At 27.8% G+C, this 144179-nt stretch overlaps 27 protein-coding genes across 27 annotated transcripts in view; 8 read left to right on the top strand and 19 right to left on the bottom strand.

Annotated features, from left to right (window-relative positions):
• The window catches only part of OCT59_006325 (uncharacterized protein), a gene marked incomplete at both ends in the record, with an annotated part of 1196 nt that extends 632 nt beyond the window's left edge, over positions 1–564 (top strand). The window contains 2 exons of the mRNA XM_066141199.1: positions 1–157; positions 229–564. The exon at positions 1–157 is cut by the window's left edge and continues 334 nt beyond it. Coding sequence (XP_065998013.1) covers positions 1–157; positions 229–564 — 493 coding nt within the window. The remainder of the gene's footprint in view (positions 158–228) is intronic.
• A 501-nt stretch (positions 565–1065) lies between these two features.
• OCT59_006324 (uncharacterized protein) lies at positions 1066–1842 on the top strand. Its single transcript, XM_066141197.1, has one exon. The coding sequence runs from the start codon at positions 1114–1116 to the stop codon at positions 1480–1482; it is 369 nt and encodes a 122-aa protein (XP_065998012.1). The 5' UTR covers positions 1066–1113; the 3' UTR covers positions 1483–1842.
• Positions 1843–7128: 5286 nt separating this feature from the next.
• Positions 7129–8028, bottom strand: OCT59_006323 (uncharacterized protein; the record flags this gene model as incomplete). The annotated part of the gene is made up of 5 exons (XM_066141196.1): positions 7129–7326; positions 7403–7561; positions 7641–7794; positions 7868–7946; positions 8019–8028. The coding sequence occupies 5 exons, from the start codon at positions 8026–8028 to the stop codon at positions 7129–7131; spliced, it is 600 nt and encodes a 199-aa protein (XP_065998011.1).
• Positions 8029–12897: 4869 nt separating this feature from the next.
• On the bottom strand, positions 12898–16958 carry OCT59_006322 (uncharacterized protein; the record flags this gene model as incomplete). The annotated part of the gene is made up of 6 exons (XM_025313865.2): positions 12898–13089; positions 13171–13341; positions 13424–13580; positions 13654–13732; positions 13805–16859; positions 16938–16958. 6 exons carry the CDS (start codon positions 16956–16958, stop codon positions 12898–12900), a joined length of 3675 nt encoding a protein of 1224 aa, XP_025186345.2.
• Positions 16959–18764: 1806 nt separating this feature from the next.
• Positions 18765–23557, bottom strand: OCT59_006321 (uncharacterized protein; the record flags this gene model as incomplete). The annotated part of the gene is made up of 8 exons (XM_025313862.2): positions 18765–18899; positions 18974–19089; positions 19611–19671; positions 19754–19921; positions 20003–20159; positions 20237–20315; positions 20389–23458; positions 23537–23557. The coding sequence occupies 8 exons, from the start codon at positions 23555–23557 to the stop codon at positions 18765–18767; spliced, it is 3807 nt and encodes a 1268-aa protein (XP_025186342.2).
• A 5443-nt stretch (positions 23558–29000) lies between these two features.
• Positions 29001–31327, bottom strand: OCT59_006320 (uncharacterized protein; the record flags this gene model as incomplete). Its single annotated transcript, XM_066141195.1, has 5 exons — positions 29001–29192; positions 29428–29795; positions 29845–30072; positions 30373–30844; positions 31079–31327. The coding sequence occupies 5 exons, from the start codon at positions 31325–31327 to the stop codon at positions 29001–29003; spliced, it is 1509 nt and encodes a 502-aa protein (XP_065998010.1).
• A 3482-nt stretch (positions 31328–34809) lies between these two features.
• OCT59_006319 (uncharacterized protein) lies at positions 34810–35481 on the bottom strand (the record flags this gene model as incomplete). The annotated part of the gene is made up of 1 exon (XM_066141194.1): positions 34810–35481. The coding sequence occupies one exon, from the start codon at positions 35479–35481 to the stop codon at positions 35149–35151; it is 333 nt and encodes a 110-aa protein (XP_065998009.1). The 3' UTR covers positions 34810–35148.
• Positions 35482–72264: 36783 nt separating this feature from the next.
• On the bottom strand, positions 72265–76888 carry OCT59_006318 (uncharacterized protein; the record flags this gene model as incomplete). The annotated part of the gene is made up of 17 exons (XM_025333548.2): positions 72265–72852; positions 72937–73492; positions 73582–73645; positions 73720–74253; positions 74328–74587; positions 74666–74803; positions 74877–74953; positions 75028–75162; positions 75234–75310; positions 75381–75443; positions 75533–75560; positions 75641–75804; positions 75878–76117; positions 76249–76291; positions 76374–76508; positions 76578–76741; positions 76831–76888. 17 exons carry the CDS (start codon positions 76886–76888, stop codon positions 72265–72267), a joined length of 3324 nt encoding a protein of 1107 aa, XP_025186338.2.
• Positions 76889–77455: 567 nt separating this feature from the next.
• On the bottom strand, positions 77456–82189 carry OCT59_006317 (uncharacterized protein). The gene is made up of 16 exons (XM_066141193.1): positions 82074–82189; positions 81835–81998; positions 81615–81749; positions 81502–81544; positions 81190–81429; positions 80927–81102; positions 80821–80848; positions 80666–80748; positions 80480–80602; positions 80293–80369; positions 80086–80226; positions 79746–79999; positions 79019–79681; positions 78848–78923; positions 78205–78778; positions 77456–78122 (listed from the first exon to the last, which is right to left on the bottom strand). Exons 1-16 carry the CDS (start codon positions 82114–82116, stop codon positions 77568–77570), a joined length of 3375 nt encoding a protein of 1124 aa, XP_065998008.1. The 5' UTR covers positions 82117–82189; the 3' UTR covers positions 77456–77567.
• A 2484-nt stretch (positions 82190–84673) lies between these two features.
• Positions 84674–86803, bottom strand: OCT59_006316 (uncharacterized protein). Its single transcript, XM_025313860.2, has 3 exons — positions 86250–86803; positions 85403–86173; positions 84674–85309 (listed from the first exon to the last, which is right to left on the bottom strand). The coding sequence occupies exons 1-3, from the start codon at positions 86519–86521 to the stop codon at positions 85045–85047; spliced, it is 1308 nt and encodes a 435-aa protein (XP_025186335.1). The 5' UTR covers positions 86522–86803; the 3' UTR covers positions 84674–85044.
• Positions 86804–87072: 269 nt separating this feature from the next.
• On the bottom strand, positions 87073–88217 carry OCT59_006315 (uncharacterized protein). The gene has a single exon (XM_025313859.2). It carries the CDS (start codon positions 88098–88100, stop codon positions 87180–87182), a length of 921 nt encoding a protein of 306 aa, XP_025186334.2. The 5' UTR covers positions 88101–88217; the 3' UTR covers positions 87073–87179.
• Positions 88218–90802: 2585 nt separating this feature from the next.
• On the bottom strand, positions 90803–92000 carry OCT59_006314 (uncharacterized protein). Its single transcript, XM_025313858.2, has one exon. The coding sequence runs from the start codon at positions 91991–91993 to the stop codon at positions 91082–91084; it is 912 nt and encodes a 303-aa protein (XP_025186333.2). The 5' UTR covers positions 91994–92000; the 3' UTR covers positions 90803–91081.
• A 1893-nt stretch (positions 92001–93893) lies between these two features.
• Positions 93894–94280, bottom strand: OCT59_006313 (uncharacterized protein; the record flags this gene model as incomplete). The annotated part of the gene is made up of 2 exons (XM_066141192.1): positions 93894–93951; positions 94063–94280. 2 exons carry the CDS (start codon positions 94278–94280, stop codon positions 93894–93896), a joined length of 276 nt encoding a protein of 91 aa, XP_065998007.1.
• A 2155-nt stretch (positions 94281–96435) lies between these two features.
• OCT59_006312 (uncharacterized protein) lies at positions 96436–96921 on the bottom strand (the record flags this gene model as incomplete). Its single annotated transcript, XM_025310072.1, has 1 exon — positions 96436–96921. One exon carries the CDS (start codon positions 96919–96921, stop codon positions 96436–96438), a length of 486 nt encoding a protein of 161 aa, XP_025186331.1.
• A 107-nt stretch (positions 96922–97028) lies between these two features.
• OCT59_006311 (uncharacterized protein) lies at positions 97029–97526 on the top strand (the record flags this gene model as incomplete). Its single annotated transcript, XM_066141191.1, has 2 exons — positions 97029–97155; positions 97318–97526. The coding sequence occupies 2 exons, from the start codon at positions 97029–97031 to the stop codon at positions 97524–97526; spliced, it is 336 nt and encodes a 111-aa protein (XP_065998006.1).
• Positions 97527–97694: 168 nt separating this feature from the next.
• OCT59_006310 (uncharacterized protein) lies at positions 97695–98030 on the top strand (the record flags this gene model as incomplete). Its single annotated transcript, XM_066141190.1, has 1 exon — positions 97695–98030. One exon carries the CDS (start codon positions 97695–97697, stop codon positions 98028–98030), a length of 336 nt encoding a protein of 111 aa, XP_065998005.1.
• Positions 98031–98978: 948 nt separating this feature from the next.
• OCT59_006309 (uncharacterized protein) lies at positions 98979–99682 on the top strand (the record flags this gene model as incomplete). The annotated part of the gene is made up of 4 exons (XM_066141189.1): positions 98979–99123; positions 99176–99312; positions 99376–99494; positions 99562–99682. The coding sequence occupies 4 exons, from the start codon at positions 98979–98981 to the stop codon at positions 99680–99682; spliced, it is 522 nt and encodes a 173-aa protein (XP_065998004.1).
• Positions 99683–102970: 3288 nt separating this feature from the next.
• OCT59_006308 (uncharacterized protein) lies at positions 102971–104496 on the bottom strand. Its single transcript, XM_025313857.2, has one exon. The coding sequence runs from the start codon at positions 104266–104268 to the stop codon at positions 103051–103053; it is 1218 nt and encodes a 405-aa protein (XP_025186327.2). The 5' UTR covers positions 104269–104496; the 3' UTR covers positions 102971–103050.
• Positions 104497–105230: 734 nt separating this feature from the next.
• Positions 105231–106521, bottom strand: OCT59_006307 (uncharacterized protein). The gene has a single exon (XM_025313856.2). It carries the CDS (start codon positions 106506–106508, stop codon positions 105279–105281), a length of 1230 nt encoding a protein of 409 aa, XP_025186326.1. The 5' UTR covers positions 106509–106521; the 3' UTR covers positions 105231–105278.
• Positions 106522–107215: 694 nt separating this feature from the next.
• OCT59_006306 (uncharacterized protein) lies at positions 107216–107574 on the top strand (the record flags this gene model as incomplete). The annotated part of the gene is made up of 2 exons (XM_066141188.1): positions 107216–107226; positions 107313–107574. 2 exons carry the CDS (start codon positions 107216–107218, stop codon positions 107572–107574), a joined length of 273 nt encoding a protein of 90 aa, XP_065998003.1.
• Positions 107575–108000: 426 nt separating this feature from the next.
• OCT59_006305 (uncharacterized protein) lies at positions 108001–109188 on the bottom strand. Its single transcript, XM_025313855.2, has one exon. It carries the CDS (start codon positions 109101–109103, stop codon positions 108129–108131), a length of 975 nt encoding a protein of 324 aa, XP_025186325.1. The 5' UTR covers positions 109104–109188; the 3' UTR covers positions 108001–108128.
• A 1402-nt stretch (positions 109189–110590) lies between these two features.
• OCT59_006304 (uncharacterized protein) lies at positions 110591–112164 on the bottom strand. The gene has a single exon (XM_025313854.2). It carries the CDS (start codon positions 111889–111891, stop codon positions 110965–110967), a length of 927 nt encoding a protein of 308 aa, XP_025186324.1. The 5' UTR covers positions 111892–112164; the 3' UTR covers positions 110591–110964.
• A 595-nt stretch (positions 112165–112759) lies between these two features.
• On the top strand, positions 112760–112981 carry OCT59_006303 (uncharacterized protein; the record flags this gene model as incomplete). The annotated part of the gene is made up of 1 exon (XM_066141187.1): positions 112760–112981. The coding sequence occupies one exon, from the start codon at positions 112760–112762 to the stop codon at positions 112979–112981; it is 222 nt and encodes a 73-aa protein (XP_065998002.1).
• Positions 112982–118064: 5083 nt separating this feature from the next.
• On the bottom strand, positions 118065–118418 carry OCT59_006302 (uncharacterized protein; the record flags this gene model as incomplete). Its single annotated transcript, XM_066141186.1, has 1 exon — positions 118065–118418. One exon carries the CDS (start codon positions 118416–118418, stop codon positions 118065–118067), a length of 354 nt encoding a protein of 117 aa, XP_065998001.1.
• Positions 118419–138127: 19709 nt separating this feature from the next.
• On the bottom strand, positions 138128–140311 carry OCT59_006301 (uncharacterized protein; the record flags this gene model as incomplete). Its single annotated transcript, XM_066141185.1, has 7 exons — positions 138128–138595; positions 138703–138933; positions 139003–139272; positions 139350–139552; positions 139641–139712; positions 139781–139861; positions 140179–140311. 7 exons carry the CDS (start codon positions 140309–140311, stop codon positions 138128–138130), a joined length of 1458 nt encoding a protein of 485 aa, XP_065998000.1.
• Positions 140312–141621: 1310 nt separating this feature from the next.
• On the bottom strand, positions 141622–142014 carry OCT59_006300 (uncharacterized protein; the record flags this gene model as incomplete). The annotated part of the gene is made up of 1 exon (XM_066141184.1): positions 141622–142014. One exon carries the CDS (start codon positions 142012–142014, stop codon positions 141622–141624), a length of 393 nt encoding a protein of 130 aa, XP_065997999.1.
• Positions 142015–142453: 439 nt separating this feature from the next.
• On the top strand, positions 142454–143146 carry OCT59_006299 (uncharacterized protein; the record flags this gene model as incomplete). Its single annotated transcript, XM_066141183.1, has 1 exon — positions 142454–143146. The coding sequence occupies one exon, from the start codon at positions 142454–142456 to the stop codon at positions 143144–143146; it is 693 nt and encodes a 230-aa protein (XP_065997998.1).
• Positions 143147–144179: the final 1033 nt, after the last annotated feature.

Here is a 144179-nt window from a genome sequence, read left to right as displayed (position 1 = left end):
CAATATTGATGGGATAAAAAAAGTTCATCGCATTATGCTAAAGGATACTCCAATGGAAAATTTTTGTCCATGGTATAATAGAAAAAATATGCAACAAGCAGGAAAATTTCGAACATTTGTAGTACAATCATACGGTGATCCTTTTACAGTTTATCCGGTAAAACCTAATTTATTTTTTCTTGTTTGATAAAATCAAGTTATTAACTTGTTATTTTGCATCCTTTATAGTATGATGTAGAAGTACCTGCACTAATGGAAGAGTTTATGAAGTTTCACGATGAAAGCAAAAATATTGCCATTCATCCTATCATGATTTCTTGTCGTCTTAATGCATCCCTAGCTCATATTCATCCGTTTTATGATGGTAATGGACGCGTGAGCCGTTCAATTATGGCACAGTACCTTATTTGTAATGGTTATCTACCTGCTATTTTTCACCAAGTTAAACGAGAAGATTATATAAACTCATTACGTGAAATACAGAGGGGGAAAGATGCTTCTCTGCTGTATGACATAGTGATTTCTGACATTTTATCGTCTTATCATGCTCATAACAAATTGTGATATTTATATTCAATAAAAATTATGGTAACAACCGTTTAATACTTTATTAATATTAGTGTATTTCATCAAAATGAACAAATGGCAAAATTATTTTCGAGACTTAATTTTTAATTTACTAATTGTATTGAGTTGGAAATTGCAATTTAATAGTATAACAATTCAACTTTTTAAACTATATCATGAATTATTTTTGAAATTAACCACATTAGGTAAAGATAATCATTGGCTGATTGCAAACTAGTAAATAGAAAGTTACCGATTATAAAACAAGCACATGAAAACTATAAAAACTTTGTGACATTGATTCTCCAAAGATCAACAATAATTAGTCTAAAGCAGTTATTTTTCTTTTTCACATGAAAATTACCAGCTTATCACTTTATGTAATCTGTTTTCTAATTGTACTACTTCGATATTCAACATAATTAAAACGTGATATATTACGCCCAAATGAATTTCATTTCGCTTGTATATTATTACAAAAATTTCCAATCATATATAAATACTTTAACTTCTTTTTGTAAATCATCTTCAAGCCAAAATTTAAAAATGGCATTTTGGAAAGTTGCAGCACTTGCAACATTTGTAATAATAACGGCGTTAGTTGCTCTTAACAATAACAATAATAATGGCAATTATTACCACAATGGTGCCTTTTATAATAATGATGATGATGATGATGACAATGACAATGATGATTCTTATGATGATGATGATTCTTATAATGATGATGATGATGATGATTTTTATGATGATTTTTATGATGATTTTTATGATAATGATGACTCTTATGATGATGATTCTTCTGATGATAATGACTCTTATGATGATGATTCTTTTGATTATAATGATTCTTATGATGATGATAATTATGATATTGGTTATGTTGATGATTATGATGATTTTTTTTATAAATGATCATTTTGATGGCGAATATAACTAGTTGAATTCAGTAAAAATAGAGAATGTAATAATACATCTTTTATCAAAATAAAGATAAGATTTGTCCCATTTTATTATTCATAATAGTCAAAAGCCTTTATTTTCATTAGGATAATTAGAAACAAAAGGATTTTTATTTATGATAAACGTATAACCTCTGGGTCTCTTCTCTAATACATATTTTTCTATTTATTAGCATCACTACTTGCTTGTTATAAATTTATCTCCCATTTTCACATTTGATTTTAAATAATTCGTACCATGTAACATTTGACTTCAATCCTTAAAGAATTATTTTAAATATTCTAATAAATCATAACTTATGAAAATTTTAAATTATCATAGGAAATATTATCAATTTCAAAGATTTCAAGTTAAATAGAAATTTTTACAAATTACATCTAACCATTTGATCATGCTTCCTTCTACAGCACAAATTATATAAATGACAAATTTTTGCACCTGAATTCAAAACAAAATATTACAATATAATTTTCGAGATATCATATTAAATTTTTTACACCCATGAAATGCTTGATTAATGATTGATCAAAAATTTATCTTTTCATGTTTTCATATGTAATCGTTATTTCACGTGTTCACAGATTACTTGTTAAAATGTTATAATGTATAAAACTTACAAATTACAATAAGATGAACTAAGGATTATAAATTTTTCAGTAAAATGTTGTGACAGATAGATACTCTAAAAAGACGCTTAAAAAAAATAAGAAATATACTTTATTATAAAATATTGTGAACTATGAGAATATAATATATTAAACGAAAAAAAATGTTAATACAATTGTTATAGATTAGTTATAAGTTATCGATAATATTTTTAAGTTCTACCAAATCCTCCATTTCTCTATTTGAAAAATACTTATCCCTAAAAGCATCTGGTATATTTGGAAGTAATTTATTGATTGATATAAAATGATTCATTTTAGGAAGATAGGACTGTTCTTCATTAGGAATTAATTGAACATAATCTATTTTCTTATAAATGTAATACAGTAAAGATCAATACCGAATTTATAAATTTTTTCTTTTCTACTAAGCCTGATTTTGTGTATACACATTACACAGCTATAAAAAAAAGTAAATGAAAAGAAAATCGCTAAGCTAAAGTGCTCACACATAATTATAAATTATGTATAACAATTCACTTTTAATTTTTTTAAAAACTTTTTACATTACAAACTTGTACATTACATACATTCATAATTATATAGTAAATACATGTTAAATGAAGAAGAGAATGTTATATGATAAGAGGTGTAATAGGTACAATATTTATTATATTGGTCTTTACATGTCCTGATTTAAGCAAGAAAAAGAAAAATATTCTTAAAAAAATTCATTAATTAAAAAAATTCTTTAAAATGAAATAATTGAAATTATATGTGAATACATAAATGAATATTTTATATATATATTTTTTTATTCTTTTAAATCCTCTCTTATATAGCTAGTATTCATACACTTATAACTATGTTTTCATGTAAGTTTTTTAATGAGTTAACCGGGCGTTTTTATTGAAAAGTTTAAAAATAATAATTCTTCTTTATTTAATAATTTTAGTAGGATTAATATCTACAGCTATTAAAAGTATATGATGTAACATGGATGGATTAATGAGTCATATAAAAGAACAACTATGATAAAAAAAATTATTATTATTATAACCTTCTTATATCAACGGATTTTCGCTTATAAAAATTATTTTTCCTTTAATCCTAATAATATCAGTTAATAACTTTTATCGTACATGAATGAATGATTTACATCTACATATAACATGAAAAACGTGCTGTAATATGAAACCCATGACATGCTGCGCCCGATCTATTCTGGTAAAATCCGGTTAATGAAATTTGGTCAAAATTTTTTTTTTGGATTATTAACTGAAAATTTTTCTAATATTTAATATTTTTAACCTTTCCTTTTACAGTTTTTTTCAAGCCAATCTTTTTTTTTCAAAATTTTTTTCAGCTTTTTTTTCAAACTGAATTTTTTCTTTCAAATGTTTAATATCTTTAATTTTCCCCTTTTCGGTTTGGTTTTTTTTTCAAACCAAAAAAATTCATTCATTGGCGCTGAAGGGCCATGGGTAAGCGCCGTTTCTTTATTTTTTTCTCTTTAATAATTTTTTTCTGTCCCTTCGTCTCTCAGGTTTTTTTTGATCGGGAAGAAGCATTGCTGAAAATTAATTGAAATAAATATATATATTTTTTGTTCAAGTAAAATTATCATTATAATTATGATAAGTTTAAGTATTATTTGTAAAAAAATAAATAGTATTAAATTTCAAAAAAAAATATCGTTATGTGGTTAATTATACCTTCAACTCAAGCAAGTTTGCCATTTCTTTTCTTGAAAAGTATTTTTCTTTAAAAGTTTTTGGAACATTTAGTAGTAAATCGCCTATGACAGGAATGTATACCCAAATCAGATATTATCTGTTTGCTATATATGAATAATTGATGAGTTATCCAAGGCAAAAGCTTCTTAGTAGAATAAAAATATACCAATAATACCATGCTAATAGAACCATTTACTTCAATTGAAAGTTGAAGGATTAGGTTGGGTTGAGTTTTAGCTTTCAATAATTGCACATGCACGTAATCTTCAAGTTTTACCACATATTTATATCAGAATCCTATAATTATTAAAATCATATATTATAATTTAAAAATTAAAAGTAACATTTTTTAATAGTAATAAAACTTACATTATTTTTAACTACAAAATTTAGTGTAATATTTTTTTAATATTTATTTTACAAATAACATAATTAGTGTTGTAAAGTTCAAGTCGTGCCAAACTGAATTGAACACCGCTAATGGAGTCGATTCGGCTTGACCTGATGTTCTAAAGTTATTCAGTTCAGTTCGGCTTGAAGAAACCCAAGTTGCGGTTAGTCCAACTTGAAAAAGACAAGCTGATAAGGGTCAAATTTTCATAAAAAAATTAAAGAAACATAAGTAACATTTCAAAATTAATCCCTCTCCAGCTCCCTTTCTTCAAAGAGCTCAATATTTAAATCCTGTGCAATTGTCTGTGCTCACCTGAAATAAAAAGGAAAGATAATACTGTAATATCTTTTCTTTCAATAATAAATTAACTTTCCATTCTCTAAGAAACGTTAGTAATGTTCTACTAACGTCTCCTAAATTTCCACCTTTTCCAACTCAACCCACCTTCCATGTCTGGAATATGGAACTTCAGACGTCCAAAATTGGTGTTCCAATAAATACGCGTCCTAAAAAAATAAAAGAAAGAATGGTTAGTATTTATAAAAAAAAACACAAAAAAAATTAATTACATTCTTCCACTTCTAAATTCTAACCAAGATACTTTCTATGTCTTAAATCCGAGGTCCAAAAACTGGTGTTCACGTCCTAAATAGTAAAGAAAAAGGTAGTTAATGATTTCTGTAAAAAATTGCTATACTCTCTTCTGACCATTATACCTTTAATAGTTCCATGTTCGAAAGCTGGAAGTTCAGGTACTTAAGAACTGATGTTCTATTCCTACAAAATAAAAGAAAATGTAGTTAGTAATCTAGTATAATGACTATTTCTTAAAGGAAAATATATATATATGAAATAGTTTCTGAGAGCATAGTTCCAATAATTATTTATTTTAAAAGCTCCACTTTACAATTTCTAAACTACTTACTGAATAAGAAATCAATTTATACGGAATGTTTATAAAAATGAAACTAAGTATATAGAATGTATAGAGAATGTAAAAAACTTAGTCTAAAAAAAATCATTACAAAAAAAAATCTTTTTTTTTTTTAATAATAAAAATATCGTACAATTGCAAAGCTTTATCTGGCAGACTGCTACAAATTAGGAAAGGGAATAAAAAAAGATGAAAAAAGGGAAATGATTTATTTAATCTGATCATTGAGGTACACAAAAAAATTCAGATGTCATTTTTTTAATAATAAATTACCCATTGACTCCAACAGTCCCACCAGCCTGCCGGTTCAGCTTGGCTTGAGCTTTCAAGTCGATGGGTCCAGCTCGGTTCAGCTTGATTTTTTAACGGTCAAGCTTGACTTTGGCTTCAAGCCAGGCCATTAGCATCACTAAACATAATCATACTTATTACCATTTAGTATGGAAAGTCTAAATAAATTTCTTCATTTTTAGAATATATCATCCTTCCTGCTGATTTATTATATTAAATTTTTCAAAATATTAATTTACCTATTTGTATTGTCATCTTGAAATTGATAAAGTTTATCATTTAAATTTACTACAGTAAATTTGATATAAGGTAAACTTGTGGTTCTAAATAATTCATTATTGATTAATATATATTAATTATTATTCACTTTAAATTAAATATTCTCCTACTTTCATACATGTGTTTACTAAATTCATAAACAATTCCAGGTTTAGAAAAATCATTACTATCATTAACATTAAAGGTCCACGTATTCTGTTAATAGATAAATATATGAGATATATGAAATATGAATTAAATCCTATTATGATATATATATGTGTATAACAATTACTTTGCTTCATAGTACATTTTTAATTCTATATATATTTTACATTCTAATTAAAAAGTATTAATTTGCTATCTTTAATATTAGAATATGTTTAATTTCAAAAGATAATTTTTATTCAGTAGAATAGTTGAGTTTTTACTAATATATCATCATCAGATAATCATCAATATCTTTCAATGCATAATTATAACTGATAATATGTTAGACACTTGATGTTTCCAATTGTATAACTTTATTAAGATCAAACAAAACATTATCATATTCTTGAAAAATATAATAATACACAATAGTTCTTTTGTTTAAATTATAAAATATTCTTTCTTTTTTGGTTTGTTCTCCAAAATTTTTTTTTCAGTTTTTTTAACCATCCTTTCTCCTTTTTTTTTTATTTTTTCAGTTTATTTTTAAAACTAAATTTTTTTTATTTTGGCCTTTTTTTAACTGACTTTTTTTTAATTTTTTTTTTGGTTTTGTTTTTTCTAAAACCGAAAATTTTTTCTTTTAATTTTTCTTTTCGATTTGGTTTTTTTAAACCAATTTTTTTTATTTTTTTTTCCTTCATAATCTATACTATTTTTTATATAAATTTTTTCATTTAATTTTATTTAATTTTATATACTATATTTTTCTATTATTGCTAGATAATTACATTATTAATTATTCTTTTTTTTTTTGACTTGAATCTAAATCAATGATCTGATTGATGCTTGCGGTGTTACAGTAAGTACCTTCTTTTTAATCCTCATTTTCAACAATAATTTTTTTTCTATATCTATTTTTTTTGCTAATATTTAATGATATTTTTCTTTATACTTGGATCAGTGATTGGATAGATGCTGTAGTGCTATGGTAAGTACCTTTTTTCTGAATAATATTTTTTTTCCTAATTATTTTTTTTACTGATTTTTTTTTCTTCCTATTTCTTTCGTTCTTTTACCTTTTAGGAGGTCAGTGTTGTCTAAAGTTTTAAAATATTAATTTAATTATTTTTAAATTGAAATTTTTTTATAATAAATAAAATGAATTTATTAATTTTCAAATATTACAAATTGAAAGCAAATGAAAAAAATGAAACAGTGTTAAAAAAGTTATAGGTGGTTAATTATATCTTTCAGCTCAAGTAAGTTTTCCATTTCTTTTCTTGGAAAATATTTATCTTTAAAAGTTTCTGGAACATTTGGACAAAATTTATGAAAATTTGGTAATAAGTTACTCATGTCAGAAATGTTAGGAATATAAGTTATCTCTTCTTTATTACTATACCCAAGTCGAAAATACTCTATTTGCTATATGAATAAATAATAATGATGAGTTACAACATAAAATAATTTCCTTTTAAAATCAAGTAAAATAGAAATATACCATATTAATAGAACCATTTATTTCAATTGAAGATTGTACATAAATTTCAATTATTTCTTTTGGAAGTTGATATTCAATCCAACCTAATCCTTCAAATTTTAACACATCTTCATATTTCAACACATGTTCATAAACTACATCTTTATACTGTTCAGAATACTACAATAAATCCATAGATTAATTAAAAATAACATTTTTAATAGTAAAAAAAGAGATTTTAGCAATTAATAAAACTTACAGTGCATTCAATTGTAAATTTTATAAAACAATCTTTATTTAGTATTTTTTTAACATTTATTTTCCAAATAATTCTATTGTACCTCTTAAAATATAGCATGGGCAAATTCAAATGAAGCTCTTTATTTTTTGAACTTATTATCTTTTCTGATAAACTAAGAAATTCAAAGTTAAAAAATTTACCCAATTTTTGAAAAATTAAAGTGCATAATAAATATATTCATTTACCTATTTATGTCATTTTCTTGGAATTGATGAAGTTCACTATTTAAATTTACCAGATTTGATATAAAATAAACTTGTGATTCTAAATAATTATTAATCAATAGATTAATTATTAAACATTATAAGAAATTAATAAATTAAAACATTCTCTTACTTTCATACATGTGTTTACTAAATCCATTCACAATTCCAAGTTCAGAAAAATCATTATTGTTATTAACATAAATATAACCAAAAATCTGTGTATTCTCGTAATAAATAAATATATGAAATATATTGATAATGATTACAATTTTTATCATATAACAAGTTCAAGTCTAACATTGCTTCATGATACATTTTTAATTCTACATATACTTTACATCTAACAAAAAGTAGTAATTCACTATCTTTAATACTAGAAATTTGATTAATTTTTATTAATATACTATTTAATTCTGTAGAATTATTTTTATTCAGTAAATATTCCAGATGAAATAGTCGAGTTTTTGCTAATATATCATTAAAATCGAATAATTCTTTACATATCCGCCGATCTGCGGAATTAACAAAATTCGTCTAAATTAAGGAATTTGACAATAATTTAATAAAAATTAGGTAAATTAAGTTTCGCAAAAATGATCACACTTGTGCTACATGATCATATGACAGATATCAAGAAATTACTTCAACAAAAAGTAGTGTTAAAAAAATTTTTTTCTTTCGTAAACTCCCTATTAAACTCCCCATCAACTCCCCCATCAACTTTTCAACCAGTTTTTACATCAAGTAAGTTGAGAATTTTTGCAAGTATATTAGTAATTATTTTATATTAGATACAACTTGGAGCTGTTTTTTTTTTTTTTATAGTTTATAGAAAAAATTTATTTAGAAAGCAAAATTATTCAAAAAAAATCTTTCAATAAATAAATAACTCTAAATATTAATAACAATGTTTTAGCGAATTTAGATTATGTATTGATTAATTGTTTAATTAAAATCTATTTGATATTTATTATTAATTATTTTTCAGTTAATTTTTTTTCGTTAAATCATTAAATATTCTGGATTTTGTAAAGTTTTTCTTTTGTTTTTTTTAATAAACTAACTTTATAATATTTTTTTCCTTTTTTTTCTAGAAACTCCTTCTACTGGTTTCGGGTTGAAGTGGTAAATATTTTGGGAGAGGTCTTTAAAGTTTTTTTTATATATTTATTGACATTTTTTCTTACGTAGGAACGGGTTTTGATCGATTTTAATCGGTACTGCGCCACATAATTGATGATCGGCAAATTCCGCAAATCGGCGGATATGACACTTTTCAAATACCATTATAGTATTATCAATATCTTTTTTTGTATAATAAGTTAGACACTTGAGATAATATGCTAAATTATTTAATGGATCTAATTGTATAACTTTATCAAGATCTAATAAAACTTTATTATAATCTTGAAGAGTATAATATGCAATAGCTCTCTTATTTAAATTATGAGTATTTTCTGGATCAATAATATTTGCTTTTGTAAAATATGATATAGATTTACTATATTGTTTCATAGTATTACATAAAATTTCGCCATAATAGCATAAAATTAAAGAATCATCCTTGTTGATATTTAGCAGTTTATCTAACATTTCTAAAGCTTCTGAATATACATGCCCCTTTTCATAGCTATATGCAATATTCTTAAGACATAAAGAATTATCTGGACTATTTTTTAATGCAAAATTATAACTACTATATGTATTATAATAATAATTACAAAATAAGTAACTATTTCCATGTCAGAATATGTAAATATTATTATAATAACGATATATGAAAGATAACATTGTCAATTACGAGTAAAATTAATATGTTGAATAAATTTATGAAAACATAATTATCTTTGATTAAAAAAAAAATTGTCTAAATTTCTTCCTTCGTATTATGAAAGGTTGATAAATTAATAAATATATGAATCGTTTGACGATAAGAGCACTAAAAAGATTTCAAAAATGTGGTAAACTTGAAACCGATTTTTTACGTAATTCGAAATTTTTTTATAATACTGGAAATAAAAAATTAAATGAATCCGTTGTTAGGATATTTATACTTACTAGGACCCAGAAATATATATATAGGGGTCAGGTGGCGAAAAATTTTTTTACTATGAGCTGTACGCAGAGACTTTTTATATTAGTAGTACGCATAATTGACACCTGATATTGAAAATCCTGCAAAAATACGCAAATAAAATTTCAGACATTAAGTTATTAATTATATTATCATGGCTTCTATATTATTTATAAAACCAAATACTAATTGAAAAAATAGAATTTACCATTTTTTTAATAATATTTTTCTAAAATTTCACTTTTTAACCCTCAGAAATTTCTTTCAATTTATACTAAATATTACAATGCGGTTAGTGCGTACAGTAAATATATTATATATATATAAGATTAGCCAAATTTAGGCCAAAAATACGCAAACTAATTTTTTACATATAAAAATTTTGATAAAAAATACGCAATCTTGATGACCTAACTATAGATGAAAAATTCTAAAATTGTATGCAAATCAAAACTTTACTCCGTCTAATTCCACTATGATGGCGACGCATCTGTGTACCCTACCCCTGTATATATATTTCTGGGTCCTTACTTACTCATTTTTAAATATTATATGTAAGAAATTTTTATAATGAAAATTTTTTTTTATTAATAAAACAAAATTTGTTTCACTAAATTTTATTTTTCTAAAAAAGGAATCAAACTATTGAACTATTTTCGCCACATCTTATATAGAATTTAAAATGACTAATAAATAATTAATAATAAAAAGTATGAACAATAAATAAGGATTACTTGTACAAATAATGATTAACTTACCATATTGGATTTGATATAAATATATAATATATTTTGTATTTCAGTTATGAGTAATCATGAAAAGACTACCAATTAAAGACACTTCTATCGTCTAGAGATTCCACGTAGATAGCTCTTTGTAAATAAGCATCCCACAACATATATATATATAGAAATGAAGTAAAAGAAAAAATATAAATAAAGTAATACCTACTTTACCTACTTTGCCTTGATTTTTATATTGATCTTAGCGAATCATAGGTTTTTCATAATGAATTTCCCGGTATCTTTGCGATGAATTAATTTTAATAATTGTTTTCTAAAGTAGTTTCTTACTTTTACTGGATTATTTTAAACATTTATTTATAATTTCTGAACGAACTTCACACAGTTAGCCCGAGCACAAATATATAGGTGTAATTAAATATCATTGTCTTGAAACATTTAACTTTTAATACATATAAAATTAACAATTACTTTATAGTAATTTAATTAAAAAGATTAAAAATCGATATTATAATAGTTAATTAAATTTTTTTCGAATGAAAGTTCTTACCAATAAAATAACCATTAGTTACATGAAAATATTCATTATGTATAATATTCCGAAATTCCAATAACCCTAATACTTTTATTTTATAGAGAGTTATAAGTTAATAATTTTCTTTCCAACAAATAAGGATGAGTCCAATAGTGTAACTTATAAGTATATTTATGGAGTTTCTTGAACTTATACCTTGACTTGAGCTTTTACGCCAAATTGAAGGCTGGTAAAAAAAACAAATACTTCACCAAATAATAACAACTTTATTTCATATTAAATGTCTTTCAAATTAAGAGGAGTAATTTAAATTTACAGTACTTAATCGATCCATTTGAAAGGGTAACTAATTTGTAATAAAATTTGTCAATTGTCATACACCATTTAAAATAAAGTTAAGTTGACCAAAATGCTACTATCTATATATAGTATTTACTGTATTATTAATTTCTTCTCACATAGCTTGATTTATTCTGCAAACTTTGCCAAAGAATTATAATAAATTCAAGATAAAAATATAAATGTGTAAGTTTGCATTAGAAATTTAACCTTACTAAAAGTGGAATTTAATGTTCCGAAAGGGTCAGGTTAAACCTGGGTTATTGATCTGACTCATATTTAGGGTTGGGTTGAGGTTAGAGGTCTGCATTGACCACTATTTTACAACCTGGCCCGGCCCGCACTTGGAAATTAACATAAAGTGCCCGGCCTGGCCCGGCCCGGATTTAAAATATCAAAAACCCAACCCGGACCGGACTCGGACTTTTATTATATTATTTTGTTGTAAAAACAAAAAAATTGGCCAACTTAATTTTGGTCAGTTTAATTTCGGCCGGAATTAAGACGAATCCGGGTTTGACGAAACTTCATGTGCCAGCCCGGACCCAGCCCGGGTGAATTTTGAAGAAAATTTGCTGGCCCAAACCTGGATCTGGGTCCGGGCCGGGTTAGGGTTTCCGGGTTCCGGGTCTCGTTTGCAGACCTCTAGTTGAGGTCGCATATTTTGATGACCCGTGACCTCGACCCACGTCGAGTCAGTTATACCTTACTTTGACCTAGCGACCTGACTTTTTATTATATATTATATTTTAACTAAAAATTTAAGCTTTTTTATATTAAATACAACTTGACGGGTCGAACTTGAGTTATCAGAATCAGACTATAATCAGATCCAGGCCGTTACTTTTACACTCAGGTAGAGTTCGAATATACCAAAAATCTGACCCGACTCGACCCCTTCAAAACACTTCAATGTATGTAAACATATTATTAACTAAAATTCCTTACGACTATATTTACTAAAACGTGTTGTAATTAAATTTGTAATATATAAATTTTTTTCGTGATGAACTGATTATCACATTAATGCACGTTTTTACATCATAAAATGTTAACATAAATTAATTGTTTAACGAATTAATTCATTAATAAACTTTTTATAGCTTTTTTAGCTAATTTATACATTTGTGCTGTGAAAGAATTTAGAACAGTTATGTAGTACTAGTAATTAATTGTCTAAAGAATTAAATTAATATTGGTTTATTATTTTAAAGTTAAAATTTTTTTATAATAAATAAAATGAATTTATTAATTTTCAAATATTACAAATTGAAAGCAAATGAAAAAAATAAAACAGTATTAATTTAAAAAAAAAAAGTTATAGGTGGTTAATTATATCTTTCAGCTCAAGTAAGTTTTCCATTTCTTTTCTTGAAAAATATTTATCTTTAAAAGTTTCTGGAACATTTGGACAAATTTTATGAAACTTTGGTAATAAATCACCCATGCTAGGAATATAAGTTATCTCTTCAGTATTACAATACCAATATCGTCGAAAATAATCTATTTGCTATATGAATAAATAACAATGCTGAGTTACTTAAATCAATTTTCTTTTAAATAGAATGTCACAAGTAAAATAGAAATATACCATATTAATAGAACCATTTATTTCAATTGAAGGTTGTACATAAACTTCATATACATTTATTGGAAGTCGATATTCAATCCAACCTAATCCCTCAAGTTTTAACACATCTCCATATTTTAACACATGTTCATAATGTATTAGTTCAGAATCCTTATGATACTGTTTAGAATACTATAATAAATCCATACATTAATTAAAAATAACATTTTTAATAATAGTAAAAAAAAAGATTTTAGCAATTAATAAAACTTACAGTGCCTTTAATTATAAATTTTATAAAACAATCTTTATTTAGTATTTCTTTAACATTTATTTTCCAAATAATTCCATAACATTTCATCTGAAAATATAGCATGGGCAAATTCAAATAAAGCTCTTCATTTTTTGAACTTATTATTTTTTCTGATAAACTAAGAAATTCAAAGTTAAAAATTTACCTCAATTCTTGAAAATTTTAAATGAATAATAAATACATTCATTTACCTATTTATGCCATTTTCTTGAAGTTGATGAAGTTTGCTATTTAAATTTACCAGATTTGATATTAAATAAACTTGTGTTTCTAAATAATTTATTAATCAATAGATTAATTATTAAACATTATAAGAAATTAATAAATTAAACATTCTCTTACTTTCATACATGTGTTTACTAAATTCATTAACAATTCCAAGTTCAGAAAGATCATTATTGTTATTAACATTTAAATATAACCAAAAATCTGTGTATTCTCGTAATAAATAAATATACGAAATATATACTATATATTGATAATAAATATTATTTTTATCATATAACAAGTTCAAGTCTAACATTGCTTCATAATACATTTTTAATTCTACATATACTTTGCATCTAACAAAAAGTAGTAATTCATTATATTTAATATTAGAAATTTGATTAATTTTTGTTAATATATTATTTAATTCTGTAGAATTATTTTTATTCAGTAAATATTCCAGATGAAATAGTAGAGTTTTTGCTAATATATCATTAAGATCTAATAATTCTTTACACTTTTCAAATACCATTATAGCATTATCAATATCTTTTTTTGTATAATAAATTAGACACTTGAGATAATATGCTAAATTATTTAATGGATCTAATTGCATAACTTTATCAAGATCTAATAAAACTTTATTATAATCTTGAAGAACATAATATGCAATAGCTCTCTTATTTAAATTATGAGTATTTTCTGGATCAATAATATTTGCTTTTGTAAAATATGATATAGCTTTACTATATTGATTCATATTACATAAAATTTCTCCATAATAACATAAAATTAAAGAATCATCCTTGTTGATATTCAGCAGTTTATCTAACATTTTTAAAGCTTCTGAATACATATGCCTCTTTTCATAGCTACATGCATTATTCTTAAGACATAAATAATTATCTGGATCATTTTTTAATGCATCATTATAATTATGATTTGCATTAACATAGTAATTTTTATAAAATAAGTAACTATTTCCAAGTATTATATATAAGTTATTTATTTTAGCCTTATAATCTCTTGATTTTTCTAAATTATTTATTGCTTCATTATAGTTACTTTGCCAAAAAAATATTTCTCCACAAATTAAATAAGCAATTGGTTCTTTTGGTTTTAAATTAATGGCTTTCTTCAAATAGGAGTGTGCTTGTTCATAATTTTTAAGACATCTATAAATATAACCTAAAATGCATCTTAAAGAATAACTTTTAGGAAAAAAATTTAAAAATTCTTTACACATTGATTCAGCTTTCTCATAATGTTTTTCATTTATTTCTTTTATAATATTTTGATATGTTGGATGTTGTTTTTTTGAATTTCTTGAAAGTATTGATGATAATGATATATTTGAATTTAATTTAATAATTGAATTTACAGATTTCTTCTTTTTAGATATTATAAGATCAGCTTCTGAATTATCTGAATCATCACTATCATATATTTGATCTGAATTTTCTAATTTAATTGGAGGTATAATATGTCCAGATTCAGAAAATTTAGTATATAAATTTTTATAAATAGAACTTTGTGGTAAATATCTGATATCATTTTCTTCAATTTTTTCTCGACATTCAGGACATATTTTTTGTTTTAATAATTTTAAATTATTTAATGATAATGTATGTTGACATTTTAAAATACATAATTGATCCTCTGGTTCACTACTAACTGGACAAGTCATTTCATCTGCTATAATATCTATAATATTAGAATTTGATGTATTTTCTCTCTTTAAATATGAATTTTGATTCAAACTTTTTCCTTTCCCTTTTCCTTTCTTTTCTTTTCCAATATTTTCACTTAAAATTTTTAAGTCTTCAAGATATTTTTCTTTAATAAATAATAATAAATTTTGAAATTTTTCTGAAAAATCTGATGATTTATTATTTTTATTTAATTCTTTTATATATTGATCAAAATCATCATCAATCATTGAAAACATTTTACTATCAATATTATGTAAATGTAATAATATTTCAACTGCTTTAAATTGAATAAAACTACTTGGAGCTTTATTAAGTGATTCAATTGCTAAGTAATAACAAAGACCATATGTGGCAGTTCGATTAGACTTTTGAATAAGGTTTTGTGCAAGATCCAATATTCCAAACCATAAGGTATGTGGTAATGCAATAGGTTCATTTCCAGCAAGATCATTTAAGAAATTTCCAGTGTTTTTTAAAGCTTTAGTAACTTTATTTGATACTTCATCAAATTTTGTTTGAGAATCTAAAATAAATTTATTAGTTATATCAATCCATTCTCTTTCCAAAAAGCTCCAAAAATATTCCATTAATACCAATTCACAGAATTTTTTACTAATTATCATTTCAGTACCTTCAGACCATGTAAAAAGATTATGTTGAAACATCAACATAATTCTCCAATCTACATAATAGGATGCTACAGGGTATTTAAAACTTAAGCCTTTACGTATTTGAGTAAGCATTGATAAGATTGAACAATTATCATTTGGAAGAGCAACTCCTGCCACTGATAAAATTCCTGGGGTAATATTCAATGCAGCTTTAAGTAATTCTTTAGTTCTTCGTATAATTTCTTGAAACCAAGTTTCATCATCACGCAAACTATGTAATGTGTCTCGTAAGTGGATTAATAAGAAGTCAATGTTATAATTACGCTTTTTGGTGATAATTTGGTCATCTTGATTGTTGTCTTGTTGGTTAAATTGGTTAAAATTTGATTTAAAATTATTATCAACTCCTATTTCAAAAACTTGGGTCGTTTTACGATGAATTTCTGCAAATTTTGATAAAGAATTATAAACCTTATCTCGAAGTTCTTTACTAAGTACTATTGGCGAAAAGCATATCCGTTCTAAGACCGTTACCCAAGTTCTTAAATGTAACTCCAATCTAGTCACACTTTGTTTTGCATAAAAATCGAATGGGGTCGGATCCGCCAATGCAACCAAAGTATCTCGAAGAATTTGAGGTGAAAATTCATTTTGTAAATTTTCAAAAAGTAATTTTAATGCATACAAATATTTTATGTTGGTCAGTCTATTAATAAGTTCTTCTGCCTTTTCATCGGGAGTAGTAAATCCATCCTCTTCTAATTTTAAAAGAATACTATTATTGAAGAAGTATTCATGTGAAACCGTTTTATATGAAAAAACAGAGTCGTGAATTTTTGGAATAGTATTGCAAGAAGAACTTCCGTTCTACATATTTATAAAATTATTATAAACTCAATTTCTAATTAATTAAAAATTTAATTTTTATTTAAAATTATAATTTACCAGACTTGAACTTCCTTCCATATTTTTTTTTGTTGCAAAACCTCTACTGGCGTAAGATTTTTAGGATTAATATTTTCGTTTAAATGTAAGTTTGTACAACTGCAAGTTGGCGTAAATTTAACATTGTAACAAATGAACTTATTTAGTAAGATTTGTGCCTCCAAATAGTTGCACATCACTATTCAATGATATCATTACTAATATTGTGGCGTAGTGTCAAAGTGTGATGGAATAAAATATGTAGGTCCAGCATAAGTTTCATGTATTTTATTTAAAATTTTATTAATAATTATTCCTTCTAGTCTTTGGTATAGAAAAAATTGGGTACTATTTTTTTTTTTAATTTGTGTAATTAATGTGAAACATTATTAATAAACCTCGCCGATCTACAGGATCGGCCTAAAATTTAACAAAAAAATGTGACGGTTATGTTACGTGATCATCATCATCTTAAAGACTAGAGGTTGACGTTCAGTTACAGTTAATTAACCGGTTAAGGTAAGGCTTCTCAAAAAATTGGTTAACCTAGTTAAAACTAGTATTTGGACTATAATTCCGGTCGGAGTTATATAATGTTAAATAATGCAGTCATAAGTATGCAACTGCGGTCATGTGTTTTCATTTAGTACCAATTTTTTCATTTGTTTAACGAAATTAATGTAATCCTATAATTAAATAAGAATCAAATGGATACAATTTATAGCCAAAAAAATTTAAATTAATTAACCAGTATTTGAACCTATTGGTTAACTGGTTAATTTAGGGAGAAGAACTGGTATTAGGACCAGTTTTAACGGACTTTGGTCCAGGACGGACCGGACCGGATCAGGGCCGATTATATAAAATTTCTCATCAAATAAAAGGATGACAAATTTCATATTATTAATCAAATTTCATTTTGAAATATCAAAAATTTTCGTATATCAATATTATTCGATTTCTTATGATGTTTTTAAAAAAAAGTTAAAGTATGGAAAATAATCTTTTTTCATTATTTTGTGTTACATGATCGACGTCAATTTATTTATATTACAACTTACAATGGTATTATTTTTTTTAATAATTAAATAAACACGAATTTTTAAAATTTTGTCAAAAATGGACCAATATTTTTATCCTTAAGCTTTGAGATTTCATTTGACTCATATTTAGACAGTCATATTTAAATTACAATGAAAAAAGGTAAATCAATGTCAAATTTTTAGTGCGGCCTGTCTTTGCTGATCAACCTAACTATACCGCTGTTGTAATGTAAATAAAATAAATTTGAAAACCTTAAGAGGACCGGCCTAAGACCAGTCCAGTCCTCTGTTTGAACCGGACTAATTCAGCTCTACTGGTTATTAACTGATTAAGGTTTTTTTTGAATGGTTTCTACCTTTACAAAAGACTAGTATGATTCAAGGATCGTAAACTGCGGGATCTTCATAGGAACAAATATGGTTGTTGAACAGAATTATGATTCTTTACTATCAATATAGGATTTTTTGATAGCCATATGATGATTACATGAATTTTAACCTGCGTTATTGTATATGATTATGACATGAATTTTACATACATTAAAACACTATATTGTATATGATTATGATGTTAATTCATTTTGCATTATAATAGGTATATAATTACAATAATCCTAATACAATAATTACATCATAATTAAATAATAAAATTCATTTAATATATTACTCCTTATTATTCTTATCATGTGATTCTTCCAAACAAAGACTTGATAGTTGATACCATAAAGTATCATCGCTTTATTGAAGACAGTAAATTGGAGAACCGTTATAGGATCAACATTTCCATTTCTTTAAAATCAATCAACTAAAAGAAAGGATTAATACATCCATAATAATCTTTGTATAACATAATTACTCTAATTAATACACAAGATCGTTCATCAAGATTATCAGCATCTCGCTTTGTCAACTCATAATGTGATAGTAGTAACATCAGCTTCTAAACATACAGTACAGTAAATTGAATAGAATCATAATAGTTATCATGATGCTGAATAATAATACCACACATACTTCCTGGTAAACTCTTGTAATTTCAGCTAATAGATTTTCTACGGAAAGAGTAGTTGATAATTGCTCTTGAACTTTAAATTTTTTACATAATCCATGAACTTGAATGGATAAAATTCCTAAATTTAAATTTATAATAAATAAAAAAAAAAATTTTAAAAAATAAAAATAGGCATAATATTATCAACTACCAAATAAAATTAAAAATCGTTTTTGCAAAATGTAATTTCATTTAAATAATCTGAAAATAAAATATTAATATAAATTAATCGTATAACAAATTAATTCATTAATAAGCTTTTCTAGCTTTTTTAGCTAATTTATACACTTGTGCTATGAAAGAATTTAGAAGTCATGTACTAGTAATTAATTGTCTAAAGATTTAAAATTTTGGTTTAATTATTTAAAATTGAAATTTTTTTATAATAAATAAAATGAATTTATTAATTTTAAAATATCACAAATGAAAGCAAATGAAAAAAAAATGAAACAGTATTAATTTAAAAAAAAAACAGTCATAGGTGGTTAATTATATCTTTCAGTTCAAGCAAGTTTTCCATTTCTTTTCTTGAAAAACATTTATTTTTAAAAGTTTCTGGAACATTTGGACAAATTTTGTAAAAATTTGGTAATAAATCACCTATGTTAGGAATATAAGTTATCTCTTCTTCATTACACCCATGTCGAGCATAATCTATTTGCTATATGAATAAATAATAATAATGAGTTACTTAAATCAGTTTTCTTTTAAAATAAAAAGTCCCAAGTAAAATAGAAACATACCATATTAATAGAACCATTTATTTCAATTGAAGGTTGTACGTAAAGTTCACCTACATTTGTTGGAAGTTGATATTCAATCCAACCTAATCCCACAAGTTTTAACACATCTTCATATTTTAACATGTGTTCATAATGTTTTAGTTCAGAATTTTTATACTGTTCAAAATTCTACAACAAATTTATACATTAATTAAAAATAACATTTATTTTAATAGTAAAAAAGAGATTTTAGCAATTAATAAAACTTACAGTGCTTTTAATTATAAATTTTATAAAACAATCTTTATTTAGTATTTCATTAACATTTATTTTCCAAATAATTCCAGTATACCCCTGCTGAAGATATAGCATGGGCAAATTTAAATGAAGCTCTTTATTTTTTGAACTTAATATCTTTTCTGATAAACTAAGAATCCAAAGTTAAAAAAATTTACCACAATTTTTAAAATTTTAAAATGCATAATAAATACATCATTCATTTACCTATTTATGCCATTTTCTTGAAGTTGATGAAGTTCACTATTTAAATTTACCAGATTTGATATAAAATAGACTTTTGGTTCTAAATAATTTATTAATCAATAGATTAATTATTAAACAATATAAGAAATTAATAAATTAAATATTCCTCTTACTTTCATACATGTATTTATTAAATCCATTAACAATTCCAAGTTCAGAAAAATTATTGTTATTAACATTTAAATATAACCAAAAATCTGTGTATTCTCGTAATAAATAAATATATGAAATATATGAAATATATTTATAATAATAATAATTATTTTTATCATATAACAAGTTCAAGTCTAACATTGCTTCATGATACATTTTTAATTCTATATATACTTTGCATCTAACAAAAAGTAGTAATTCACTATCTTTAATATTAGAAATTTGATTAATTTTTGTTAATATATTATTTAATTCTGTAGAATTATTTTTATTCAGTAAATATTCCAGATGAAATAGTAGAGTTTTTGCTAATATATTATTAAGACCTAATAATTCTTTACACTTTTCAAATACCATTATAGCATTGTCAATATCTTTTTTTGTATAATAAGTTAGACACTTGAGATAATATGCTAAATTATTTAATGGATCTAATTGTATAACTTTATCAAGATCTAATAAAACTTTATTATAATTTTGAAGAGTATAATATGCAATAGCTCTCTTATTCAAATTATGAGTATTTTCTGGATCAATAATATTTGCTTTTGTAAAATATGATATAGCTTTACTATATTGATTCATATTACATAAAATTTCTCCATAATAACATAAAATTAAAGAATCATCCTTGTTGATATTCAGCAGTTTATCTAACATTACTAAAGTACTATTGTATCTATTATATATAAATAAATCCCACTTTACATAGCCATATGCATTATTCTTAAGACATAAATAATTATCTGGATTATTTTTTAATGCAAAATTACAATTAACATATGCATAAGAATAATTTTTATTAGATAAATAACTATTTCTAAGTATTATATATAAATTATTTATTTTAGCCTTATAATTTTTTGATTTTTCTAAATTATTTATTGCTTCCTTATAGTTACTTTGCCAAAAAAATATTTCTCCACAAATTAAATAAGCAATTGGTTCTTTTGGTTTTAAATTAATGGCTTCTTTCAAATAAATGTGTGCTTGTTCATAATTTTTAAGACATCTATAAATATAACCTAAAATGCATCTTAAAGAATAACTTTTAGGAAAAAAATTTAAAAATTCTTTACACAATGATTCAGCTTTTTCATAATGTTTTTCATTTATTTCTTTTATAATATTTTGATATGTTGGATGTTGTTTTTTTGAATTTCTTGAAAGTATTGATGATAATAATATATTTGAATTTAATTTAATAATTGAATTTATAAATTTCTTCTTTTTAGATATTATAAGATCAGCTTCTGAATTATCTAAATCATCACTATCATATATTTGATCAGAATTTTCTAACTTAATCGGAGGTAGTAAAATATGCCCGGATTCAGAAAATTTAGTATATAAATTTTTATAAATTGAACTTTGTGGTAAATATCTGATGTCATTTTCTTCAATTTTTTCTCTACATTTAGGACATATTTTTTGTTTTAATAATTTTAAATTATTTAATGATAATGTATGTTGACATTTTAAAACACATAATTGATTCTCTGGTTCACTACTAACTTGACAAGTCATTTCATCTGCTATAATATCTATAACATTAGAATTTGATGTTAGTTCTCTCTTTAAGTATGAATTTTGATTTAAACTTTTTCCTTTTCCTTTTCCTTTCTTTTCTTTTCCAATATTTTCACTTAAAATTTTTAAGTCTTCAAGATATTTTTCTTTAATAAATAATAATAAATTTTGAAATTTTTCTGAAAAATCTGATGATTTATGATTTTTATTTAATTCTTTTATATATTGATCAAAATCATCATCAAATATTGAAAACATTTTACTATCAATATTATGTAAATGTAATAATATTTCAACTGCTTTAAATTGAATGAAACTACTTGGAGTTTTATTAAGTGATTCAATTGCTAAATAATAACAAAGACCATATGTAGCAGTTCGAGTAGACTTTTGAATAAGGTTTTGTGCAAGATCCAATATTCCAAACCATAAGGTATGTGGTAATGCAATAGGTTCATTTCCAGCGAGATCATTTAAGAAATTTCCAGTGTTTTTTAAAGCTTTAGTAACTTTATTTGATACTTCATCAAATTTTGTTTGAGAATCTAAAATAGATTTATTAGTTACATCAATCCATTCTCTTCCCAAAAAGCTCCAAAGATATTCCATTAATACCAATTCACAGAATTTTTTACTAATTATCATTTTAGTACCTTCAGACCATGCAAAAAGATTATGTTGAAACATCAACATAATTCTCCAATATACATAATAAGATGTTACAGGATATTTAAAACTTAAGCCTTTACGTATTTGAGTAAGCATTGATAAGATTGAACAATTATCATTTGGAAGAGCAACTCCTGCCACTGATAAAATTTCTGGGGTAATATTCAATGCAACTTTAAGTAATTCTTTAGTTCTTCGTATAATTTCTTGAAACCAAGTTTCATCATCACGCAAACTATGTAATGTGTCTCGTAAGTGGATTAATAAGAAGTCAATATTATAATTACGCTTTTTGGTGATAATCTGGTCATCTTGATTGTTGTTTTGTTGGTTAAATTGGTTAAAATTTGGTCTAAAATTATTATCAATTCCTATTTCAAGAACTTGAGTCGTTTTACGATGAATTTCTGCAAATTTTGATAAAGAATTATAAACTTTATCTCGAAGTTCCTTACTAAGTACTATTGGTGAAAAGCATATCCGTTCTAAGACTGTTACCCAAGTTCTTAAATGTAACTCCAATCTAGTCACACTTTGTTTTGCATAAAAATTGAATGGGGTCGGATCCGCCAATGCAACCAAAGTATCTCGGAGAGTTTGAGGTGAAAATTCATTTTGTAAATTTTCAAAAAGTAATTTTAATGCATACAAATATTTTATGTTGGTCAGTTTCTTAATAAGTTCTTCTGCCTTTTCATCGGGAGTTGTAAATCCATCCTCTTCTAATTTTAAAAGAATACTATTATTGAAGAAGTTTTCATGCGAAACCGTTTTATATGAAAAAGCAGAGTCGTGAATTTCTGGAATAATATTGCAAGAAGAACTTCCGTTCTACATAATTATAAAATTATTATAAACTCAATTTTTAATTAATTTTAATATTTAATATTATTTAAAATTATAATTTACCTGACTTGAACTTCCTTCCATATTTTTTTTTTTGTTGTAAAAGAATTGGCGTAAGATTTTTAGGATTAATATTTTGCGTTTTAAATACAAGTTTGTACAACTGCAAGATGACGTAAATTTAACGAAGCGTCGAAGCGTCCATTCAAAAATGAACATATTTAGTATGATTTGTGCAACCAAACAGTTGCACATCATTATTTATTGATATCATTATCATTACTAGTGTTGGAATAAAATTTGTAAATTGTAACTCCAAATACCTGATACGTTTTATTTAAAATTTCTTGTAAAAATTATTTTTTTCTTGTTTGGTCTAGTGTACTATTTAAATTTTTTTTTACTATTATTGTGAAACATTATTAATAAACCTCGTGATCCTAAAATTTAAACAAAAAAAACGTGACAATCCTAATTTAAATTGCATCACGTGATCATTTTCGATAAGATATGTTTAATAAATACGTATAAACAACTGAAGGTTAATAATAACCTTAATTGAATTTTAAATTTTTAATAGTTTATGTTATAACAGAAAATTTCATGTTTGTTGCATATTAAGTATAATAAGTAGCCATTTTTTTTTTGTTTTCTAAGTTTATTAACGCGTAGTGAAGTTATAAGAAATCGGGAAGGTTTAACTTTGTATGATTTTATTTGTTTGTTCTTTTATACAGTATCATATTTTAAAGGATTTTAAGTAGTACCAATATTTTTATTATTGTTGGTTTTAAAATTGGACTAATTTTATTATTCAATAATCTGAGAGTGTGGAAGACTTTATTTGACCTTCTTAATTTCTCATTAATAATAATTTCTTAGTAAAGTATTATTTTGGTGTAATTACATCTAATCTAAATTATAACCTATAAAAATAATAAAAATAATTTTTTTTTTTTAAGAAAAATAAAATAGTAATTACAAAAACAACTAAATAACTTAGCTAATATTATGAAAATAATGTCATTAGATATTATTCAAATAGAGCTTTTACTTCACTTAACTTAATAAGATATCAAAATACATTTTGCGTACGCTTATTATCGTACTATTATCGTACGTGGTGGTACTGTTCACTAATCATTTCCATAATAGTTTTTGACTTTAATAAAGAGGATGATACGATTTTACAGTAAGGACAATTCTGTTAATTGGCGAACATATACGGTAAATATTATTATAATAACGATATATGAAAAATAATTTTAATAATTAGACGAGTAAAATTAATGTATTGAATAAATTTAATTAAAAAATTCATCTAAGTTTCTTTCTTTCTTCGTGTTATGAAAAATTGATAAATAAAGTGAATCATTTGACGATAAGAGCACTACCAGGATTTCAAAAATGTGATAAACTTGGAGCCTGATTTTTTACGTAAATTGAAAAATTATTCATTAATTCTAGAAAATGATTCCTTCAGTTACTCGCAATAATATCGAATTTGAAATTAAATGTATCAAACTATATTCGTCGTCGGATATATATTTTTTAAATAAAAAAGATAAGTTTAATTAAAACTGTTAAAACTGTTTTCATAATATATGAAATGTTGGTAATAGATAAATAATAAAAATGTATAATGAAACAAACAATAATAGATTATTATATTTTAACTTGCCATGTAACATCGAAAGAATATAATTTGTAAGACAATTATTAAAAAAGACTACCGACAAAAGATCGTCCTTGACTTAATATCACCAAGGTTCGCAAAATCTGTCCATAACATTAATGATAAGAAGACCAGCTGTTTTAACATTCCTTAAATAACAACTAATGCTGCAAAGCAATCTCTCACAAAAGTCAATATTGTGAGAGCAGTACGTAATGTGGACATTCTTCTTTATTATTTATGTTAACAATAGTGATTAGGCGATTCTTTCAAGATGATGATATTGATATGCCTAAAAAATAAATTGCAAAAAAATATGAAAGAAAAGCTAACACACAATATGTTATACGTACAATAATACAATATGATATATTACTATATGTATAATTTATTAAAAAAAAAAAGTTTCATATTTATTATTTATTTACGCAAACCGATAGTTATTTATATAATTATTCAATTTAAAGGTTATCAAATATTTATTTTTAATTTTTTTTAAAGTTTTACGCAATTTATATTTGATACTATAACCATTTTGGTAAGAAGAGAAAAGTCTGCACCAAATAATAACCAATAAAATCAAATTCACAGGTCATAAAATATTTATTCTTTTAAAAAGGCTTTTTTTATCTCCAAGTTCTTTAGTAAGACATTTTGGCGAAAAACACACTTTTTCTAATACTGATATCCATGTACGAAACATTTTGTTTTATTCAATTGCTCAATCACTTGAATTTGGTCTTCTTCAGAATCATTTTTATCAATTACTAATCCTAAACCAATTTTATGATATCGTCATCTAAATAATTTCTTTTCTAATTCACAAAAAGTATTTATTTGATGCATCTGCTAATAAAGCAGCGTGAAAATCAGTTATTACATCTATAATAAAATAAACTCATCAGATCACGATGCATAGCATTTGCTGATTGAAATGTAACGTGTCACCATCAACATATTCCCAAAACGAGTAAGTATATTTTCATTTGATTCATCGTACATTTGAAAAAAATTTGAGCGATAAAAAAAAATAATTTATTTGTCAAAAGTTTTAATATGTTTCTAAATTTACTATCATTTTCTTTATTTGTAATTCCATAAAACCGCAAAATATTTTCACGAATATCAACTTTTCGGTGAATGAAATAATATATATAAGAGGATTAATTTATCTGTCACATTTTTTTAAATGATTACAAAGTTTCATACCTCTTTAATATTACTATAAGGATTCAAAGCGAAATAACGAGTAGTATTTTTCCAGGTACCCAAATAATCTTTTTCCTATTTGTTGTATATTCCTAAAGTCAGAATATTCATAGTATTCAATATGTCCTTCGGAAATTAATGATTCTAAATCTTCAATATTGTTTTGACATTTTATTTCATTATCAAATTTTGATAAACAAAAAAAATCATTCGGTTTGACGTTTTATAGTGTGTAGTTGCGGTTAATCCCAGTCAATAATATAAATAGTTAATGTGGGACTATGGGTAATCAAATTTGGAATTAAACCTAATTATGATATTTTCACGTCATCCAAATGTTACAGTCACGTGATACTAAATTTCATGCAAAATAAGAATAAGGCAATTTTGGCCTCAACATTTAAAAGATTATATAAATTCTGGACAGGATTGACCAGAATTAAGATAATAAAGTGGACAAAATCGTTCACACGGAATTAATAAAAAATGGAGATGAGAAATCATAAAAAAATGGAACAAACACGCAAAAATAAAAGAAAAAAAGTGGACAAAAATTGCCCAGTAGCAAAAAAAAAACAAAAAACATGTAATTTATAAACAGCTTAAAAAAACTTTATTGACTTATGTTTTACTTTAAAAAAAAAATTTTTTAATACAATTAATAAGAAACTAGAAAATGAATTAAGATTAGCAAAACATGAAAGGAGATGAAAAAAACAACTTGCCACTCTCTTTCTCATTTACCCATTTATCTAACTAATATGTTCAAACTGCATCCAAATGAAACGTAAAAACATTTCTTAAATCAATTAATAAAAAAAAAAACTCACTCACTTCTCCTTTTTAATCACCTTTAAAGTTCAACATGTAAAAGAAATCCAACATTCCTGAACATCAACTTACCACAGCGGGCTGAAAAGACTGGAAAGGAAAATTTTTTTTTTAATCGATTTGTAAAGAAACGTTTCTATCGTTTTATTTCTTGGTTTTTTTTCTAGTGATGCTAAGTTCTTTATAATAAACCCGGACGTTTAAAGGTAAATTAGGAAGGGGAAAGGAATATTTATTTTACTTTAAAGAAACGTTTCTGACGTTTCTTTTGTTCTTTCTAACATACATCAAATATTTTATAATTTACTGATTTCTAATAAAGGATAGAGTGACATACATTATACATTATAATGATTATTATGCGAGTAAAATTATATAATCAACTCTGTCCTATAGTATCTAAAGTAGATGCAAGTTACGCCACGCTATCACTTTTATTACTTTTATCGTAAATTCATGTATGCTAATTAAATAAGTACGAACTCAAATAATATGTGTGCAGAAAAACTGAACCTCATACATTTTTCACATGAAAATTTTACCTGCGCTTCGTTATGAGGAGTTAACAACCGATTTCCTTTTTAGTAACATATTTGCGCAGATTATTTTTATATAATCCTCTTTTGCCAATCATTGTTCATTTGTCATATGAAATCAATGGTAAAAATATATTATATTCAAAATTGAATGAAAATCCTTTTTTCACATAAATTTTAAAAAATTTCGTAACAATATACAGTAACCGCTTTTTTTTTAAAAAAAAAAAATATTTCTTATTTTTAAAAGCTTTATTTTTAATCGCAAAATAAAAAAAAATGGTATTTTGGAAGATTGTATTTGTTACAATAGCGTTTGTATGGATTATTTATGAGGTTAACAATCTCAACAATAATTTTGATGACGCCAATTATTTCAACAACAATTGCCATGATGATTTCGATGCTTATGACGATCCTTACGACAATTATGACGATTTTTATGACGATTTTTATGACGATTTTTATTATGATTCTGACGATGATTTCGATTATTATGATGGCTTTGATGACTATGATTATTCGGAATATGACTCTGATTGAACTTGTTGCGATAGGAAATAGAGAGAGGCATTAATTTAATTCGTGCAAAAGTAATTTTGTTATTTTTATTACGAAAGATTTCATTTTTTCTAAGCTGTAATTTTAATTAGCCATAACAATACCTTTGTCTTAAATGGTTTTAATGTTTGTGGAATTATTTGTTGGATATTTTTTTTTGATCAAGAGATAAATTACATCACTCTGAATGGTTTGTCCTTTCCTTTTTCACTTCCATGTATAAAATATTAATACTCGTTGATGTATTAATATTGTAATTAGTTTGTGTGGCAATGAAAAATAAGTAATTAAATGATTTAATATCACTTGTGGGAGACAATCTCGGTATTAAAACTGTGAAACTATCAAAAAAATAGCATACCCTTAGTCTAATCTCATAAAATATATTTGTTAATTTTCAAATTGCATAGAAGTTAATAAAATTAGGCCAAAATTTTTTTATTTAAAAATTAACAATATGTAATTTTTATGTTTTAGATAAAAAAAACAACTCTGATAAATGATCATTTTTCTAGTTTCTCCAAAAAAACTCAGACACGTGATCATTTTACTGAAAATTTTTTATAGGAATTAATTTAGTCAAAAAGATAAGGATGATGAAAAATTGCTAAAAAAAACTGTAATTTTGATAGTGTTAACTGATTATTTCAACCCATGATACATAGATACACCTTTTGTGAGCATAAAAATGATACTTTAAATAAACTAAACTGCTTTAAATTTTATTATATGTATAATTAGATATTACTTCTTCAACAGGTTTCCATAAAATACGACGAAAACCAATCACTAAGATGACAAATCCTTTCAATTTATTAGGATTTGATTTAATTGTTTTAACACGTTCATCAAGTACTCCTGAACTAAAATAATTAACAACTTTTCCCTTTGAGATTGTATTCATACCCTGTAAAAAATCTGATCCGTGTATTATCTTTCCATGTTTTTTCCGTGAATGTATCATTTTCATGGAAATTATAGCCTTAAATCATGGAAATTTTCATCTCGCTAACACGGATATCCGTGAATGTATCATTTTCATGGAATTTTTACGGAAGACACAGAGAAATAATGGAAATATTCGGATAAAAATTTTTTATAGGGATATATGATTCCAATTGACTTGTACCACTTTTTAATACCTCACCTATAGTTGTCTGGATTGTTTTTTTAAATTCTTTGGACCAGTATGTATATGATCTTTTTAATAAAATCTCTTCATCTTCCTTTTCAAGAATTTTATCTAAGTTTTCTAGTTCATTTGCACCAAACTTCTGATTTCTTATTAAGCCAACTAATGAAATATATTTTAATTCTAAGCTACTAATATAATTATCTCCTATTCCTTTTAAAATAAAAATATCTGAATAACCAAATCGACCTGATCCTTTTGGCTTTTTGCCATCCATTACTAATGAAAACTCTGGAATACGATATTTTAGTGGCAGAAGAATTTCAACAATTGCTTTGAAGCATAGATTCATTTGCTGAAGATAAAGACATCTTTGACCTTGTTAATAGAAAGGTCTTTAAAATTTCAATAAAAGGGATAATATTACCTATAACAAGACTTTCATATGCTGAAGTAACAAGAAGTGCATCATTAACAATCTGTCTATACATTAAATTATCCTTATTTTGTTCTAAAACTTGGCTTTGTTTCTTCCAGGATCTATCTGTATCATCAGCATCATTATCTCTTGTTCTTTTCAGTTCTTTTATTTGTTTACCTTTAAGAATAAGTTCTTCATTCCATTTTTTATTAAAAATAGATTCTAATGCTTTACCTGAACTATATATTTCACTTCCAACATCATTATATGTATATAAGGTTGCTTGCCGAAACCTAGGGGTTTAGGCAAGATGGCGTTTCGCCGAAAAGCGAAATTCTGCTGAAACTATATTAAAGTTATATTAAAAAACTGGCGAAACTTTGGAGAAAAGCAAAACTGCCGAAACTTATTATAAATGCCGAAACTGCCAAAACTCTGCCGAAACTATAATAAATCTATAGTAAAATTTTGATGAAACTAATCGTAGGATTTTGAAGAGGTTTAGACAAGCAACCTTATATGTATAGCAATTACAAAATATTAAACGAATATCTTTCTCAAAATCTTCTAAACTAGTATATTGATTATTTTCTAAATTTAAATTTATAGTAAATAGATCCATTGGATGATTTATAATATTATTTTTAACATCATTTTTAATACATTTATAAAATAGATTAGCATAAGATGTGTTTTCAAGTTCATGAAGTATATTATAACAAAAGTTAATAAGTTTAAAGTTCTTTATTTTAGGTAAATCTGACTGTAAAGTTTCAGAAACTTTGGGAAGTAATATTTCTGATTGTACATCTGGTTGTAAAGTTTTAGAAAGATTAGTAGGAGTCTCAACTGTCTTTTTTGTAAGAGATGCAATGTCATTCTCTTTATCACATTCTTTGGTATTCTCTTTATCACATTCTTTGGCATTTTCTTTATCATATTCTTTGACTACTCCTTGCCAGAAAATTTGCATCTTTTTTGCATAACGTGATCGTTCTGCAATAAACTGTTAGAAGATACAAGATTATTAGTAGTGCATTAAATTTTTATTTAGTAATAAAGAAGGTACATAGCCAATTCCTCCTCCAGAATTAGCAGGCTTTATCAACAACAAAGCATGGGCGCCCGAAGTGAGAGCTTGGGCTGGTTACCAAGGGTGTCAAGACGGTAATTCTCACTAAGTGACCACGGGGAGTATTAGGAGTTACCCAATACTTTGCAAAATAAAAACAAAACACACCTTTTTCTTTAATTCAGCAAAAGTATTTGAATCTAATAATTCTTCTGCTTCATCCAAAAAGCGATTGCTCCAGGCAACATCAAAGCTATGCCTGGCTGATGTAAATGTAGAGCTAGTTAGTTGGGCTAGTGAAGCAATGATGGTATCTCGGTTATGACTCAAAAATCCATAGTAAGACCAATTCTTTGATTCAATTATATAGGAAATAAGAGCCTCATATCCAATATAGTTTTCAGTTGCTGTACTCATGATTAATTTTATAAATCACAAAAAACAAGTTTATTAAGTATTTGTAGTAGTAAAAAGCAAAAGTAGTTTTTGAAGTTGAGAGAAATTAGAGACCTTAAATATTATAAAAATAATATGATTCAGACTGACACATTAACACGAAAGAAGCACTACAAAAAAATACACAGACTTCGTCAACCAGATTCATTATTACAAAAGATTATAACTCTATATACAATATATGCAATCCATGTAATAATGAAATGAAATAAATTTTATTAGATATAAGTATGACTCATATTGCATAAATAGAATTGTAATTTTACACTTTTTTTTTCATATTAATCTAGAACAAACTAATATAAACAAAGCAAAAAAGAAAAAATATGTATCATAATGTATCTAATAAATAATCATGATATATTCCAGATGATATATTGTTGATATTTTTTAAATTTTATATTCCTTAAAATTACATGAAATTTTTATTTATTACATTTTAAATTTTCCGAGTTATAATTAGTCATTAAAGTAACATTAAGTAAGTTAAATCCTTTATTAAATTCACTTTTTTTTTTTATTTTTACTATTATAATTTTATTTTAACGCGCTTACGCGTCCAACTTATTTGTTATTACTAGATTACTATTGATCTAGGATCGAAGTTATAGCTTATAAGTGTAAGAAGTATTATGTCCAAAAAAAAAATGGAAGAAAATACAAATGATACAAAGTCTTTAAGCTTCAAATGAAGACAAAGCTTCGTTTAAGATGATGCCAATCTAAACAATCTAAATCAAATTTTTTTGATTGGGTTAGTGGATGTAGATTAGAGCACTAATTAAATTATGATGAATTCTCAAATGATCGAATGTTCGTATATAAATGTGACTAAATAACATATAATTAATAAAAAGGTTTAATTTATTAAAGCAAAAGTCTCTTTATTGAATGTTAATTTTAATAGCATTATCCATATATTATATCTCATACTTCACTTTAGAGGCCATATTTTGAAACTCGGCCGGGCCCAGCCCGAAAATTTTATACGATTTTTTTTTTTATTTTAATATTTTAATTTTGAGTGAATTTATTCCTAGACCGGGTGATATTTGATATTACTCACCCCAAATTTAATTTTGATTGGTTTTTTTAGGAAGTTGAAAGGAGCTAAACAAAAATTAAGGAAAAACAAGTAAAAAATGAAACCAATAAAGTAAAAAAATGAAGTCAAGATCCAAGAACAAAACCATGATTGATATAAGAACAAACCCATCATGATGAAGATAAAGAACAAAGCGCATAGTGCATCGATGAGTTAAAAGAACGTAATAGCAAATCCCACGAAATTAAAGAGCAAAATCAGTAATATTGAAGAGTAAAACTCGTGAAGCTAAAGAGCAGTATAAAGTAGAAAATATAGTTAGCTAATATTAGGAAACAAAACAAAGAAAAGACAAATGGAAACGTACCTCGCGAAACGAGAATAACATAAGGCCTAACAAAGAAGAGAAAATAAAAAACAAAACGAAAAAAAGAAAAAGAAAGAAAAGGTACCAATACCAAAGAAAAAAGAAAAAAATCCAAAATGAAGAAGTTAAGGAACGAAACAAAAACAAAACCTGCAAAGTTAAAGTTTGATATAAAGTAAAGGAAATATAGTTAGTAAGGAACAAATTAAGAAACAAGATAAAAAAGAGTAAAGAAGAACGTACTTTAATTCCAAAACTAGAAGAACTCAAAGACCTAAAAAAGAAAAAGAGAATTAGAAATGGAAAGCACGAAAAAAAAGAAAAGAGGAAAAATGTACCCTCACCGCAGAACTGAAGAACCTAAAGACCTAAGAGAAAGAAAAGAGAATTAGAAATGGAGAAGTAAGAAACAAAACAACAAAAACAAGAAAAAAGAGAGAGGAAAAACGTACCTTTGACCGCAAAAGCTAAAGACCTAAAAAGAAAGAAAAGAAAAGGAAACTATCCGTTCGTCGCTAAAGAAAAAATTTTTAAAACGAAAAAGGCTATATTTAAATATTTTTTGAAAATTTAATATTTGATATATTAAAAAATCACAATGTGCAGTAGATTTTTGGCAAATGTAAAATTGTAATTAAATCAACAAATTTAAACATTCACTATTAAAACATCAACACTTATACATTAAAACATTATAAAAATTTGAAAAAATTAAAAAAATTATAAAAGCTCATTTTAATTTAAAATATTTATGCAATTTATAAATATTGTGTCGCAATAGTGTCGCAACACATGATTTGATCCTCATACGGTATCTCACAAAATGGATATTGTAATAATTATATATTGATTTGTTACTTCCAACAAGTATTTCTTCGAACTCCAATTATTAAAATATTTAAACAATAGACTTTATAAAATAATGCTTGGACTGATATTATTGAAGTCAAAATGTACATTCTATTTTTTTAAAAGAAATTCCGATATATTCATGACTTTATGAGAACATACAGTAGTATAATATAAATTTGAATAAAATAATAAATTTACAATTTTTTTACGCCAATTGTTTCGAATCATGTACAGATATAATCGACTTAATCCTTCCTTATTTAATCAAATTTAATAATAAATTTTATAAATTTTGAACATTTTATTCAAATAATTAGATTCTTTATTATAAAAAATAAAAATTATTAATTGAATTCATTGTTTTTTTTTTTTAATAATCTTCGTTTCATTAGAACGTTGATCAGTATCATTGTATTCACAGTTAAAGAAATCCTTTCACCAATTTTGGTATATTACACACGTACCACCTGATGTCTAAATAACTCAAAATTTTATTTTTATACACGATTCACATTTATTTTATTTATTTTGTAATAAATATAATATTTAAATGTCAATTGTAGTAAAATGTTCGGTCAATTGATTCATCTATGTATCTTAATATACTGTCTCCATATCCATGAAATTAAAGTCATTATCTTTCAGTTTACTTTATTCAGTAATAAACCATGTGGTCGGCAAACATTTTAAGTAATATCTTCGTCGCACGTGACCGGCGACATAAAAGTGACATATAAGAGGCTGGAAAAAAGACAGATTAACAATAGAAAACAAAATGAAAAGGTGACATTTGTCATTGGATGACAAATTATATAAAATCACATGGGATGAAAAAAAAAGCGCGATTGCGTATGTATGACCTCAACATTGTTACTCAAATACTCAGTACACAATCGTCGGAGATGCGTTAATTGCCCTTATTTTCTTTTCCAGTAATACAAGTCAAAAAGTACTAACTTTACATCGGAGATAGATAATTTTCTTAATCAAGTAATTTTACTTTGAATATGCAAATTTAATTTTTAAGTGTTACACCGACAGTAACATTAGATCGATTATTTAATTATCAATCTCCTTTATCTATTTGTGATTCCGAAGATTCCGTAGTGATCTTATTGATATCATTGATACAACTATATAACATTCAAATGTTACCATTTTTAGAATTTTATTGTATAAAAAAAATGAAAATACGGATTTTATTATAGGAATTAAAGAAAATTCGATAATTTTACCAGATAAACGATACCAAAATAAAATCTCTCTCGTACGAATATATTCATAATTGATCTTATAAATCTTATAAAATAAATATTTAACTTAATTCTATATTCTATGTAACATAAATAGCATAAATAACATAAAGGTAGAAAATAACATAAAAACATAAAAAAAACATAACATATTTTCGTGTGAAATAATAATTTATCCATATTAAAACCCTTTTCGCGTGAAAATGGAGAAAATTTTTTTCTCCCAGAAAAATTTTTTGAAAATATTTCGTTCACCAAGTAATGGCTAACTGAGACTACGACTTTTGATTAATAAATTTATCGCATCAGAAAAATTGCGATACGCACGTCTATCTTGGGAACTAGCTTCTTTCAACAACGTTCTCATAACTTTATTAATAATTACGGAATTTGTTATCTTTAATTTTTTTGCTTCTTTACTTATGAAAAAGCGTAATAAACCTTCTATGGTTGTTAGTTTGTTTCCAGGTTTTTTTTTATACGTTATATCCTTATACATTCTTTCCGGAAGAATGAATATGGGTGGAAGTGATAAGTTGCCATTCACAGTAAAAACTTGTAAAAGCATATCAACTTGGTTTTGTGGCGAGTAATTCATAGTGCGAAGATTTATAAACAGAGTATGTAGTGTGCAAGAGAGATAACAAATTAAATATGAAATTTTTTTTCGTATTATTGCTAAGGATAGAATAAGAAAAAAAAAACTAGAAGAAAAACGGAAAGCTTGAAAAAAATGAAATGTTGGTTTGGTTCATTCTTATTTATATAAAATGAACGCGTAATATTACATAGAATATAATAGAATAATTTTGAACAAAGTAAAATGGAAGTTAATGAAAGACAAGTATTCGAAAAATAAAATAAGGTTATCAAATTGGATGATTAGTCTTATCGTCCCGGTCAGCTTTCCTATTATCATTTGTTAAAAAAAAAACTAATAAAAGTTATTCTCGGAATTTGTTCCGATAATTTTTCAATAGTGGAATTCTATTTTCATATAAATAATAAACGCGAATAAATCGGAACTTTACGTGATTAATTCTATATTAGTCTCATGTTGCATATTGAATTAGTAAAATATGATTTGTTTTTTAATCATCTTTCTTTCTTTTTTTTTAAAAAAAAAGAAAGAGAGAAATAAGAAATCACATAATATCATAATATCGATGTCATGAATTACGGTTAATTGCTGTTTTTTTTTTACCGTTTTTTTTTTTAAAAAAAAAATTGTGATTCGGAAATCCAACTTGTTATTGATTCCGATTATGATATCTATAATTAGTTAGTATTTTACAAGTATAAACAATCAAAAAATTTACAAAGAGATAATACCATAAATAGTATCAATCCCTTTCTCTTTGAATTTGATATATAATTAGCAACATTGAAAGAGATCGCCTCGTTTGACCAAGCCAATTTGTCAAACCAACAAATTTGTTTTAATTAGTCAACTGGTAAATATAAATTAATAATCGAGAAAACTAAAAATAAATCTCATTTTTGAAATAAATTATTCCATCATTCAAAATGGCCGTAAAATTTAGCTCTCTTGGACAAAAATTCATATAAGTTAATTTCGGCCGGAATTAACATAAAAATTCAGCCGAACTTAAAATCATCAGCATGAATGACATTATTTATGTTACCAAATCTTAAGATTAATTTTTTTGCATTTATTACTTTTTTTGTTTATTTGTTTTTTTTTTTGATCATAAATATTTATGCATAATTACCAAATATGAAACATAAAAGAAATTAAACACTATATAAGCTATCATAATCTGACCGACGAAACATAGTAACAAAATATAATAATTGCCGATTCAAATATTTTTTTAAATATTTATATATTTTTTCTCGACGTTTTCCGAATGCTTTCCGAACAAAAAAAAAATAAAAAATGAACGAAGAATCCATGTATGGAAATAAAATTTAAAAGCCATTTAGGTAAATAGTGGTAAATAATGATATTTAAAATTTATTTGAAAATCCGTATCAATAAATTTCTTAAAAAATTATGCATTCTGTTCTTATAAACGATGGAACACATGATATAATAAATTCTCGATTTAACGAATATTTCATTGATAGGAAAGGAAGATATTGTAGACTAAGAATATATGAATAATAAAAAGAGGTACTACAGAATAATAAACGAGACGAACTTTTTTCTATTAAAAATATATCTTGGTGTATAATTTCAAAATTATATTTAGGCATATGCCGAATACTAAAGAAACTAAATACAGTCATAACTTGATATAACGAACCGATTTTTGGCCCATACCGAATTTTTTTTCTTAAACAAAACCATTTATAAATTATATATATAACGACTTTATTATAAATTCGCGATATTACATATTGTATAACGAAGTTTAATTATAAACCAGTCATATTTATTTATTCACTACCATCCTAATTCCAGCCGGAATTAACTTAGTCTCGGCCGGCATTATTAAGCGCTGACATTTACGAGTCTTTGAGTAGTCTTTGATATACTAACTTAATAGAAAATATAAATATTGAGTGATTGTCAGAAGCCAGAACCGTTGATATTCTGGCCGAAATTAAGATCATAAAAAGACATTAGCAATATTTCAGTGATATACAGTAAATGAATTCTAAGTGTGATTGCGTTTATGAATTTTTAGTTTCTTAGAATATGATTTCATGTTTCATTTATTGTCTTTATAATAAACTAAACAAATCTAACAAACACTAAAGTTTGTTGCCAAGATAAGCCAAAAGGTAAAGATTATAAAACGTAGACTTTTTTTATTTATAATAATTATATGATTTAACGTTAATAATTCTCAGTAAGAAGAATCAATTGAGTAATTAGAAGAAAAATAAACACATATTTCTTATTCCACTTGGAGTACTCGGTATATTTAATAATTTCTTTCCATATATATTAAACTTTTTATTGGCCAAAAATTTATTCAAATTCTATGTCATTTTTTATTATTCCAAAATAAATAAATATGCAAGCTTTTAACATTTAAGTAACAGTTTATTTAATAATGAATTTTAATAGTAAATATCTGTAATAATATTATCTGTTATATAATACCAACATATTACATTAACTTAATAAAAGATCGAATTTAGATTGTGTACTAATTTTTATGCACTAAACTTTGAAAATACAGAAATTCATATCTTTAACTCATAAACAAAAGGTTATTTGACTACTTATTAATAAATTATTACGATGTACTGTAGTTCTAACGATATGAAAATTTAAAATATCCGCTTGCTCAACAAGAATTTTTTCGATATTGAATCAAAAATTGCGTTAAATTATCGAAATTATTAATATTACAATTTACAATTGTAATTGGATGAGATTATTTTAATAATAAAATATTCTGTAAACACAGAAAATTTTGGTTTAACGAGTTTTGGACTCTAGTATACAGTAGAATAATGATAATGACTTTATTTATCATAAAAATTTAATTTCATAATATATTTTATTATTTAGTAATATTTGTATCATTCTTTCATTAAATGAGCGACTAATTATTGAAATTTAACAAATTAGTTTGCAATATAATAATTTATTAAAATTTCAAGAAATTTTAATAGAACAATTTCGTGAAAAAAAAAATATTAAATTATTTGATTTACTCCATAAAAACCTTTAACCGATCCTAACCAGCTACACTACCTTATAAGACTTCATTTAAATTTTAAAACAAATTTAATAAATAAAAAATAAATAATATGTTATTATTTATAAATAAAGCATTTAATTACTATGTAAATTATTATTCTTAAAGTTTAACTCCATTTTCAACACAATTATACGTTATACGCACACAAATTAGTGTACTCATTACATTTTAAAATTTTAGTGAATAAAAAAAGTGTTATTTATGAGCGTTTTAAAATATCAGCATTTATGAGTTTATTTACCATATCTTTGGAAATTGATTTAAAAGGTTCAACAGTTTGTGGTTTTGAAGGCCCGAATAGAGATTATTTGAAATGGCTTTCGGCGAAATGTCCTGATACTCTTCCGTAAGCATTTGGCTCACATTATTACAATCATGCAGTATTGTGTTTATTTTCGTTTCATCTCGTGCAAATAAGTTATCCTAATCAAGGACATTCTCAAATGAATTCGGAATTTTAATATCTTTAGTAAGAAAATTTCTGATTTTATTTATGTTATACCGATTATCGTGAGATAAGCGATAGATTATAACAATTGTTCACAATTATTCAAATGTTTTCATGCTGATGGTCAAATGATCCGATGGTGCTAAACTCAACAAGCTAAGCGAATTTGGTGGTAAAAATCACTGCGATTGATTATCATTCCGAATTTTGTCAACTTTGAAAGGTAACAAATATAGATGTTTCATTGAGTTTCGAACACCACATGTTTAATGAAAATAAAAAAGTAAAAATAATAAAAATATCTGCGATCATTATTCAAATTTCTCAAGATTTTATGTAACAAAGTTAATCGCTAAATTAATTGATTACCGATTTTTTGTGTTTTTTAGGACTATCTATAGCATAAGTAACGACTTGTCAAAACCTTAATCAATGGGCGTCTTCACAAACAACGTGATTGAGATTAAGATTGAGATTAGATGTTAATAACAATCTCAAGCTAATCCCGATCCCAATCCCAATCTCAATCTCAATCATATTCTTTGTGAAGACGCCCATCATTGATTGCCACATGTCATTATGTCGTTTCAATAATTTGAGTTATGTGATCATAATGTTCTTTCATTTGTAACTGAAATTATCCGGGATCGCAAATGATGCCATTTAATCATTTTAAAATGGTAATTGTCATTTTCTCATTTGTCATTTACTAAATCTGTCAAAGTTCCAAAATTGGAAAGCACCAATTAATGAAGGGGATTTGTGACCGATATGGCAACAAATAAAAGTGTTACCTTTGATCATGCATTAATCGTAACAACAGTCATAAAAAGCTTTATATTTAACTTTCTATTAATTTCATTTTTATGCTATTTTTAATCTTCTTTATATGCACATAATTGATATAATAAGGTGGAGTAATAAAAAATGATATAGTCATGCATTATTGTTATGCTTAATAAAATTTCAGTCTATGAAAATCTGCAATGATCCTATTGAGCTGAAAGATGAATTATAAAATGTTATTGACATATAATCCGAGATGTAAGATATTGCGAATGAGCGTACATTTATTTAAAATACTAATACTATAAATAACTCCGATTTTTAATTGTTTCTAAAATTTGTCAGCTTATTTACATAATCTGTTACACGAACCATTCAAAGTCTTTATTATTAATTATTAGGCGTAGTTAACGTTAATAATTATAAATTTGAGTTATTTTCTTTTATCCTTAAGAAAAAAAAATGTAAACGTTCTAACATTCAAATATTTGATAATGATCTAAACAGTATATTATTACACTCCTTATGAAGAAAAAAAAAATTTTTTTACAAGAAAAATTTTTTGAAAATATTTCAAGGAAATTGACAATTTGAATTTATCGTAATTTATTTTTCCTGGAATTCGATGATTCCTTTTTGAAAGGTGAGCCATTGATTAATTTTTCATTTTTACAGAAAATTTTTAAATAATAGTATTTATATTAATAAGTTTATATTAAATCGAGATTTTATATTTAATAGCCTAAATTATCGGCTTCAATTCGTGATATATTTTATATCATATCCTCCGTAAATATAAACGATTTCTTTTATTCGATCCGCATTTTTTTCACGCAAACACAAATCCGCACGATCGAGATGTATTACTGTATATTATTTTTACGAGTTGTTTTTTATAATGTTATTTAAATAAATCGAAAAAAATTTTACCTGCGTTATAATCTTCAAGTTGAAATTGATAATGTACAATATATACAATATACGCAATAAATAAAACAATATTTTCAGTTTTTAACTAAAAAAAAAGCTTACGATCACAAACTGCAAATCGAGTATAGCTTGAATCGTTACAGTATTTAATCGGATTTGAAATAAGCAGTAACAACAAGTTGTGGGTCAATTGGATCATGGCATGATAGATTGACAGAGATTAATAAAATTAGCTCTGATCCTTAGAACCGATTAGGAAATAACTGCTAGTATATCTTTTTTTTTTTTGCGGATAATAATTTGTCATCATATTGACTCATTTTCGGGACCCGATAATCAAATTACACAAATCATTGAAAAATCATTATTCATTATCTTAATGAGAAATTTAAACTTTAGACTATATGAAAAAGATTGGCAATATCTTATAATGGATTAGTGTGGTTGTCGTATAAGAAAAAATCAGGGGCGGAGTACAAAGGTTTTTGTGAAACAATGAAAAATAGTGTATTTATAATAAAATAAATAATCGCTTGTTAAATTTATTAAATTTGCAACCCGTTGAAAAATTGCCGTGAGTAATTAATAAATCATTTGTACTTTGTTGAAGAAAGTCTAATGTGTTTCCATTATTATGGGTGCGTTACAGTAATTCAAAATGCCTTCCATAATGATGCTTATAATTTTTTTCTTTTAGTTATTTCTGTTTCTTTTAAGAAGGTATTTTTTTTGTATAATATATATTTAAGAAGGTACAAGAATGACATAATTTTGTGATATTTAAAAGTACAACCCGCATATAGTAATAACTAGGTAACGGAAACCGTTGTGAATCCGGAGCGAAAAAAAATCGTACCACCTTATTTATCAAATTTTACTAATCATTTTTTATTTGTGTTATAAAATACATGTTTATATTGTTTTATTTCTATATTTTTTTCAATACACAAAAAATTTTTTTTTATAATAATCTGATTTGTTTGTCAATGTAGCGAAGTTTCAGTGTCGTAATCTTATATGTTACAAACGTTACATACATATGGTCTTTCGTTTGCTAAACTCTTTTTAAAATTTCCCCATTTCTCTAGAGTTAGATCTTTTTTGCAAGGGGCGGGACTTGTATCGGAGCGAGCAACGTCAGTTGAATATCATTAGGATACTAGTTAATCAAAGTTTATAATCTCTCTTCATGTATTTAATCATGTTGACCAATCTTTTTCGATAAAATAAAAATTCTTTTGCTTCGCTCAGGACAATAATAGACAATAAATATTTAATAAAATCTATATTCTTTATTAATCTACAGGATGTAAATAAAAGCAATGAATATATTTAGAAATTCTATTAAATTTTTTTTTATAAATACAGTATTTAATTCCGTATAAAATAAAAAATATAATCTAATAAAGATCGTACTATGCAGATAATGCAGATAGTAATCCATTAACAAAATTTTTGAGTCATAAATTTAATATCTGCCGGGATAGTGAAACTGAAATTTCGAGATTGTGTAATGAATTTTTGGATTATGAATATCAATTGTATGAGGGTCCTCCCAAAAAATCCCGACAATCCATAATCTACTATAATCCAGACACAAAAATCTTGGCAGTCCTAAAATTCTGATAAATCAAAATCTCAGAATCCTGACGGTTAAAAAATCCTGCTAGTAAAATCCCGAAATTTAAATTTCTGAAATTTATAATATTTATTTATGAAAAAAAAAAATTATATTTTTTAAAAATTATTATATAATAATTATTAATTGGATTAAAAATCTTTAATCCCTTTAAATTGAAATAATAAATCGATTTTTTGACTAGAATACTTTTTTTTTTAAAAAAAAATACAATACAAAAATACTATATTAAATGGAATTGAAATTTTACGAATATTTTGTGATAATTTAAATATTTTATGATAGTAATTTTATTAGCGATGCAAATGACCGAATATAAACTTTAAAACGACATCATTTTTTAAATTATAATACGCTTAATTTAAAGAAAAATATTGTTTTTTTTAAAAAAAAATTTCGGGATTTGGCTGTCAAAATTTTATACTGTCAGAATTTTAGTGTCGAAATTATTGACTGTCAGGTTTATGGATTATCTAATACCAGTTTGAGATTCTATTGTTATATTACGTATCACATGAATTGTGCGAAATCCCGAATTTCTATTCTGTACTGTACTAGTTTTCAGTACAGTACATTTTTTTTATAATTTTTATAAATACATATTGTATTAAAATATATGATATATTAATTTTATATCTTTAATAATAATTTATCAGTTAAAAAAATTACAATTTAATTATTTATTATTTACAATATAGTACAATGTACTATTTGTTCTTCGTCATCCTTCGGGTCATGTGTACGTTCTGATGACCAATTTGAGAGATTTTCATCGCTAATACAGTTAATCGGATATTTTTTTTTGCTAATTTTCAGTCTCTTTTAGACCGGATCTTTAATATTTTTCATCCCAGTTTATAATAAGATCATTCCAAAACTGACAATTAGTTTAACGTTCTTTCTGAATGAAAATTTTAAGGGGGGAGGAGGGAATAATTTAAACAAACATGATATTTAAAATTTCGGAAATTTTCGGTAAAATCGGAAATTTTCGGTACCACAAAAGAGAGGAGGCATATGCGAACATGTGTTTAAATTACCTTTAAAGTTTTCAAAAATAGTGGGGGAGGAAGGACGTTAAACTAAAAATGGAACGGCCCAATATATACTAATATTTTTTTTTTTCACATATATAATTTTTTTTTATGTCGATCAGATTTGATGTCGGTAAAGCGCTGGTTTTTTATTTTTTTATTTTAATAATTTTTTTCTTATTATTAATTTTTTTTTCTATTTTTTCTTTTATTTTTCTCTTAGATTTGCATTGGAGAAATAATAATCAAATTAAAATTTTCTTTTTTATTGAATAAATATGCTTTATATAATTTTTTACTTAGAATATATATATTGTATAAATGTCGATCACAAAGAAAGATTATGAGCGAAAATCCAATTACTAATAAATTAATATATAGTCACAAATTTAATGTCGGGATAGCGATTGCCGGAATAGTGAATTTGGGAATATTAATATTTTGGGATTGTGATGAATGTCGAGATTGTATCTCATTGAGATTTTAATTTCGGATTTTGAGTAGCTCAGTTTGTATTTTGTATTTGGGATTAAAACCATATTTTGCGATATATAAGCCCCCCTTTTTTGTCACTTAATGCCGGCCAAGATCTTCATAATTCTGGCCAAAATCGCCAGGGGTCGGGGGTGCTTACTAACCGCAAAATACGGTAATTTTTTTTCTTAATTATCGAAACAGTTTTTAAATAAATTTGGAGCACTCCGGCATCTTAATGAAATTTTATGGATGTTTTATATTTACTAGAACTTATATAAAAAACAATAATATTATTTATGAATTTATCTTATCCACTGGATAGGATTTTAGGTTAAGTGCAGCAGATTTTAATGTTACGTGCTGACATGATGTACTTTTTGTGTTATATATAAATAGTAAAACTCGACAATTAAGTGAAAACGAATCTTGGTAATGCCATCCACCAAAATAAATGGATTCTTTATTTTTTTATATAGTAATTTATTATTTCATAAACTCTTAATACTTTCGATATCATTTTCAAAATAGTATGGAGTAAAATTTTTCACTAAAATTTTTAAAATTATAAAAAATGACTGAAAAATGATATTAATACAATGTATATATTTTATAATTTGACTATTATGTATTTTACGAATAATTTGTACCTACCAGAGATGAAAATTGATGTCAAATTATCGACCCGTGACAACCAATCCTACAACCATCACCTGTACGATTTTATTACTATGCTCGGTTGTAATTATTATTCCTTGTTATAAATAGCAAAAGTAATAATCGGGTCAGTAGGATTATTTTATTTGGACCATATATGATTGATGAGACTTGATTATTTGGCAATTTGACGTTATGATTGTTAATTCCTTTTTATTACATGATTGTAAAAAAGGTAACACAAATTTGATATTAACCGGAATTAATGTTTTGTCATTTTGAATAAATAAATAAATAAAGTTTTTCGTATAGTAAACAAAGGTTTGAATACAGTAATGAGACCCTATAAAAATTTTATCCGTTATTTCTGTAAAAACTCCGTAAAAATGAGCCTTTAACGGATCCATTTACGGAAAATGTAAATAATTCGATAAATTCCGCGATATAAGGTTTATTAATTTCGGAAATGTGAGCTTTTTACGGAAAAAAGATGGAATATAAAAAACGGATTGACTTTTTTTACAGGGAGAACATGTTTTTATGGCTGAGGAACTGTTGAAAGGCTGGTTGTATTTATAACAAAGAATCAAATTCAGGAACACAATAAGACGAAATTAACAGAGATGTTCCTTTTCAAGACTTTTAATAGAAATTTTCCTTATTAGTAATTCATAATAAAATTTTGTCAGAAAGAAAGGGTTATCATGTGTATGGATTGACGACCAGTCCCCAAAATTCCGATAGACGTAAATCCCGATTTACAGTATCCCGATTGTCTGAAATCTCGACAGAATGAGATTCAACCGGATTAATTTGAGATTGGTTAATTTTTAATGTAATTCTTTTTACAATAACTGATGAACATTTCAGTATCATGCTACAACTTTTATTTACTTTTGCATTTTACTTTCAGGACTATGTTTAATTAATATCGAATGCCTCCTAAAGTAAATGATGTAATTCAATGTTTGAAAAAAAAATTATATTTATGGAAGAAAATAAGACGATAATGAGAAATGGCAATATAATTCGTGATTTGCCGCTATTTCCACCAGCATTATTTATGACCCAATTGTAACAATTTCGTTAATATTAATAAAATTTACAAATAATTTGCGTTAATAACTAATTAAATTATTCAAATTTATAATGAATTTACAAATAGTTGATAAATTAAGACCAGTTACTGCGCCACAGCGTTTTTAATATTATTTTGCTTTATTATGTTTAATTAGAAAATTTTTATTTATTTATTTATTTACATAACAAACTTCGGGATTTCGGCTGTCAATATTTTTAGATTGTCAAGATTTTTTAACTGTCGGGATTTTGGCTCAACCGGGATTTAGGATCATTGGGATACTTTTGTCGGATTATAGATGTCAATATTATAATTGTCAGGATTGTGGCAACTTGTTAAGTGCACTATGAACCTTGTCGGCCACGTGAGTAGTACAGGTTATCTGTTAAAACCAATCACATCGTACCTTGATCACGTGTAAAGTAATTTTTTACATTTTTTTAAAAAAATTTTCTTCTTGAAAGTCGAAATTTTTTTTACAAGAGAATACTTTGAAAAAAAAAAAATTTTAAAAAAATTTTTTTACTGTTTATTTCATATCAAAATGAAATGTAACCTCCACATTTTTTGAAATGAAATTCGAAATTAAGAATTTCAAATGTAAATCAGTATCAGGTTTAGGGATTTGTCAGAAATTACGTGAAGTCGGGTTTATAACCTAACGGGATTGTGTATCGACATTCATAAAGGATCGACACCATTCTATCGGAGAAATGATGTTCGCCCAGCATTGATTTGCCAGCAAAAAATATTTTGTACAACTGTAAATAAATTCAATAATGCCGATCATGTCGAATACGTGTTTAATTTTCTTCGCATCGGAATTGAACTTAAACTCCATATATAGTATAACCAATAAAATAACATTTCCATGATATTGTTCCACAAGAAATATCGATAGTCTCAAAGCTATAATTTATTAGAAACGAAAAGTTTATAAGATATTTGTAATATGCAAGATGTATTTTATATTTAGCACAGACCTAGACTATTCAATTCCATCGGAATTGTTTAGGTTTTTCCGTTTGGTTCAGATAAAATTTGACCATCCTTTATGAATGCAGATTTTCTAAGATCTTTACTTAAACCTTATTTGTTCATAACCATGTGATGATATGTGTAGTATTTTTGATTATACTTTAATCATATTGAAATGACAAATACATTACTTAAGCAAAACAGATATTATGAACTGCAAGTCATTCTATTTGTAATTTCATAAGCAAATATATCCATTCTCAGCGTAACTTCACTTCCTGAAAGGGAAAAATTGGCGGCGTCAAAAAACGTAACCCGTTTGCAATCAATTTCTCCTTGATAAGTTCTTAACCTTAGTACAGTTATTTTCATCTCTATTCCATGGTAATAATTAGCCCCTGTTGCGAGAATCTATTCCTGGTGATCTCGGAAATTCCGTAATTACTGTTTGAGAATAAAAATGGGAATTTAATATTGTACAGCATCACGCTGTTTTGAAAAGTCATGCTTATCATCAGTTCTGATAAAATTAAAAGAAAAAGTTTAGAAATATCAGAATAAAAAAAACATTGATTACCATACCATATTAGGAATTTCATTTAAGGATTGGCATTTTAATTAGAAGATCGTCAATTACTACTTTATTGTAAAGAAACTATTCGAAGAAGCACGTGTAAGTGCATAAACCAAAAATGGACTTCATTTTCGTATTTATCGTATATTTTTACGCAGTAAGAATTGTATAAAGTGATAAAGTGGTAATTAGAATTTTTGTATTAAAACTCGAAATATTATTAATTTCAATTCATTAACACACGAGGTATCGAACAAAGGTTTAAAGTTAATACCTCAACTGGCTCAACATTAATGTTATATATTTATTAATTAGGCTATTTTTCTATTTTTTAAAATTAATATGCATCAATTATTCAATCAAAAATTTGAGATAAATCACGTGGTCTTATGCTCAGATGTTAGTAATTTATAAAAAAGAACGTCCTTAAAATAAAATAAACCAATTATTTTATTCAGGTTATTGTTCTAGACTGCAACTTTATTTCTTGTGTTGAAAAAAGTAGTAATCGGATTTGTCGCCAGGTTACGCATGATCTTCATACAGTACATACATAATCCCGATGATTATCATATTTTGATAGTACCAATAAAATTTTAAAAAGTCACTTTGTCTATATTATTTATAAAAATAAATTAAAAAGCCACTTATAATTTTATTATGTATAATAATAAATTATGATAATACAATATTGTTATTTTATTGCTAATAGATTGCATATTTCATGAATAATAAATTTTTATTTTCCTTCCTATTTTTATGGACGAATAAATTGATTGTTTTTGTAATTATTACAATTCTTACAATAATTTAAAATTGATTAATTAATATTTCTAATACATTGTATTATGGTTCAAATCTTTCCAAGTTCTTTAGTGTAGTTTGATAACTTTTTTTTTTTAGTGCTGTAACACCATCGTTTTTAATAATTTGAAATTGGGTCAGAATTTCTTTAACCAAAGATGAACTTTTGGTTTATTACATGTTTCCTCTAATAATTCCTTCTTAAAATGTATTAAATAATAATAATAATAATAAATTGTAACAACATTTAGGCCGCTCCAATTTAATTATTTGTTTAACGTACCCCTATTTTTTCAAAAATCTGGATACGATTTTCCAGAATTTCCCGAATTTTTCCAAAAGTTATATTATGTTTGTTTGTTTATTGTAGACCCCCTTGAACAAACAATCAAATTGGAGCGGCCTCATGTAATTCTCGGAATTTGTAATATTTTGGAATTGTGTGGCGTAAAAGATCAATTAGATCACGTGATAGTTTACCATTCTTTAATGCCAAAACGCCACATTTAATGCCATAATGCCAGCGAAAAATATCACGTGAGCGCAAAATTTTCCCAGCGTAGAGTTTATCCGCGGATATTCGGATATCCGGATCGAACGGATATGGATATCCTTGGATATCCGGATATTACTATCCGTTAAGAGTAACTCGGACCAATTTTATAATTCCGGCCAGAATTATGCTAAAATATTTCCTTTTTTAGAAAAAGAATTTTGATTTTTAGAAAAATAAATTTGACCTGAATTAGTCTGCTAAAATAATTGAATATCCGGATAAACGGATAACATAAAAATAGGATATCCGGATGGACGGATACAAACTTCTACCCCAGCGGCAAATGTATCGTTCTTATACGTGTACGACATACTATCTTATACTATGTGACATATACGTCGTATAAGAACATAGCACCTGATCGTATAAGAACGATACATTTGCACCCCAGCGTAACCAACCAAAAAGCTCGGACACGTGATCTATATATAGTGCGACACCGAAATTGATTGGTTTGATCTTGTGTAACAATTAACTTAAATAATAGAGAAATTTTGAGACTTTATTAGCAATAAGTAAGAGAACTAACTAATTACTTTACAAAAAAAATATACATTGAAATTGGCCAAATCGAGTTTGACCGAATCTCTCCATACCATCTCCTCGCGCGCGCGGGAGTGCAATAACGCGAGGCTCTCGCGCGGCAGTGCAATAAAATAAAGAGAAAGTAAAAACATTGCGAAAAAATTCAAAAGGACTTATATTAAAAAAGACAATAGTTAAAAAAAATTTTTATTTTATACTCATTGTCTTTTTAAATAGTTTTATTATATTTTCGTTGTTAGCTTCTACCTGTTGAGTAAGTTTGGCTTGCTCTTTTTTTATTATATTTTTATTAAAAAATTTTATACTTTATATATTTTATGAAATAAAAAAAATTTATTTTTAAAATTCTCTATATAACTGATAAAGAATAATATTTATGCCTAATAAAAATATACTGTTTATACAAAAAAACGTTATAACTTTATCTAAATACTTTTAATACTTGTTAAAACAAACCTTAATTAAAAAGTAAAGAAAAGACAATATTTATATAATATAGGTTTCCAAAAAAAAAAATATAAAAACAAAGAAATAGGCGGAAGGACGCGAGAATATTGCATCAAACACAGCCACGCTGGGGAAGATATTTTGTTGGTGGGTATAAATAATCATATGTGTGCAATTCGCAAATCCTACCATTTTATTTCATAGTGATTGTTCTGATTGTTCGTTCCTAAACCCCTATAAATAAATCTGATAGGCAAAATCTCGTGATAAATTGTCAGTAATTGGTCATTGAAATCAATTAATTTCTAAATCGGCCAAATTATTTTACCCATACACAATAAACGAAAAAAATTATTTATTTATATTTATTTATTTATTTATTTAGTAATATGACAAATAAGATCTTATATTTCTCATTATATACTCCATATCTTATTACGAATGCATAGAATTTTATAATTTTGTATCAGTATTAAAGTTAATAAAAAATAAATCATAAACTTATTATAAACTTAAAAAGAATCCTTGTAATATGGATCATATATTATTAGCTTTTTGTTTCGAGTATACTTATTCTCGGCGTGATTTCACTTCCCAAAGAGGGTATATTTGTAGCATAAAAAAAGTGATAAATTAATCCTTAATAATATTCTTATCCTTAGTATATCTGTTCTTCTAAATTTAATTTGATAATGAAATTCACAACGTTATTATAAAGTAAGATTATGTGCTACTTCACGAAGAAAATCTATTAGAGAATAGGTTTCTCGATTATTAATTATCATCATAATCCTATTTTCCCTATCGATCAACCTCTTTTTTTGCTTTGGCCGTCTCTCACCATGTGCAATACATTCAACTTGAACTTCAACTTCTTGCTGTCCCTTTTGCAATTCTTCAATGATTTTACAAACATCTCCATTTGCCTCTTCAATCAAGGTTTCCCAACGATGATGCCAGGCCTCCACAGCGTTTTCTGTTTGTAAGATTCCATATTTTATTGCATCATAAACTGACCATAATGCTGGTGGAAATGGTGGTGAATCACGAGTCACATTACCATTCCGCATTTGTCGAATTATTCTTCCAGAAACATAGTTTTCTTCAAACCACTGAACTACTTCATTTGCCTCCTGAGGCATGATTGATTTTAGAATATCGAATGCGGCAGGAATTTCTTGTGGCGGTAAAAATGATAGTGCATATAGATGCCGCAACATAAGACTAAATTGTTCGTCATTTCCATATTTAATGGCAAGTCCACAGTCTCGTATTTTTCGCCAGTAATTTTGTCCTAGACGAAAAAAATATCCCTTACTAGTAATATCTGGAAACTCGTAACGTGTCGAATTAATTACTGCTTGTTCAAAATCGGTAATTATGTACGATGGTGATAAATAGACCCCATTTTCTTCAGCAAATTTTAATAAGTTATCGAATAACCGTCTATAAAGTTTCTCGGTTTTAGATGTCATTAATACATACACTAATGGAAGAATTCTTGAGTTATCATCAGTGCCAACCGGTGCATAAATTGTAAATAATTGGTAAAAGATTGTCGAAACTATTTTAAATGCGCCGTCCGCAATCCAAAATATTGCTTGAGATAAATATTGAATATTATTTTTAGTGGTAAACATAAGAATTCGTTCATGTTCATTAATATGATCTTTAACTAAAAAGTGCTCTCCATTTAATGTAACGCAAAGAGAAGCTGGGATATTAACTTCATCAATACTTTGTGGTTCTGGTGGTATTTCTACTTTTCTAATTCGAATAATTTTTTTACGAAGAGCGTTGTGAGATGGCATGTAAGGATGAACATCTTCTGAAATATTAATCATATGATTTTGAATAATATGCATAGGTTTTTCCCTAGTTTCACCAGCCTTTTTTTTTATTTCTGCAATGGCTTTTGCAACATTTGCACTGCTGGCTTGAGGTGCATGGTTATGTTCTCCAATTTTTTTAAGATAATGCAAACCATTATTTAAAATAGTTGTAGCCCGACCTTTGCATCCTTCTAACTTTCTTTTTTCACAACACCAATAGAATTTGTCATCTCTATTTCTTTCTTTTACCATCAAATATCCACGAACATTTATTTTGTTGTGTCCTTTTTGCGATGGTATAATTTCACAAATCTCGTTCATGTTTTTAACAAATAGGTTTATAAAATCAAGCTCTTTTTGAAAATAATAATATAGAAAAAAAAAAAAGAGGAAGCTAACAATTTAACTCTTATATATATGTTTATTATTAATAAGATCTACTGATGATCGACATAATTTGGTGACCATCGGGAATTCAATGCATATTTGAACATGATCGTCGTTATGCAAAGAGATTCGTAGAAAATTCGCTTTAATTAAAGAGTCGATGTTTACGTCGATCATTTTCGTAACGAAGCAGAAGTTGACAAACCCACGTGTTGATGAGAGTTAGATATTATTCATCTATATAAATTTTGAGTTGTCATTGGTTCAATATTCTCGCATACAATACACTTATGTATCGATTTTATATTGATTTTTGTATTAGTGGGGTGAATTCTGCGTGAGGTAACAAACTCAAAATAATGTCAACAAAAGCTGCAGTATATATTTTCACTTATATTACACCCCTTATCGAATTTTCTATATATGTATATGTATATACGTATATAAATATATATATATATATATATATATTAGATTAAATATAAATTTAGTCATTCCATTGAACAATGAAAATACGATCATGTTGATCCAAATTTGATTATTAGACAACTAAAAAACAAAACTTTTTCTGTGGATTCAATAAAAATAATAGATTATTAAAATTTGGGTTTTAGGTAAAAAAATAAAAATAATAGATTATTCCAATTTGGGTTTTCGGGAAATTTAATTTCATATGCAAAATATATTCTTTAATTAAATAATATCCAAATTAGGTATTAATTCATTTCTTAGAATTCCATCCTTTTCTATTGACAAGACCACATGTTTGTTGATGAATATCATGCGGGAATTCCGTACGGAACCAAAAGACAAAAAATACACAAAATAGTCACCATTTTCCAAATAATATTTACCCTTTTAAATTAGAATATATAACTAGTCAAATAGAATTTGAGGTGATAGCTAATTTAATTCTTCTTCTTTTTGAACCTTGTAGTACAAGATCTCATTTAATAGTCTATCCTCATTACATTTGGTTAGCTGCTGGAGGGTCGCAAGGTTGAGTTCTCCTAACTATCATAGATTTGTTCGCGTAGAATACAAGATCTTTTTTATTGCAACAAGGTATTAATACAATAAAATTTGTTTTATAATTAAACGTTGTAAATCATTAAAGACCAAATAGAGACAACAAAGAAATCAAAAAGAAAAAAAAAATATCTGTTGCATTTAGGATTTCACATTAGTAATCTTAGTAATAATAGTGATAAGCATTTATAGAAATTAAGATCAGCAGGTTATAAATTTTTTGATAAAATGCGTTTCATCGGAGTTTGACTATATCTAGATTTCAAAACCAACTTTTTTTAAGCCCATACAAAAGAAATATAATATGCGAGCGGTTTATTCTATTTATTTGGCAAAATTAATCTGCAATTAAGGTGGGTTTATTTTGCTCGGAAATAATTTTATAAATTCACATGTATCGTAGATCATAATAAAGGATATTTCAAATACCTAGCCTTCTCACATAAGCTGAAAAGATAAGCTATAATTCCTTAGATAATTATTATATTTTTTTCCCGATAGTTAATAGTGAAAAAAGAATGTCAGCTGATCAAAAGAATATTTCGAAAAGTGACATATCTTTCGGAGTGCTCCGCTCATAAAGTTTACACATAGAATTGCCGCTTCGTCCTATCGCAGAACTGTAGCAAAAGCTAGTACCTCCAGGATTACTACCCTTCTTCAACTCGCGCATAGAACTACTATACCGCTCACCCAAACACTACCATCACCACCATCGCTTAATAATGGAAAAAGGATTAATGTAGACAAGACATTTGATTAGATCTAATCTAGAAGAATTTGTATATTAGCGTAAGAGTTAGATAGGGAATATTTATTAATTAAATTTGCATAAACATTTAAAACAGACCGGCGGCACTTATTCTCAACTAGTCTATCAATTGATCGATAAATTCTGATCGGTTAACCTAATGCTGGCAGAAATTATCAAATTACGGGCCAAATTCACATCAATTACATGTGATCAATTAAAAAAATCATACAAAGAACTTGTTTAAGCTGCAATGAGGCGAGAGTTATTGTACCAAGTGATAATTGTTCGATCTTTCTCCAACTCTGTCAAAGTTTAAGTTTTAAAAATTCAGTAGCATTTTATTATATATAGATCGGAGAATCATTAATAATTCAACGAAAGAGAATTGATTGATGTTGCTAATTACAGTCTGGTAGAAATATTTTTAATTAGTATTTTAATTGGTTAAAAAAACTATAATAGAGTTGAAAAGATGAAATATTTTATACGTAATTTACTATGAGAAATATTTTTCTCTTAAGTAGTTTATTAATAAATTTTTGTATTATAATGCGTGTCTAATCGAAATATCAACTTTTTATTATATCTTTTTTTTATTTTTAAATAAAAATTTTATTGAATAATTAAAATGTCATTAATATATTAATAGTATGACTTCTAATTTTTTTTTTAAAAAAAAAAAATTAGTAACGCATGCGTTCATGTTTCTCTAATTACTCCTAGCGAATCTTTATTCCGTTCAATCATATTAAATTTATGATTAAAAAACACTTCTTACTATTTCCCATAATTTAGTTTTATCTGGAAAAATCCGAGATGGCTCCTGACAAATCTCTACAAAATTAACGTTAATTCTTCTAATTATAATCTTTTTATCTTCTTCATTTCTCTTCACATATTCATTTTTCTAATTCAACAATCGTATGATATAAAATTTCTTGTGTTTATTCTTGATTACATTTACATATCTATATATGTTTCCATGTTTTAATATCATTATTGGTTAAAGCTATATTTTGATCGTTATTATCAAATTCTTGATCATCTGCGAGCGTCACATTAATATTCTTCAACCAACATTCTACGAATGATAACTCTTGTTATCCAATCTTTTCCGTTCACTATTGGTATTAATAAAACATGTGATGACCTCAATAACCCTTTTGTCACATATTAAATTTAACATTACATTATTTTCAACTAACAACAATACTATAATAATAGTGTGTAAAATCGCACGTATTAAATCATCGTCATTTATTAGAGCTATTGAACTTATTTTAATATTGTACCTCTGTAACGATCATAAATATTAAACGTTGTCACATAATCACGCCTTATATTCCTTTCTTCTATTATCTTCTACTCGACCCACTAATTTATAACATTATTCCTTACGTCATCAAGTAATATAATACTATTATTCTTTAATAAATCTATTAACCTACTATTTGCATCTATCACCTGGTCAATAGCATCAATACGTTAATTGGGTGAATTATCTAAATCTATATTATTCTTGGGATCCATCTTTATTACTTATTATATCGTATTCACATATTTTAATATTTTCTTCGTTCAAAATTTAACGCGTCTCCTACAGTATATATGTTTAAGACCATATATATCTTCTTAATATCACTCCAGACAGCTGATACTCAATTCTCGATATAATCACAATATTCCACACCGCTATTATCTGTATATCACTCAATCCTTTTCATCTCATCAATTTAACTGCCTTATCATTAATTCTACGAACATAGATTTATCGTATCTGAAATAAAATCCCAAGTATCTATTACCTTCCACATTATTTATTTTATTAATTGTCTTACCATCTATTCTTAATTCCTTGTCAATACTATAATTCATATTTTTTAACGTTCGCATAAATATCGTTGATATTAAAAAATTCATGACATATTTTAATCATCCTTTCCCTTTCTTTATTTCTTGCAATTAATGTTGTGTCATCCATAAAAGCTGCAGCATTCACTATTATCCCTTATGAATTCTGGTTACGCCGAAGCCATTTCGCCGAAGGGATGTTTCGTCGAAGGGACGTTTCGTCGAAAATGATAGAAATGATAGCAATGAAAATAAAAAATTTTTTATTTATTTATTAAATTATATCAGGAACCTTTAATAGATATTCTGATTTACACTCAAATATACAAATAACAAATGTATAAAATAAAACTTACAGTAGACGTTGAATAATATCTTCGATTCTTGATTGAGTACTTTAAAAATATTTTCATTTTTTTAGTTTCTATTTACATTCTTTTGCTACGTCACTTATTTTTTAATAAGAATAAAAATTAAATAAACGTTTTTATTTTTAAGTGTCTTTTCTTCTATGATATTATCACTTTAACATTCAAGTAACTGATATTAATTGTTAAGCAATAAATAAATAACTTTATTTCCTGAAAACATTTATTCAGTAAAAATGATTAATATATTATAAATAACAAGACAAATTTAATAAAAATTAGCTAATTCAAAAATTTTTCTAGAAAAAGATTTCGTCATGCATTTAGTATAAAAACAATAAAATAAACAAATGTAATAATAAATGTTTCGGCCGTTCGGCGAAAAGTTCATTCGGCGAAATAATCATTCGGCGAAATAACATTCGGCGAAATGGCTTCGGCGAAATGGTTTCGGCGAAATGGCTTCGGGGAAATGGCTTCGGCGAAATGGTTTCGGCGAAATGGCTTCGGGGAAATGGTTTCGGAGAAACGGCTTTCGGCAAAATGTCCTATACCAACTTAATTACGTATCTATATATATTTACCGCTTTCAATATTTTAACCCCGTGTTTTTATATTACGATCACGTGATTAAGAAAAAATTTTACTCGTATCTCTTTCCCTAATAAAATTTTCCACGCTTTATTCTTAATATAAATTAACAATTCCAACTATTTTGTTAATAATTCTTATCTGTTGTTCAAGTTTGTTGAATTTTTTAAGTTTAATATCTAAATCCACTTCATCTTCTGATCTATTATCTGAGTTGTTAATTCTTTTCTTACTTATTTCTAAAATTTGGCCACGTTCTTCTTTAAAAATCTTAATTATACTATTCCACGCATTTTTCTTATTGTCCAAATTTAGGTCAGTGTCTTCTATTAATCTATTTTCCAATCTTTATCCGTTTATTGTACATTTATGGTTTTTGTATTTAATGTTTTCTTTGATCATAATCGTCGCTACCAATATTTTATGATCAGTTTGTAAATTGTTTCCTTCTATAGTTTCATACTGTAGCAAATAATTATGATTTCTAAATGGTAAAATAATAACTTAAAATGATCCTTATTATCGGTCAGTATTCTCCGATTGTAATATTGTGTTCGATTTCAAATCGGACTACTGAATCAATGTGTAAAACTAGAAATACAGGAAAAATTATTCAAATTATTCAAATAACAAAGAAAAAAGTTCAAGAGAAGGAAGAAAAATGACGTAAAGAGTAAGAAAAGGAAATTCCCTACGAAAAATAAATGTCCGGAATATGTCAGCGAAATTTCCGAAATATGTCCAGTTATAAAATCTGCACGTCCGAAAAATGTACAATTTTTTTTTTATCTGTCCTGAACTGTCCTGAACCTTGGTATGTCCGGAATTTGTACTAAATTCTTCAAATTGGACAAATTCCGAACAGATCGACAGGACATAAAATCAAATCCAGACAAATTCCGGAAAATGAAAAAAAAAAAATCAGAAAATCTTGGACAGTATTTCTAAAAAAGGATAAAATAAATTTAAATTTAATTAATTTTCACAAAAATGCAAAAATACCAAATCTAGTAGTCAAAACCTTTATTGACATCCAAGAGCAGGCAAAAGTGCTATCATTGCTAATTATGATTGGAATTTCAAAGTCTACGCAAGTGATGATCATCATTTTGGACTAGGGCCTTAAATGAATATCCAGAAAATGTTCCAAAACGTGATCGTTTCCGGAAGTTTTCTGGATACTCAGTCTTGTCCGAAATTTGTGCATTATATCCCGGACAATTTCAAAGCATTTTTCTGGACACATTTTTTTCGTAAGACATTTAAGAAAAAATCCTAAATACTATCATGAAATTTTTTAGGTAGATCGGTCCACGTAATTTTATAAGGATTAGTTCAGAAATATGTGGAATTCCATACATTTCCATATATTCTACGTAGAATTTTTGTGGATCTACACCGAAAATACCCATGTATTTCGTCACAGGGTATTTGGAAAATACTCAGATTTCCACATAATTCCACAATATTTTGATGTGGTGGAAAAAATTTCCTGATGAGGTTATAATATTACTATATCTCATAAAATATTTTAATAAATTTTGTTTCAAACTTCATTTAAGAAAAATAACCCACTATATTTAATCAAAGTGCTGAAATTATGCTGCAGTAAAGTGAAAGAAAAATGCATAGTATAGAACATTTAAAAAGCCTAGTGCGTTATAGCTAATTAAAAATACCCTTATTTAAATTAAAAAATTCGGTATGAATTTTAATTTTAAAATTCGGCTATATTTTCAAATAATAATAATAATAAACAAAAATTAGAATCGTCCTATTTTACGGACCTATCATATTCATCAACTTAGATTTTCACATACTTACATAATATTTGATGTTGTGAATTTTGAGTACTAAATACGCTGTGGACAAAACGATATTTGAAATATGTGGATCCATGCAGGATATGTGGGAATGTATGGAAATTCCACATATTTCTGGACTAATCTATATGGAACGATTTACCTTGATGTTGTATTTCAGAATTTTCGATTTCGATGATCAACCATTCCGATGTGCAGATTAAAAAAAAGTTTTCCGAAAAAAATTTTCTTTGGTTAAAATCGTATTATTATTGCAATAATAGTACAATTCTTAACAGAAAATAAATTTTTTATTGTCATAAGTTGACGACAAATTATACTATCCATTTACTACTCCGTTTCAAGTTGATGAAAAAAAACGCTAAATACAAATATAATAATAATGCATAATGCTCAATACCTTTATTTCTTTGCCTTCGAATATTTTGTGTGAAAAGGAAGAATTGAATTATGCCGCTACCCCATAAATTTTGGCCATGGCGATATTCTCAATTAAATACATATTATTAATTTTTCCAAACAGGAGTAACAGATTATGCTGAGTTTCAGAAGAATCAGATGTTTTACCAAGCGATTTAATTAATACAATTCCAAAAGATGTTCTTGTTTATTAATATTGGTCCAACACATCAAAGGCTACGGTAACACCAATTACATAAGCTTTTAACTGTTCTATAATTGATTCGGATAATTGATTTGGCAACTTTGAAAGAATGCGGTAGCGTAAATTCGGGAGCAATAAATCCAAATAACCATGTATCTCCTTATCTTCCAAAAAGGTAAATAATAATAATTATAATAATAGATTTTTTTGATAGCAAAATTTTCACATTTTTTCAAATGGTTGCGACATAATAACGCTTTATTAATTAATTATTAGACGCATAACAAAAATAGCAAGAGGCGATGTATATTTTCTTGTACATGAAAAACATACTGCCTTTTTATTGGCTTTGGGGTTATCTAGTTAAAAATTCACAAAAAATTGTGGTTTTCTTTACCAATTTTAATTATCACAAAGTAACAACTTGATAAATTGAAAGTATGAAATATAATTTAAAAAAATGAATCAAAAAAAAAAAGATTGATAAATCTTTAGATTTAATAAACAAACAGTAAATTAGTGTCATATCCCCAAATCTCCCGAATGACATTGTTTAACATTATTAACCGTATTTTCGGAAATTAACGATATGCTTTTTAGCGATCAACATATTAATTATGTAATGCACCAATAAAATGTATTATTAATTGTAATGACGATTATTAATGACATTATCACTTAAAAATGACATATATCATTTTATCATTTATCATTTACTTGTGCAGTTTAGATGTCATTTAACATTTTAAATTAGTCATGATTTTACATCATTTGTTAAAGCGAGGTAATGTCCTGCAAAGCAAAGCTGAAATAGCATATGTTATTGCGGAATTCTGTAATCAGTAAAAAATAAAAAATAATGCAGTTATTTTCGACTATTTTTGATTATTATATATTATTATTTATTATTTTTTTTTGATTATTTCCTTTTTTTTTAGTTCGGTCAATTAGATCGGAATAATCAAAACAATATAACAGATTAAACGTATTTTTTCTTTTTTTTCGTCAATTATAGAATTCTGCAAATCGTTATAAAACGTCACACATTTCACCATTTCCAAAATTGGCAATTCATGAATTAGTCTAAGTTTGTCTTACATTCTTTCATTATAATAATTGTTACACAAGGTATGATTAACTCCGGATTCCGAACTTTCATTGTTTTAAAGTTTATCGAATAAAAAATATAAAAATGACACTCGGGTATTATATTAGCGGAATCAAATATCTAATAATTTAACATAAACTTCAAAGTAAAATCGATTCTAATAGACATAATGACAGATCTAACAAATTTATTAAAATCACTAATCCGCAATTTTCCATTAACTTACATATTTTACCGTATCTATACTATATTTTCAAGTATGCGTGGCGTTAAAGCACAACTTGATGCAATACGTAGAGCAAATGAATCTATGGATTGGGAGACTTACAATGACTTGACAAAGCGACATGAATTTAGAAAACAAATGATTCTTAATGATAAAGTTTTGACAGAAGAGAATAAAACCGTTGTAATGAAAACGTTCAATAGACTTTATGACCACGATAAAGTTCTTCATAATGAAGGAATAAAGAGATCTTGTGAAAATTGTCAAGAAGATTGTTTAGCTATATATTATTGTGAGCATTGTATACGAAATTATTTAAAAGCTAATTTTTCTAACTGGACATCCGAAAATGATGAAATCGATAAATTAATACAAAAATATCAAATGGAATCGCTCGCTCCTAATAGAATAGTTGAGTGGATTCCATACAATAATTTACAAAATATAAGATATCTAAATGAAGGAGAATTCTCTGAAATTTATTTGGCAACTTGGATTAACGGATTTTATAATGAATGGGACGTTAAGAAACAACAAATAATTAGAAGTGGAACATGTCCAGTGATACTTAAGAAATTAGATAATATTGAAAATATAAATGGAAATTGGCCTGAAGAGGTATTTACTTATATTTTTATTATAAGTTTTAATTAATTGATATAACTGATAATAATTTTTACTCTTTGTAGATCTTAACACATTTAAATTTAAGTAACAAATGTATGGAAATTACTAGGTGTTATGGTTTAACCCAGGATCAAACTAATAAAATTATTTTTCTTGTAATTTCAAAAATGGACGAGAATTTAAAAAATTATGTATCCAAAAATCATAATATACTTACATGGAATAAAAAAATTTCTATTATGTGCGATATAGTTATTTCAATTTCTAGAATTCATGTTGCCAATATCGTACATAAAAATTTGCATTCAAGGAATATATTATTATCATCGGGTCAATGGTATATTTGTGATTTCGAATTTAGCAGACCGGCTAACAAACCATTATATGGAAATTTACCATACGTAGCTCCTGAAGTTATTAATGGAAAAGAATTTACTTTTGCATCTGATATTTATAGTATTGGTATGCTTATGTGGGAAATTTCATCAGCTCAATTACCATTTAATGATTATGAATATGATTATGATCTTGCAATAAAAATAGTTAATGGAATGAGACCAAATATTATACCAGGAACTCCTTTAGAATACAGCAAATTAATAGAACAATGTTGGGATGCTGATCCATTAAAAAGACCGAATATAAATACTCTTGGAAAAGAACTAATGAAAATCAGGAAATCATATTATCAAGAAGAGCCAAATCAATCAGATAATAATTCTATTAATTCAGACAATTTAGACAATTTAAATTCAAAAAATCATGATGCAAGCACAAGTAAAGTTCATTATTTTGAAGGGACACCAGAACCTAAAAATGTAACAGAAGGTAAAAATATTTAATATTATTTATCCTGTATTTAAATTATTTGCTAAAATTAATATTAAATAATTAATATTAAATCATCAATTTTATTATATTAATTAAATTAGAGAAACAAGAAGGTATGTAATGTATCTTTAGTAAATAAGGTTATAATTATAATATACTTTCATATGATATTAACTTTTTTTTTTTACTTATTCAGATATTAATAATATAAGTTCAAACAGCAGTAGTGAGTAATTAATAGTTAATATAATTTATATTCTTTTTATTATATATTTTTATATTAAATCATAATTTCTTTATTAAAGTTAATCAGGAAATGAATGCATTCCAACAACACATAAAGAAAATTCAAATTGATCTTGATGGTATATATTAAAATTTCTTTCGATCAATCAATCCACTTTGATTATTCTGAGTATTTTGCACTTATTTTTTAGACGAAGAAAAATATAAAAATGCAAATCTTCATTCTGAGGACCAGGATAATTTAGAAATTCCTGATGGTAAGTAATTAAATAAATTATACTGTATCTCTAAAATTAAATTAATTTATTTTTTTCTTTTTAGATATACTGTAATTTCATTGGTTTATAGATAGTTTTTATACTTTTGTTTTTTTTTAGAATTATTTAAACACTAAGATTAGTATATAATAATAAGTTCTTAGTTTGTAATTTAAATAATAATATATAGAGAAATAAAGGTTAGTTGAATTGTTAAATTTGTAAACAATTTTTCATTTTTACGGTAATAATTGATTGATAACTTAATTAATAAATCCGGACAGAGTATAAAATACGTGATATGATACACTTCGATATTTCTTTCTTTAGTATAAAATTAAATTTATTAAAAAAATATATATATATAAATAATAATAATATATAAATTATATATTTTGATAAAATAGCGTGTGATTTAGATCCGTTTATTTTTTTTATATTTATTCAGTCGATTAGAAGTTCATATATTCAATAATATTTAATATTGAAAGGAAATGTTCTAATGATCTTTCTTAAGTCAGTAAATTATTTTTAACGGGATTTATAAGACATACGATAATGAAATCAGCATTATCCTATTGGTCACCACAGTATTCCTAATAACTGAACAATAACTGACTTATTGGATAGAGATAACGGTTGAAACCCGATATTTTTACTAATCATTATTGTAGATTTACTTTATTAAAAGTAATATTTGTTTAGAAGGAAGTTTGATATAACAATATCGTGCAAATCGTTAAAAAAAATGTCAATGCTAAAACTTTATAATAAATTAAGATCAAAAATTAACTTTGTAGCTATTAATTAACCAAAGAATGATAGTTAAATTTACAAATCAATTTCTGTTTTATATATTCACTTTGTTTAATACTTTATAAAAATTGGAAGTTAAAATATAGTCCTTTCTAAATTCTGAATATTGTTTTATTTCATGTGTTACAATATTGGACACAGTATATTAATAATACTAAGGTCTCGCGCACAGTGGCGTAGTGGTATTGCGCAATTCATGACAAATAAGCCATGATAGATAAGCCATAACAGATAAGCCATCATTATCAAGAACACATTTGATTTCATATGATTAACAATAAAAAGCCCCAGGGGGCTTTTAATAGAATTCCATTTAAGATTTCTAAAGACAAGCAAATTATCTATATAAACAGACCTTAAAAAGCCTCAATTTCTAAATTTTTTTTTTTTAAAAAAAAATAAATTGATAACCAAAATTTTATAACCAAATAAATACACATTTAACTGTATACTTATTAAATTCATTAAATTCTTTTATCAACAATAATAATCATGAAATGTGAATTAACCAAAACAATTAAAATCATGTTCAAGATTTAAGCCTATCAATCTAAATGGTACAAGTTATATATGTATGTAAACGACATTAATAAAATTTCACATAAACTCAACATAAGTCAAACTTTCAAAGATCAAAAGGAATTGGTAATAAAATGATAATTCATTCTATAATAAATACTCTAGATTGTGATAATATTAATATAATAACTATAACTTAAACGGATATTTATGAAATATGCTTCTACTTTAACTCTTAAAAAGACACTTTAAGAAAGGGATTTTTTCATTAATTCTTATTCTGATAAATAGCAACTTAAATTGGACATATCTAAAAACTGAAAAAAGAATCAATAAATGAAATCTTTATAAGAATATTAAAACACCAGAAAGATTTATTATATTCGCAAGTATTTATTTATATATTCTAATTGAAATTCAGATAAGCTAAGTCTATTATGAATGAAATCAATCATTTCCTTCAGAGCTTATGTTGCAAGATCTTGTAGTGAATATGTTTTAAGTGATAACTCAGCGATGGTAGATAATTTAGGATGCAGGCAGAAAACATACTTTTTATAGTGAGAAGCAATTTAGTTTTTTGGATAAATTGCATTCATATACTCCACTTTTATGGTACAAAAATGGTCATTTATGTATTAGATCATGATTAAAATCATTTCACAAAATGTGCTTGATAAAATCATTAAATGTGTCATAACACCTGGCCCATCTAATAATACTACTGCCATTCTACTAACTCTCCCCTACCGGGTGGTTGAAAACGTTAACAGAAAACCTATCACAAATGGCTAAAGGTCATTCACGTACATATGTAGTCTTTACCAATCAAATATATACATATAGACAAGTAATATCTTATATTCAGATACATAAATAATAAGGAAAAGTGGAATATGAATTAAGATGTTTTAAGAGAAATTACTGTTGGCAAAAGTATGTTAGAAATATCTCAATACGAAATCATAATAAAAGAAAGTTTTAAGATATTTACCAACTTTAAAAGCTGTAAATAAATATCTAGTCTATAAATACAAGACCATCACCCTAATAGGACAGACAAGAAATTATTATGGTGTTAAAGTAACAACATGAGTTTAATTAGATTATGGAAAAACAATCCGTAAAATATTAAATTTAAATAGATATCTTATTTCAATATCCATAGAATACAAATTTTTTATTGTCCAAATATTTTTTGTCTTACTGTTCTTAGACAATTTAATTTATTCAAATATTATACAAATATTTGTAATAATTATGATGGAAAACTCTTTTATAATATCACTCCTAAACAAAAGTTAATCATGGTTAACTTTATTTTTTCTCATTTTTTTCGGTGAAAAATAATGGAAAAAACTAATAAAAAAAAGAGTACAGAGACAGTAGAACATACCGATAAATGTAGAAAAACTGACGAATCTGCTGCCAGATGTTGAATGTTTCAATGATTCAGAAATACTGATGGACTGACCTTATGAATGTTAAATGGGGAAAGGTGAAATACTGTATATATAACATATTTAGCATTTCAAGAAATGTACCAAATTGGGTGTTGGTTAACAATTTCCAACACTATCATGTAGAATACTTGTATATAACTTTTTATTAATAAGAGTAAAACCTTAAAAAATATGAAGAGAAGGAGGATGGTAGTGAAATATTATTATCACATATTATTATATAATTATGCCTTTTGGATTCTGTAATGCACCAGTGCTTAATGAACAAAATTCTTGAGAGATATTATAGGACTTCATAGTACTGTTGATTTTGGTTGGAAGTTCTTAAATCTCAGATTAATTTATCATTATAAGAAAGTAGAGATTACACAATGTCCTTCTGATCAGAGGGTTCTATTAAAAATGTATTTGACAATACAGTACTTGGATGATTTTTAAACACCTATTTGGCAACTCTTAAAAACAGAACATTTACAAATTGTATTTAGTGAAATGGATTGTTATATTCTGTCATAAATTTACAAAATGTACATTTAAAAAATGTACATTTGTTTTTATTTATACAAAATTTTTTTTAGAAAGAACAAATTCAAAATAGCAAGATATGAAAACTCAAGAGAAATAAGCTATGGATTTCTAGATATATATATAAAAAATTGTATAGAAGATTATTATTATTATATTGGCTATCTTACATGGAAGGACATGAAAGTTTATATTAAAGAAAATGACTTATCAATGCATACATTGTTTTCGAACCTTTAAACTTCCTACGATTCAAAACGACATATTTCTAACAAACATCAATATATTATCAAAGATGAAGATGAAGGCGATTATTATATATGCTCAAAAATTTTTACTCTCATTACTTATTGCCTGTAAAAAATATCTAAAGCTTCAAATTATAGTATAATGGAAATTCTAAAAAATTATTTTTAACAGAAGATTGACATAATTCTTCTTTATAAAAATAAAATAAATAACTCACAGATTTTATTAAGAGAATAATGGAACTGTAAAAAGAAAGACTAAATTATATCACATTATAATAATCTAACTTCACATTAAAGTATTTAATAATATGAGATCATCTATCAAACTCACAAACTGTAGAGAAGATCAGAGAGAAAGAAAGTCTCCTTTTAATCATTACAAAAATTTTCACTATTATGCTCTTATTCTTCAACTCAAGTCTAAGAAACATTTTTAAGAATTGATTGGTATCTTAATGAATTAGCATGTAAAATGGAACAAAAAATAGAAAAATTGGTTTCTTTATCAGCATTATGGCATTCTCTTAAATTTTGTGATATAACATGAAAAAAAGTAACAAACCCACTAATTAAATTGAGAATGGCAGCTTCATACAATACAATATAAAGGAATTTGATTTTTTTTCTTAAAAAAATTAAACTAAAAAGATAACTTTGGATATTTAGTATTCACTCCAAATTATAGATATCTCAAATTAATAATTAATTTAACCTTCTTTCTGATCAATCACTTTGAAATCTTGATTTAAGCATATAAGTATATTGTTTGCAAAACTAAAAAAAGTTACCAAAAGTCTACAATGTATCAATCAGAATTTCCTTAACAAATATCACATATAATACATCAATACTAGGAATATCAGAAATAGGATATATTATAGTTAAAAAAAACTAACAACTATATGCAAAAATATTAAATCGGGAATTTTCCAGAAGAATGTAATTTCTCAAAAATGTATCCATTTCCTAACTCAATAGAATAGAAAATTTTTAAGAAAACAATATACTTAATATTTAAAAATGTGTATTACCAACTATAAATGCTTTAGTATAGCATATATGGATGATGTTTAATTCCTATTAAGGAAGCATATTCAAGCATCAACTTAAAGCTGCTACCTCACTTAATAATCAAAAAAAACAAAGAAGCTTATTACATCAGCACCTAAAGTCAATCCAATTTATTTGGTTACATTTTTAACAAGTAAAAAGCTCTGAATATAATTAAATTCATTATCAAATTTGTATTTTACTTGGTCACTCCAGCAGCTTCTATAATGTTGCAAAAAGATAGTATAAAAGATTTAAATGGATGAACATTAATCAAGACACAAACAATTTAGCAAATAAAATTCATTGATTGGAAAAATTAGAACTATTTGTAATTAATCTGACTCACTTAACTTGTCAATGAAAAGAATACAAATGCCATTCAAACCAGCTTTATGGGTTTTAACTTTATCCAACTATTCCCTAATTTAAAAATTTACCATGATTTTTTGCACAAAAACTTTTTTCTATCACCCTTAAAAAAACAGCTATTTACATTTTCCTTTCCAAGTCTTACCCTCACTACATATATATATATACTGACAATCCTATATGTAATTTATAGGTGTTATCACACTCAATCCTATATTTTTTATCATTTCAGTAAAGAACCAAACTCTGAAAAATCCAAAAAATTTGCATTTCTGTTATTTCTGTTCCAATAGTCCAATACTCAAGTTTATATAATTTTATTATAAACTTAATTGAATATACTTAATCTATTTAAATATTATTATAGTGTTTAAGTTATAAATTAATAATACTATGGTAATTATGGTAATTATAAGGATTGTATCATTGTTATAAATAATAACATCAACTGATATAGTAATTATTTATCAATAACTTACTAAGACTGAATTACAAAAGCAATAGCATCACATCCATAAATATGAAATTTTAATTCATTTAAAGTAATAATAATTTAGATAGACAAATTAGAAAGAATTTCATTAACCTTTAAAAATTTTCAACACAAACAATTCAACTTTAAAGAGTTTTATAAAACTTTACAAATAAACAATCCTGTCCAGCAAAGATCTCAGCCATTAATACCAGAATATGATGAAGTACTATGGAGTACACCAATTACCATGATAGGTCCATCTGCTTCGTGAGCATCAGCTTCGCAAACATCATTTTTGCAAATGGGTGAAATTACATAACAATAATATTCTTGAATTTGTTATAGTCAAGCATAACAACTTTTTGAAAGATCATACTATTATAGGTATTTTGCAAAAAATTCTCTATTCTTTTGCATTTATTATATTGTCATTCAGATGTAATCACATTGAATTTCCAAATTTGGCAATAGTGAGTATTACCTACTAAGCAATTCTTTAATTCCTAATAATAATTTATCAGCTCAAGAATATAACCATAATAATTTATATGGAATGCTTGAAATAAGTAATGAAACTTGCAGATTGAATTTATGGTTCTTCTCTCTACTTATACTTTCAGACAAAAAAACTTCATACCAGTCTTAGTTGAGCAAGCAATAAAACAACAAGAGTTAATATACCTATTTGTTCCACAAGATGAATTATTTTTGTGTAAACAAGAGTTATCTGAGGTAGATAAAAGATATAATGCTCTCTTTATGTCCAAAAGAAATGCTGGATGGAGAATAAAATAGAGGAAATAGAGGAAAAAGTTGCTAATAATGAAAGAGAATGGGTTGAATTTCAGAATAAAAATCAGAACTTCAATTTGTTCAACAATTGGAAGTCTTATATTATCACTTATCAGCATGCTTAGAAGTTGTCATATTACTACCAATTACTTATAGTAAAAAACACATATTTCAAGAATTCACATCACCATAACCATCTACAACTATTGGCCCCAGTCAGTTTGTATAAAGATATGTGAGTACAACGGCCATGGCCTCAACAGCTGCCCAAACCTACATCAAGATTTTTTAGGGAGATGCTGTAGGTGTTGGGCTAGCCCACACGGATCAAGAGAATGCTGCCTAAGAAAAGGCAAAAAAAGACCAATTCCCTTCAAAATAATTTCTTAACCAAAAAATATAGAGGATTATACATAAACTGTTGGACAACAAGCTAGAATTGTACATTAACTAAAAAGGCAGAACCTTTTATCATATAAAAAAACAAAATACCTTTATGTCCTTTACATAATAAAATTATTAAACTTATTAAAGATTAGAGTATCACTAATAAGCTAAACATCAAAAAAAATCCATATCTTTTTTATACAAACCTTTATCTACCAGTATTCTAGTAATAGAATTTATCAATTTAATACAAAATTAAGCTTTACAAATTATCTGACAACTTAATTTTACAACAAAAATAACAAAAATCCAAAGTATTATGTTGTTATTGCTTTATTACCCAGAATCAAGATTTTATTCAAAAAGAAAAAAATATATAGAGTAAATCTTTTAGGGAAAAATGCTCAAAATTATTATTTACAATTTTTAGCACATAAAATTACATTATACATGATGTATTAGTCAAATATAGTCAAGTCAAAGAGCTCAATGAACTATTATGTACTTGTGGTAATTAATTAATTTATTAATTAATTTGGATTATATTTAATTATTTGAATTTTAATATGTACTATAGAAAACAAGATCAAAGAGATCGAAGATGAATGTGTAGCATTGCGTGATCATAACAATGGCTGTTAGTAATAACATTAAATTATATCAACTCTATGATTTAAATTTACATATTATTAGTTACCTGAAGTATTTATATACCTTATATTTTCCAAAATATTTCACTATTATAATAAAAGGATATTATCTAATTAATCATCATTATTAGAAATAATGGCACAAGTAAAATTAGACAATAATGAGTAATAACCCAACAAGGGTAATATATCTTAAAGTAAAAATTTTAATTCCATCCGACCAACATGTAGATCTTAGTGATTTATTAACAAAACAATTTCAACTTAGTAAAGATATAGTGTGCATATTATGAATAGAAGAATATTTGTTAAATGTCATATGGAGGTAGCAAGAAAAATTAAAGCAATTTGGAGCAAAAGGTTTCTATTCAAACTGAATTTGATGTCAGACTCTAAGCATACTGTCAATATATATACCTATGCAGAGGTTTATTGAATTTTTTTCAACTAGCTAAAACGTCTTCAATATGTCAATATTACATATATACAATTAAATATGATACTTACATATACATAAAACACTACACCACATTTACTGTATATTGTATATGGTATAGATAATGAACAAGTACACATTTATTTCTAATTATATTATCATCATGTCTTTTTATTATATAAGGACTGCTTATTTGCCTAATATTACTTTTTGCATCTATAACTTTTCCCAATTTTTTCTCTTATATTTGTATTCTTTTTCCAAGATTTTTATTTTTCCAAAAACTGTTACTACTATGGTCACTCATCATTCTGCTACCTCTAAACAAAAGTCCAAAGCTCATTTTCAAGCACTAAAAGCCTTACAAAAGTCAAAGATGTGCCAACTTGAAGGTGGTATCATACGCAAAGTTTCTGAGATGCTCTTAGATGGGATTGCCTGTAGATGTTAATAAAAAATGTTTGATTGGGTCAAACTATTTTTTTATCCGATTGGGGTCGGATTAATCTTTTAAAAAATGTTTGATTATTAGAGTTTCAGCCTTATGTTCCAATTCTTGAATAGTTGATTCTTTTGGCTTGCAGATAAGATACTTGTACCTCCAGGACATCTAAGTCTTGAATGGACTCTCACTACAGAACTTCAAAAAGACAACTATAACCTTGATCAAGATTGACCAAGTTTGGCATCCTCTAATGTGGGCAGCTCCAAAAACAACAGTAACAAACAACTACAGCAATCACAAAAAGTGGAGGAAGAGCTTCTTAAAAAAAATGCAGAGTATCTGTTATCTATTGGATATTTTAAAACATACATATTTTATCTATCATGTATTTCATTTCATTTAAAAAACAAATGATAAATGGAAACCAATACATTTATAAAGAGAGGAAGATTCTTGAATAATGCATAAATTATAAATATTTTGATAATTGTAGAAACTAGAAAGTTACTATTATTAAAGTTAACAATCAAAGATTTCTTATATTTATCAAAATTTCAGCTAGAGAAGAAATAAAACAGGTGATCAAAAATAAAATTGGTAAAATAATCAGAACAAAAAAGATTGGAAAAATAAAAAGATGTTTATATTAGAATTAGAAATTCATATTATATGTTCAAGTTATAACTTATAAAACATGTCTATTTATTTATTATAACTTTAAATCTTTAATAAGATTTATAGAGATACTTATTATTTATCCTTTAGGCTACTATTATAGGAACTTGTGAGATAAAAATAAGTGAATATCACTACCATCAATTGTGCAGAAAGTTTGAGGCCTGTTAATATAATTTTTTATTTTTTGATACTTTCCACTATGCAGAATAGATTGAGATGAGCAGTAACAAATATGATAGTGAATAGACTGAATAGTGGTTTATAAACCGTGTATCATCAAAAGAACAAATTTATTCAATAATTAAACTGTCTATAAAATATTTAATAATTTTATCATCAACTATCACAAATGCAATATATAACTATCAAATTTAGAATATGTATAATAGAAAGTAAATTCATCTTTTAGAAACAAAAATGCACTATTAAACAAATTTATAAAGACTTAACAATTAACTGAAGTTAATTTACATTACTGTAAGAATAATGTTAGATTTTCCTTCTCACAAAGAAATTGTTTTCATATCATAAAAAACAAAATATTCTTTACCCTCTTTTATCACATTTCTTCCAGTAAGAAAAATAATAATAAATTTTTTTAAAAAAGTAATAATAATAAAGAAATAGTACAATAATAAAAGTTTGTATTTATTTGGATGATATAATTCTAACTAATAATAGAAATGTAGAAACATTTATATTAATGAAGATGGATTATAAGATAAAATTTATAAAGAGCACTTTCGAGAAATTAGTAACAATAGAGATGTTAAAGTTGTTAATAATAAACCAATTAATAGCATTTCGGAATGTATGGACAAGTACAGTTTAAGAACAAAGGGTTTTAGCTAGTAGTAGTCGCTTTATTATATAATGAACTTGCTAGTTCTTTTTGTATTTTGAATACTAAATTAATAACAAAGTTTAGTTTATCACTGTTTTCAAAATAAATGACCTTAGTAGTAAATTACCAGGCCGGACGAATATTGGTAATTAGTTTAATACAACATATTGAAAATGAAATAATAAAAAGTAAAAAAAATTATTTTATTCAAAATAACGAAATTTAAGAGTGGTAAAGAATAATAATGAAGATCATAAAGTTTTATTATACACAATAAATTAAAAGAATGTATAGATTTATATTATCTTCCTAATTTCACTTCTTCCTTTCATAATTATATTAATATTATTAATATTATTAATTAAACATTACGAAATATAAGATATAGTGAATATTAAAATTATTAAGTATTATTAAATTTCAACTTATTAATTCAACTAATATACAGTAAACCAGTAAATACTAAATCTCTTTTCATGTATACAATATATTGACGCGCTATATTGATTAATTAATCGCTTGGGAAGATTGATTCGATAAAGGAGAAATAGATAATGTGGGAGATACAGCTGTCAAAAAACTTGAAGCTGAAGATGCTGAATTTGTTCTCTCCTTATGTAATTTTAGCATAGTTGATTCTACAGTTTTAATATTACAACGCTTTTCTGATTTAAACCTCCACATTCTTTTTATTAAGTTCTCCCAGCTTTTATATTCTTCAGGTATCTCTGGTAATATTTCATAATTATTAGTTTGTAAATGATTATAAAGTTTTTTAATTGGAACTTCTTTAAATGGCAAATTTCCCGCCTTACACCAAACGATTTCCCAAAACAATAATCCTAAACTATATATATCAGATGATGGAAGAATCGATTCAAAATTACTTCCATGTAATAGTCTATCTGGATCATACCATCTTTTCCAAATTTCTTCTTCGGACGAACTTTTGATCTTTGGGCGCACCGAAGTTTTTGTTGCGCATAAATATATACTCCAAATAAAATTAGTTATCTTTGGTACTGGTATTTCACCTGTCCCATCATATTTCAATAAAATATTTGCGCTTCGAAGATCTAAATGTATAATACTTTTCTATAAAAACGAAAACATCTCGTTATTATTTAATACTGTAAGTGTAATCTGTTTTAAACAAAGGAAGAAAAAGTTTTTTCTTACATCATGCAAATATCTTACACCCTGAGATATTCCCCACGCTATTTGAATTCTTTCTTTCCAATCTTTAGAAGTATTTGCTGATGAATTTTGAAAATACTCGGATAAGTCACGTTCTGCATATTCATAAAACAGTGTGGATCTGCAATTGTGAATTGAATATCCTCGAAATTCGATTATATTATCATTATATAACTCATGCTCACTATAGAAGTAAATCTCTTTCATTACACATAAAAAATTTTCGTTGTTTAGATATTTTAATGACTTCGCCATAATAAAACGTCCATCAAAAATTCTTTTTGTTATTTCGAAAAGTACTCCTCCCCCTTGAGTTCCCATTAATGGGGAATCTAAACTTTCAGTGTGCGTTCGATCCTCTACATGATACCATCGAAATAATGATTTATAATTAACTATTGAATCATCATTAATTTTTACGTCAAGATTTGGTTCTTTATCGAAATCATCTAATACTATTCCTACGTGAGTATTATACTGCAAAGCCATCATTAATTTACTTAAGTGTTTATTAAATGACTTTCCAGCTATTATTATGCTAATAAAAAAAGTTGAAAATTTTTTTATTAGAAAACGTGTGTGAGAGAATTCTTTCAAACTATCTTTTATAAGAATAGTAATACTAACCGGTTAATTTCTAATGTATCAGTATATAAAAACGTCATTTGTTTCATTAATTCAATATCTTTTACTAATTAATTAAGAAAAAATAAAGTTAGAAATATTCCCGATTTTATTTTATTCTTAAAATTAAAAATAACTTACCAACACAATAACGTACGATTAACATTAAATAATGAATATAAAGATGTGCTTGCTTTTTTAAGATACTTATAAATTGAATTTTTTGAGTATCATTGTCCCAATACTTACACAAACTTTTAAATTCACTCATTTGTTCATGAATTTCATTTGCAATTTTCTTAACATCATCTTTTCTAAAGTGTTTTCTTTCAGATTCAATTGCGTTCGTTACTACTTCGCAAAGTATTTTATATACATATTCTAATGCTAAATATGGATCTAATGAATCTCTCTTATCAAAATCACTATAATCCCATTTTCTAGTAGTAGTAGTAGATTCAACAAAAATAGTTGGAGGAGATACAGATCCTGGCGGTGAAATATTTAATGATCTTAAACTTGGAGATAATAACTGCGGTGAATATAATGGAGATGAAACCGGTTTATATTCAATGCTATGTTCTTCACATAACCATACAACTTCTTGAGTTTTATCATCAACACATTGTATTAATCCACCAAAATGACTAGCACATTCTTGCGTATCAAGAAATTCTTGAAGAATTTATAATAAAATATTTTAAAATTAGAGGAAGGAACGTTCTATGAAAGAAAAAAAGAAAACTTACTTTCGAGTTGGTGAAGTCCTGAAGCATTTATCATTCGATAATGGCTGTGAATTTCATTGCTCAAAGGAACAAAATCAGGATCTTCGTCAGGCATAGTTTTTACACCAATGTCAACAGTATCAATAATTTCTTGAAAATATTGAATAAGATCAAGATTATAACTATTATTTATGTTAAAAACTGATGTCAAAATATGAGCAACACTCTCTGGAAATACATTTGATGTTAAAGCTCGTAAAACACTGCACAACGTTTGTAAGCTATTATAAATATCCGCGTTAATATAATTAGTATATACAGTACGTATCAAAAAAAAAAAAATTTCTCTGATAATTTACCAAAGATTAATCCAAGGTCCATATTTTTTAATAAATTGGGGAATGTCAAGAACTTTATAACCTTCTTGTTCTGGAACGTGCCATTGATTTTTGTATTCACAAACAAATAGAAGGCGAAAAGGCTTTGAAAACCACGTCCTATAATAAATACAATTTTAAAAGATAATCAGATTTTTTTTAAAAAAAAAATTGCTTTTTGCATATTACATACGCAGGTTTTTTCCAATCTTTTTGATCGGGGATCATGATGAATACCCTAGGAACCTTTTCATTTTTCAATTTTACTAACTTTTTTAAACAAAAGGAAGATTTGATTCAGTATTAATCTTATAAATTATTGATACATTCAATAAATCGCTTACCATTTGTGGAATTTTCTTTGTTAAATCGGATAAATCCTCTAAAACTTTCGCATATTTATCAATTTTATCATTCATCATTCTTAAACTTTGTTTCATTTCATTATGATAATTTTCAAGAAAAGTTTGAAATGATTCCTAATAAAATAAATATTAACTTAGTAACATCAAATTAACAATTTTATTAAAACTAAGTAAATATTTTTTACCTGTGATAATTTTGTACGATATAAAAGCTCCGCTTTCTCATAATCATGCTGATTATTTTTATTGATATTCGCTGGCTCTAAATATAAATCATATAAAATCCAATTAATAATACTAAATAAATTATGCTTTATATAGTTTTAATTTACCTAAATCGTAAATTGGGATATTGTGTGTTGAATTATTATAATTTTCATAAATGCTTTCTTTTTCTATATGATAAAAGAAATGTTGATTATTATCACAAATTTTAGATTACCTTTTAACGTAACATATTACGATATAACAAGTGAATTTTTACCTGATTTACCATTATAATATGTTGTTTGCTAAGAATAAAAATGTAGTTGTTTTAATATCAAGAAGTGATTATTTCAACGATAAAACATGATAGATTAATTATGACAACCATAAATTCTTCCAATGTCATTCTATGTGAAATATTTTTATCAAGTAACCTTTTTATAACATAACAAGCAGTTTGATTGCGTATACCACGAAGTGGCAAGTATTTTGTTTCCGAAACCATCTCCCTCTCTTCTTCTTCATTGTTACCATTCCAATAATGATGACCTAACATTTAAGATAAAAATTCATCACGTCGCTCAAATAAGCTTTAACAAATATTTCTTGGAAAAAGGAATACCTGTCTCAAGAAAGTATAAAATTAGTCCAAAAGAGAACATATCCATCGCAAAATTTGCTTTGATGACTGTTTCTTCCTTGTGTGCTCTTAGTACTTCAGGAGCTGAATAGTTCGTTGTGATTTTTACATTGTCTGTATTAACAAAACATGCCGTATCAAAATCGATCAACTTCCAGTTTTCAGCGTATCCATCTTTTTCTTGAAAGTACATTACATTTTTTGGTGCCAATTCAGTATGTACTATAAAAAAAAGAGGAATTAAGGATCGGCAAATTTTTAATTTAATTAATGTACTTCATAATACAGCCGTCATTATGTAATTCCGGCCCTGAAGAGATAATAGCATATTTAGCTGATCACTAAATTATTACCTATTTTGTGTTTTTGAAGTTCAGAGAGACCTGATACTATATCCTAAGATAAAAGGAGAGAATGTACGTACTTAGAATGTACATATTTTTTTTTTAGAAAAAATAAAATAAAAATAATAATTTACTTTTATTATATTGCCTTTCTCCTCATGCCTCTGGATATAATCTTGATGTCCCAAAAATGTTTCTAACCCGTATAGAGCATATTCGCATACAATAATTGATTGCGATGGGTAAACATTTATCATTTGAGTAATATTCTACACATTTTTAAAATCAAATCAAATTTAATAAAAAAAAAAAAATTAAAATAAAATCCACGCACAGACCTTTGCACCATTTAATTCTTTTAACATCTGTGACTCTCTTTCGAATTCTTCTCTTGTTTTATAACTTTTTATAACATAATTATTTTTTGGATTATTCTTTTCATAGACTTTATACACATTAAAGTCTTTACCAAAGCTATAACTTCTTATAATTGCATATTGTTCTATTTACCATTTAGATATTTTTATTATACAGTATTAACTTTTAATCCTTTAATTCACGTTAAAATGTAATTGTCATTTAATTAGATACCTTTAGCTTCACTCTCAAGTTTAAGGTCTCCAAATAAGCGTGATAAATTACTAGGCATATCGTAATTCTTTCTTTATTGTTTATCGTTTTTTGTGTTTTCAAGAAGAAACATCGTTAGTTTGATAGCAGCGAAATAAAAAAACAAAAAAAATAAGTAGCGTGTAACTTTCGTTTCAGTTGTACGTTCCACATGACGTTTGATTTTTTCCATTCTTTTTTAGAACTACCATTTTTATTATACTATGGTTCGATATAATCGGGAAATTGTCTCCGGATTCCGGTGGCATGACTGACCGTAGTACGCCACATAATTAAAAAAGGAAAATTTATGAAAGTAATGTCTGTAGTGCTCCATTGTGTAAATTAAATTAAAGTAGAAACCGCAGTAGATTAGAAATTAAATTATGTATTGCCTAACCCGTAACAATGTAACAATGGCATTCTTAACAAAGAATTTCCGTTTTAGTAGAATAAAAACACAATGAGGTTTTGCATCGTGGCACTTTCTAAATCCAATTACCGAAACCTAGACCTACGTATAATATGGGAAAATCATCGGTTAATGGCGGTTATTCACGCTTGATATAAGCAGGTAATATATTTTGTTTATTTTATATAATAAATTAAGAATAAAATTAAATTTTATTGCAATAATAATTTGATCTTCAAATTATTCTTAAATAATAATAAAAGATTAATAATACAAAATCTATTAATAAATATACAAAAAAATATTTTTAATTAAATATATTAGATGGTGATGTGGGGCTGATTGGTGATGAAACTGACGATGTTGAATCTGATCTACCCTTGTATAATCTTTGCATAAGCATCTCTACAGTATTAATATCACAACGATCTTCCGCTTTGAATTTCCACATTTTGCTTATTAATAGCCTCCAATGTTGATAATCTACTGGTAATTCTGGTAAATTTTCATGATTATATTGCCGTAAATGATGATAAAGTTTTTCAATCGAAACTTCTTTAAATGGCAAATTTCTTGGTTTACACCAAGCGATTTCCCAAAACAATAATCCTAAACTATATATATCAGCAGATGTTGTAGGAATTTGAAATTGTCTCATATTAGATAACCTTTCTGAATCGTACCACCGTTTCCAAACCTCCTCACCAGAAGATATTATTATTGTTGGATACGCTGAAGTTTTTCCGGAATAAAAATCTCTGCTCCAAAGGAAATTGGATATTTTTGGCATTAACGTTTTTTCATTTTCGTCATATTTCAATAAAATATTTGCACTTCTAAGGTCCAAATGTACAATTTTTTTCTATAAAAAACGATAAGTTATTGATTATTTAAACGCTGTAAACGTTAAGAACTAAAACAACGACAAAAACAATAATTCTTACACTATGCAAATATCTTACGCCTAGAGATATTTCCCATGCTAGTTTAATTTTATTTTTCCAATCGCTCAGATGATGATTTGATGGATAATGATTCACTTGAAAATATTGGTAGAGATCACCAGAATCTGCATATTCATAAAATAGAGTGCACTTACAATGTTCAATTGAATATCCACGAAATTCGATTATATACTTATAGTTCAAATAACGGTCATTGTAAAGATGAATCTCTTTAATTATACAATGATAATTTTCGTCATTTAGGTATCTTAATGATTTTCCTGTGGCAATCGTGTTATTTAAGACTCGTCTTGTTGTGTCAAAAAGCCTCTCCCCTTGAATTCCAGTATCTGTTGGAGTTTCTATACGATCATGATATGCCTGACTCGCTACATAATACCAACGAGATAAAGGTATACTTGACTCATCATCAATATGATCAATACGTAAGTTAATATACGGATCTTCGGAAAAACTTTTTAATTCACTTTGAATTCTAATATTGTCATGCGTTCTCAAAGCCGCAATTAATTTGGACAAACGGTCATTGAATACTTTTCCAGATTTTATTATGCTAATAAATAAATAAATAATCATATAAGTATATATATCTTTAAAAAAAAAAAAAAATTTTTTTACTAACCTTCTAATTTCGATTATGTCCTGATATAAGATTGATATCTTCTTTGCTAACGGACTATTCATAACACGATCTTTTACTAGAAAAAAAAAGGAGAGAGGATTTAAAAAATTGATTAAAAATTTGAAATTATATTTTTATAATAAATGAAAATTAAAAATTAATTTACTGTACCAGCACAATAACGTATAATCAACCATATAATACGATTATATTGATGTAATTGTTTTTTTAGGATTTTTAAAAATTGGATTTTCTGTTCACTATCGTACCAACTTCGATTTAAATTATTCAAGTTCACACGCATTTTTTGCGCAATTTCCATCAAATCATCTCTCCTAAAGTGTTTTTTCCCAGATTCAACTACGTTTTCTATTATTTCGCCAAGTATTACACATACATAATCTAATGCGTAATATGGATCTAACGGATCTGTCGAGCTTTTTATGTAAAATTTATTATAATCCCATTTCAGAGTATTTTCCACAAATGGAAGTCTCCATGGAAGAAATGTTTCGGGATCTTGTGGATCTATTGGTAATAATTTACCTAATTCTCTGTTATCGAAATGGTTTTGTTGTCCATTTGATCCTTGTGTTCCATTTGATCCATTTGACTCGAATGAATCTGGTGGAATAATTAATGGTTCTGGTGGACTTACTGTACTAATAGGATTTACCGTACTAATAGGATTTACCGTACTAATAGGATTTGCTGTACTAATAGGACTATATCCAGATCTATGTTCTTCACATAACCATAAAATCTCATTATTATCATCCACACATTGCACTAGTCCACCAAACTTGTCTGCACAATCTTGTTTATCGAGAAATCCTAATAAAAAAAAATAAATAAATTTTTTGTAAACAAATAAAAAAAAAGTAGTAATTTTACATACTTTCGAGTTCTCGAAGTCCCGAGGCATTTATCATTTGATGAGAAGTAAACATTTCATCGCTCAAAGGAAGAAAGGTAGGATCTTCATCGATCATAGTTTTTACACCTATGTCAACAGTATCCACAATTTCTTGAAAATAATGCATAAGGTCAGAATTATCATTAATATTGAAAACTGATGATAAAATATCAGCAACGCCTTGCGGAAATATATTTGATGACATAATTTTTATTGCGCTTAATAACGTTTGCAAACTTTTCAAAAAAAAAAAAAAAAAATAGTTAACATTAATTGATTGAAAAAAATTTTAATTTGATTTTAAAATTATATAATAATTTACCAAAGATTTATCCAAGGTCCATATTTTTTAATAAATTGAGGAACCTCAAGAAGTTTATGCCCATCTTGTTCTGGAACGTGCCACCGCTCCTTGTGTTCGCAGACAAATAAAAGACGAAAAGGTTTTGATAAAAGCCACGTCCTATGAATAAATATGATGTTAAAATTTAAAATAAATAGAATTTAATGGAACAAATATGTTGCTTACGTTGGTTTTTTCCAGTCCTTTTGATCAGGTATCATAACAAATACTCTAGGAACTTTTTCATTTTGTAATTTAACTAACTTTTTTTATTTTATTTTATTTGTTTTTTTTTATATAAGAAAAAAGAAAGAGAATTAATTAAATGAATTAATTTTAAGTAAATTTTTTGTGAACTCGAAAAATCACTTACCCACTGTGGAATCTTTCTTGTTAGATCAGTTAAATCCTCCACGGCTTTCTTGCAATTATCAACTTTATCATTCAATCTTCTTAAGCTTTCTTTCATTTCGTTATGATATTCTTCAATAACTTTCTGAAAGAAAAAAAATATTTATTAAAAGAACTTAATTTCTTTAAAGCAAATTGAATAATTTACCTGAGTAAATTTTGACTGATATAATTGAAATAATTCTTCATTTATTTCATAATCAGACTCGAAATTTTTAACATTCGTTGATTCTGGATCATGCAACGCATACAAGCTATTAATATGAGTGCTAACTAAATTAAATTTACTTCTTTTTTCCTTACTTGATTCTCCGGTATAATATGGCGTTCGCTAAAAAGAGGAAAATTTTTATTTTTAGTACTGAATTACAAGATAAACAAATAAACGCGAAGTTAAACGTGTAATCACCATAAATCTATCTAATTTCATTCTGTGTGAAATGTCTTTAACAAGCAAACTCTTTATAATCCAGCAAGAATTTTGATCGCGAATATTTTGAAGTAGTGAGGAGTATTTATTTCCCGAAATAATTTCTCTTTTTACTTCTTCATTCTCTATATCCCATCCATCCCAATAATGACGACCTGACATATTTAAGCGAATTTTATTAGGCGATTAAAAGTGATTCAATGAAAAGAATCGAAAAGAATCTCTTGAAAAAAAAAAAATACCCGTCTCAATAAAATATAAAACTAATCCGAAAGAGAACATATCCATCGAAAAGTCGGCCTTGATTTCAATTCCTTCCTCTTGTGCTCTTATAACTTCGGGAGCTGAATAATTCATTTTGATTTTTGCATAATATGAACTAGCAAAACATGCTGTGTCAAAATCAATCAACTTCCAGCTTTCCACGCAACCATTATTCTCTTGAAAAAACATTATATTTCCTGGTGATAATTCAGTATGTACTATAAAAAATAATTCAAAAAATTGGTTAATAAATTCATATAAATTAGATGTCTGATTTTCGAAAATTTTACCTATGTTGTGCTTCTGAAGTTCCAAGAGACCAGATACTATGTCCTAATGAAAAAAAATTCAATATATTTGTAAAAAAAAAAAGAACTAAATAAAATAAAATATAAATATTTACCTTTATTATATTGCCTTTCTCTTCGTGTCGTTGAATATAATCTTGATGACCCAAAAATGTTTCCAAATCATATAAGGCGCATTCGCATACAATTATTGATTGCTCAGGATAATTATCTACCATTTGTGTAATATTCTGCATTTTTGAGTAAAAAATAAAATTTAATAAAATTGAAAAATTGAAACGTAATTCACGTACAGATAAAATATTATTTTACTACCTTTGCACCACTTAATTCTTTTAACATTTGCAACTCTCTTTCGAACCCCTCTTTTGTTTTATAGCTTTTTATCACATAATGGATATTTGTGTTATTCCTTTCATAGGCTTTGTATACATTAAGTTCCTTACCGTAGTTAAAACTCCTTTTGATTTCATATCGTTCTATTAAACGGTAAAATATTTTATTTTATTTAATTAATAAATGTCATGTGACTATCATTTATTAGTTATAAATACCTTTTGCCTTATCTTTAAGTTCAATAGTACACTTATCTGACATATCTAATTATTTTTTAAGAAAAAGAATCGATTCAAGGGGAAAGAAAATTTCTCCACAAACTTATCCTTTACATGGAGGTTGATAAGCAACCTGCATGGTCTGAAAAATCATTGTTTCTGCACATTTGTTTATAAAAAAAACGCCCATGTGGAACATAGTTAAAGTTAATTACCATAATCACTATTTAATATTAAAACTTTTGTGCCAAAAGTGTTAATATTATAACTATATATGGTTTTATTAACTATTGATACATTCGTTTTAAACACTAAAATTGTATACATTCAAATGTTCTAGCTTGAATGACCCATAGGAATAGTAAGGCTTTTTTTTTTATTGCTTAAATTGACTCGAGAAAAGAACTGTATCGAATTAAAAATCATTTGAAATATCCAAATTTAGGAAATTATCGATTTTGGAAAATCAAAGAATATGCATACTTCTTTTTTTTCGAATATACATGCGCGATTGAAATTTTACTATTTCTATAATAATCGTTCGCTTTGGCTTAGTAATGACCAAATTAATCGAACAGCGATTTTTGGCGTAGAGTCAATTCCCTATTTGATTATTTTGTGTGTGAATGATATTAAACTACATAGGAAATGGAAATCATTGTAACGTCCCGAAGTGTTGTTTTCGATGCACTTAAGTAAATATAATAGATCGAATGTCCGGATGTCCGACATGTTCAGTTTGCATAATAATATATACCGTAGTCCTTCAATTAATAAGTAATACCACAAAACGAATTCAATTCTATTAAAGAGAATCTAATCATTCGTCGTTTATTTTTAATCTACAAAAAAAAAGTACTACGAAAAATAGATATAAAAAATATAACTTTATACGAAATGACTAGAATAAAAAATATACTGATAAAGTCAATCTATCAAGATGCGATCAGGAGACTCGGGACACATGGTAAAAATTTCTTCTTGTCATATAACAGCTTTATTTGGAGCCAACGACCTAATAAAAAGTTGATTTGCCGCAAGATGTCAATGGATTTTGAAACTTTAACATGGAGAAGATTATGGAATAGTTTTGACGCTCCATAAGATCTATTATAAAAATATCATCATCATTGATTATTGATTGTGACGCTTGAGGGGATTGAATAATCTAGTTAAAAATATTTTCATATTTGCTATAATATTTAAATGTACAGAAAAACTTTTGCTATAATTTATAATAAGTATTCCAGTTGGTCCAGTACCTAAACTACCTCAAACTAACATTTGAAAGTCGAAGTATAGCATATAAGCCCATGAATATAATTTGTAACCAACAAAATTTAAATCATATATAGATCTTTTATTTTTCGTAACGTCAGGTGGTCAGCCAATCAATAATGTGGTAGCCAGGGATGGTTAGGTCGGTCCTGGTCCGGTCCTGGTCCTGGGACTTATAAGTCCTATTGAACGGACCTGCGGACCAGGTCCTGTTAGGACCAGTCCTGGACCTGGTCCCAGGACCTGATCCTGACTAAGTTATTTATAGATTTTATGAATTTAGTGATAACTAAATATAAAAAAAGTGATTTGCGGTATTGCGATTCACTTTTTTATATTGATTTTATATAAAAAAAGTGAGTTGCGGTATTGCGATTCACTTTTTTATATTGATTTTATATAAAAAAAAGTGAGTTGCCGTATCGCGATTCACCTTTTTATATTATTTTAATATAAAAATGTGAATCGCAATATCGCAACTCATTTTTTAATATGATTTTAATAATATAAAAATTGTATTGCAATATTGCAGTGCATTTTTTATAATTTATTATTACTTAAAATCAAATTTACAATTTATACATATATAATTTAAACATAATATAATTTTATATAGATCTCTCATTTAATGTTTATATATAATGATTAGGACTTTTTAGGACCTGGTCCGCTTCTGGTCCAAAATTTAGACTTAGGACCAGGTCTTTAGGTCCAGGACCTAGGACTTTACCATCCTTTTCAGAAAAATGATCACGTGTCTGAGTTTCTTCGGAATTTCGGAATAAAAAACTAGAAAAATGATCATTTATCGGAGTTTTTCCAGAATTTTTTTATAGAGAGTGATACAAGTTATATTTATATAGAGTAATATATTTTATTAATTTGAAGCAGTATTAATATAAATAATTTATTAAAAATATCCGGATCCGTGGTTAGAGCGGAATTTCCTTCGTTGCATTTCTTTTCGCTCTCATTTTTTTTAATTTATCTGAATAATTTTCTTTAGCAATTTATTTGAAGATAAACAAAAGTTTAGATTGCCTTAATGATATTTCATTCTTTGAATATGTTCTTAGGTCAATTCCTCAATCAATAGACACCTCTTCATCGACAGCGAGTTCTTTTATATTTCTTCAAGACGTATTCTATTAATTGGAACCGGCGTTTATATGAATTATATATTTTGTTAAATTAGATGTATAATTCTAGACAATTTAGTATATTAAGAAATAAATTATATTAAAATCATTAATACAACCATATAAAATATCTGCTGTTATGTTATCAAATGTTCGATAAGTTATATAACCACATGTAGTTTTGATTTAATTAGTTGACTGACCACCTCAACGTAAACGCTTTATTTTATTAAGAATTTTTTTTTTCAAGTATTTTTAAATGTGTTTATACTAATTTTTTTTTTCAATAACACGATTTTTACGTATAAGCACTTTAATGTAAACTAAAACTAAGTTTGATTGTTTGTAAATAAATTTTTGGATATTAAATTTAATAAATTTTAAAATATTTTAAAAGAATTTTATATATTATTACGTGACTTTGATAAAAAAAAAAGATAATTCGATTAACGAAATTATCATAATATCTATACTTTAGTGATTCTAATTACCAGATTGAATCAAATAAAGCATACAAAGTTTTTTCTCATCCCCCCATCTCATAAATTACATTTCTATTCACCAACATCAACGGTTACATTATTCTTGTTCTTCTCAGACGTTTCTCCTTCTCCTTCTTGTACATCAAAAGAATCTCTACCAATTTCAGGATTTGATCCAACAGAAAGTAATGACCTGACATCATCAATATCGAGATTAGCAACATCAAGAGCGTTAATTTCCTTATTTTCAAATGGAAGATTTTCTGGTGTGTAAATCCAATCTTGAATTGTTGGAGGAGGATGGGCTGCGATAGTATCTAATTCACGTTTAATATGACTAAATAAAAAAAAAATCAAATCAAATTAGAGGTTTTAAAAAATGTGACTCATCTCTTTTTTTTTTTTAAAAAAAAAAAGAAAATTTGCTTACGAGCAGAAATCGTCCAAATCCAAGTCATTTGCATCATATCCGAAGGGATTTTCAATTTCTGCTCCAATGCGTTCCAATCCAAATAAAATCAAAGCAACAAAAAATACAACAATAATAGTAGCCCAACGAGTACCAGAAACCAAAAAAAAAGGTAAACTAAGACAATAAATCCAAACAGTTTGAGAAAGATGAATAGAATAAGCTAAAGGAATAGGACTTCTAAGAATTCTTTCAAATTGAGACAAACAATCACATAACCCATTAAGAGAGGCTAATAATTGATTAGTAATTGGAACATCAATTGATGAATTTTTAACTTGAGTATCAATATAAGAAGAAAGATAGAGAGTTATATCCAGAGGAAGATTTTGTTCTGCAAGAGAATGATCCTCCTTCTCTCTCTCATGAGGTTTAAGTTTTCTACGAAATAAGCGAGTATACCATCCAGATTTTTGTGCGTGAGTAATATCACTTTCATAATTATTTGCTGATGAAAATTCTGGTAAGCTTGATCGAATATTTGAAATTAAATTTTCTAAATCTTTATAATGATATCCAGGTTCTTCTCTAAGATAATGTTTAACCGCTACTGTGAATCCCAATAATAAATTTAAGGCGGTTCTTTTCTCTATAACAATTTCTGGTTTTGCTTGTCCATGGGGGTCAGCACCCTTTTTCTTACCATCTTCTCTAACTCCTATCCACATATATCGTGTAAAATTACGAATTTGTACAACCATCGTGGACCAAAGTTTTCTTCCTTCCCAATATCTAAAAAAAAAAAAGATTCACTCGTTAAAAAAACCCGCTCTAGAGAGTGAAAATACTACGCAATAACGAAAAATACCTGTCATAAGCGGTATTTGTTCTATAAGTAAGTAAAAGACCAACCACAATACCAATTATTTGAGTAAAAATATTAGATATGGATGTTGGTGGTGCTTTAGATACACTTAATTTGATGTCAGTTAATTCGAAAAGAATAACCACTACAGTACTGATTAAAGTTACTATTATAGTTTGGACAATAACATGAGGTAAAACTGTACCCTTCAATCTTAGAAATTCTGGTACATATGGATTATATCTCAATTGTTTCTTAACTTTCTCTTGTTCCATTTTTATTATAAAATTTTAAATATCGATAAGAATAACAAAATCATTAAAGAGAAGGGAGAATTTATAAAAAATATTAAGGTTTATTTTAAATAAAAAAATGTATTAATTCGTGTTACAGACTACATTTATGTATGAAGCCTACCATAAAAAAACCAACTTAAATAAACTAATTCCGACATATATAACTCCGATATATTTATTTTAACTAATTGTTACCCGATGATATTTACTGGTACATAAAATATGTTTAGTAAGTGAAACATAACGAATCTTCAAACTGTTAAACTATTTAAAATTTTGCAGTAAATCCCTTGTTTATCATCTTTTGTACACAAAGGCTTCATGCATGAGAACATTCGAATTACAATTATTACCATTACAATATTGAGATCAACAAATATTGTCTATTTTAATTAAAAAAAATGTCACCGTCCCTATTTTTGATGAGAAAACACGTTTAAACACGTGGTATGGCGGCCCATCCCGATAGACCCCAAAATTCCATGGAATTTAGGGTTAATCACGCATGTGATATTATTTGCACATGATCTGAAAATTGAATATGTATTTAAGTTTTGACCTTTATTACCTTTAATTATTAAAAAAATACATAATAAAAATTGAAAGATTATAATATATTATTTATAAAATCTATGTACTAATGATCATTTGTTAAATGAAGTTGCAAACATTGCCGACTACAACAGGCAGCTTGTTGACATTTAGAACAAACTAACAACCCCCAAACTTCCGCCGTATTTTTAGGTTTAAAATTACATTCTGTACATATAGGCAAAACTTTTGGAGTTTGTTTATCTAATTCTTTTTGTAATATTCTATAATTAGTATGGGATTTTTTCACTAATTTATCTGCGCTAAGAGAGATAAATGTTTGACCAATTTTTTCACACTCATGGTAAATTTTCATAGCATCAGAAAATTTTCTATCTAATTCATGAGTTAAAGCAAATATGAATAAAATGTGAACCCTAATGGCGTTTCTTATTTGATTATTTTCGTGAGTTTGAAACTTCACGAATTGGTTTTCGTTAAGAGTTGTATTGAACAACTTTAAAATTTCCAATCCATTATTCCATAATTCACTTTTTCGATCAAATTTATACCGATATAAATCGGTTACGGAAACGATCACTTCTAGTAATAAGCTCATATCCCATAAAGTATAAACAATTAAATTTATTATTTTCAATGATAAAAAATAATATTCTGCTGACATTTTATAATCTGGTTTTATTATATATTTGAAAGATGGTGGCTCGGTAGAAGAATCTTGCAAACCATGCAAGTATATAAAACCCAATTTTGCAGCGGCAAGACCAGACCCAAGATTTGATGCTCGTTGTAAAAGAGATATGCAAGCTTCATAATCACTTGATTTTAACTTTTCCTCCGATTGTTCCAATAGTTTTGGAATTAATGTTAGGGTATCTGATGAAGCGTCTAGATCACCGCTATTATAATTCGGTGCTATCGTGGATATTCTTTGGGAAATTTTTGAATCTGCGGAATCGGTATTAAATAATGCGGGATCAATATATTTTGATAGATCGTGACCCATGTTTTGATCAATTATATAAGAATTATATATGAGTGTATAAATATATTTTTTTTATGATGATGTTTTTTGATTAATTATATAAGAATTATGTGTAATTTTTTTTTTCTATAACGATGCGTAGCCAAAAAGTAGGAACCCTGAGGATATTTATAAATGAGAAAAAAAAAAAAGTTCCAATTTTGATTAACAGAATCGGGATTACTATTACTTCTTTTTAGGTTTAATCTATATATTAGGCGCAAAATATCAATAAGGAAAATTAAAAATTATTTTGTATTACTTACTAATTGTGGAAGTCGTGTGATGTCGTGTGGTGTTAGTTTATTTGTATTTAGATGATTCGGCGTTATACTTCTTTGATGAGATTTTTCGTGCATTAAATAAAATGTAACGGATAAAAGTTTAAAAAAAAAAATATGTGAAATTTATTTTTTGGTAATGGATTGGTGTATTAAATTGCGAGTTTAATATATGTTAATTACGCCATTTTAATTATTGTTGATTACTCGCAGATCAATTAAAAGAAAAGCCGGATCTAATCTCCTTCATTTAAAAGAATGTTTTTTCAATAATATGCGTTTATTATAAATGCAATTGCTAAAAATGTAAATGATGATACCTTTGATCCCTGTTCCATTATTCCTAAACCTTTTTTTTTCACGCCTTGAGTTTTCTTTTTTAGTAATTTAAATGAAGTATACGGTTTCACTTCTTGAAAAAAATACGCGTGAAATAAATATTCATTACTTACCCATTTTCTAATTTTCTTTGTTGCGTCGTACAATGTTTGAAAAGATTTGATTATGAAGTTAATCTAACTTGAAAATTCTCATGAATTTTACTTTTCATATCCTCAATGATCTCAATGATCTCATAGTGAAAAAAAAGATGTTTATTTTGTAACAGATGTGAAACAATTAATAACTTGGGTGCATAATCAAACTTTCTTTATCAATAATTCATCCCCTTCGTACAACTTATTTATTTTTACATTTTATTAATTATTGTTCTACTATATTCCACAAATTTCTTTAAAACCAGTGAATGAACGCTTCTTTTATTCTAGCGAACTCCACTCCTTTCAACCATAAAGTTCAAGCTTTTTGTTTGGTTTAAGTCAAGGAAATTCTAGCCAATAATTTCATGGTGGATATTACGATAAAATGATTTTCACTGAGCTTCTTGTGACAAGCTATTCTTAACTTTGTTTTATCTGGATTAGAAATAAAAAGTATAAGTTTATGGAATAGTGAGTAATTTCATATATTTACGTCTTAGAACTTTTAACGTATAATTTTTAATTTTTGTATGTTGTATAAAATTTTTTTTCAATATTAAAATTTTTTTTTTTATTTTCTCTGACTGTTGAAAAACACATTGTTATATATATATGGAAAATAATTTATCGTTTATCAATTATCATGTTTATTTACTTATTCTATTATCTTTTGACTCATTTTAATTTTAACTTTCAAAAGTATAAATATAAAAATTCGTTCCTCAAAATTTAGTTTCCCTTCTGAAAATAATCGAAACTTTTAACTTTATAAAACAGTTTAATAGTATTACAATTTTAATTATTTTAGTTCTTTTGTAATTTATGTTAAATGTTATCTTTTTTTTTTGTAATAACATAATCGTAGAGTAATTCAAGACTTTTTGACGTACGGAGAAAATCGGTTGAAGAAAAGAAGGGATATTTTAAAGAGTCAGGTCACGTGATCTTATTAATAATTTGATACAAAGAAGCATATGATGAAGAAATCTATTCATAAATGAATAGTCAAGAAACGTCTTAAGATGGATTAGATCATTTACAGATTAATGCTTACTTACTTAAAGGGATGTTATTGCTAATAAGAAATATCAAACCAGCGCTTGACTTATTAAGTCAAACTATCGGACTCAATTGAAAGAAGAAATACAGGATGTTGTAAGTGAATATATTGAAATTGTGTAAGTAGAATTGGATTAAGACATGACTTCAGGAAACAAAGTTTTTATGTGAATGGAAGTTCAGGTAAAAACTGTTCAACTCTTCCAAAAAGATGATGGATGATTAAATGTAATGTTTATTATATTTATTTTATTTTGATATTGATTAACTTTTACTGATTGAAATTACCTTTTTTTTGTAGAATCAATTTGACTCAGGATCAAAATCGCAAAAAAAAACAAGATTTCTTTCCAGAAGCGAACGTGAGTTCCGAGACGTGGCACTGTATGTATTCCTATTAGTTATAATTTTCTTTTCTCCGATCTTGCGCTCGTCGCTAATTATAGATTCTCATGAAAATATTTTAAATTTTTTTTTTTTAAAAAAAAAATAAGTGAAATTACATTATGTATTAGAAATATGTTGTATTTTATAAATAATTTATAATATTCTCATTTTTAATAAAAAAGGTGAATTCTTGAACTTTTAATATTGCAACAAACATAACAAATATGGTTTCATAGATATTGATATTTTCAAATTTATAATAGTATCGATACGGTAATTAAGAAATTGGGTTAATTCTTACTGAAAATTTTATAAATTTGAACAAAAATTACAACCGTTAAAGAATTACTAGAAATTTGACGAAGCTGATTTTATATTATGATCAGCTGGTGGTGCGTCAAAAATAATTGGTTCTTTGGCAAAGAATAATTACTTCATTGTAAAGGTCAGCGAAAAAAGTAATAAACAACTTGACAAATAAGTTATTAAATTACTTTTTATTGTAAATAGGATTCTTGTATAACTAACTATGAAACTTATCAAATGACCATAACAAAAGATACGAAATTAAAGATTTTCAGGGCGAAAAAAATCAAACTATTTCTCAAACACTGGAAGTATTATATTCCCTAAGGATAAAATAAAAAGAGAAATTGAGCTACCGTAAAACGTTCTGTATATATTAGTACCCATTTAAAAATATTCTCTCCATAAATTTTATAAAATGCATAAGTACTACTATTCGGTACTATGCCTATTAAAGATGAACTTTATCATGAAAGTAATTTATTAAATTGTGAATTTCATCATTGATTTGATTACGAATATTATCAATTCCAAAATCTACAATAATATTACCATTTAAAATGTTCCAAATTTCCACTAACATATTTAACATAAGATTTGATGGTTCATGATCGCTAAGATTTAAATTATATCCGATCAAATAATCATCATGAAAAATATATTTTGCTCTGGTTTTGTTATAATCACCAATTAACAAATTATTAACAATATAATTAACCCTTCCTTCATCTGATTTTAATAAATTAATGTCTTTAAAATCAAATCTAAATAATTTAGAGTTAACAAATGGTGAACAAGATATAAATGTTTCAGCAAAACATTTTAACATTGTACTATTAGATAATAAAAGTGGCATAAGTGTAAATATAACAATACTATTATTTTGATAAATATTTTCTTCAATTTGAACCAAACTTTCAAGAATTTGATTTTCAAATTCAGTTAGATCCATTTCTTTTAAATATGATGCAAGGTTTGAACCACCAATTGCTCCGATAAGAATTCCAATAGCTGCTCCAAAACTACTGCTTAAGAAAGTTCCCAAAGTTCCTAAACCAGCAGCTCCAACCGATTGTAAAATTGAAATAAGACTTCCACGTGCGATCGTACCTCCATATAATGACATAAACCAAGAGGCAAATGAATTTGCTGCAATGCCTTCTACACCAAATCCTAATCCATATATTATTGCTGATAAAATAATTGGTGCAACTAATGCGCCAACGAATCCTATTGCTAATGCTCCAGAAGTTCCAATTATCCAAGGATTATCCCAAGTATCTCTAACAGGAATTAAAAATTCGTTGTTTACAAATGCAGAATATAAAACGATTGCTAATAATTTTTTATCAGACAAATACATTGTTAATAATTAATCCTTATTACTTAGGAAATTCTCATTTTATAATGATTATTGCAACAACATGTGAACATATTTAATTAATACACATGTATCACGACAGAAGTCGCAGGTTCCCGAGCAAAACAAAAAAAAGGTAACAATACAGAGTTAGCGTAGAATAACGTGTAGCTCCTTCCTTTCTAGGATAATGCCAGGTGGCATTATGTAATTCTGGCCCTAGATGGTGCCGATCTCTTTGTTACCTATTTATATATTAGGATCCTAATCACGATATCACAAATTTGCTGATCATTAAACAATGTTAACGTTAATATTGTTGTTCTCCAAATCAAGTTTTTAATCAAAACTAGTTTTAGAGTGGCGTACGCCACTGATCAATTGCAAGTATTAACCCGATCTGTATTACCTTTAAATATAAACGCCAACAAAACCAAATACGGAAAATCTAAGTTCGGACGATTCGGATGTAAAGAAAGATAGTATTAGTAAATTTTCTTTAAGTGTAATTAGGTTAACTTCAAAATATATTTTGTAAACGTTATACTTTAATTTTCTTATTACAGATCACGTGTCTTAGTTAGATCTTTTAGCATATTATTAGACTATTTAGTTATAGGGATATTCAATTTTTATAATTGTTTACCTCTATGTATTTCTAAAATTAATGTGTAATCTATGCAAATATGATTTAATTAATAAGAAATGCGTTATTAAAAATAAAAAAAAATAAAATAAAATAAAAAATTCCCGAGAATTAAATTAATATGTATTTACAGATTTTGTACTATTTCGAACTAACTACCAAGCCAAGTGTGCAACAATTATAAATTGGTAATTTTGTACCCAATGAAACATATAAGCCATAGGATTGGAGTAGAAATATTTTGTAATGACGTGTCATATTACGTTTATTCCAGCTTTCCAGGGATGTAGTTATATTCGTTACCTTTAATTGTAAGAATTGTAAGTTAACAGTTATATTTATTAATAAATCATGCGCAAAGATTCAATTTTTTGCTTAAAGTAATTTAGAATTAAGTGTTTCAACTAGTTCTCCATCTGAGTCAAATAGATCAGGTTAATTGATCCGACTCAAATTTTGAATCGGACCAATAATCTAAATCCAACCTGTCATACTGTTCGGTTCGACCCAGATAATCTACTTAGAAGTAATTATCTAACACAGATAAGGATTTTTAAGATTCATGTAATTTTCAAAATCTTCTTAGTATAAATTGAAATCACTAGAAATAAAATTTTCTCCACTACTTGTCTGTAAAGTCAATTATTTGAATTTAATATACCTATAGTATTTATTGAATCAAGCCGCAGATTATATTTCAGGTGATTCTCAGATTTAAATACTCAATGTTTTATAATTTGATTTTTTTACAATAGATAAATAAAATATTCGCTTCTAACCCGGTATCCAAATTAAACAATAATCAAATCGAGTTTTCTCTCTACCGGATATAAGAGGAATACTCGGGTCGAATTGAAACTTGCACATAAAATGCAGGACAAGGATATAAACAAAATTTATTCATAAATTTAATCATACAATTCTCTTGCGCATGTCAGCTGTCACCTGACGACGTATTTCTTAAACAAAAGTTATTCTAAAGAGCTAATATATCTATTTAAAATGAAACTTATTAAAGAACTTTGAGATTTCGTGAACTTTTTCATTAACTTGCTCACTAATTTTACTACTAAATTTATTGATATTAATTTTGTGAACCTGATCATTAATTTGATCACGAATCTTATTGATATCAGGAATATTAATAATGATGTTACCATTTATCATTTCAAAATCAACAAGATTTAATCATCATGATAAATACTTAACTCTGAATTCTTTATATACTGTATTATTCACTCTTTTTTTCTTCTGATTTTAATTTTGATAATTATTTTCTTTAAATCTAAATAATTTAGAATTAGAAAATGATGAACTAGACATAAATGTTTCAAAAAAAAAATTTTAACATTGTATCAATATATAATAAAGCTGGCATAAGTATGAATATATTAATACTATTATTTTGATAAACATTTTCACGAACCTTCCAAAAATTTGATTTCTTTTAAATATGTTGCAAGCTTTAGGACCCCCAATGAGAGTTCCAATAGCTGCTCCAAAACTACTGCTTATTGAAGTGCCGAGAGTTCCTAAACCAGCAGCTCCAATCGATTGTAAAATTGAAACAAGTCTTCCACGCACGTGCAATCGTGCCTCCATATAATGACATAAACCAAGAAGCAAATGAACTTGCTGCAACATCTTCTGCACCAACACATAAATTATTACTGATAAAATAAACGGCACAACTAATGCGCCGACTAATCCTAGTGCTATTGCTCCAGAAGTTCCAATTACCCAAGGATTCTCTCAATTATCTCTATTGGTGGTTAGAAATTTATTTATTACAAATGCGGAATATAAAACATAAAAATAATTTTTTATCAGATTCAATAATCGTCACTTTTTTTTGTAATTAAAAAATTTTGCCGGAAATCCGTTAAATAATATGTGAATCTTACTTCAATTTATTTTATAAATAAAAGATTATATATGGGATTCACTGGAACAATAATATAAAAACACATATATGTATTACGTATCATCGTGCTTACCAATTAATTTGTTTTATTTCAGTTATTTATTGCTTTTTTTTTAATTGATTTAGATTCGATAGACCAAATTTAAATTGAAAATAAATTAAATAACTTTTTGTTATATATATGAGCATCCTTTCGTTTAGCCCTTTAATAAATCAAAGTATTGGAGATCTTTAAATCTTTTGCGTAATCTAGCGGACACAATAAAATATTATTCAGCCCCTGGCGCAATTAATTTATCAGCCTCATAATGTAAAAACTTTTATATAACTTATTACAACAGGATTTTATCAAATGATAACGAATTTAGAGTACAGGACAGTAATTTCGTCATTTCGAGGGCATCTTAAATAATGGCATGGAATCTAATAGTTATAATTTTGTTTCAATACAAGCTTTGGTTGATGAGAAATGAAGTTTAAACTTTTTATTTCAAACCTTCATACCAAATTCAATTTTAATGTAAAAATTATTAGTAGTATTTCTCTGTGATAATGTAATATAACAAAATGCAATTATAATATTTGATAGTTAAAAGTAAGTAGTTTTTTTTTTAAAAAAAAAATTGGAATTTATTATTATGTAGGATTTTGAGCATTTAAAAAAATTCATAGTAAATTATTATGTTCCGATTTCTATTAAATTTATACTTCTTGATTTTTTAGAAGGTAAAATAGGCGTAAAAACATTAATAAATTTTCATTTTTTTTTTATTGCTTTTTTAAAATAGTATTCTAAAATCCATTAGGCATTACAAGTTTTAATTTAAATAGGAAAATTCTGATCTCATATTCAAAATAACAAATGATATTCGCACCGCCATTCTTTTCGCCGAGGAATGTATATGACAGCACCTATTTTTCAGCCAATTACCGCTGTGGACTTTAGCAATGAGCAATGCCCTATCAGATACGATGATCATTTATAACTAGACCCCTGGAATTAAATTTTATTCCATCGCCAACATTAGCAATATATATGAAAAGCCGGTAAAGAAAATCAATGATCCAATCAATATTCAGTGCGATATTTAAAATATATTTCTATATATAAACTACAGATTTCAGAATAATTCTAAAAGTAAAAGTATTCTTAGAATTGCGTGGAATCAAAATATTTTTTCAAGAAAACACATGATTATTACGCTTAATACTCGATATTTCATAATATAATTTTTTTACACTTAGTTATTTAAGTTTTTTTTCAGAGTTCAAGAATGTTCAACTCAAATGTATTAGTAAATTACAGTTCAAACATTTTTAAAATTATGAAATTGTATTTAATAAACCGAAAATTTTTCTTACCAAATTTATTTATTATATAACTTTCTAAACTAATAAATCTATATTTTTGCCTACATTGACCATTAACGACCATTAAATTGATTATAATTTACTACGAAACTTGTTGGTATTAATCTTATTAATTTTAATTTGATCCCGAAATTTATAGAAATCAATACTCATAACGATATTACAATTTATAACATTCCAAACTTCCACCAATGTATTTATTATAAGATTCGATGATTTATAACCATTAAGGTCTAACTTTAATCCAACCAAGTAATTATCGCGAAAAATATATTCTATTCTAGATTTTTCATAATTATTGATTAACAAATTATGAATAATACGATTCAATCTTTCTTCTTCTGATTTTAACTTTAATAAATCATTTTCCATAAAATCAAATCTAAACAATTTAGAATTAACAAATGGTGAGCTAGATATAAATATTTCAAAAAAACATCTTAAAAGTGTATCATTATATAATAAAGCCGGCATGAGTGTGAATATAACCATGTGATGGTTATTTTAATAAGTATTTTGTTTGATTTGAACCAAACTTTTAAGCATTTGTTTTTCTACTCCAATTAAATCCCTTTCTTCAATATATCTTGCAAGATTAGAACCATCAATTGCTCCAATAAGAATTCCAATAGCTGCTCCAAAACTACTGCTTAAGAAAATACCCAAAGATCCTAAACCAGCAGCTCCAATCGATTGTAAAATTGAAACGAGACTTCCATGTGCGATCACACCTCCATACAATGACATAAACCAAGAGCCAAATGAATGTGCTGCAATACCTCCTGTACCAAATCCCAACGCATAAATTATTGCTGATATAATAAATGGTGCAACTATTGCACTAGCTAACCCTATTGCCAATGCTCCAGAAGTTCCAGTTATCCAAGAATTCTTCCAAGCATCTCTAACAGAAGGTAGATATTTATTGTTTACAAATACGGAGTATAAAATGATTGCAAATAATTTTTCATCAGAAACAAGTATCGACATTTTAAAAATTTATTTACTATTTCAGTTAAAAATAAAGATTTTCCAGAAGAATAATTTATTTGTGCGTTTTTATAAAGCTGAATTTAGGGTAAGAAAAGAAGTCCATTATGGAAGCAGAGAGTTTAGCACAAGCACGCAAAATCAAATTACAAGAGGAAGATATAATAGATAAGGAACGTTTACTTAAACTAAAAGTGGAAGAAATTATTAATCTTAAAGAAAAGATAAAAGATAGTAACTACGAAGGAACAAATCGTTTTACAAGAAAATAATAGAAAAGCGAGTAGTATGACTAAATATAGTGAGTAAGACTAAACGCCATAAAGAAATTCCGGTTAAAAAAAAACTCAACATTTTGCCGAAAAGTCACGTGATTTACGATTTTATGATTTTCAGAGACACTGAAAAAATTTGGATATGTGGAAAGATTGGTAGTCAAACGTAATTATAAATACAAGACTGTTCGAACTGATATCCGTCTAACAAAAGAAATGGAAGAAATTTTCATTAAAGGCGGTTCAAATATTACGGTTACAAAAAATGAACGGAGATATTTTTTGAGGATATTTGATGCGACAATCGCGGCGAAGTTGGCAAGCAATTAAAAAATTGAGTGAAAAGTAAAATGACGAGCAAGAATTCAAGATGATAAAAGAATATGTAGGACAATATGGGGGCCATTTTGCGAAAATTATCAAAATTAACAAATTTAAATATATTTGATATATTTTAACAATGAAAGCGATTTGTTAAAGGCCATATACAAATCAACAATGGAAGAAGATATGGGAAAAGGTCTACAGATGAAAGGACAAGACGAAATTATAGGAAAGAACGGGGTCTTGACAAAGCTACGGGGTAGGGACGTAACAAGTGAAGGTGTATATCATATATCGGAAGACAAACAATTTATAGATGCACCAACAAGTCCTAAATTATCGGCAGCTTTGGTCTCGACAGTGCCTAGAAGTAAAGAAGAACGCAAAAATTACAACAAATTGAATGAGGAATTTAGTGAAAGAATCGAGAAAATTAACGATGGCACATTAGCTACGAGTTTGAAAAGTAATAAAGATACAGAATGGAAAAGACAATTTAAACGAAAATAAGAAACGTGTAGCAACGGATCAGGGAAACAGGGATGATTCTGATAACGAATGAACAATAAATTTATCATTTATTATTATTCAATTAAACAAATTTTAAAAATGAGGTTCGTTTCTTTTGCGTTGGAAAAGGGTTGGAAAATGCTCGACTGAGTGGTGGATTTTTAGTCGACTTTCGAAACGTTTCCGTTAAGACGTGTATTAATGGATTTTATTTTTCAATGTATTAATTTCTTTTCTTTTGTTTCTTTTATTTTTGCTGGGCGTAGATTGATGCGGCTTTATTTTCTTAATAAATTTTAATTAGATAAATCTTCTTGGTGTATCTAGTTTAATGAAAAAGTAGAAAAAAATAAGAAAATATCAAAAAAATCAAAAAAAAATTTATTTTAGTAGTTTAGTAAATTGACACAAATATAATTTATAAACTAAAAAAATTAATTATAGTTTAGAATTATTAGTAATTTAGAATAGATTGGTTAGTTATAGAGTTCTAGGTATTTTGTGATTTTGCTAGAATCGATTCCATTCTCTATATTAATTGAGTACAAAACATGCTTAACATTGTGTTGAGAATAAGAGAGATTTTATCAGTAAAATATTAAATTGGTAAATCGAAATCTTTATTTTGTTATTAATATAAAGAGTCACAACAGCTAATCCAATAACCTTTTCTCATCACATTTTTGTATTATTAATAATTTAATAAATTACGTGCTTATAATAATTTTAGTGCTTGCGTAAGCATCCATTAATATCTTCGAACTAATGAGTCATTGCTTTATAGAAAAGTTTGTATAACCGAAAAAAAAATAATAATACCTTTATTTTTGAACTTGTTAATAAACTCTCTCAAATTCTCCTTCACTACATTAACATTTTGTAAATAAATTCTCTATTCTTAAATAAATTCTTAACTGTTTCTTGTTTACTGCTCTTCTACGTAAAGACATGGATCCATATATTGATGATCTTAAAGTCGAACTTGGTGCTGATAACGACAAACTTGAAGTTAATAACGAAGAACATGGAGTTGACAACGACGAAATTAAACTCGCAAAAAAACTTCAATTAGGTGAACATATTATAATACAAAGTAAATGAAAATTAAACTCATTTATATTTAATAATTTTAAATTTTTTATTAGATCTTAATGAAATCCCTGTATGTTTAAAACAAAGAGCAGCTCGCATTCTCGAAGTACTTGACAGAATTCCTGATGATGATCCAATTGTGGTTATAGACTGGAGAAACCCATGGCCACGTGGACGCAGTCAAACAAAGGTATTTTAATATTGTTTGTAATTCATTTTTTGTAGATTAAACTAAGAATAAAAAATTATTTAGAGAATTCTCATCGAAAACATTATTAATGGTGGTGGCGTAAACGAATTTAACTCGGACACGATATTTTCATTTAGAACTTGCCGTCAATTGGGAAATTGGATTAATAATCGTCCACAATGGTTAGTGACAAATTTTATTATATTCATAAATATTTGCAATGTCCCTCTAACTTTCTTGGCAATATAGGTCAAAACATGACAGAAGTGCTATAGATCCTAACCCGGACGTAGGCCATATGTATAGAATTAACAAAGTGACCGATCATATTGCCGAATTCGAGGATGCTGCCTACGTTTTTAATGATTAGTAAAAAATTTGAAACTATGCCGTAATTTTCAGTTGGTTTCTACCTTTCTATTTCTTCCGCAATCTGCATATATGTACACCATATAATTTAGTTTCTTGTTACTATATGATTTGTGTATAACTCTCTTTGAATGTTTCACTCATTAAGCATGCTTTATGAAGAACAAAATTTATGCATTGTTCCACTTTATAATAATAGATAGTATACCAAGAAATGTAGTTTCAAAGATAAAAAGTGTTTATATCAAATGTCGTATCTGACCACATATTTTTTGGTCCTTTTACGTAAATGATGCATAATTATTCTATTAAAAGCAATCTGTGCCTTTGAATATACAGTAAGTGTTTTCACACTACAATACTAATAAGTAGTTAATTAATTTGATTGTTAGCTGACTATTTTCATAGAAGAAAACATGTATTTTGTAATGCTTCACTCTGTGATTTGTCTGTTGTTTGTCAAATAGCGAAAACACGGGTATTTTGTCTTTAACAAATTTCTGATTGATGCTTCGCCTTCCAACCGTAATCACATTCCTTACGTTGAACCTTATTTATGCATCTAATTCTAGCAGTACCCTGTAACGGAATCCATGTAACTAATTTTTTTTGAATAACATTATGTATGTTGTTATACGTTATTTTATTTAACGAAAAAAAATTGTCTAATGAGATATTGTACTTTATACCGATTGATACAAAAGTATTTATCTCCGTCAACATAATCTCTAAGATCCTCTCTAATATTGTTATTCTTATTCAATATTAGTCCGCTCTTCTTTAGACAGTTCGTAATAGAGTTTGTATGAATTCTCAACACTTTTAAGAAGCTCACTCTTATTTTCATACCACTCTCTACTATATCGAGCTATTCGCTTTTTATATGAGTCCTCATTTGGGAATAACATAATGGAAATAGTTCTTATGTATTCATTAGGTTTCCTTTTCTTTCGTAATTTCTTCACATAACCTACTTATTCTTTTATGAACTTACTTGTAACGAGCAACGTAGTGTACCATTATTTTATTTTGTGCCTTCTCAATGTCCTTCCATGTAATAGTACTTGTTGAAACTAAGTTGTTATCTTTCATTTCAATTACGATATACAATAGCTGTGTTGTATACTTGCCATGTATAACCTCCCAATCCTAAATAGAATCTGAAGGATTCGCTTCATGAATATAGGGTGAATAATATAACTATTTTGGCTGTCATTGCCCGTTGTTTTGCATTTCTCGTGATATTCCAGTATTTACGTAATGAAATGTACCAATTCTCCAATGACCATATGTTACTCGCACTTTTATCACTTTATGTCTTGAACCGACACTACCATTTTCCAAGACATAATGATACAATTTCGCACGTATCCCAAAGAACTCAGACATTATACAGTCCCCGGCGAAAAGAATGGCGGTGCAAATATCATTTGTTATTTTGGATATGAGATCAGAATTTTCCTATTTAAATTAAAACTTGTAATGCCCAATGGATTTTTAGAACACTATTTTAAAAAGCAATAAAAAAAAATGAAGATTTATTATTGTTTTTACGCCTATTTTACCTTCTAAAAAACCAAGAAGTTATAAATTTAATAGGAATCGGAGCATAATAATTTGCTATGAATTTTTTTAAAATGCTCAAAATCCTACATAATAATAAATTCCAATTTTTTTTTAAAAAAAAACCACTTACTTTTAACTGCCAAATATTATAATTGCATTTTGTTATATCACATTATCACAGAGAAATACTACTAATAATTTTTTGGATTTGGTATGAAAGTTTGAAATAAAAAGTTTAAACTTCATTTTCTCATCAACCAAAGCTTGTATTGAAAAAAAATTACAACTATTAGATTTCTTGCAATTATGAGATTTAAATAATGGTCTTTTATTATATTATTGAGCCTTTATATTGCTTTTATCTTTATACAACATAAAAATTCATAATACTTACTATTATACTTGAACTATCACATTACACAGATGCTACACAGTAATTTTTAGACCACCATTCGAACCACATAGTCAAGAGGAATCCAATGGTGGTAAATTTGTCTCAATCTGACCTCTGGATGGCGAGAAAGCTAAGAAAATATTAAAATATCATAATAAAATAACGCTAGTTAAGAGTGCGAATAGTACACAATACTAAATTGAAGCATTTATTGACACGGAAGATGATCATATCAAATATTATTTAAATAATGAAATATATGTATTTTCTGTTCCTCTTTCAGAAAATAAAAAAAAATTTCACATTTTACTATAAATTACATTCGTGATATCAAAAAGACTGACCGCCATTCTTTTCGCCGGGGTCTGTATATGACATTCATCCTTGAATTTTCCTATGACATCAGTATTTTTTTAATATTGGTTCCCCGTTTTCGTCGGTTCCATTGGTCCTCTGAAAGTAATTTAATAGTGGATGGACAGAAGAATAATTACTAAAATCGAACAGGCCCACATTTTTTTATCATGTCGTGATAAATATCCTCCGTTTCTACTCCATATATGAACGAATCTGTATCCATATACTGTAGCAAAGAAACGCCTTTCCACCATAAGATGCTCATTCAATTCTAAAGTAATTTCCAATGTCGCTTAAATGCTGTTCATTTTGTTAGGATTAGAAGCTAGTTACCTGGTTCGAAGTCAATGGCTGGAAAAAAAATCGATTGAATCAATTTCAATCACTCGGTTCAAAATAAACAAAATAAAAAGTTAACCAATCGCTAAGTAAATTGCATTTTATAACTTCCATCACGTGTTGTGATAGGACCCCAAAATCCGAATAATCATATAAATGCGAAAATGAAAATTTATCACCGAGATAGATATATATGGATTAGAGAGTTAGGGCAATGTTGCTTCGTTTTACTCCATTTTTACTAAGTGCTTTAATTCGCGATATTATAAATTTTTATTTTTAAATGGTGAATCGCGATTCGAAGTCATAATAAAAGGTCAACTCCGTACATAATATAAAAATCTTATGTCAATCTATTTAAAATGAAACTTATCGTGAAAGAAGTTAGATTTCATCAATTTGATCACGAATTTTTAATAATCACCAAAGATCACGCTTCGCTCCGGACAATAATACTAACCATTTAAAAAGCTCTGTTTATTCTACATGGAAAATTTCCAGAAAAAAATAAATTTTGAAGTTTAGTCCGATCGCTCGAGTAATAATAATTGGGTCGAGTCAAATTCAGGTTATACAGTATATCGACCCAAATATGTGAAATCAAATTACATGAATATTCAAAACTTCAGAGATAAGGTAATAAACCAAAATATTTTTCTTAACAAATTTTATTGATTATAAACAAATGATATTTTAACAACTAATACATCTATTTAAAACCACTTGCGAAAGATTCCATTTACGTGATTACTAATTTGATTACCAACTTCATTGACATTAATATTCTTAACATGATCATTAACCTGATCACGAAATTTATTGATATCGACTTGTTTAATTTGATTAATTTGATTATTAACTTGATCACCAATTTGACTACCAAGTTTATTAATATCAATGTTGTTAATATGATCATTAACTTGATCCCGAATTTTGTTGATATCAACTTTACTAACTTGATCGCTAATTTGATTAATTTGATTATTAACGTGATCACGGAGTCCATTTATATCAGCTTTGTTAATTTGATCATTAACTTGATCACGAAATTTGTTGACATCAACGTTACGAATTTGATCATTAACTTGATCCCGAATTTTATCAATGAATTCTATAACGACATTACCATTCATAACATTCCAAATTTCTACCAATGTATTTATCTTAGGATCAGATGGTTTATAATCACTAAGATTTACATTATATCCAACCAAGTAACCATCGTTATAAATACATTCTATTCTGAATTTTTCATAATTATCAACTAATAAATTATGAACAGTATGAATTCTTTCTTCTTCTGATTTTAACTTTAAATCATTTTCTATGAAATCAATTCTAAATAATTTAGAATTAACAAATGATGAACTAGATTTAAATGTTTCAAAAAAACATTTTAAAGCTTCTTCATTATATAACAAAGCTGGTTTGATTTTGAATATAATAATATTATTATTTTCTTCAATTTGAACGAAACTTTCAAGCAATTGTTCTTCGGTTTTAATTAAATTAATTTCTGTTAAATATTCTGCAAGTTTAAAACCACCAATTGCTCCAATAAGAATTCCAATAGCTGCTCCAAAACCACTGCTTAAGAAAATACTCAAAGCTCCTAAACCAACAGCTCCAATCGATTGTAAAATTGAAACGACACTTCCACGTGCAATTGTACCTCGATACAATGACATAAACCAAGAACCAAATGAATGTGCTGCAATACCTCCCAGACCAAATCCCAATCCACGAATTATTGCTGTTAAAATAAATGGTGCAACTATTGCACCAACTAATCCTATTGCCAGTGCTCCAGAAGTTCCAGTTATCCAAGGACTCTTCCAAACATCTCTAACGGAAGTTAGATGATTATTGCTTACAAACGCGGAGTATAAAACTATTGCAAATAATTTTTCGTCAGAAATGAGTTTCGGCATTTCTTGCTATTAAGAATCTCTTGAAAAAAAAGGTAACGAACTACCTCAGTTAAAGATTCCGATACTGGTAGTACTATTTGTATGCTATGCTTTATGAAGTTAATTCGTGGCGTATTTAGGGTTGATTATCATCGTTCATATGAAATTTAACAATACTAAGTAACAATACTAAGATGAAATATTGTTTCCTTTTCAAAAAAAAATACACACCAAACACGACGCGAACACAAAATAGGTTTGCACAATTTTTGTGCAAATTTAAGTTTCAAAACATTATGATATAAAAAAATTATGTTGGTGACTTCATGATATTTTACTAAGCGAATGCAACGAACTCAACCAAATTTGGGCTGTGTTCGCGTTATGTTCGTTGTTGTTCAATGTGATCTGCAAAGTGCAATTCGATTGGCTTCTGGCGTACAGATTGTTGCATATGGCTTTTACATAATTATCCGGGTCCTGGCATAAAAACAATAAGGCATTCGCAACACCTTAGAAAAGGTCATATGAAAAAAAGCGGGTATGTAGATGTAGTGCTACATCAAATAAATACTAAATAGTACATTTTATATTAGGCATAATACAATGTAGAAAATTTATCAAAGTTTACTTTATATTATCCATTTTATATTTATAGTTGAATTTATCAGAAAAACAATATGTTTTACCATCGATTAATTTAAATTCGTACGTTGGCCAAAATTTGTAATAAATTTGTAATGCTGCTGATTAATGATTGATCTTAATAGGATCTCTAATATAATGTACATTAGATTGTGGGAAATTTCAATCATTTAGCAGATTTTCACATATATACATATATACACATATACTAAACATTTATGTATAAAATAATAATTGGGTCGTTTATGACAAAAATATAGACATCATGAATATTCGGACCTAGTTTCAAACATTTTAATATAAAACTGTAAAAACAAACGTCAGGAAACAAAAAGCTTATTCTTAACAATGAAATTTATTAATTATATAATTCTAACCAATATGATTTATTTAGATTTTTTAAACTTTTTATGAAATAAATCTGAAAAGTAGTTGACTTGATCACTAATCTGATTACTAAATTTATTAACATCAATCTTGTTAATTTGATCATTAATTTGATCACGAAGATTGTTAATTTGATCATTAGCTTGATCACGATATTTATCAAAATCAATCTTGTTAATTTGATCATTAATTTGATTACGAAGATAGTTAATTTGATCATTAACTTGATCACGATGTTCGTCGAAATCAATTTTATTAATTTGATCACGAAGATTGTTAATTTGATCACTAGCTTGATCACGATATTTATCAAAATCAATTTTGCTAATTTGATCATTAATTTGATTACGATATTTATCGATTTGATCACGAAATTTATAGACATCAATACCCACAACGATTTTACCATTTAGTACATTCCAAACTTCCACCAATGTACTTATTATAAGATTCGATGGTTTATGATCATCAAGATTTAACTTATATCCGATTAAAAAATAATCATCCCGAAAAATATATTCTAATCTAGACTTATCATAATCACTAATTAGCGAATTATAAACGGTATAATTCACTCTTTCTTCTTCTGATTTTAATTTTAATAAATTATTTTCTATAAAATCAAATCTAAATAATTTAGAATTGGCAAATGGTGAACTAGTTACAAATGTTTCAAAAAAACATCTCAACATTTTATCATTATATAATAAAGCTGGCATGAGTGTGAATACAATAATTGTACTATTATTTTGATAATTACTTTCTTCAATTTGAATAAATCTTTCAAGTAGTTGTCTTTCAGTTCCATTTAAATCCATTTCTCTAAAATATGATGCAAGGTTTGAACCACCAATTGCTCCAATAAGAATTCCAATAGCTCCTCCAAAACTACTGGTTAAGAAAATACCCAAAGGTCCTAAACCAGCAGCTCCAATCGATTGTAAAATTGAGATGAGACTTCCACGTGCAATCATACCTCCATGCAATGACATATACCAAGAGCCAAAGGATTTTGCTGCAATACCTCCTACACCAAATCCCAACCCATTAATTATTGCTGATATAATAAATGGTGCAGCTAATGCGCCAACTAATCCTATTACCAATGCTCCGGAAGTTCCAGTTACCCAAGAATTCTTCCAAATATCTCTAATAGAAGCTATAAGATCATTGTTTACAAATGCGGAATATAAAACGATCGCAAATAATTTTTCATCAGAAACGAGCATTGTCACTTTTTTTTTGTTAAAAGTGATTCCAGCAAAATACCAGATATATATATATACTCATTGACATGTGCCTATGCATATAATCTTATAAATAGGTAGATCAATACCGTAATTGAAAATGTTGTGACTCATTTGCCGTAAAGTTGTAACTTTATGCTGTAATAGGTGTACGAAACGGAAACCATCATTAAAAGTCCGAAGTGGTTTCATTGTTATACATTGTCACGTGCCGGACGGACATCGTCCGAAATGAGTAAACACTAATCGTACATTAGGTAAGTTATAACTACAGAAGTGACTTAAATCCGGCTGGATTAAGTAACCAATTACAACTTCGGCATAATTTCATATAATTTTAATACGACGTTTTCGTATAAAATTTTAGTGACTTAATTTTTTCTTCTCTTACGATTCTCCGTACTAGGGTGAGATTCATAGCGGAAAAGTTTAAAAATTGAAAATATTCATTGACAAATAAGAAATGTGGATATGTTTCCGATAATATATTTAACAATATTTTTTTTTATAATTATAAAAAATTTATTTATTTTAAAATAATCACAAAAAATAGAATAACTCTAACATTTACCTAACCCTTTTAACCCCGCCGATAATATCACTAATATGTCTATTTAATTTGTAACTTGTCATGAAAGATCATTAATCTGATCATGATATTACCATTGATAATATCAGATATACAAAAAATGATAGGAACGTTTAGAAGACAAAATAAATAAATAAATAAATAAAAATAGTAACAATTGTTAGAGAATCCTTGTTCATCTCTATAAATACTGCAAGGTTTGAACCTCCAATTGCTCCAATAGCTGCTCCAAAACTACTGCTTAAGAAATTACCCAAAGTTCCTAAACCAGCAGCTCCAATCGATTGTAAAATTGAAACAAGATTTCCACGTGCGATCGTTTCTCCATATAATGACATAAACCAAGAGGAAATGAATTTGCTGCAATGTCCTACACCAAATCCTAATCCATATATTATTGCTGATAAAATAATTGGTGCAACTAATGCGCCAACTAATCCTATTGCTATGTTCCAGTAGTTCCAATTATCCAAGGATTATCCAAAGTATCTCTATTAGGAATTAAAAATTCATTATTTACAAATGAAGAATATAAAACGATTGCTAATAGTTAACGAATTTTGAATCGGACTAATAATTTACTGTAAATCCGATCTGGTCGGTTCGACCCAGATAATCTACTTAGAAGTAATAATAAGGATTTTTAAGATTCATGTAATTTTCAAAGTCTTCTTAGTAATTGAAGTCACTAGAAATAAAATTTTTCTCCACTACTTGTCTGTAAAGTCAATCATTTATATAGTATTAATTGAATCAAGCCGCAGATTATATATGTTTTATAATTTGATTTTTTTACGATAGATAAATAAAATATTCGCTTCTAACCAAATTAAACAATAATCGGATCGAGTTTTCTACCGAATATAAGAGGTCGAATTGAAACTTGTAAAATGCAGGACAAGGATATAAACAAAATTTATTCATAAATTTAATCATACAATTCTCTTACGCATGTCAGCTGTCACCTGACGACGTATTTCTTAAACAAAAGTTATTCTAAAGAGCTAATATATCTATTTAAAATGAATCTCATTAAAGAACTTAGAGATTTCGTTAGCTTTTTCACTAACTTGCTCACTAATTTTACTATTAAATTTATTAATATCAATTTTGTGAATCTGATCATTAATTTGATCACGAATCTTATCGATATCAGGAATATTAATAATGATGTTACCGTTTATAATATTCCAAACTTCCACCAATAAATTTATCATAAGGTTTGATGGTTTATAATCAATAAGATTTAAATTATACCCAACTAAGTAATCATCATGAAAAATATATTCTATTCTGGATTTGTTACAATTATCAATTAACAAATTATAAACTGTATTATTCACTCTTTCTTCTTCTGATTTTAATTTATTTTCTTTGAAATTAAATCTAAATAATTTAGAATTAGCAAATGGTGAACAAGATATGAATGTTTCACTGAAACATTTTAAGATTGTGTCATTGTATAATAAGGCTGGCATAAGTGTGAATATCATAATAATATCATTATTTTGATAAACACTTTCTTCAATTTTAATAAAACTTCCAAGCATTTGTTTTTCTGTTTCATTTAAATCCATTTCTCTTAAATATGATGCAAGTTTAGAGCCCCCAATTGCTCCAATAAGAGTTCCAATAGCTGCTCCAAAACCACTGCTTATTGTAGTGCCGAGAGTTCCTAAACCGGCAGCTCCAATCGATTGTAAAATTGAAACAAGACTTCCGCGTACAATCGTACCTTCATATAATGACATAAACCAAGAAGCAAATGATTCTGCTGCAATACCTTCTACACCAAATCCTAACGCTTCAATTATTGCCGATAAAATAAACGGCGCAATTAATGCGCCAACTAATCCTAGTGCTATTGCTCCAGAAATTCCAATTACCCAAGCATTCTCCCAAATATCTCTATTGGGGATTAGAAATTTATTTTTTACAAATGCGGAATATAAAACAATTGCAAATAATTTTTTATCAGATAGAATCATCGTCACTTTTTGTTTTTGAAATTTGTCAGAAGTGCCTTATTATTATTCTTTCATTTGAAAAATTTTCAGTTAAATAATAATTTATAAATTATATTATACAGACGGATTTAATTAATAGTTGGTTTTTAATTCAGCCACCGGAATAATAAATATACACGGATCCGTATTACAAATTCCAGCTAATTCTAAGTTATTATTTTCACATGCTTCGCTGCTAATTTTTAATGTATAATATATATATAATTAATTCCAGGCGTAAATTGAAAATAAAATTTATGAATACTTGTATTATCCTTTTATTTGGGATTTTTAATGACCTATATACTTATTTTTAATGATCAATCCTCGCATAAGCCTTGATATTATTCAGCCATCGAATCGGCGCAATAGCGGCGGATCTCTCACTTTTCATGCTTTTTGTGCTCAATTTTAAAAAATTACCTCAGCTCCCAATATAACAAATTTTGATATAACGAATCGAATTTCGATGAATGTTGCTAATTTGCTCCCCATCCCATAAAAATAATTTTACATATAGTTTTAATTGATTGATGATTTTTATTATAATCTAAAAATGACGATTGGGAAAAATCTATAGACTATAATCCCGTTACATTATATTAGGTCTGGTTCATGTGATTTACTAAACACCGTCGAACAAGATTGGAATGAACCAAAGATAAAAATATACAAGATTAGTCCCAAAGATAAATTAAATAAATGAGATCAAAAGATAAAATATACAAAGATCAGAACAAATAAAAACCAAAGATAAAATTAAATGAGATCAAAATGAAATCAAAATGAAACCAAAAATAAAATATACAAGGTCAAAATGAATAAAATCAAAGATAAAATAAATGTATGAGAAGGTAAAAAAAGAACAAAATCGAAATAAAACCAAAAGTGAAATGAGATTAAAAAGTAATCACAAAATCAAAGTATAAAGAAAATGAGAAGAAAAAGAGTCTAAGAAGAAACCCAAAAAACCCAAAAAAGAAACCCAAAAAAGTCCAAGGAAAACCCGACCAAAATAGAAGAAAAATGAAAAAGAAAAAAAAAACTGGTTAGTTGCTGTAGACTTATGAAATTCTGACTTAAGAAATTCTGAAAAGCCTGAAAATTACCGTTTACTAGGATACTTAAGTTGAAAAATCTACAAAAAAGAAGAAAACGGTTAATTAATGAACAATAGCAAACAAAAAAGAAAATAAATATAGTAAAAAAAAAAGCTTACCTTTAAGAGTCTAAAAATAAGAAAAAAAAGAACGTTAAAGGACATCGAGAACGTTAAAGGATGTTAATGGATGGTAAAAAAAAGATTGATAACAGATAAACAAATCAACATTATTAATTGAAAAGTTAATCAGGTGATATCACCTGAGTTATATAGTTATAGTCACGCAGACCGGCAATCGCCTTTACATAAAATAAATAAATTGATTTTATCTTAAAAATTGTAATTTCAGGAAAATTTGCGTTTATTTATCTTAATATTAACTATCAAGTAACCAACTACGTAATTAATTATTAAAAATAAAAAAACTTAAAGCATTCTGAAACTATAAATTAAACAATCTGTCCAATATTTTCAGCCCAATGGCAAACACATTTTTTATTTCTAACTACTAGTATTGAAAGAGTACCAAGAGTCACATTAAAAAACTCTATTGGTGAAATGAAATTATGTACTAATTATATTGATACAAATGAGGTAACTAATATCTTACCAATATCCCATCATTCAATGAGTGTAAAAAGAAAAAAAATCATAACAATATAACAATTTACTATTATTTTTATAAAGTAACATATCTAATAGCTAATAAATACATATACATATTGCACGAACTCTCAATATTTATAATTTGAATCCGCCATGAAAATAATTTAAAAGACTTTGAATTTGATCGTGAAATTGATCGCGAATTTTATCAATATCAATATCTAAAACAATATTACCATTTATAAGTTTCCAAATATCAGCCAATAATTTTACCTTATCATTTGATGATTGATAATTGTTAAGATTCAAATTATATCCAATTAATAGATCATTATGAAAAATAGACTTCACTTTGAATTCTTTATCATTACCAATTAACAAATTATAAGCAGTATGATTTACTTTTTCTTGTTCTGATTTTAACTTTGATAAATTATTTTCTTTAAAATTAAATCTAAATAATTTAGATTCAACAAATGATGAACTAGCTATAAATGTTTCAAAAAAACATCTTAAAACTGTTTCATTATATAGTAAAGCCGGCATGAGTGTGAATACAATCATGTGATGGTTATTTTGATAAGTATTTTGTTCGATTTGAACCAAACTTCCAAAAATTTTGTTTTCAGAATCATTTAAATCCATTTCCTTAAAATATGTTGCAATATTTGAACCACCAATTGCTCCAATAAGAATTCCAATAGCTGCTCCAAAACTACTGCTTATTGAAGTGCCAAGAGTTCCTAAACCGGCAGCTCCAATCGATTGCAAAATTGAAACAAGACTTCCACGTGCAATCATTCCTCCATACAATGACATAAACCAAGAACCAAATGAACCTGCTGCAACACCTTCTACACCAAATCCTAGTCCACAAATTATCGCTGATAAAATTAACGGTACAACTATTGCACCAACTAATCCTATTACTAATGCTCCGGAAGCTCCAGTTACCCAAGAATTCTTCCAAATATCTCTGACAGAAGGCAGATGTTCGTTATTAACAAACGTTGAGTATAAAACAATTGCAAATAATTTTGCATCGGACACGAGTATCGTCATTTTTGCTATCGAAATTTGTTAGAAAAAAGGTATCAATGTCCGGAAAACCTTCAATTGAATCAAAGTTTTACATTATATGCTGAGTTTATTAACTGCATATACTGTACAATGGATAGTATATAGACCAGATCGACAAACAACATGACACAGGTAAAGAATTTTTTTCATTCGAAATTTGAAAGTTAGTCGCTAGTCAACCAATATTAAACAGATCTAGTTAATCTATAATATCACAGAGCATGAGGATTGGAAAAAGAATAAAATATGTTATTTATCATCCAAATTAACATACTTATTCCTTTAAAAAACTTTTTTTTGTTTTTTTTTGAAGTAACGTTACACATGGCGCTTTCCACGACCGAACTGTTTTGAACCTTAATTCAATGTAGCCTATCGGGAACCACCGGTAATTTTAACAAGCAACCGGATTCCATACAGCCTGTAGACTAAATACGAGTACAGAACACAAAAATTACGTAATTATCAAAATCATGACTTGCTTTGAAATCAGTATCAGGGTGGAAAATGTTAATCGATATCAAATTGCTAAGTGATTTACCACTTGTAAGTCCATTTATATTAGTCACGTGGGTGCAGAAAAGTGTCTGGGTAAGATTCACGGACTCGCCATGGATCAGGTTACATTTTATTAAATCAGGAAAGAAAGCTACGGGTGGAGGCCAGCCTTAATGCGGAATATATAAGGATAAATAGTTAGAGGAAAATCTGGCATCAAACCATACTTTTGAGAAAAACAATGAGATCAAAATGAGATCAAAAATGAAAATATACAAGGTCAAATCAAAGACAAAAATAAATGAAAAGATAAAAAAATAACCAAAATCGAAATAAAACCAAAATCAAAATAATGTTAAAAAAGAAATCACAAAATCAAGGTATAACAGATAAACAAAATGAAATAGAAAAAAAGTCCAAGAAGAACCAAAAAGAAACCCAAAGAAAAAAATCTAAGAAACCCAAGAAGAAATCGAAGAAACTCGAAAGACAACCCCAAAAGCAACCTAATGAGACCCAAGAAGAAATCCAAAGAATTCCAAGGAAAACCCGACCAAAAATAGAAGAAAAATGAAAAAGAAAAAAAAGCGGTTGCTGTAAAGTATAAAGAAAATAGACTTATGAAATTCTGAAAAACCTGAAACTTACCATTTACTAGGATACTGAAGTTGAAAAATCTACAAAAAGAAGAAAACGGTTAATTAAGGAACAATAGAAATAAAAAAGAAAACAATATAATAAAAAAAAAGCTTACCTTTAAGAGTCTAAAAATGAGAAAAGAAAAGACGGTAAAGAACGTTAAAGGACATCAAGAACGTTAAAGGATGTTAATGGACGTTAAAAAAAAGATTGATAAACAAATCATTATTAATTGAAAGTTAATCAGGTATTACCTGAGTATATCAAATTACCCCGGGTTAAAACTAGTTACAGACTTACAGTATAATCTTTCGATATATCAAACATTAATCAAATACAGTTGGCTCGCGTTATAACGAATTTGGTGCCCATGCTGATCTGACCTTCGTTATGGAAAAATTCGGTAACATTATAACGGATTTTTTGACATCCATATAGCAAAATTTGGAATATTGTATAACGAATTATTATTAAAAATTCATTAAATATTTTAAAGTAAAGATTTTCACTTCAAATAACCGGGGGTGATCATCACCATTGGCCAGAATTATCAATTTTTACCAGCACTATATTTTTTTAATGCTGGTCAATCATCATAATTTCAGTCACCGGTGATCATCACCCCCGGTGATAGTTAGAAAAATTCTAAAGTAAATTTATGTAAATAAATGTAAATTAAAGTATATTTATATTATTTATTATTAAATGTAATACAATTATTATATTATATATTCATTTGTCTCGCAGAAATAAAATGTTGTTTAATGCCTTCTTCTTAAGTTTTTTAATGCATCTTAATTCTTCTTTTTTCATATTGAATTTATCCTTTTGTTGCTCTAAACCTTATCATAATGTTCAATGGCCTCGCTATGAGTAATGGATGGTAAAGAATTAGAATTTAGTTCATCTACCTCTTGTTCATGATTATTGGGAAGAATTACTTTCAAAATTTCTTCATTGGATATCATTTCTGTTGTAAGTTCAGATTCATCACATTAAATAAATTCATCAGCAGTTAAAGGATTTCAAGATTAAGTTTATTAATTAAATCTTGAACTTCTTTCAGCTCATTCATATATATTAGAAGAACTTGTGTTTTGGCACAGAAATCCATATCGATTCACTTTCATTATCTTTAGGTAAAATATCTACTTTTAACCAGCAATTTTCAATAGTAGATAGATTGAGTAGCATTATCCCATGCACATGCGACATGTTTGATGCACTTTTTGATATTAATTTCAATAGGATTAATGCCAAATTCATTATAATTATCAAAGGCTTTAACATGATTTCGCAATAATAATTTTTGGTATTGTGCCTAAAATAAAATTAAATTTTTTATAGTTAATATGATAAAAGGATTTGAAATTAAGATGTAAGGTGTAGATTTGAAGTTAAAGTATGAATTCAACTACCTTGAAACTGTTAATGATCCCTTGATCATATGGCTGGAGGTGTGAAGTGATATTTGGAGGAAGAAATTCAATTTTAATATTAGTTAAATTTGTATTTTCATTGAGAGAATGAGTTAGGTACATTATCAACAAAAAGAATGATATCTCAGTTCTGTGCTCTCATTTGAGCATCAAGCTTTTTAAGATATGCATTCCAGATAGATACTTGCATCCAACTTTTTGAATTCCAATAATATTCACTGGAAGAGTAGTTTTGTTAATATTTTTTAGAGCCAGGGATTTTCATGTTTGTGTATGAATAAGGGGCCAATTTTTCAATTCCAGTTGCATTACAAGTAAATAAGACCGTTATATAATTCTTAGATTGTTTCATTCCAGCCACAGAACCATTAGATATGCTTTACTAAAAATTGCCAATTTTTTGAAATATTTTTATAGACCTAGATACAATAGATTTCAAAACAATTGTGCAATTATTTTGTAAAATTTTTAAAATATATCAAATATATTTAAGGTATGTTTGAAATTAAAATATTAAAATAATATCAAAATTAATTATATTATAATGATAAAATAATAATAAAAGCATTAAAAAATTATTAAGGGTTGATCACCCTTGGCTCATTGGTTAGTCCGTGAGTCCTCTCGTAAAGCCTGAGTATGGTGAGGTCGCAGGTTCGATTCCATTGATCATGGAAATTAAAAGAATTTTACTGCAGACACTACTACCAATAGTGTAAATAAAGGTACAGGGATTAGTGTAGGCTGGACTGCATCATGGTGAATTAGTATGTACCGGTCGGTGGCATATTTCAATAAAGGGTCATAGTGTCCTCTTAGCATTTTCTATGAGGCCATTGGGAAGCCTATTGTCCTGTCTAGATGGTCACTGCTTGCATACCATCTGGGTGAGCTCTTGTCTTGGTGGTCACTCTATGATACCACTAAGGGTATGGTAAACTTTACTGTAAGAGATTACTACGCTAGATTAGGGATTGGAATCTATTCAATCGAAAATTGAATCTTGAGAATTGATTAAAGATTCGATTAATCAAATCTAAAATTCGATTTGGTGATTCGATTTTCAGTTTTGATTAATTGAATCTTAATTGAATTTATGTATAATAATTTCACAGCGCCAATCATTTTTTTTGCATTTATTGCGCAGCAATTTTGATGATCTCAACGCATGAAATTTTAAGTGGATTTTACTAATAAATTTAATTAATAAATTTAACTAATAAATTTAACTAATAAATTTAACTAATAAATGAGCTTTATTTATAATAAATTTTATTTATTGAAATATTTTAGAATGTTTAATACAAATTTATCAAAAAAACTAATTCATTTTCAATTTAATGAGTTATTTTTTCACTGCAAATATATCCACATGTTCTCTATTTCTTTTTAAAAACATAATTTTGTTAATGATACTTGAATCTAAGCGAGTTCTTTGGGAAGTAACTAATAAATTATTAGTATCAGAAAAAAGTCTTTCTGATAGTACAGAGGTAGCTGGAATAGAAAGATACTTCATTGCCATTTTATACAATATAGGATATTGAGCTTTATTTGTTGTTCACCATGTAAAGGAATCATACTCCTCAAAAGCTGGTAATTCTGGTAAATTAAGATAATATTGGACTTTATTCTTTATTGGAGTTACATTTCTTTCATTTTTTTTCTTCCAAAAGCTGCCCATTGTTGTTAATGTTAAATTAGATTTCACAGGAATACTAGGAATTGAATCATTTTTAAGAACTTCATATTCTGTTTCTAATTGATTAATAATTTCTTTACGTGTTTCTTGAGATACAAAGTCTAAGCCTTTAAAACAAGGATCAAGAAATGATCCTTTTATACAAAGTTCTTGAGGAAATTCCCATCTTGATCGTAAATCTTCTAAGATTGCTTTCCTACAATTTTCTGCTACATCAGTTTCAAATGATAGAATAAATTCAGTTTCAAGAATTTCTTTTAAATTACATAAACTTGGATATATTAAACCAATGGTTGGATATGTTGCACCACTTAAAAGACATGTTACACTTTCAAAGGGACTCAAAAGTTCTACTATTTCTTTAATTATTTTCCATTCATGTGAAGTTGGATACAATTTTTCCAATTTTTCACCCTCTCTGCGAATATGTGAACTTCTATCATTAATTAAAGAAGTTTTCAACATCGAAATTGCTAGTTTGAGAATGATAAGTCTTTGACACAGGTCGAAAAGTGAAAAATCAGGCATCAATCAGGCACCAATCGGTCACCAATCAGGTACCTGATTGGTGACCGATTGGTGCCTGATTGGCATTTTCGCCAAATACGTGAACTAATCAGGCAGTTTGCTAATTTTTGATCCAGTGACCAGAAAAAGATGAAATATAGCTCATTGGAATCGTCTCAACAAGACGAATCTAATGGTAGTAAAATCGCATTTCTAGGATTAATACTTGATGAGAAATTAAGTAAAATATAAAAATGAAAATGTATCATTTATATTTTATTTAATTTTTTATTAACTATTAATCCTAGAAATGCGATTTTACTACCATTAGATTCGTCTTGTTGAGACGATTCCAATGAGCTATATTTCATCTTTTTCTGATCACTGGATCAAAAGTTAGCAAACTGCCTGATTGGTTGGATTCGTATTTGGCGAAAATGCCAATCAGGCAACCGATTGGTGCCTGATTTTTCACTTTTCGACCTGTGTGAAATGCATATAATGTTGAATTTCAGCGAGTGTTATTGGCTTTTACTACATCAAGGACAACAAGATCTTCAGATTCTTTTTCTAATTCTTTATTATTTTTTTGTAATTTTTGTTGTTGAAACAAATAGATTTGTGATTCTCTTAGTTGTTGTTTCTTTTTATCATTTGCTAAAAAAGCAATAAGAGATTTACATTTGTTAATCAACACTTTTGCTATATCCAATCCTTTTCCAACACTTAGTTGGAGCGTATGTACAGTACAAGGAATTCTTTCACCAATATTCATGTTACTACATGCCTTTTTTACATTTGAACCATTATCAGTTACAATAGCTGTAATTTTTGAACTAATTCCCCAATCATTAAACAAATCAATTAGATATTTCTGAATCTCAATTGCACCATATAGATATGGGAGTTTTTCCATACTAAGAAGTAATTCATATGGTTCAAATTTTGATGTCACTCAATGTACTGTAACATCTAGATAGGGTATATGTGCTGATGAACTCCAAGCATCCAATGTTAAAGAAATATTTTCTAATTGTAAAAGTTGATTCTTAACTTTTTCTGTTCCTGCTTCATATGCTAATGAAATTCGTTCTTTAAGAGTTTTTGTACAAGGAACCTTGTAAATAAATCAAATCCATTTACCATTTTAATAAAATCCTTGTCTTCTACAATACTTAATGGCTGTACTGTACCAATAACAAACCCAATCACATTTTTAGTTAATAATTCTTGTTTGGAATAAGGATGTGATTTAGATTTTTCTTCTTCAATTATATTACTAATAAGATTTTGATCACCTTTTTATAATGCTTCTAGATATTTCACTGCAATACCTTTGGTAATATGATGTGTACCTGACAAATGTGTTTTCATTGAACTTGGAAAGCCACACCATTTAAGCATTTTTTCACAGCCCTCAATTTGACAAATAACTTTAGAACCATCTTCAGTTTCTCTAAAGAAATTCCATACCCAACTTGTTTTAGGTCTTGTAATTTTAGAACATTTTCATTGATGCCAATATCTGCATCATCATCATCATTATCATCAGATATATTAATTACATCATTATCAGAATTATCAGATATGGTTTGGTCACTTGCTTCTTCCTCTGATTTAGATGAATTAGTAGCTTTATAATCAGAATCAGCATCACTTTCTTCCTCTTGTACTAATATCTGTCTCTCAGCTTCTTTAGCTAATTGCTTATGCTTATTTTGCATGGTGGTAGCTATATTTTTCGTAATGGTGGGAAAAAAATGAAATAAAGTTTGTAAATGACATTATTTGTACAAATATTTATGTTGATCATCAATTTTAGAAATTCTGATAATTCTGATGTCATTTTTTTTACTGAATCACAGTTATAGAAGTAACATGATGATTTTGCTGCGCCAAAATTAAAAAAAAAATTGATTTATTAAGATTCAATTTTTAGATTTGATTAATTGATTCTATAGGAACGATTCGATTTTTGATTAATTCGATTTTGATAGAATTGATTCCAATCCCTATACTAGATGGTCCTCATAGATAGTAAAGTCTCAAGTACAATGTCTTAGCAGTAGTTTATCTTCTAATAGGTTTAAACTGATTGGAGACATTCGTAGACTCACAGGTATATAAGGTTCTAAGGTGAGGTTCGATTCCTCAGTGAATTTGACGTACTGGTGGGTGATCCCTGGATAACTGGGTTGGTTACTTATAATAAAGGGGTGATCTCAGTACCCTTAGCAGCTTACTGTCCTAGTAGTCACTGCTATATATACTACTGGGGGATTTACAAATATGGTGGGCTGGTATGGTAATCGCGGCCTGTAGTGGGCTTTAAGTAAGACCATATTAGTAGTCTTAGTATTGCAGTATCTCTAAGCTAACCATCATGGAAGGACTTCTAGATGTCTGCTCTATTATATCTGCCGTACATGTGTGGTTACTCACTTCTGACAGGCGCTAGTAGGTAGCATAACTGTGTCAAAAACTCTGCTACACTACGATCCATTCTTATGTGGGTATAAACTTGGATCGTTTTCCCAGTGTGATATATAGGGGTAGGGGGATGAACATCCAGTTACTTAATTCTAAATAATTAGAGTAAGTTGCTTGGTTATCTGTCGCTCAACGGTAGGAGTGCATTACCGCAACTGGTGTTGTAGTAGTACTCCCTCCATATAAAAAAAAAAAAAAAAAAAATTAAAAAATTATTGTGATATTATTTTGAGATATTTTTATAGACCTAGATATAATACAATTACAAAATAATAACTAAAGTATAATAAAAACATTTTAATATATTAAATGTATTTTAATAGTATTTTAAAATTATTACAAAATCATTTCAAAAAATTGGCCATTTTTAGTAAAGTGGTGCGATTAGGTCGCATTTTCCAAAAAAGACCTGTTTCATCACAGTTAAAAATATTATTGGGATAATAATTTTTTAGAATTTGGCGAAGACTTTCACACATTGTGTTAAGTTCCACAAGTGATGCACTTGCCGCTATAAACAGTCGAATATCAAGCATAAAAAGATGATAAAATTTAATCACCAAATATAATTGCCAAATATTAAGAACGAACAAATCAATTATGAATTGACGTAGATGGATAAATGATTAGCCGAAAAGAATAAACATTTATGATCTACATGATGTAATATTTATTGGATGATTAATGAAGAACCAATAGAATAATTAGAGTTGATCAATTGTGGCTTAGCAATCTTTAACAATAGGAACAATTAGAAGGAATAATTATAAGCCACAAAAGATAAATCTTATAAAATGGAGGGATAGCGGACTAAAGGAACACGCATAATGAATACATAAAAACAATAATATAAAAGATAATATAAAAGATAATATAAAAAATAATATAAAAAGATAATATAAAAGATAATATAAAAGATAATATAAAAGATAATATAAAAGATAATATAAAAAGATAATATAAAAGATAACATAAAAGATAATATGAAAAGATATAAACTACAAAAGATGGAACATAACATATTAAAAATAGAAACATATTGAAAGATACTAGTATATTAAAAAGATGGAACATAAAAGATAACATATTAAAAAAGAACATATATAAAAAGATAGCATATTAAAATAGAAAATACATGCATATTAAGAATAGCATATTAAAAGATAGCATAATTAAAATATAGATAACATATTAGAAAGATAGTACAGAAATAATATGTAAAAAGAACATAAAAGATAGTATATAGATAGCATATATTAGAATAGAAAGTATCATAAAATTTGTTTAAATAGAGAGTGGAATTCAAAATAAATTCCACAGTTAGTTTTTGAAAAGTATAATATTAATTAAAGGTAATAGGTTCGCCCTAAACTTTAATTAATGTTCGCTTAATTAATTTTAATTGAATAAAATGATAATTATAAGATGAATAAAATATACATTTATGTAAAGTGAATTATCGAAGTATTAAAGGTAAAGTAAATAGAATATTTTGCGGTGAGAGTTATCGAAATCTGAAATTAAAGAATGTTATTGTTGTTATATGTTGTTGTATATTGTTTATTGATTATGTTATTTGTTAATTATGTCGTTGATTATTTGCTTGTTTGTTTGTTTAATTGTTCGTTCGTTCATTTATTCGTTCGATCGACCATGAGAATGCCCGTTCGATGAGCATAGCGGACATGCTCATATCACCTTGCCGATCATTTGCTGATCACTAATTCCGGATTTTAAAAACTTATTGCAAAATCACAAATATTTTTCAAATAATGTGGCAAAAAAATAATGGAATCTAAGTAAAAACACTAAATTATTATATGATTTTAATTATATAATTATTAGCACAATTTTTAATAATATTATAAATATATTATTTGTTTATGATAATTCACTAATTATTGCCGATCATCAGACAAAAATTAAAGTGCGAAGATGAATATGCGAGTGCGAAATTTAAGAATTTGCACAAATATTCTTTATATTATGTAGAATCTATAAAAAAAATAATGCAGTGATCTGATTCATAATGCAGGTTTTTTATTAGTAACATAATTAGTGAATAATTTCGTAAAATGAATAAATATATGCCAAATAATAATAAAAGCTAAAAAGTTTCTAATGAAATTTAATACACAATAAATTAAAACTAAATTTAAGTTATTTGTGAAATTTAAGCATATATTATTATGTAAATTTTTTTAGCAACGGTATTTATATTATGTGATAATTGAATAAATGATCGGCAAATGATCGACAACAGTATTGTGATAAAATAGAGATGTCCGCTATGCTCGTTCAATATGGCAACTCTGTAAATTGATGACAGAGGGAATAGGGAGATCTCACCGCTTCTCCATGCATCTTATAGTAATTTGATTCATTAAATGTTTTTTTAAATGTTAGAGATACTAATTTAGCAAATAATACCCAAAGATTTTGCAGCTGATCAATCACCTGATTTTTTTGTGTAAGATTACAAGTTGTGATCAAATTATTGACAAATGTATCTTTCAATAATGATATATTTATTGCACGATTAAGCAAAAAAGGCATTATTATTATAAGACGAAAATAATCTGAAAAATAATAAGAGTTTAAATGAGTAATTGGATTTTGTTGTCGTGACCATACACTTGGAAATTCAAAGTATCTCCAATTAGTTAAAAATAACTCTTTCCCTTTAGATGTTAGTAAAATTGCAAATGTTGTTTGCAACATTTGATTTGCCAAACCTCCCATGCAATGAAATGCATATGAAGACATTGTAAATGACGATCTTAAATCACATTCATTAGGAAATTTGTTTAGGCGTAATTTAGTGTAATATTTCAGAGATAGTGTAAAATTTCAAAATATTACACTAAAAACGTAATATTACAAAAGTTTACGCTCTTAAATTTGAATAATTATAGTAATTTAAGAATATCTCGCTATTTACTGATCCAATCAAGACGATCTATAGCTCATTGGAATCAGCTTATCAAGACAAATTGAATGGTAGTAAATTCACATCTTTAAGTTCGATAGATGACTTTCTATTAATTTAAAACTTTATTGCATAGTACTATAGAGCGTTCTATCAACTGTAAAAATGTGATTTTACTACCATTCGATTTGTTTTAATGAGCTGATTCCAATGAACTATAGATCATCTTGATTGGATCAGTAAATAGCGAGATATTCTTAAATTACTATAATTATTCAAATTTAAGAGCGTAAACTTTTGTAATATTACATTTTAGTGTAATATTTTGAAATTTTACACCAAACAAATTTCCTAATGTTGTCAAAAATTGATGGCTTATACCAAATGCCATATTGTGTTGAATGTGAATCACGTTCTGCTTAAGTTTTAGCATTATTCAATTCATTAATTTGTAAGGTTGTATTGTGATAGTATCATCCATTTGCCAAAATATCAAAAGACATATCATGCAATTCATTACGCATTATGATTTTTAACTCCAGCTTGTTCATTTCCATCAGGTAAATCTGATGTTATATCACCTAATCCACCCATTATTCAAATACATTTATCACCTAAATCCATTTCAAATCCACTTTCAAGTTCTTTAATATCAGAAATTAGCAGCTTTAAGACATCATCACAAGTTGCTGCAAAAGGAATAAAGCCTAAAAGGAAATGGTTCTTAAGTTTTTGTCGTAAAACTTGAGGCATACTTTACTAAAAATGGAAATGATTTTGTAATAATTTTAAAATACTACAAAAATACATCTAATACATCAAAATGTTTTTATTATATTTTTACTATTATTTTGTAATTATATTGTATCTAGGTCTATAAAAATAACTCAAAATAATATCACAATAATTTTTTAATGTTTTTGTTATTATTTTATTATTATAATATAATTAACTTTGATATTATTTTAATATTTTAATCTCAAAAATACGTCAAATATATCTTGATATATTTTAAAAATTTTACAAAATAATTGCACAATTGTTTTGAAAGCCATTGTATTTAGGTCTATAAAATCATTTCAAAAAATTGGCCATTTTTAGTAAAGTTGTGAAAGAAATTGACATTAGAGCATTCATGAATTGGTAATAAATAGCAATAGTTTATTTATAATAATCGTAAAAATGTATCTGTCATTATTTTCTTATAATTGTAAAGGATAGTATAATTAAATCGCATTTGTAAAACAGTAAATCCTTTTAAAATAAATACAATATAAATTTATTAGTGTGGATTTTAATTGTATTTTATTATCAATACAGTATCAAATACAATACAACATGAATTCATTAATATAAAAATCATTACATTTCATATTTATACAGTCAACTCTCTTTATAGTCACACATTTGGGACAGTCCATATTTGGTGATTATTTTACAAGTGTATTGTACGTTTAGTGGCCACTACTTTCTGCACCCTCTATTGAAGGTTATGGAGGTAGGTCGTTCGTATCCTCGCCATCATTGAACCACCAGATGTCATCAAGGCCAATATTTGGTGATTATGAGCAAACAGTCTTATGACTTTATCTTTTATTATTAAATTTAAACGAAAAGTACAATAAACAAATCGAACAATATTACAAATATCAAAATATAGAAAATAAACATAAAAAATAAAAAGAACTAGCTTCACGATTCATACAAGTAAAGAAATCTAAACAAAATAAAATTAAGTAAGGAAAAACTAAACTATTACAGAAACGCATACCCCATCTTTACCCGAAGGCCAGTATGAGTCAACTATCCAGCATGTCCTAAGATCCAATCCGTTACCAAAAAGAAATCCTAAGTAGAGGCTGAACTGTTAAGCGGCGCCAAAAATCCAAATGTGAAATCCAAGATCCCCACGGATTATAGAAGAGGAAACCCAAGAAACCCAGGAATCCAAGGAAGCTGTCGCCAAGGAAGGTGTCGAAGAGTCAAGAGGAATGTTAGAGGAAGGACAAAGAATAGAAGAAGGCCCAAGAGCTGACGATTTCATTTTTTTTGTAATGCCTTGAGCTAATTCCCAATGATGAAAGAAAATGGAACGGCACAACCAGATTTGGATATAAAGGTCAAAATGAAAGTCGTGCAAAGGTGTATCTAAGATAGACCATATGGTAAGTGAAGAAAAATAATTTCCAAGAAATTCTGTAAGGCATACCGGTATAAGTCCTCATGCGAGTCTCAGGCAAGAAAATGAAGGAGGGTCACAATTCCAACAATCAAGAGCCATAAATTTAGCAACAAAAGAGTCCGGTAAAAGTATTAAAGATGACGCAGAAAGGAATTTGTCAAGATAATTAGTCCGGAGAGCCAATAAAAGTGTTTTAAAAGTATTTAAAGGGCTAAATTCTGGTAAGATATAAGGACAAGTCCACAAGTGGTCTAAAGTCTCAGGAGAAGAGTTACATTGAGGACAAAGCCAACTCAGATTATAAAGGTGAGGCTTTCATTTCTGAAGAGTTGTAAGCGTTGGAAGCATATCCAAAAGTAATTTGATACAGAAACCACAAAACTCGGAACGGCCATTCCGATGAGAGGCAAATTGCTTATTGTTATTGAGACAAAATTTGGTGCAAGCCCAATCAATATCAGAAGTTGAAGAATAGGAATTAAATCTTGGTAATACAGCAAGAGTTAAAAGACTTTTGGCGTTAAAAATATCTCTAATAAATTTCCGGATATTCATATCCACAGGTAAGGAGTTAAATTGTAAGATGCAAGGAGCTATCAATTCCGATGGTGGACAAGAAGAAAGATGTGAGTCAGTATGAGCAGCCTTGGCTAATGCATCCACATGATTATTCAAAGGGTCGTCAGCATGAGCAGGAACCTTGATCAAGGTAACATCCAGATTCTTTTGCAACACAATAGTGCGTATGGAGGACCACAAAAGGTGGTTGGATTCTTTAAGCATTTTGGGAATAAAGGGAGCATCTACATACAAAGACCATAAAGAAAGTAAATGGGCACAATTAGTGGCGACAGTAATCTTTGAATTCCGAGGGAGGGAGTCCAATCCGTGCAATAAAGCAAAAACTTCCGAACGTAATGCAGAAGGAAAAATGGAAGAAATAATATTATAATGGGATTCCAAAATAAATCCATCAGGATCGATAGCAGTCCATGCATAAGCCATCGAAAATATCGGATGGCTATAAGGAGGAAGGAAGGAACCATCAATATAAAGTGTAGACACCGAAGAAGGAAGTTGGATATCAGAAATCCTAGACACTTGGTTATTCATAGGAGGTAGTCGAGCCGGGGCAAAAAGGTGAAATAGTAAAAGAGATTTAGCATAGCCTAACGAGGCAGAAAGTGAAACTGAACGAGTATCCGCATGTATATAAGTACGAGGTTTCGTAGGATAACGGATCAAACTTGATAACGGAACATAAGAAAAACATCCTTCAGAGGGACATCATTTAAGTAGAGTCTTAGAGGTAGAGGATCGCGAAATAGCAGAGGCACATCCTTGGCATGCTGTAAATTCAGAAAGCAAATCATCAACTGAAGTCGCAATCCAATGTGAGATGAGAGCTTCATTACGTGGAGCAGGATAGGTAGTAATCACACGGCCAACAAGAAAAGAATTAGTATTACGATTAAAAGAAATAGCCCATTGAGGGTTAAACCAATAATTTCGACTAATATCTATAAAAGAAATAGAAGCTACAGTATGAGAATTAGGAATTCTAAATTGTTGTAAAATAAAAAAAAAAGGTGAATTAGGAATAACAATAAGATTAAACAAATAATTAAACCAAGCAGGCACAGATCCTTTGTTCGATACTCGTTTAAGAAAGCGCAAATCTTTCCATGAGAGAAGTCGAGAGCCACACGGAGAAACCAGTTGAGCAAGGAAACGAGTACCAAAATTGTTTCGGACATTTTTCATGGAAGTAAATAATTCTTTAGGTAAAATAGACCGGAGTGGAATCGCTGGACGTAGATCTTTTCTCGGAGGTCGGAACAATAAAGACCACGTGATATTTAATCGAGAAGAGAATAATAAAGAATTGAACAAAGAATGTGTTCGCAGGGAAAAGGTATGGGACCATGGTTCCAAATCAATAGTAGAAGGACAGGCATCACAATCCAAAAATCCTTGGAGATAGGTAATCATATAATTGGCAAAAAGCTTGTATGAAGGGTGAGAAAAAATTCTTTGCCATGAAGCCACATGAGAGGATAGAAATCGACCAAACGCTTGTTGGATAGAGAACGGCAACAGTGTGAAAAGCGCAGAGAGAGGAGTGACTGAGGCCAAACCAGCCTTCTGACGAATAAGAGAAAGCATAGGAGAAACCATGCGATTAATGGTGGATTCAGCAAATAATGTGGATTGTAGGCGAAATTCTAGCCTCGGAAGTAAAACAATATTATAAAGATAGGCCACGTGTTGTGCCAAAAGCTTTTTAGGATTAAGTAAAGCAGCCATATCTTTGACCATGGAAACAGTTTGGTTGTGAACAAAATGAGAAGAAGCTGAAAGATTAAACCAAACACCTAAAAATCGAAAAGATGTAGATAAGGCTAATGCCTTTAAAGTAAGCGTATGAGATGTAATTAAAGGGGATGGAGAAAGATCAAACACAATAGTTTGAGAAAACTGTTCAGAAGAAAGAAGGATATATTTTGCTGAGTTTGCTTGAGTATTATTTAAGGTATAAAATTCAGCAGTAATGGAAAGGCGATCTTCAATTCCTCGTTTAGATGAAGCAATTAAAGTAGAATCATCCATAAATGTAATATGCGAAACAGGAAGATTGTATTGTTCGTATTCAATTGGAGAATAATCCAATAATGCAGAAGATTTCAAAATAAAAGGATCACAAGCTTCTCGATTAAGTGTGGTAAGCAAAGGATCCAAGTAAATAACCCATAACAATGGAGAAATGATTTCACCCTGGTCAATACCAATTCTAACTCTATATCCAGAAGTATCACCATGATGGGTAATAATTTTGTTATTACGTCTTGTAAAAAGATTGATGATAAATTTAATCAATAAAGACGGTATATGCAGACAGATTAAAGCTAATCTGAGCATGTTTAAATCAATTGAGTCAAAGGCCTTAGAAATGTCCTGAGAAACAATCCATAATTCTTGGTCATCACTTTTATCAAAGCGTCGTTGATGAATAATAGCATCGAGCATCTTAATAGGAATATCAGTGGAACCGCCTGGCAATCCAGCAAAATTACCACCTTGGAGTACATGGTTGTCAGCTAGGATTTTTGAAAGACGAGTTGTAACGACCTTAACCACACATTTTCGTACAGTTTCCAACAAAGTGATAGGTCGCGTATTCTTCAATTGGGCGTCAAATTCATGAGGTTTTGGAATGGGATAAACAAGCGCTTCATGCCAATCGGCAGGAATATCTCCATGAGTAAGACAAGCATTTGCTAATACAAGGGACAAATTGAAAGCTTCTCCAGTTAAATGTTTGAGCATCTCATAAGAGATCTTGGAAGGACCGGAGGCTTTATTATTAGGCATAGAATTGAGAGTGTTTTTCCATTCATTGGCCAGAATAGGAGACATAACCGAGTTGTATAACGACAAATCAATATCAGGAAGAGGAGTATACGCACATTGCCATCGTGGAGGAAATGAATCTGTAGAAGAATACTGGACCAAAGGAGGAGTAACAACCGATTGGAAATGTTTGATAGCCGCTTGTTTGATATCCAAAGGATCAGTAAGAAGAGTGGGTTTAGAGTCAATTACAACCAAAACTCTGTCAAGAACAATAGAGCGATGTTCCACTGATAGGGCTGAAGAAATAAAAGAGCCCAGAGACGTAGAGAAATGTTCATCTCTAAGAGCAGTATAATATTCAATGGAATCTACACGATGTTGATGAAGTTGCGTGGAAAGATAGGCAGAGACTAAAGCTTTTTGCGAACGCAAAAATTTGATAAAAGCAGGAAGGGGTGACGTACTATAAATAGGTATAGTATAATCTTTTAAAAGAGATTTGAGAAGAGTTAATTGTGTAGACAAAGAATTGATCATTTGCGAGATTTGAGCTGGACGACTAGGCCGAGACGTGGTCAATTTGAACAATAATCTATCTAAAAATTTGTTGATAGCAATAAGCATCGTAAGCTCAGGAGGATAATTATGGTAATGGGTATTGGAAACATGTTGAAATGGTAGGGAATCAATGGCACCACCAAGAATAGAGCGTTTAAGAGCGTGCCAAAGTTTGTCCAAAGAAAGAGCTGAAAGTGAAGACATAGAAGGATGGTGTGTGTTCAAATACAACTCAAGACGTGAGTTTACTTCATTAGAAAATTTGTCCCAAGTATCATCTTTCAGGTTTTTGTAGAGAAAAATGGTGCGTTGTTCGCTTTTTTGTTTTAATCTAGCTTTAGCTAAAGTAGCAAAACAAGAGCTAAAATCAAAGGCCGTTATAAGTACACGGTGATCAGTAAATTGATTATCATTCAACTTAGGACAAGTTTCAACATGAGAGAAAAGACCAGGAGCAGGAAATCCAGGGGATGACCAAATATAATCAAGTCTTGAAGAACCATTCTGATGATAAAAAGTGGGACTAGGACCTGAAATTGAAGAAATATGGGATTGATGATCTGTAAAATATCGAGAAGAAAGTGATCGTAAAATTTTTAAATGATGTTGAGGAAGATGTGAATGTGAAATTTCATCTGCATTAAAATCATCAAGGATGACTACATGATAGTTATTAGAGCGGGCTTTATCAAGCCATAAATTAAGTTGAGCAAAAATAGCATCACGTTCTTTATAATGAATAGAGTGATAAGGAGGAATGTAAACAGAAATGATAGAAATTTTAGTTTGATGAAAGAAAAGATCTAATTTCAAAAGATGACCTTTCCAAGGATCAATTTTCTGAACATGTTTATGTAAAGGATGGCGAAGTAAAAGACCAACACCATCATGAAGTCGTGAATTAGAAGGGGAAGGAGCCCAATAGGACTTAAAATTATGTTGGGAATGATCATTTTGATAAATAAATTTAACACCAGAAGAAGTAAGACGAGTATCATTTAAAGATAAAACGCCAAAGGAAGAATGTAGGAAATAATTTAACAAATGCAATTGTCGAACAGGGGAGCACAAACCATTAACATTGATTTGTCCAAAATTAATAAGAGGGGAAGAAAGAGAAGGAGAAGGAGGATTGATAAAATTAATATTATTAGGTGTCGCACTATTGGGGGGGGTGAAATCCCTGTGATGCACCCGACATAAATTGGTGTTCAATCATTAGAAGGGGAGGGTTTAGAAGGAGAGAAGGAGTCCAATTTTTCCATAATCGAACCAAGTTGGGCAGAAAGATTCTTTTGTGTAGTAGTAACATTAAAAATTTCTGATTGCAAACGGGAAGTATTGGCATCAGGGGTGATATTTGTATGTCGGGAGACAGGTAAGGGGACATGTCTTTGTGATAGGACGGAGTTAGGATCCAGAGCTGAGAAGGAAGCATCAGGAGAAACGTCCATAAGAGAAGAGGAAGTATGAGGAGGAAGATTGAATCCAGAATTCGTGTCTTGGGTAGGAGCATCATCCCAGCCATTATCGTAAGAATGATTATAATTTTCACGATCATTCTGAGGCGAATGCAATTCAGAGTCGCCAGGAGCGTCATAATTTATCATCGATTCCAGCTCAGATAGCCTATACTCATGAGACGTGAGAGTATCATTCATCCAAGAGACAGTTTCCTCGAGAGTACAGAGGGTGTTAGCGACCTCTTTAATCTGCGCCTTTAATTCATCAATAACATATTGGGGAAGTGTAGGAGCAGGATTATCAGATGGAGAAGTAGGTGATGTAGAATTGGTAGGATGAGGTTTGTGTGGAGGTTGAGTAGAACCGGAAGAATTTGCATTGTTCCTGAGAAAATTGTTGTTATTGTTGTTGGTTCGGTTACTACGTCGTGAAGTGATGGGACGAGAAGTGTTAATATTATTGTTATTGTTGTTAGAACGGGGTGAAGAGGAATTATTATTGCGGGATCTAGAGTTGGAACGCGATCTTGAACGGGAATTGGAATTGTCACGTGATTGGCGCGAATCCTGACGACCACGTCTAGGTCCAGCATTGAAACGAGAATAAAGTTTGTTAAAGCGATCATCCACTTTCCGTGAAGGACGTGGATTACATGCAGAGGGAGAACAACCAGGACGCCCACAAACATGGCATAAAGTCTGTGCTTCATTGGGAAGGTGCCATGTTGAGCCTTTGCCACAGAAAGCCACGGTCATTTCTTTGGCAGCTTCAAGAGATTCAAACGAGGAGAAATTCAAATATACATAGGGTTTAGGCTTGTAAGAGCTGATAGATAAAGGAACGTTAAGGGCCTTAGCGTTAACTTGAGTGGCAATTTCTAATAGATCAGCTTCTTTAATATTCTTGAGAATGCCGGCAAGGATAGCAACATGTTCTCTGCGGCTATCGCGTTGGGATTTCGAAAAAGATGCCGGGCAGACACGTAAAGAATTACCAAGGCAAATAATCGCCCAAATATCATTAAATTGGGTAATTGCATCTGTGGAAGAAAACTGGATATGACCATTATAATAATGTTTTCTAGGAGTAAGTTTGCACTTAATTACAGTGCCGTATCTGGAAAATGCTTGACGGACTTGAGTCTCGGTTAGGAAAAGCGGGATATCAGTGACGAACAAAGACTTCATCTCATCACTGAGTTTGGCGTCTGCAGGGGAGTAATGAATAAAGGCCAAATCAAGGAGATCGGCACGCGGGGAACTGACACAATCGGTATAATCATGCTGATCATTAAAGAAGACAAGGATCTTTTTGTTATCGCCTGAGTGAACAATCCACTTCGTCACACATGGAGCGATTGGTGGTGAATTTAGCTTTGAACGCGTCAGGCGCGTCGCGTAAATATGCTGCAGCATAATAACGAGATGGAGCGGATTTGATAGCAGTCGCATTACCATCGGGAGAAGGTCGGCGCTCTGGGATATCGAAGGCAACAGCTTTGCCTTTACCATCGGTATTAGAGGGAGCATGGATAGAAGCGTCAATAGTTTCAACAGGAGTAGTAGTATTACGAGAAGAGGTAATCACTTGGACTTTGTTGACAGGAAGACCTGAGGGAGCGGTAGAAATAAGGTTGGGAGCCGAAGCAGAAGGTGAAGTTATATCAACATTCATAGCGTCATCAGAGACAACGCGTGAACGTTTGTTAAGCGCGCCAGCGGTACTAGTGGGAGATAAAGGTCGGTCTCCAGAGGGAGTAGAAACAACAGGACGCGGTGGCAGCAGAATATCCGGGTTAATAACAGAAGGAGCTGGAGGTGTAGTCATAGTTAAAGCTCAGTAAAGAGGAAAGCAACTGTGGAAATATTAGTATTATGAACGAGCACTTAGAAATTTTCAAACAAAAATTTCAAAAATAAATTTTATTAGTATTTTCAAAAATTCAGGAAAGAGTTGCGATGATCCTCATATTTGGTGATTATTTTACAAGTGTTTTGTAAGTTTAGTGGCCACTACTTTCCGCACCCTCTATTGAAGGCTATGGAGGTAGGTCGTTCATTGCATCATCCTCACTAAGCCATGATGTAACCATCCCCGCCACCTTTTAACAGGGACAATTCAACACCACAACCGAAACGCAAGGACATATCCCAGGGACCCGAAGGCCTTCGAATCTGCTGAACACCACCCTACTCGTCCTTTAATCCGTTGCATGATACTGTAATGGCTACTATTATAAACCCCTCACCACTACTACTGTCACGGAGGACTTTCGTCAGATAACCTTCAAACATCTAGACCCCTTCCATACCACCATATTAGGTACCAGGTCTCACCTCAAAGGCCACTACAGCCCGCGATTACCCACCACCGATAGTACAGTTGTAATCCCCAAGTGGTATACTTTGTAGTGACCACCTGGACAGTAAGCTTGTAGGTGTTACCCAGGATCATCCCTTATGGTGGGTATCAACCACCAGGAATTACCAACCAGGGGCCCATCAGAGAAGGGAATCGAACCCAATCACCAAGCTATCTGTTCTGTGCACGAACACCGTGGTTGGTCTAAGACCTAACAGAAGGTCAAACTACCACTAAGACATTGCACCCTCAGCTTTACCATCTAGGACGACCATCTAGCCATTACTGACCCCAAGTGGTATCGTAGAGTGACCACCTGGACAGGAAGCCCCCCCAAGTCATAGTAGTGACCTCGCGACAAGACTGCGCACATGCCAATGGCCTCATAGGGAACGTTAGAAGGACACCATGACCCTTAGTTGAAATGTGCGGCCTAACCGTACACACTAATTCACCATGATGCAGTCCAACTACACTAATCCCTGTACCTTCACGCTATTGGTTGTAGCGTCCGCAGTAAAATTCTTTTTATTTCCGTGATCATGGGAATCGAACCTGCGACCTCACCATACTCAGGCTTAATGAGGGTCTCAGTGACTAACCACTGAGATAGGGTGACCAACCCTTATATTTGGTGATTATAAAGAGATGTGACTATATAAAAAATTTCTTATATTTGTATATCATAATTCCGGCCAAAAATTAACATAATTTTAGCCAGAATTATACTTAAACTTTATTGTATCGTAACTTCGCCAATATTAATCGTAGAGAGATGATCTTACCGCCATTCGATTCGTCTTGATGAGACGGTTCTAATGGTATAAAATACGTCGAAATCCAATCACTAGATTAATTTCCGAAATTAAAAAAATATTAATGGTTTTTGTGTAATAACTCTGCCAATATTGATCCTAGAAAGACGATCTTACTACCATTCGATTCGTCTTGATGAGACGAATCTAATGGTATAAGATACATCGAAATCCAATCACTAGATCAATTTCCGAAATTAAAAAATATTAAATGGTTTTTAAGTAATAACTCCGTCAATATTGATCACAGAGATATGAGCTTACTACCATTCGATTCGTCTCGATGAGGCGATTCCAACGAGCTATAAATCGTCTTTTTACAATCACTAGGTACCGAGAAATCTAGCAAAATGTTAAATGGCGCAGTAAACATTGTTAACCGATTCGGTACGTTGAATAGATTAACTATGATTTGCAGTCAGGGAGATTAAGTACGTTTAACTATGACTGAAATCCAATCAAACAAGACACGCTTAAAAATAGGGAGTTCGTTTATAGTGTAAAAGGTTATACTTTATTATAGAACTTTATGATTACAAGAATAAGAATTAAGGAACTAAAGGTAAACTAATTTGAACTGAAGGAACTTATCCTATAACGAAGGAAAATACCAACGTTATTTATATAAAAGTTACTACATATAAAGATATAATAGATATAATAAATATAATAAATATAACTAATATAATAAATATAACTAATATAATAAATATAATAAATAAATTAAATATAATAAATAAAATAATTATATCGATTATATTAAATATAATTAATATAATAAATATAATAGAAATAATAGGCTAAGTAGGCTGTGGCTAAGTCGGCTTGGCACAGTTGGGCACAGTAGATCCTAATTTTCCACATGATCTTTTGGCGTAGTAAATTGTAACTCTACACGTGACTAGGGGTAACAGGTTCCTCCTCTTAATTTGCAGCTCCTGCAAAAATCAATAAATTATTTCTAAGTTTCCTTATCTGAGGTCTGGTAATTTTCCTAATAACCTGGACGTCTAGTTTCTTCGTCCTTAAGATTTGTTCTGGAAAAAACTCAAAAATATCAAAAGTCTTTTCTACAATTGTTGCATAATATAATGACATTTTATGCTTGTATTTCAATCGTTCGCTAGGAGTTGGTAGTTGGTCTAGGAGTTGTCCTAAATAGAAAGAGTTAATCATCGCCAATTGTGTGTCCTTTAGTCGTATTGACTTTGTTACACTTCTTAGAGTTGCAGAAAATTTAACTTGGAAATCTTCTTCTTCCATGTAGGGCGGCAATAGAAAATTAATTTCTTCTGAAGTAGTTTGTTGAATATCTTCTAATATTTCTGAAAAATCCATTTTTCTTTAAGCGGTTTAAACTCTTTTGTCAACTTATCCACATCTATATATATGTTTTAAATTTCTGTAGATCATTTTGCTGATTAGATTTTTGTTTATTTCTGATGAGATTTTTGTATTACTTATCATATTTCACTACATCTATCAGTTATTTTTAACGCTTAAATTATTTAACCGCGTTTTTCTATTTTAAGATTATTTTTCCTTGTTCTAAAAATATCTTCACATTTTTCTCTAGAACCTTCCAGAAATATTTTCAAAAGTGATTTTTGCGCGTCTTACGCGTCCACATTTTTCATAATTTTTCGCATCATGATTTTTCGTGATATTTTTGTTGTGCCTGATCTTAACGTGTTTTTGCGTCGTGCCTATTTCTTATATAAGGTCTAAATTTTTCCCTTTCTCTTTTTCTTATCTTCACGTAAAATCTTTGATATTATCCCAAAATTTTTCCAAAATTTTCTTTGTCTACCTATCTATCTATCTACCAATCTATCTATCATGACCTGTCGTCGATCTAATACCTCACGTCAGAAATCTCGAGCAAGATTTCAAAGACTTAAAGAAGCGCGTAAGATGAAAGTTCGTCAACTTGAAGGTGGGTATTGTACGCAAGGTTCTTAAGATGTCTTTTGAACGGTATGATTGCCTGTAGACAGGGTTTTGACCTTATATCCAGTTCTTGAAAGGTTGATTTTGCGCAGCTTGTAGACGGGGTACTTGTACTTCTAGGATATTTAAGTTTTGAAAGGCCTCTACCTGTAGAACTTTTTTTTTGTACTATCGACCTTATTCACTTAGTTTTTAACTAACTTGGAGTGACCATAAATCTCCATTTTTATTTCTAATAGAGGACCTTACGAAAGCTAAGGAAGAAAAAGAAGATCTTCAAGAGAAATTTGAAAACTTGCTGGAAATGGGGACCCATAAGAGTCTCGAGACAGAATTCCAAAATAAAATCTGGGCTGGGGAGCAGCGAAAATTATGGAAGGCCCAAAAATTAATTATCAACCAGCAGCGAACAATAGAAGGTCTGGAAGAAGGAGTTTGTCAATTAATTTCACATAATATAAGCTTGCAGAGTAGTAGAGGTCGTGCTGAAGCAGCATTTGAAGAAGCAAAACAAATGCTTTTTGAGGAATGTAATATAATTTTGTCAAACGGTTCTACTTCTAATCCTAATTATGAAGAAGTTGATTAAATAAAATTTTCCTCTTTTTGATTTTCTCTAAAAATTTTCTAATATATTTTTGTAATAAATTTTTCATTAAGTTTTTCACAATAAAATTTCTAAAATTTTTCATCTTTTTAATAAATTTTTCTGGGGCATTGAGTCGCAAATTCATTTTGATCGTCTGTAACACTTGTAAATCGTACTAAGTAAAATTAACTATTTGCCACGAGTTGTAGATCTTAATCGTGACTAATTATACTACAATTATTGGTTCCCAATTTTGTCGATCATGATACAATTTTAATAAACTTCCATTTACAGGAGTTCGTAAGACTTTTCCATCTATAGTTCGTAATTTGTACGCTCCTTTTTCTCCAACTTGATGAATATAGTATGGTCCTTTCCATTTTGGATTTAGTTTTCCAGTCCATTGCTTTTCTTTTGCTGCGTCATAATATAAGACTTTATCTCCAATAGAAAATTTTATTTGATGACGTAATTTTCTATCATGTCGTTCTTTTTGTTTTTGTTGAGATATTTCAATATTTGTCTTAGCTATTTCGATTTCTTGAGGTAGTTGGTCAACTAAGTTTTCTATGTGATTTATTAAAGTTGGATTTCCATTATTTTCTAATAAATCAGTTGGTAGTTTAGCATCTCGTCCATATAATAAAAAGAAAGGTGCGATTTTTGTAGTCGAATGTTTTGTAGTACGATAAGCAAATAAAATTGGTGCAATATAATTATCCCAATTATCAATATGATCTGTTGATAATTTTGCTAAAGATTCTGATAAAGTACGATTAAATCTTTCTACAAGTCCATTTGTTTGAGGGTGGTATAGCGTTGAAAATAAATGTTTTATCTGAAATTTTTCCATTAATTTTTCAATTATTTGATTTCTAAAATGAGTTCCTTGATCTGATAATATTTTTGCTGGACATCCATGTCGACAAATTATTTCTTCATAGATAAAAAGTGCAGCTTGTTCTGCAGTAGCTTCTTTCACACGTCAAATAAGTAAAAATCAGTCAAATATCGGACTGCCGATTTTTGGCTGTATTTGTCTGATTCGTGGCTTTATTCAGCCGATTTTATGGCGCGAATTGCTAAAAATAGAAATTCCTCTTTTTAATGACAAAAAATAGGAATGCCGCATTTTAAACCATCATGTCGATTCAAACAATAATCGGACTGCCGACTTGTAAATAAATTTACAAAATATCATCACAATCAGACTGCCGGCATGAAAATAAACATGCTGATTCATAACATATAGAAGTGCCAATTTTTAAATCAGAACCTGCCGATTCTTCAATAATCTCCCAAATCGGACTGCCTATTGTACCAATTCGTATAATAATTTTTCAAAAAATAAGTGCCGATTTATAAATTGGCACAATAGACTTATACTACCATGCAGATTCATGCAGAATCGGACTGCGATAATCATGCCATTCTCACAAATAGAAATGCCGATTCATAGATCAGTAAGAACAATACTTAAAATAACATATGCCTGTTTTTATTTTGATCACAAATAGAATTGAAAAGGAATGCCGATTCATAGATCGGTAAAAACAATACTTAAAATAACATATGCCTGTTTTTATTTCGATCACAAATAGAATTGAAAAGGAATGCCGATTCATAGATCGGTAAAAACAATACTTAAAATAACATATGCGTGTTTTTATTTCGATCACAAATAGTATTGAATAGAAATGCCGATTCATAGATCAGTAAGAACAATACTTAAAATAACATATGCCTGTTTTTATTTCGATCACAAATAGAATTGAAAAGGAATGCCGATTCATAGATCGGTAAAAACAATACTTAAAATAACATATGCGTGTTTTTATTTCGATCACAAATAGAATTGAATAGAAATGCCGATTCATAGATCAGTAAGAACAATACTTAAAATAACATATGCCTGTTTTTATTTCGATCACAAATAGAATTGAAAAGGAATGCCGATTCATAGATCGGTAAAAACAATACTTAAAATAACATATGCCTGTTTTTATTTCGATCACAAATAGAATTGAAAAGGAATGCCGATTCATAGATCGGTAAGAACAATACTTAAAATAACATATGCGTGTTTTTATTTCGATCACAAATAGAATTGAATAGAAATGCCGATTCATAGATCAGTAAGAACAATACTTAAAATAACATATACCTGTTTTTATTTCGATCACAAATAGAATTGAATAGAAATGCCGATTCATAGATCAGTAAGAACAATACTTAAAATAACATATGCCTGTTTTTATTTCGATCACAAATAGAATTGAATAGAAATGCCGATTCATAGATCAGTAAGAACAATACTTAAAATAACATATGCCTGTTTTTATTTCGATCACAAATAGAATTGAATAGAAATGCCGATTCATAGATCAGTAAGAACAATACTTAAAATAACATATGCCTGTTTTTATTTCGATCACAAATAGAATTGAAAAGGAATGCTAATTCATAGATCGGTAAAAACAATACTTAAAATAACCTATGCCTGTTTTTATTTCGAGTAAGCCAGAATCTTTCTATTTTTGATTTTTTCGTAATTCATCATTACCCGTTTTTTTCTATTATTGACCGATTTTAATTTATATGAACACATTGTAATATACGTTTTTTTTATTTTGCAGTTTATGATATATTTATTATTATATTCTTGCTATATTTATTATTATGATATATTTATTATTATATTCTTGCTATATTTATCATTACTATGTGTTATAATCATCTTACTATTTTCTTTCACTTTTTAAAAGAGAACGTTTTTTAGTAGTTGATCCCCTAATAATTTCTTTTGGAACTACTAGTCGAAATGGATCATCCTTTTCATCGCTGTCATCGATAAGAATATAATCATTATTATCGGTTTTCTTATCGTCATCATTCTTATCGTCATCATTCTTATCGTTATTATCATCGTTAACGTTATTGTCGTTTTTATTGTTACTAGCATTGTTTTTATCTTTGTCGTTATTGTCGTCATTGTTATCGTCATTGTTATCGTCGTCACTATTATCCTCTTCATCACCATCTTCGTCGGATTCTTGTGCAATCCAGCTTGACGAAATCCACCAACTGGGAATGTTCTCCTTTGGTTTGCTTTTTTTGTCAAAATTTTCATCTGAGCGGTAACGTGGACGACTTAGACCAGATCCGATGCTAATACCAATTTCTTCCGATCGATGTAGAATTTTTTGAATCTAATAAAAATTTATAATTTATTAAGCATAAATGTTATATTCATTAATAACATCACGACTTCGCATACTCCCGACGACCGCCACTTCTTGTCGTAAATCTTTATTACTGAATTATAGTTAATTAATCGACCTGATCTTGTATTTTTACTGCGTTCTTTGTTTGCTAATTCCTCGTCTTCTGTGGACCATTCGTCCGAGTGTATGTCTGAAGTATTAGTCGCCTTTATACAATCTTTGATAAATTCTTCCCATTTTAAGTTACGAGGTTGGCATTCAGTCAAAAGTTTGTCTCGTGTCGATATCATGTGCTGCAATCCTCTTCTGCGCCGGGACATCTTCTATTGAAGAGTAAATTAAAAAATTAATTAATTGTATATGTTTTTATTATTAAATAATGAATTTTATACCTGATCCCTTCTGGATATCATGTGTTGTCTTTTGGTATGTTCCGGCATTTTACCCTCTTTTTGCAGTTTCCAAATCTCTCGGCGAGATTTATGCAATTGTTTTATGATTCTTACTATCTCTATATCATATGCTACAATAGAAAGGTTCATGGCCGATTTTACTGCTGGCAAAAGTTTTCTTTCTATTGTTTTTTTTTGTTCACTGTACGTCTTTGATAGGTCGAATTGAAGCGACTGATTAAGATTATTGAGAATATGGACTACTTCATCCTATTTAATAAAACAGTCATTAAATGATCAAATATTTAATTTAATAAAGATAAATTTTAATAAAAATGTATATTTACGTGAAGTGTCTTCTTATAATTACTTGACATGAGTGGCAGCTCACGTTTCTGTTCTCTAATAAGAATAGGCGATAAGCTTCTATTGGGACGATTAACTAAAGGTTCTTCATGACTAGCATTTTTTTCGGTTAGGTTATTTAAGCGTTGTGTGAGATTTAAGATTACATTTCTTAATTCTTGAATTTCTTGGTTTTCAACGCCACCTATTATAAGTCAGTATTTAATATAATTCATTTTGAAATTTTTTTTTTTTACATGTAAGTCAGAATAGGAGCGTGAGGGAAATAATACCGCTATTTAGAGCCAGAGTAATTGAAGAGGAAGGTTGATTTTGCAATATCGAAGATTGATTTGTAAGTGTTCCTATAATAATTATGTTAAATCGGTATATGTTTTGAAATGTAATTAAGACTAATTTAAAATAATATTACTTTTTGTTAATGATCTCCCTCTATTTTGTGGTGATGAATCTTTGGATGAGAGAGTGGTAAATTGATCATTAGAATCTAATACTTCATAATAGGATCGATGATGGTTAGAACTGTGGGATCTAGATTGTGATTTATGTGATCGATGATGTCGACGTGAACAGATAGGGAACTAGAATGGGATGGAGAGGTATGTTGTTGTCGTAATCGGTGACTACGAGATTGGGAATGACTACGACTACGAGATTGGGAATGACTACGACTACGAGGTTGGGAACGATGATGGGAACGACGTGAATGAGAACGACGATGTGAACGACGTGAGTGAGAATGATGACGGGAACGATGTGAGTGGGATCATTGATGAGAACGACGTGAGTGAGAACGACGATGGGAACAACGTGAATGGGATCGTTGATGAGAACGATGTGAGTGAGAACGACGATGGGAACAACGTGAATGGGATCGTTGATGAGAACGATGTGAGTGAGAACGGGAATCTGATTCTTTTTGTTGAGATCTAGTATTGTGCATCCCGAGAAATTTGTAAAAATTTAAATCTTTTCATTATGGTATTTATTATTAAAGATCGGACAAGAGATAAAAAGGCACTTTATATACATATTTTGAATCATCCTATCATTTAACGCGTAATTGCCTAATCAAAATAAACATAAAATAAATTATTAACTTCGTTATCACATATCAATAAATTTATATATACTACATCGCTATCCATCAATTAAATATATCAATAACCAATTAATATCATTAAACTTAATTAAATTAATTACTTACGGAAGTTTGTTTTTCCGGTAGGAAATCTGTGACGCGATGAAATAGCGATACGTGACGAAAAAGCAATAGGAAATATTTTTGTGTTTTTCTGGTAGGAAATCTGTAGCGATACGTGACGAAAAAGCAATAGGAAATATTTTTGTGTTTTTCCGGTAGGAAATCTGTGACGCGACGAAATAGCGATACGTGACGAAAAAGCAATAGGAAATATTTTTGAAACCGTGATGTGAACGCAAAAAGCGATAGAAAATATTTTCAAAACTGTGATGTGAACGAAAAGAGAGAGGAAATATTTTCGAACTGTAATGTAAACGAAAAGAGAGAGGAAATATTTCGAACTGTGATGTGAACGAAAAAAAGCGATATAAATATCGTCGAAGAAAGCGTGGTAAACATACACAAATATATCATGATCGGCACCTCCGATTTTGTAGGATTTATGCATCTGGCGCGTGACGCTTATGCGTCATCCAGTCACGTGTAGTAACAAACTGCGCCCAAGGCAGAAAATTAGTAAAATTAGTACTTATTGGGCAATAAAAGAATAACTTTTTATACTTTTATATGTGATTTTGATATTTTGATTAAAAATAACTCAATCAATTAATTTTTAACATCGTTGATGTAATAAAGTTCTGAGTTCCATTCTGCCTGCGTACATGATCTACAGGGAGATGTTCCCCATGTCGATAGGGAGGATGATCCCCATACTAGACTGACTTTTTTGTTTAAATTATAGTTCATATGTATTACTACTAAAATGATAAATGCAAGTTTATCATGATCATTCGGCGCTGATGGACAAATCGTTCGTTGAGATACTTGTTACATGCAGTATGATGATTAATTACTATTAGATTTTATACAAAATTTATGACATTTTAAATCGATTTTAAAGGTATTAATATTATCTTATCTTATATTATGAAAAACAAGCTGGTTTAATAGCCAAAAAAAAACATCATATTTACAAAATATAAAGGAATTTTCAAATTTATCTAGACGCAAAAGCCAAAAAAATGAAAAAATGAAATATAATTGATTAATCATGACTTGTGAAATTTGAAGTATTCTGATAAGCTGCTAAATGTAGGTGATTGCGATTGTTGTTGCGATTGTTGTTGCGGCTGCGTTTGTTGATGTTGTTGCGAAAAATATAATCGTAAATTTAAATCATAAATTTCTTTTTCATAGTCTTTTATTTTTTCGTCGTATATTTTTAACCACTTCACCAAATTATTGTTTTCACGGGAACTTTTCTCCAACTTATTAAGTAATTTCTCTCCTGAATCGTACACAACTTTTTTAAAGTCCAGCAACTGGACTTGCAAATCGGCAACTTCCTCATCCTTCCCCTTTAATTCATTTAGCATTCGCTCTCTTCTATTTTTTTTGCGATTTTGCGAGGATTTGCGAGAATTCAACGATGGTTTGCCCATTTTTGCGAAAATAATCTTTCTGGCTAATCTCGGAATTTATAATTCGATGAATAAAGCATTTATTATTGCTAAAAATGGCTAATAACATTCATTATGCTATATTTTAGGGGTGGGAGAGGCGCAAAAGTGCCTGTCAGGTGGTATTTTCCAATCATATATATATATAATTGGTTAAAATCCCGAAAGATTTTGAGTAAATATTTGTAATATTATAATTAATACAAATTAAAAAAATGTGGCTGATTGTTCTAGCGGCTTTTTGTGAATCAGAAATTAACTTTTAATATAAATAATTCTCCTAATGAAACATAATAATATATGCGGATTAAAGAAAATAACATATTAATTCAGGATCTCAAAAAATTTCCTAGATAAAAAAATTTTTCAAAAAAATTTCCTATATAAAAAAAAATTTTCGAAAAATTTTCTAGATAAAAAAATGTCTAACCCTCGAGCTGTTGCCAAATCTAATAGAACAAGAACAAGAACTAAAGTATACTGCTTTTGTAAAGAATGTAATGGCAAGTTAGTGGACCCAAGAACGAAAACTAAACATGGGTTAAAATATAATATATCTTATGCGAATAATAATTTTAGTAACAATTATCAAGAAGCTGAGCCTTCTAATGCTAATCCATCTAATAATTTTGGTGATGATTATCAAGAGGCTGGACCTTCTGATGTTAGACAATATACTGACGATAATAATGCAATGGAATGCGAACCTTTACTCGAGATGATACCTATACATGAATCGGCAAAACATAAATTCACAAAGAAAGGGAAAATATCTGATCACGTTCTTGAAAATTTATTACCGGATAACGGAAGAGATATGAATGATGATCAAGATAGAGATTTTGAAGACTATGACGACGAAAATAGAGATTCTGAAAGTTTTGAAGATGATGACGAAGATGGTGTTTCTAGCGATTTTGAAGATGATGACGAAGACAGTAATTTTGGAGATTTTGAAAGCGATGAAGATTATAGAGACTCTGAAGATTTTGAAGATGATTATGAGGAAGAAGTCAATTTTGCGTCAAAAGATTTTGACGATGGTGAACCAAAACTTCCTAATATCAACAATGATAATTATACCTGGATTATCTTATGGATATTACAATATTAACAAAGATATAAGCTTCCTAATGTTTCAATAGATTCTTTATTTAAATTTCTAAGGTTTTTTCTTTTAACGGTAGATGAAAATAAATTTTCATCTTTTCAATATTATCAAATATGCCGCATGTAATAAATGTCACAAATTGTATGACATAAATGAAATATCAAACACAACCGAAGTACCAACATGTAGTTTTATAAACTACCCGAATCATAGCATAGAAAGATTTCGACAAAAATGTAATAACCCTCTAGTCAAAAAAATAGACAGTAATAAAGATGGTGGAAATAATCCAATTATCCGTCCGATAATGACATTTCCATTAGTTAACATTAGGCGCCAACTAACCCTATTTTTCGGTCGCAAAGATTTTGAGGTTACATGTCGAAAGTGGGCAGAAAGGGAAAATGAAACTGAAGCCTTATTTGACATCTATGATGGGAGGATTTGGATGAGTTTTGAAGATGGCAAAGGAGAACCATTCTTCAAAAAAGAATACGCCGAAACTCATATCAGATTAATGCTAAACATGGATTGGTTTCAACCCTATATAAATTCCCAATATTCTGTCGGTGTAATATATGCCGTTATTTGTAACTTACCCCGAAGCGAACGTTTCAAGCCCTACAATATTCTCACACTAGCAGTTATACCCGGTCCTAAAGAGCCAAAGAAACATGAAATCAACAATTACTTATACCCCATCATAAATCAGCTGAATCGGTTATGGGAAGGGTATCATATAAAAACCTACGAATATAACAACGGTCGTTTTATCCGTGGCACGATAATAGGTTGTGCTAGTGACGTTCCTGCGACTCAAAAATTATGTGGTTTTATATCAGCTCGAATCGCATGTTATCGATGCTATAAATCAGCAAACTTGATAAATAATCAACCCAATTTTGGTGGGTTTGAAGACATTGACGACTGGTTTGTTGAGAGAGATATTAATTTAATAAGGGAGAAGACACGTGAATGGAAGAAATGTGCAACCGAAGAATCACGTAAGGCTCATGTCTCACAGTATCATGTTCGT

This window comes from Rhizophagus irregularis, chromosome 14 (genome assembly GCF_026210795.1).
Source record: "Rhizophagus irregularis chromosome 14, complete sequence".
Lineage (NCBI taxonomy): Eukaryota > Fungi > Glomeromycota > Glomeromycetes > Glomerales > Glomeraceae > Rhizophagus > Rhizophagus irregularis.
This window is presented reverse-complemented; position numbering and strand designations above follow the sequence as displayed.

What these genes read in the sequence shown, in the direction of transcription:
- OCT59_006324 (XM_066141197.1), top strand. Translation starts at nt 1,114, where the DNA reads ATGGCATTTTGGAAAGTTGCAGCACTTGCAACATTTGTAATAATAACG.
- OCT59_006317 (XM_066141193.1), bottom strand. Translation starts at nt 82,116, where the DNA reads ATGTCAGATAAGTGTACTATTGAACTTAAAGATAAGGCAAAAG. An exon ending in ATCAGTCAAAATTTACTCAG is followed by an intron (nt 80,603 to 80,665) that starts GTAAATTATTCA and finishes TTTTTCTTTCAG; the next exon opens with AAAGTTATTGAAGAATATCA. An exon ending in GACATAATCGAAATTAGAAG is followed by an intron (nt 78,779 to 78,847) that starts GTTAGTAAAAAA and finishes TTTATTTATTAG; the next exon opens with CATAATAAAATCTGGAAAAG.
- OCT59_006316 (XM_025313860.2), bottom strand. Translation starts at nt 86,521, where the DNA reads ATGGAACAAGAGAAAGTTAAGAAACAATTGAGATATAATCCATATGTA. An exon ending in ACAAATACCGCTTATGACAG is followed by an intron (nt 86,174 to 86,249) that starts GTATTTTTCGTT and finishes TTTTTTTTTTAG; the next exon opens with ATATTGGGAAGGAAGAAAAC. An exon ending in GATTTGGACGATTTCTGCTC is followed by an intron (nt 85,310 to 85,402) that starts GTAAGCAAATTT and finishes TTTTTTATTTAG; the next exon opens with TCATATTAAACGTGAATTAG.
- OCT59_006315 (XM_025313859.2), bottom strand. Translation starts at nt 88,100, where the DNA reads ATGGGTCACGATCTATCAAAATATATTGATCCCGCATTATTTAATACC.
- OCT59_006314 (XM_025313858.2), bottom strand. Translation starts at nt 91,993, where the DNA reads ATGTATTTGTCTGATAAAAAATTATTAGCAATCGTTTTATATTCTGCA.
- OCT59_006308 (XM_025313857.2), bottom strand. Translation starts at nt 104,268, where the DNA reads ATGCCGAAACTCATTTCTGACGAAAAATTATTTGCAATAGTTTTATAC.
- OCT59_006307 (XM_025313856.2), bottom strand. Translation starts at nt 106,508, where the DNA reads ATGCTCGTTTCTGATGAAAAATTATTTGCGATCGTTTTATATTCCGCA.
- OCT59_006305 (XM_025313855.2), bottom strand. Translation starts at nt 109,103, where the DNA reads ATGATTCTATCTGATAAAAAATTATTTGCAATTGTTTTATATTCCGCA.
- OCT59_006304 (XM_025313854.2), bottom strand. Translation starts at nt 111,891, where the DNA reads ATGACGATACTCGTGTCCGATGCAAAATTATTTGCAATTGTTTTATAC.